We start from the raw sequence: 144,179 nt of genomic DNA on the forward strand, positions 1-144,179 counted from the left end.
GACAAGAGTCCTGAACTCAACCCCGACACCTCATGAGCGCAGCCTTTTGGACTCCACTGAAGGATTTTTGGTTCTCTACACACAAATGGCCATGTAGTGTATCCAAACAACTTTCCACGACAGAGAACAATATCATTTAGGAGGAAAACCAGCTTTATTTATAGTTGACCACCAGAACAATAACATTTTCTGGGAACAGAAACCTCAAGATTCTGCACACACAAATCTATACGTATTTATCTAACAATAAATAAAAATATGAATATCAGCACAACAAAATGAGACACCAGAGCTGAGACAGGGAATTCTATTAGAGGATCAGCGCCACAAGAAATATTCTTCAGGAAGAAAATAATTATGAATGAATTCTCTGAATTCTTTCCAAAGAAAGTTTTCAAGTGGCCCTAATCCTCTTCTGTAGAATTCGGACAGCACTGTAGAAATTGCAGATAATGTTGCACTAAAATTCAGCTCTTAACTCCAGACAACCTCAATAACCGTTCATACGATCAACATCAGACTTGGCAGGTGTGTTGCTCTGGACTCCAGGAGGTGCACTGTTAAACCTACCCCCCCCCCCACATGGATGTCACTAAGTGACTCTGCTAATGTGGTGACATCACAGAAGCTTGTGTTTTTTAATATCTTGTAAATAGTTGGTAACAATGCCTCACACCATTTTTTGAATGGGCAGAAACATGTCTGAAGGACAGAGCCATTCAAATGTGATACATCTGAGATGAGATCCTGTTCAATTGAGCTATTTTTAGCTTTAATCCCTTTTTGTGAAATAGGAAAGTAATATATGATTTGAACACTACAAGAACATAAAAATACAGTATATGAACTGGTCAGTAGACTGCTAAGTTAACCCCTAAACAAGCTACTGCCATCTATGAGGTGCATTTGAGGACCTTTTCTGCAAGAATAAAAATATAAGCATATGGGATCTGCATGTACATTCTGTTAATACATTTTTTACAACATTTCCATCAAGAGGAAATTGTGGTTGACAATGTCGTCTCAAAGTGAGACTCTCCATCTGCCCCAATAGAGGAACTTTTTTGCAAAGACGACAATTTGCCTGCCTACTGTAAGGAATTAATTTTAAATGAATATAAACTTTTAAAATCAAATTCCTATGCTGTGAATTTGAAAACGCAGTGGGATTGAAATTTCTGGTTTCTTTGTTTGTGATAAATCTTATTTTCTCAGCCTTGATAAAGCTCCTCCAGAGTCACAGAGGATATTAAACTGTTTCCACAGACTAAGCAGATCTCCTATGATTAACTTCATTCGGTACGTTTTTAGTTAAAATCTAAGTAAGCTCTTTCTGTGGTGACATTTGAATTGAGAGCAAACAGAACAGATTCTCAGAAGCAGTGTGAAGCATCATGGGACCTGTTTGACAAGCACCTCCTTCCATCGATGCTGTTTTAAAGAAGTGTGAACTGCAGCACAAGGGTGTTGTTGTATTCTCCACATAAAATCAATATGATTAACAGACAAAGCTTCATGTATGTAGGACAAACTGAGTGAGCTTCTACAAAAACTATCAGGTCTTTCTTTTCACAGCACCACACATGTTGGACAGAGCTTAAATGAGGAAACCCATATTCAAAGTCTTTGTGTGTGTGTAGTTCTTTAGGAGGTCCAGCGCCACCAGGCCACCTTCATGCGGTCCCAGACGGCACCTAAAGAGTCATAGGCGGGGCGAACATCCAGGATTGAGAACTGGTAGTTTTCTTTGTTGACTTCCCCATCATAGTAGTCGATGACATAGCGCACCTCCTTCCCACAGCGGTCAACAATCCAGTCATGGCGGTCAAAAGGCAGCTCGTAGCTGAGGGTGAGGATAGAGGTAACAGAAATTAATTAATTGATTGATTGAAATAAGATTTTAAAGATCAACAGAACAAAGAGTATCCATCCATCACTTATCCTGTTAGGGTTGCAGGGGTGTGTGGGCTGAGTCGGTGGGAGGAAATTCCTAAGAATTTGACACCAAACTCAGTTAACTCTAACTGCAAATCTGTTTCTCTTCTCTCCTGTAGCCCCTCTTAATATTCCCTTTCCCAATACAGGTTTTAATGTTAAATGACATTGGCTTGTAAACTGTAAGCTTTTTCTAATTTTTTATACAAAATAAATCAAATGAAGTACAGTCTGCCTGTAACAAAGACATGTCAGCAAACCAGCTTTAATCTACTCTGGAATGGTGGCCACTTGAAGCAGCTACATATGTGAAATGCTTCTAACAGTGACGCAGATGTGACGGAGCGATGACGCAGCCGCATTTGTTGGACATGAGACTGAGGTGAAATTAACATCTTCGTTTCATTACGCTTCTTCAGCTTAGTAGGTTTGATGTGAGGCATCAGCTGCTTCTAATATGTCTCTAACATCACACAGCTGCACGACTCAGGGTCTCCACACTGAGGGAAGTGGTGGTCTGAGGTTTTTCTCTCTCATACTCCATGCCACCAAATAAAGCAACTTAAATGTATTCTTGTGAACACAATAAATATCAAAGCAGAAAATCATGTGCTGCAAATTTGGGGCCAAAATCTAAGTTGTAAACTAAAATGAAAGCAGATAACGTGTCACTCACCCCATCCAGTGGCGGAGGCGAGCTCTGGGAGAGTACTCTTTGGCTTTCCCACCAAACCTCTTCAGGGTCGGCCCACATGGACATTCACTGGGAGAAAAGTCGAGACCAAACACAATACTATTTACTCCAATACTTTGATGAACAGGCAGATCAAATCAAGAACAGGCTGTTTACTTCTGATTTGTATGTTATTGTTTCATGACTCACATTGCATGCATGGCCTCCCATCTCAGGATCTCTTCCCAGGCCTGCTCATTGTTTCGGTTGTGGATTTTAATGATGTTGTTCATGTCAACAGGAGCGAGGTCGTCCTCACGCCAACGCCAACTGCAGCACAGAAACAGATGTAAAACAAAGTTAAGAACCCTTTAATCCTTCACCACCAACTGCTCCATCTACATCAGCATTACCTTGTAATCATTAAAGCAAAAAAGTTTTACAGTACAGCATTTTCAAACAAGCACCCTAAGCTGTTTACAGCTGATTTGTCTCCTGGATTCAGACGGATGTGTCAACTACAGTGTTCTGCTACATTGATCTTTCATTTATGCACCTGTCAGTTTATTGTGCATGTCTAAATAGCTGCTTTCAGACTGGATGATCTCCTGAAATTATCTGGAGAGGCTGTATGTGAGAATGCACAGTCTGAGTCGGGGGCTGCGAACATTCTCCTGCCAGCCTCCTGGTAAAATGTGAGAGCAGGAGATTCTCCGGAAGATTCACTGCGAGTGAGCAGGCGAGCGCGTTGATGACATTTCTAACACGCAATGTACGCAAAACTGACAACAAAAACAAAAAGAATACAGACATCTCAGGATAAAAAATAAGGAGCCATACAAGAAGAAGACATTAATGAAGATGTCTACTTGGAGAGAGCTTTTGGTGAATAGGGCTGACTCCGGTGTGGAACATGTGATCTCCTCAGCAGAATGTATTGGTTATGTTCTCACTCCTGCATGCTGCGCCAACCCCTCGCCGTATTGCTCTGCAGATTTGAGTTGTCATCAATACGTCTGACCAGAGAATCTCTTGCTGCGTTCTTCATATGTGAAAGACAACCTCCAGAGCTTGTGTCTGAAAACAGCTGATCATTTACTTTATATTTGTGATCATGCAGGTTGGAGACTATCTTGATGAAAACAAACCGATATTATTTTGTCTTTGTAACCATGAGACGGTGGTTTAAGTCTTAAGGTAAGATGTATGGCCGATGAGACACAATTTAATGTTCACATTGTTTAGACTATATCATGAAAATATTTTCTTGTGCATTGTTTCTTTTCCCTTCTGTCTGAAAAACAGCAGACTATATATGTTAACATCAGATGCTTGAAATTAAAAACCCATTCAGTAAGAACTGACCCCTTTCGCAGCATGGCATTCCAGAACATCTGTTCAGATGGGTAAACCCAGTTCTTCTCTGCACCGTGACGGGGAATGTTGGACTCCTGTCTCGAGATTGAAAGGTCAAAGGGCTGGTCCGGAGCTGGTGTTTGGTTCGGAGGAGGCATCTGTAGACAAACAGGAAGGGAAAACAAATCAGCGACACACGAATGACCACGATATTCAAGGTACAGTGTGTAGAATTTAGTGACATCTAGTGGTGAAGTTGCATGTTGCAGCTGAATACACCTCATCCTCCCCTTCCAAACATGAAAGAGAACCTGTGGTAGCCTTCAGTTGTCATAAAAACTAAAAAAGGTGTTTAGTTTGTCCAGTCTGGACTACTGTAAAAAAAAACATTGCAGCCTCCATAGAGAGGACCTGCTCCCGATGTAAATATAAAGTATTTAAATATAAAGGGTCCATTCTAGAGTTAAGAAAACAACAATTCATACAATTTAGATTTACAATCATCACACACACACACTTGTAAAAACATCAGTAAGATCATTTTATATTCAATTTCTGCCAATAGATCCCTTTCACCTAAATCTAACACACTGAACCATTAACTGCAATCCCGTCCAAATTGAAATTCAGTCACAATCCACCTGCAACTCCACATATATACAGCACAGCCATTTTCTCTGGCAGAGTTTGTCTTTGTCACAGAACTTCTGGAGGTTCTCCGGAGTTCACTGTGTGTCTGAAAGCAGCATAAGTATTGCTGACTGACTTTCAGCTTTTTGTGCCTTTTCCCCCGACAGACAGCTCTCCCCCCCCTATATTCCTACACTTAATTGGTGCAAGTACCATATTTGCTGGGTCGATGTCACTTTTCATGTCTGCTGGAGCTTTCATGGGACACTCCACAAACTCATAGGCCCGCTCCTGGTGGGCGGGACCTGCTTCTGCTTTGTGCATCGGACACTCGGGCGGAGGAGACGCTACAGAAGACACAAACACATGATTGAGGCATAATGAGAACAGTACTAACCTAACGCTTTTTTAATCATTTCTACAGTACAACGATCCAGATACAGAAAAATGCTCTGACGCAGTAGGGCTGCTCAGAGGGTGAACCACAACCTATAACAACGGTCAACACCACTCGCTCACAGGAACAGACCGTGGTCAGTGGCAGAGAAACCTCACATGTAGTAGCTTTAGTAGCTATGGGATTGTGCTATGACCCTGAGGGTTATACACCTACCTGTGACAGGTTGAGCTTGATGCATGGGGCAACCCGGAGGTGGAGACACTACAAAAGGAAGACAGAGAGAAAGATTACAGTATGTTTACAAAATATAATCATTATTAAATTGTTTTATACCAGTGCAGTCAGTGGCCGTTCTAAATATGCTTGTTTTCTTGGCCTGTGGTATTAATCTGGAGCTACTTCAGAATGATGACTGGTCATTAGTGTGTCTTTATAAAACAGTTCCACAATATACTGTCTCTTTGTTATTGTTTGAGTGCTGGACCTTGTGTGCAGGGCTTTTTATAAACAGTCTATAGTGCAAAGTGAAGTTTATTTATATACATGTTTTGATGATTTGCTTAACTACTTTACATATATTGCATGTTGACTATTTCAGAGCTCTGTTTAGCAAGCCACACAATCTTCAGACCAAAGTTCTTCAACTTTTCAAAATAAAAGCTCTGTGATTCAGCACGATATAAAGCATTGCTGCAACAAAAAGAATGTTGTGCCTTTAATTTGAAGACAACTATTTACCCAACTTTTTATAATATTGACTAATCACGTGTCCATATTTCGTCAAACTCGCACTGCACTTACTTGGGCAATTTACAATAGACATGCAAAGTGTGAGGATGATAAGATAACACAATATATGCGTTCCACAGACAGGCAGAAAGACATTCGTGAAATTAGTAATGTTCTACCTGTGACAGGCGGAGCTTCTTTGTGCATGGGGCAGGCTTGCGGGGGGGCAGCCATCATAGCCTCTGCCCTCACTGTGGGAGCAGCAGGTGTAGACATGGAGGCTCCCATCCTGCTCTGTCTGATGTGGAAACAACACAAAAGACATCAGTCAGAACAGTAAACAGCAGTAAACAGGTGTCTTGAAGTCAGATGCACTGGTGTGGCGAACTAGTTTGAAGACGGGTGCTACAGAAGACACTGAACCTCTACAGTTTTCAGTTGCATGGTATAAACTGATCTTTCCTCTTCAGTCCTGTAGCCTGGGTGTTAAGTCAGACACAGTTTAGGGAAATGAAATGGAGTGATAGGATTTAGTGATGAATTTGCATGTTGCAGGCAGCTGAGTACCCCTCACTTCACAATCCTCTCCCAAACATTAGAGAACCCGTGGTAGCCTTCGGTTGTCATAAAAACTGAAAAGGTGTTAAGTTAGTCCAGTTTTTACTACTGTAAAAAAACATGGTGGCCTCTGTAGAGAGGATCCCAACTATTTAAATATGAATGGTCTATTCTAGGGGTAAAGAAAACAGACATTCGAACCACTTAGATAATCACACACTACTGAAAACATCCCTAGGATTATTTTATATTCAATATCTGCCAATAGATCCCTTTCACCTAAATCGTACACACTGAACCTTTAAAAAATGACCACTCAGTTGTAAGCGTGTACTTATATTTAGAAGCGACGAATCTGTCACAAACGACTAAGGACTCAGTCCAGATCAGCAAAATGAATGAAATAGCAGGAGGGCAGCTAACAGCGTTTGACTGAAGGTGTGAGGAGTCAGTGGAGGTCTCCAGTGAGCTCCTGTGACCAACACGAGCACACTCAGGTGGAGCTGCAGACAGGGAGAGGCTGACATTGAACTTCCTGTCTGAAGTTATCCTTGAACAACCTCACGGCTAACGTTAGCATCACAGCCTTCAGAGCCACTGCACCTGCACGACTTACACAACCTGTCTCCAGACCTTTAGAGCACAGCACACTAAACCGGAGGAGTGTGTGTGCGTGTGTGTTCAAACGGAATGTATTTTAAATAAACGGTGCCGAACCTGGCTTAGCACCAACTGCTCCCAGTACACGTTAGCCACGCTAGCTAGCGGCTATGCTAACGTTAGCTGATATGATGACTGCCTTCTTTGCTCTTTATTCTAAAGCTATTTTTAAACAGAGCACAGTAATGACACACGCAGGGATCCACGCGTGTCTCATTCAGTGAGCCACAGAGATAAACACCAGACAGGAGAGAAGCGGCTGACCTGTTTGCGAAGTGAGCCCAGGAGGTTCCTCTCTCAGGATACCGCACCAATGTCAACGTGCAGGACAACTACCGTTACCCAGAAGGAGTTGCACAACTGTGCGCTTACATGTGCCCTACGTACAGTAACACGTCATCACGTAGACACGAGAGAAACGTACACATTTTGTAACGTGCACTCGTGTGTAATGATGTAACACCAGTGGCCGAGTTTAAGTGGTAATGTCTGTACTGGTTTGTATAGAAACAAAATATAAGCGACACATTTCATTTATATTTAATTTCATATAACCAATAAATCAAAAATAGATTGTACCAATGGTTTGATTGAAACACAATAACCAGTCATCATTATCAACACATGAACCCTAAAACCTCAGTTATATTTACCAATTAACTTGTTGTGTTGAATTGACATTTTTTTTATAAAGTATATGAAGAAAATAACTAAGTACATCCTATAGTACAAGTATATGGCCACTGGATGGCGCTAATGCCCAGCCTTTTTGTAAAAAGATGTTGTCATTAGTAATGGTTCATTTTAGAAACTGGGTCTTAATTGTAAATGCAGATTTGAATTAGATTATTCTTTCTAATGTTTCTCATGGTCTGCCTCCAATATATTTCATTTGGATTATCCAAGACCAATTTCTGAAATATAGAAATATGGAAAAGACAGTAGAGCCTCTCAGAAATTCATCCATTAATGAATTTCTGTCTGTCTGTCTGTCTGTATTTAGATTTTCTCGACAACTGCTTATCTGACCGACTTCAAACTTTTAGGTGCATCGAGGATGTAAAGAAGTCCAGTGTTGACAGTGACGTTTTTTGGGGATGAGCACAATTCAGTAGGTTGTATAATGCTATGTTGTGTTTTTGTACTTATGAGTGTTGACAAACGATTTCATATTGCGACATTTCTTAGATGTGTAAGGGAAATGTAACATTTGGATCATGCACAATGTAATCATGTTAATTTCCCCTTTGATTGATCATGATTGAATCTTATACAATGTAACCTTGAACATGCTGTATCCTGTGCAACTGAATGAATCTTGGCCTGATGTCATCAGAAGATCCTGACCTTTGGCTTAGAAACCCTAACCCTCAACCAGAGGGGGAGGAAGGAGCCAAAGGTATAAAGAGAAAGAACAGCTTCCCATCGGGGGTGCATATTACAAACCAACCTTTGTCTTGTGCACCATGCTCTGAGCAGTAAAGTGTGACAATACTGTAGGAGATTTGTGTCTCGTTCCTCGTTGTCAGAGTGGGATTGCAGAATTGCAACGACGGATGCCAAGTGATACTAATTTGGGTTTGGCTCAATTAGTTGTTTGTATGTGTAATTAACGTGAGACCATGCAGTGCCCAGAATGAGAAATGAGAAAACACAAAACTCTAATCCCACAAGTCTCCAAGTATAATGGTAGAAAGGGATCATGTTAGTGTAAACAATGTACTGATTGCATAAAGTTGAAGGGTTTTATTTGTCATGATAAATGGATCTCTACTACAGTATTGTGAAATTTGAACGCTGCTTCCTTCGAGCAGGCAACAGTTGAGGATGTGACAGTACCTAATACTTTTAGCTGAACATCATGGTCACAGGCCAAATCCCTGTAACCATCCGGATTGCAATAAATGAAACGCATGTGAAACCTAACACCGGTCTCACTGATTAAAACCTGGCTGGTCACACAGGTTCATGCACGTTACACATATTGAGGCAGAAGAGTTTCCTAATTCATTCCAGAACTCCAGCACATATGCAACCCAGTAATGAGATTTTTATCTAATGTTGCCACTTTGCCTTAGAGACCTGTCGAAGATCCAAAGAAAATTCCCGTGTGTGCATGTGTTCTGGGTTTGTAAAGGTTGAGGTATCGCTCATTATATGTATTTGTGAATGTGTATTCACATGGTTCCTTGCATGACTGTGATTTCCCCACAGCTGATACATATTACTGCGATACTATCATGGTTAAAGTTTTATAATTACTCTCAACCGCTCCCCACACACAGTGTTCACTCAGACATACAACCACCATCTGCTTATGTGTTGCTACATTTGCTTTCATTCTGAATATTTTGAGGCATGCTCGAAGGCATATAAGCACATTTTATACACATGGAAACCAAATGGACCAATATGCAGATGTAACAGGAGGGATGAAGTACAAGTTGAGGCCACATTTACTAACAACTATATCTTTGAAAATAATAGGGTTTCAAAGAGCAGAGGTGTGAACTCAAATAACATGACTTGGACATACGTCATAAACTAGTGACTTAAGATTAAACTTCAAATTGGACTTGATTCACTGATCTTGACTTGGGCCTTGTCTCACTTGTTGGTCTTGACTCGGGACTTGACATGAGGGTTTGACTTGGGACTTGATTTGGTCTTGACTTGGGCCTTGTCTCACTTGTTGGTCTTGACTCGGGACTCGGCTTGGTCTTGACATGGGCCTTGTCTCACTTGTTGGTCTTGACTTGGGACTTGACATGATGGTCTTGACTTGGGCCTTGTCTCACATGTTGGTCTTGACTCGGGACTTGACATGAGGGTCTTGACTTGGGACTTGACTTTTTGGTCTTGACTTGGGCCTTGTCTCACTTGTTGGTCTTGACTCGGGACTTGACATGATGGTCTTGACTTGGGCCTTGTCTCACGTGTTGGTCTTGACTCTGGACTTGACTTGTTGGTCTTAACTTGGGCCTTGTCTCACTTGTTGGTCTTGACTTGGGCCTTGTCTCACTTGTTGGTCTTAACTTGGGCCTTGACATGAGGGTCTTGACTTGGGCCTTGTCTCACTTGTTGGTCTTGACTCTGGACTTGACATGAGGGTTGACTGGCCTGTCTACGGTTGGTCTTGACTCTGGACTTGACTTGTTGGTCTTACTTGGGCCTTGTCTCACTTGTTGGTCTTTACTTGGGCCTTGTCTCACTTGTTGGTCTTGACTCAGGCCTTCACATGTTGGTCTTGACTTGGAACATGACCAGGGACTAAACTCACTTGTTGGTCCTCACTAGTCACCTGACTTGTTGGTCTTGATGTTTTGACTCGGGATATGATTCTGGGGCATCATATCCACGACCTGAAACCTACAGTTCATGTTTATTGGAAATCAACTACTTAGTCCCACTTCTCTTAGACAACAATGTGGGCGACAGTGTTTTGGGGTTCAGATTGTCCTCTAATAGTGTGTCGTCCTCACTCACATGTTTCCTGCAACCAAGTCGACTGATGTCAGTCAGTGACAGAAAATACATTTGGACCCATTTGGATTCAAACTACTGTAGGTTGCGTAATGCTCAGGTGTATTTGGGAGATGTCACAGTGTTTGAATCCAGCATGTAAACACAGTGGGATTTAGTTGACGGTTAACAGGCCTCCTTTGGTCTGCATCACAGACTTTGTTTCTTCATGGCTTTGTACTCCTGATTAATTCCAGTGCGTTCACAGCTGGGACCGAATTGATGATGAATGTGTTTTCTTTCCAGCTCGCTGTTTTTGAGATGTTTCCTTCACTCAGTTTGTCTTTGTAACTGTTTGTGTTTCCCCTCTCTCTGGCTTTGATCAGACAACATGAGAGCACAGGCACGTCTGCTTTGCCTGGAGAAACTCAACTGGAGGATGTTGTTCCTCTGACTGGCCCTTTCAGAGCCCTTCAGTACGAGAAACATATTGGATATGTTCATTTTTACAGCATATGAATTTCAGCGACCCCAAATCAACAATATTTGCACAAGACTGGACACTGGAATGGAAAGTTTTGTATCTCAAGCTAAATTAAAGGCATTTATCGTTTGAACTTTTAAGTTAGACTACACCTGCCCTAAATGAGATACACTTTACATTGTGGCTTTTTGCCTAAAGACAATGGCGCCATTAGTGTTACTTTTCTGATTAATAGCTACAATCCAAACTAAATGGTGTTCTTATTACCATGTAAAATCCTTACAATTCCCAAATCTTGTGTTCAGCTGTGGGCTATAACAGTTTTGATTTTATTCCAACTGCTCACTTTGGGTTTTCAATAGACTGCGGCAACGCAGATAAAATAAAACACACTGCCTGCAGCGGCTATAGAGAGCTTGGTTGTGGTTATGAGAGTCAATAGCAATGAGAGCAATGCTGATGATTTGTTACACAGAATGTAAGCTATGAACTGTGCAGTTCCCTTTCCCAATTTGAAACAATCAAAGGCTTATTTTCAAATTTCTGTTTCAAATATCAATTTTTTTCTCTCCTACGGTTTTTCAATTGTACTCATTAAACTTTAACCAGGATAAGAAAATCTAGTGCAAATCTTCACAAAATAGTCTATTAAATACGCTCACAGTGATAAACTTATACAATAAGTGTATATGGATGTTTTGGCACAGTGGTTTTACCTTTAACTGCACGTAAGCTAACCTATATCTGTATAATTAACAACTTATTGGAGCTGCTAATGACATTTTCTCAACGTAAATTAATGTTCTTATTTTCTAAGAACTAATTATGTTATGTTACTGTTTTTGCATGGCAGCACATGAAATTTCTCTCATATGCTTTTGCAGTGTCCCACATCAAGCTTGATTAGTAAAGCCAAAGAGGAGCTTTTCTTTGAGATATATTCCACCCAAAGGAAAAAGTATACGCTATCTGTTGAATGTCCACATGTCCACTGGATCCATTATATATTCTTGCTAAACATTAGACCTATTTCTTTCGGCTGTCACATATGTTATTTTCTTTTTTGCATTTTCCAGTGAGCATGTGTGGAATGTGTCCACGTTCACATATCCCTGAGTATGTATAGATACCACGTGTGCATCTGCTGTCCACATGTTAGCCGGCTGCGGTCGATATCTACATCCATCCTGGAGTCAGAGCACAGCTTTACACCTGCCACTTACTTTAGCCTCAGAGGAGATGCTGTTTCACCGTGGACAGCTTGTCAGGATGAGTGACAGATAATGAGAGGGGAGGAGGACGAGGAGAACAACTTCCGCCGCTAGGGAAAAGATGCAGATTGTGACCGTGGGGTTGAAGGGGTCGACAGGCTGTCACTATAACAGAATCTGGACTCACAGGTGTAAGAGACACTCACGGGATGTTTTTTCACATAATGCAGCAAACTTAGTCCAGGTTGATTAACATAAGCATGCTGCATGTTACTTCCTCTGTATCATGATACTGGAACTGATGCTCTAATGTAATACAGTTCCAGTATTACATTAGAGTATCAGTACCAGTGTGCATTATGCAAAGTTGACTTCTGCATTGTTTTTTGGTTTTCCTGTAATTGTTATTTGCACACTGAATTTAACACCTATTTATGTTATTAGTGGCCTTTATTCACTTTTTGGGACTTGTATTGTTATCCATAAAACATGTGTATTCGGTGTTTATCACCTAGGTCTACCTGTGGACAAAATATGAAGCTATACATAACAATAAAAAAAAATGTTGGCATTGTTAATGACTGTTGATTGCTAAATTGAAACAATAGGATATAGGCTATGGTCATACACTAAGATGAATAAATACTACTTAAATACAACATGTAAAAACAAATGATCAAATATAAAACATCCCATATAACATGGATACTATAGGGATCAGTTTTTAAACCATCTCTAATCCTTTCTTCCCCTTTTTGTTTCTTGATGATTCCAATGAAATTTTGTTGCATACAGATTTGCATATGCTACTCTTTTAGGAGTGGCGAGTTGCAATAGTTTTAATGGAGTGTACACATTATCAAGACATTAAGTTTAAAAGGAAGATAATCTCTTGTTTGGTCCCTCCTCTTCCATCTGGATTTTCTCAAATCACTTTGAGCCCATGGCGCCTCACATCCATGTCCAGGCCAAAAATCTGTTTTATCTTTGATCCAGCCTTAAATTTGGTAAACATATTAACAGCTCAAAAATATAGCTAAACCCTTACCTTGCCAGACTGTTCTCTCCGGCTTTGGACTGTCCTTGATCAAGTCTTGTTTATTTATTGATTAATTAATTCATAGCCTGTTTGTTTCAAGCCTGTTTAGCCTATGCCTACGGGTTTGCTTTGTGAACTCATCTTAAGCTTATTAAGTGGCTTTTCTTTATATCCTCTTATTCTATTGTTATTTAATTGTACTACACTTCAGTCAACTCTGGTTGTTTTTAAATAAGCTTTATAAATAAACTTGATTTGTTATTTTGGGGTATCTGCAAACCATACTATAATCTGGATTTTCAAAGGTAATTTCAGTGAGATACATTTGAATGATAGAAAAACAGCCACTCGCACACAAACAGAGAAAAACAGCAACAACAATCACAATAATCACACAAATCTCCATTGTCTCCAGTCCAAACATTTTTAGATATTGAAGTCTCAGTGTCCTCTGCCTTTTGTTCTGTTTTTATGATGCACAGTTCTAAAAGCAGTGATGCCAAGGTTAGTCTTCACTTGTGGGATATCAAATGGTAAATGGTTTTGTATTTATATAGCTCTTTTCTAGTCTTGATGGCCACTCAAAGCTCTTTACAGCACAGTTTTACATTCACCCATTCACACACACATTCATACAGTGCATCTATTAGCAGCACTTTGTTGTTCTATGAGGGGCAATTCGGGGTTCAGCATCTTGCCCAAGGACACTTCGGCATGCAGATGGGGAAGACTGGGGATCAAACTGTCAACCTTCAGGTTGGAGGACGACCGCTCTACCCCTCAGCCACAGCCGCCCACATCAAGAGTTAACTAGTTCTGGGATTTGTCTAAATTTGAAAAGAAATGTAAAATTCCACTTTAGTGGTAGATAGGCTACGTGTGCTCTTGTAGGCAGGAGCTACTTTTTCAAATTGCTCACAGTGGAGATTATATAAGCATTGAGTAAAATAGTTTTTTGGTGAGTGAGCAGTGTGAAGGATTTTTTCACAGTCAAGCACAAAAATGATGGCCACAATGGCTTTCCTGTCTTCAAGAGAAAAATCCAGTGCAGTATAATCTAATATATGAAAGATTATTCTAATAAGTTTAAAAGTCAGATTTCTATCTCAGTTAATTCAATATGTTTTTGTAGAAGAAACAGCTTTGATATTACTGCCATTATTTTTATAGATGCCAGACAAACATATTATTGGTTCATTTTGTCTCTCCAGCATTCAGCACCAGAGATGTCTGAAAAACAACAAAGGCAAACAGTTATATACACATGGGTTGAGATGCAGAAGATTGCACACAAGATTGTATCGCCTGCATAAAAAAAGTAAGTAATGATATTGTTGATTGTAAATAACGGCCCAAGCACAGAATATTGTGGTAAGGAGATAAATATGAAACCATCTGTACAGATCACACTATGCACTGATCAACAACACCAAGACAGGGTCATTCGTGTTTGTATTGAAGTAGCTTTTATTTCTATACATTTTTTTGAGTTTCTAATTCACTTTGTAATGTTTTAGGAATCTTGTGAGTTTACTTTGCCGGTTTTTATAAATGTATTGTTATATGTTATCCAAAGATTCAATTGTACAATTTCAATGGTAACAAATCTTTGTTACCTCGATCACACATCTGTTGAATTCAGTTTTTGTGCTACCATTTGTGAAAAGGGTGCTTTCTCCCCCTTTTCCACTCGGCCCTGTCTCCCTATATTAAAACATTTGGTCATTTGATTATTATTAGAATTTTGATGATCAATTAGATTCTGTAGATAATCTGGTTTAGAGTTGTGTGTTGTATTATTTCACAGCAGGTATGTGTTGACCGTTTATTCTGTGATGTCTGTGATGTTGCTCTGTTTGATGTTTTTCCAGATATGTGCATGGGGTCAGATCAGCTTGTGGTGAGGCTGCCGAGTTTTCTACTTTGTACTCTTTTTTTCTTTCTCTAGTATGATTTAGCCTTTTTAGCATTTCCCAGGGATATTTATATGCCAGATAGCATCCTCCAACCCTTTCTGGGGGTTACGGCGCTGCAACATTGTTTTATTTTATATATATTGCACGGAAAATTTTAAATTTTGCAGATTTAGTAAATGTGCGGTCCTCTGATGTGACTGATTATACATTCACCTGAAAGTCAGCACTTCTTTTCAGTGAATAAATAAACAATATATTCCAGTAGAAAATGATATTGATACTGCATCTCCTCAGACAGACTCTGCATACCTCCCTCTCATCTCCGTGCACTGCTTACAAACAACAGAAGAATGCAAAGTGACAAAAGCAATTCGTCTAAATCAAGTCTTTGAGTTCTTTCTGGGTTAAAGCGACTCTGGAAACAGCTCCATACCGCAGACTGAATACTGCTTCTAAATGGGATTTTTTTTGTGTGGTTAAATCCTCCCCATTTTAGCTTGAAATTACAGTTTATTGCCGACGGTGGAGGGGAACTCTGAGGACCTGGGTTTGGCTGAGAAAGAATCAGAGCAACTGTCGTGCTTGGTTACGTGTGTAGTATGACAATATGGGCACAGCTGTTCACCGTAATTATTGTTGCTTTTAGGGAAAACAAAAGTAAAGCGAAGATGCCCACAAACCACCAGTAGAAGAAGGTCAATGTTAGGATGTCAAACTTAGAGCTTCATTATTTTTTATATAAACAAGGGGTTACTGTCTGTAATGTACAAAGTGTCACTTGTAGTAACACATCAGTGCCTCGTTCTTTTAGCTCATACTTTTGGTTTTACATCATCGCAACTCTCCTGTTTATTTAGTCTCACCCTTCTCAGCCGCCTGGTTACCAGCAGCAGACAGCTGTTATATTTAACTTCAGAAGCTCCAGATATATTTCTCTGAAACCAAAACAAAGGATGGTGAATATTGGACATGACTTTGCCTTTCAGACATGCACATGCACAGCAGGAGATTCTCCACTCAGACACGTTCACGACAACACAGAAATCTATGGTGTGTTCAGGTGAGGGGGGGGGGGTGCAGCGGGCAGAAGTAGGATGTAACGTATAAATTCCACTGCAGAGTTTACAGCACATCAACACCGGCATCGGCCTTGGTCACCAAAAGCTCTCCTCATCAATGTCTTCTATGGCACAACTTTTTAATCTGGAGATATTTGTATTGTTTGGGGGGGGGGTTTCAATTTGGCATCTGTCGCATGTTTGGTGTGGAGTACCATACAACTCAATCAATCCAGATGATGTGATGGGCTCTCATCTCACTGCCGTTCACATTGCACCAGACGAGATTTGTATGGTGTTGAGTCTCTCCACTGTACTGTACATGACCCTATTTTAAGACAGTCAAACTGAGTGGGGGTGCACAATTACAATAAATGGCATAAATAGTTTTGGCACCAAAGTGCTGGTACATATTAGAAGGGGCAAGAAGTCCCAATGTAAAAAAAAACAAACCCTACACTGTTAGTGGTTTGCAAGCTTACAAGCGAAGGACCGAACAGAGTTTTGTTAGCGGTGATAAAGCAGTGCAAAGAATCGAGACCATGAACACATACACCGCGTGACATCAGTGAGCATATATTTGAGCCGCTCAAAGTTTTGCACCTCAGCTATTAACCTGTAAATCAAGATTAGCACCTATGTTCTTACACTGAGCCAAGGTGCAGAACAAGACGTGCTGTATAGGTTTATGCTTGTAAGTAAAAAATGTTAGAATTACCTGGAAAACTAATGTAAGAAGGATGTGGCTGCTGCCACGCCCCCATAGCACAGACTGAACAGCCTCATTTCAGGTGCAACAGATAAATACAAAGACATCGTGGGTGGCTATGTGTCGTCCACTAAAGAGAAGGTTGGATCCCAGTCGCCCCCATTCTCCTCGGACAAGACACTGAATGGCCCTGAGAGCTGTGCCGACAGTGTGTGAGTGATGTGTGTTAGAGAAGGTGCTGCACATAGAGGCTCTGAATGAATGTGTGTGAATGGGGGAATGGCAAAACTGTATTGTAAAGCTCTGCGTGGTCATCAGGACTAAAAAAGCACTATATAAGTACAGACCATTTACATCTATGCTTTAAGTTACAATGTTTTCCACCAGCTGTATCCACCCTATTTATACAGTAAGGGGTTAAATATAGCCCCACAGAAACGGGACAGAACTGGTAATTGTGGCCTTCAAAGTGTCTTTTTATAGATGTTTTTCAAACAGGGCAAAGAGTCTGTGGCACGATGTATTATTTGCTACAGTGGATAGATGCAGCAGACAGGCTGCTGACATCATTTGTTATGATGATGCTGAAACAGTTTTCTAGGGTTAGGCATAGTTCAGCAGCCTTGTATAATAATGAATAAAATGGATAAAACCCATCTACATTTTTAGCTGACATCATATATCATATTATTTATCAGTGTGTATATATATGTTGGTGTCATCAGTGGAAAATAATATCAACAATTTCCAATCGTCACGCAAAACCAAAATAAATTAGATCAAAATGAATAAATCTGCCTTAATGGCCTCCCACACACAGACCATATACACAGTCATGCCACAATACAATACCACAAGTGAAAGGCATATTCTATTTTGACATATTTTTAGATTTGTTCTGTTTTCTGTCTCAGTGGTCAGATGATATTAAGCCCAGAGGGAAGAGTGGACCTGGCACTCTGGCTTCCTCTACGAGCAAAATGCTTCAGTGCAGCAGGAACAGACTCTCCACAGTTGAATACACAGCAAATGAAATTGTAATTCCTTCAGAGGAAAATATATTTTATATTTTGCTTCATTCCATTAGTTGGCGTGAGAAAAACAAAGAGCTAAATAGAAAGTGGTGGTGCAAAACAAAGGTGTTTTAGACGGAGCAGCTACCTCCCCACTCCCCAGTCTGTATACTGTAGCTGTCCAGTATGATGGATGGCCATCATTCACACCACATGCACAGATTTATTTTTGAAGCCTGATGGATTTACAGCAAATGTCAAATGTAAAAATATTATTCACTATATTTGTATAAACTTAAACACGCAAAGGCACAAAAAAGGACTGATGCACATAATAGGAAAAAGGATTAGGAGAGGGCAGAGGCAACACATGTGAGACTGTAGCTGTGGCTCAGGATTTAAAAGCGGGTTGTCCACCAGTCAGAGGGTCAGTAGTTCAATCCCCAGCTCCTCCAGTCTACATTTCGAAGTGTTCTTGGTAAAAATATTGAACCCCAAATTGATGTTGGATTGAGAAAGTGCTGCACGTAGATGCACTGTATGAATGTGTGCGTGAATGGTACAGTAAAGAGTTTTTTGAGTGGTCATCAAGCCTAACAGTGCTATATTAAATACAGACTATTCATCTCATTTAGCTGTGTGGGAAATTATTTCAAAAGGAAAACTTAAACCCAGTGTTACATTTCAGGCCATCGTTTTTCTCTCAGATACACCGTGAAGGGCCAAGATGCTCGGTGAATAACTTTATCAAAAAAAAAAGAATTCTTAGAACTTTGTAACAGTAGTAACTTTTTGTAGAAGCACAAATATAGCACCTGGAGAGCCAGTTACATGTGCCCACTTTTTTTAGTAATGGCTTTAAAGACTTAAGACAAGAACAGAAAGCAGAAGAAGACAGAAAAAAACAAATTGTCCGCCTCAGATTGAGGATTGAGCTTTCTGATCTGGTTTCTTGAATATTTTTGACGAGCCTGATGTTTGTATTTATTTGTTTATTTTTGGCCCTTTGCTCCGTGTGCTCCTTTAGTACATTTTTTTATTGACGTGTCTGTTTGGCAATCTTCCTCTTACACCTGACAGCCCCACCAGCTTTGCTATGAGCCTCAGGAAAGGAAAACTGACTTGGTCCAGGTTTGGTCGCACTGTAACGGAAGATTGGGCAGAATCCTGTTCAGAAAACACATCCTTGTTATGGGGGAACATTCCAGCCGCCATGAGTCCTGCTTGAAAGTTCTTTTAGGTTGCAAACAATGTCCCCTGGAGGAAACATGTGCTTACGCGTGACGATTTCTACGTTTTTGAAGAAAGTTGCAAAATGTTCTTTATTGAAGCTTGTTGAATGAGAATAAGGCTTGTGGCCTCTGGCTTCCTGGTGGAAAGGGAAGGGTGCCTCTTCAAAAACACTGTAAACCAGTTACAGCTGGCCTACTGATGCTCTGCTGGACTCATGCATCTTGATGTGCTGTGCCACAGCAAGCTGAAAGGCTAGCTGTCTGACCTCCCTGGGTGTAGCCAAAATAAATGTCGACTGACTTTGACAGATACTCAACAAGCTCCCTTTGCAAATCCGGGGAAATATTTTTCTGTACCGCTACACATAGCTGCGTCTTGCCTTCAGTCTCATCCTGGCTGATCTTTTGGCAGATTCTGGTATATTGATGTTCTTCGCGCAAAAACAAATAACAACTAGTGCTTAACTCCTATGGCTTGCATTGTCGTTGGAGAGCAGGGCCAATTTTTTGGGCAGTGGTTTTTTAGCTGAAGAACTTTTTTATTTCAGACCAGCAGGGGATCTCCGAAAAATTGGGTCTGGACTTTCTCCAGATGTTGCCTTTCACACATAAACAAGGCAGCGTTAGATACTCTGTTTGGACGCATTCACAACAACAACCTCTCCCCCAGATCGTTCAGGTGAGGGGTAGTGTAGCAGGCAGAGGCAGGATGTAACATTCTGTGGCTTCCCCTTTTCATGCGGAGGAATTTGTTTTGTTTTTGTTTATATCATTTTTTGCGTCTGTTGCTTGTTCGATGTGTCACCTAGTCACTGTGGATCCTGCGCTGGATTCACACATGAGCTCCTCCGGAGTTTCTGCGGACTTTATCCTAGGGTGCCACCTGGAGAAAGGACGCCGGAGGCTCTCTCTCAGACTTTTGCGTTCACACATATATGTACCTCCTCAAGAGAAACTCCAGAGGTTTAAATACCAGACTTCCGCTTCCCCACTCCGCCAGATCGTTAGCCTCTGCAACATAGATCAACTCGGCCACCCTGACTTCTCCTGTGCTTCCTTATCTGTTATTTGGACTCGTCTGTACTCTCTAGATTTTGGACTTTGGACAAACCGCTGCTTCCCTGGACCTGTGGATTCCTCCCTCTGAGCCCCTACTCCCACCTGCCTAAACGTCCAGCCCAGCTCCCCTCTTCTATTAAATTCTTATTCACATTAAATAACCTTCAATCTCTACTCTGCTTTTGTGTCTGAATTTGGGTTTAGTTAAATGTATGCTTCTACGATGCCTTATTTTTGAATTGTGTTACAATTGAGAATTATGCAGTTTCCTTGCTTGAGAAAAAAAACTAACTTGGAACAGCCTCTGATCCCAGCAGCTGTCTCAGTATAAATGAGGGCGTATATATGTGTATATACATATGTGCTGCCCACATTGCTGTTTTGGAAGGTTGCATGGATGTTTAAAGGGCATTTATTAAACATGCATACCACGCACACACATTAGCAGATGTGAGCCTCAGAACATTCAATCCTTCTACACGATGTTCAGGATGTGAGGAGGTTTCTTGAAGCTATTAGCTAAGACACAATGGAGATTACTGCCCCTATGTGTAACCGAAAACACATTCAAAGATCCCTAAACTGAAGCTAAAGTGAATAAAATATCAAAAATCAGTCCCTTAGAAGCAGATCGACTGTATCTCAGTCTAAAAATGTGAGACTGACATCAAGTTGAAAGGCTGTGATTCAACGTCTCTTCTCATGTTTCACCTTTGACAACAGCTCAAGAGTGAGATCACAATGAACTGAGCCACACTAGAATACATTTATACACCAATGCACCAAGGTCAGACATGAAAGCACTGGCGATCAGAACAAATTTGACTTTGATTTTTATTAAATTATATAAAAATGTATTTTATTAAATCACTCACTTGTCAAAAACCCTGTTAATGCCTGGTATTAACATCCGTCCTGAGTTATCCAATCACAAGGGGATAGCATTAAGTTTGTCTGGTCACACATGGGATTAAAATGCGTCCTGAATGTTTCTCCTGTAACCACTTGTGGACGGATATCAGGTCAACACTCTACATGCAAAAAAACACGACTTTCAATTGTCTTTCCAAAGACTGAAGGCTGATTTCACCCACTTTAACTTTACAGATGTGTCTGAGAGAGAGATAGAGAGAGAGAGACAAAAGAGAGCAAGTTGAGTCCGGAGGAGCAAAATGAATGATTGCAGAATTCTGCTGTGAAGAAAGATTTTGCCAATGTTAGATCAGTATCAATCATGTGGTGAGCAGTGTTGATATTGTAGCAGTGGCCACACAGAACACAATTAACGCATGAACACTGAGAAGCATAAATATAAATTTTCATACGTGGCCCAGGACACATTTGTGTTCACACAGCAAAGAAAGTGTGACCCCAGACCACCTCCGAATGTGGAACAAGTGATAGGATCTCAAGACATATTCAGGACGCATTCGGGTGATCACTTGTAATCAGATCAGTCAGGAATGATGTTTATACCAGGTCTGAACTGGATCAAAATGAACAACAAACAGGCAAAAGAGCTGACTGATTAAATAACATCACCCAATTTTCAACTCAATTGTCTCTTTATAGTAAACGTGGCACCCTGAATTAACTGATTTATAATATAATGTGTTTTAGTTTTAGTTAGATTATTATACGGTTAAAATTCATGTTTTTGTTTTTCTCTTGGACTAGCTAAAGTTCAACTGACAAGGCACTGAAAGAGAGCGGTGAACTTTGTGTGTCTGTTCTCAGTTGATAGTGGTGGGAATTTCTACGTGTGGTGTTTGAGCTCGGGCTGGTTAAAATGGTTTGGAAACCGGTATTTGTCAATTTGTTCGTCATTGAAAATGACCACTGACCAAGATATTACTACCAGTGTGAATCCCTTGTTTACGAATACATTCAGATAAAGGTGTGAGCTCACCTCCGATGATGTCACAGCAGGTGTTAAGGTGATGGAAAACACCTGCTGTGACATCATTGTTCAGCATGTGGCCACATGCTGGGTCTCCGTCCTGTAGCGAGCAGCTCAGCAGCAGAATTTTACCCTTTGGGATTCAGTTAAACTCCTGATTGGGACCTGAGGGACTTAATATATAAAAGATAAAAGGCTACCTGCAGTGTGTTAGAAACCTTTTACTGGCATGAGCTGTAAATTGTTTGTGGTCAACTTTTTCCTTTGCATAATATCACTATACATTTAGATGCTTTCCAGATTCACTAGATGCTAACTCAGAGAAAACTCCAACTGTGCTAAATTCCTGTGCAGGGAGGGGAAGGAAATCCCAAACAGCTCATCGTGCATCTTGAGGTTCTCTTATAATTCCAGATAGCAATAAATACCTCGGACAAACTGCAGGAATGGAGACCAGCTGTAATGGATCCGGGTAGGATTAGTCTATAGGGTTGATAAAAGCTTTTCTGGGTTTGCGTGGTCTGTTAAGAGATTGCGACAGTGGTTTCTTGATAATATTTAGCTCTTGTTGACTTTCTTGGCCACGGTCAATGCTGTTAAGATGAGATGGGATGTTTGGAGATGCTGTGGGTTGGTAAGGGAGGAGAGATCATCTAAAAGAGAGATAGAAGTGGGGGGGGGGATGCCGAGGCCGAGGATGTGGGAACACGCCCAGCTGGTGTGTAAAACCAGAAGACACGGGAGTGCTTGTCTTCGGCAGTAGAGCAATGTGCGCAGGTGTTGCTGTCCAGTTGAATTTTTGAGTTGTATGACGTTCTGAATATTGTAAGTGATGGAAATCAGTTTCCTTTTTTATGGTTTCTTTCACCTTTATATACTGGTGGTGACAGTGGGCTATTTCATCCGTTTTTTTTTTAAAAAGATGGTCAGGTTATAATAGAGCTGCCACTGCTGGGGTTTTTGGGGAATAGTTTCCATTACATCATCCACTGATTATTTAACTGCATTAATTCATTTTGAAATGGCAACGTCAATTAGGAAAATGAATAAAACTATGTCATACGAATATGTTTTAGTTTAAAAAACAATCTGACATGATTAACATGTTCCGTCCATACATACCTGAAAAGGCAAATCACATGACCTTTCACCTACTGGGCATGCTCGTGCTGGTATAAACAGGAAGGAGATTGTCTAATGTTGGTTGCTTGGATGCAGAAAACACGATGACAAAAGAAACAATAACAGCTGGAGAAAAGTAAGAGCCGGGATTTATTTTCTTGGACAAACGACGAGGTGGAACGGTTACTGCATTCGCTAGAAATTTAGTTGTAACTGATAAGAACCAACCAGGAATGACTCAGTGTTTGCCTGTTAAGACTAAAAAGCAGCATTTTCCAGGTCCTCCGTTTTAGAGGCTCAAAAATTCCAGAGTGGTGTGGACACCAGGCCTAAACGTAGCAGAAGTGAGATGCTAAATTAAATGTCTATTAGTGTGGCTATAACCCTAAAACTAAGCTGGCCAATCCAATGGTCAAACCTAATCTCTCAGTCATGAGCCATTTGACTGACCAATGGTTTATCTTGAACACTCAGTCAGTCAGCGACAGTTGCATTTAGAGGGTCGGCCCCACCACTGGATGCGGTTCAGCCAGAAAACAGGCCCTGATTCATACCAAGACCGAGAGGAAGTCGAAGCATGTGTGAGCAGACCTCAACTCAATCTGGTATCACATTAAGTGAGACTCAATCACAGAGTTCTGGCTCATTTATTGGCATCCTGTGACCACAAAGTACAGAGGCCATGTTACAGCCCTGTAGGCAGGCTTTACCTATGTTTGTGTGTGCATGACTTTTTCACTCCGTGATGTTTTTGAGCACTTTTGGCTCACATATGGCCTCCAGGTGCACTTCACCCAGATCCCCCCTCAAACACATGCTTAATGTAGCCACACACACATTTCCCTGAGATTACTATAAAGAGCTTGATGTAAAAATAAACTCCCTTTAGCTTTGTTCTTGCTAACCACTGATTTATAAGATTTATTAATTGACCAAATGATTATGTGGGACAGTCACATTATGGGACTTTCATTTGCCCCAGCTCCTGCAAACGAGTTGGAGACATCAACAGAGTAATAATGGGATTGAATTGGATTTTCATTTGTTTTGTTGTTTAGGAGTGCATTTGCTCCGAGGTGGCCAATATAATCAATTCGTGCATATTTTAAACCATCAGTAATTTATCATTGCTCATATTTGTGAAAAAAATTGTCATGGTGAATGTGTCAGACCCAATGATACAAAGTATATATTATTTGTAAAAGCGAAGAAGCAACTAACTATATTAGACTGAAAATTCAAGATAGAGATGTACCTGTCTAAGAATGTTGTTAATTGGATACGATTTAGCTTTTCAATGGGAATATTTGATAGTTTGATTCATTTTTTCATATAAACTAGCAATATTATCTAGCAATACTTTAATGAACATCTAGATCTACTTACCAAGCACATAAGTCGCCTCACTGACTCACCCCTCACTGACTCACCCCTCACTGACTCACCCCTCACTGACTCACCCCTCACTGACTCACACCTCACTGACTTCAGGAGGTTGACCTTGTCACGTCCGGAGCCGAGATTTAAACCACTAGTTACTCACTAAATACCAGCCATAGCTATGACCTGAGTAAATACAGCCACAGCTATGGTTGTAGTGTTGTAAATACTGTCAAATATTGTTGAGTACAGTTATGAGAGTGAGTGCAGGAGTAAGCTGTCGACAATAATTGTAAATGGCAAATGTGTTCTGTGGATTTTAGAAGGTCAGAGCAAGTTTGTAACCCACGGTTTTGACTCTATAATACACAGTTCATATTATGTAGGTCTACAGGGGTTTATACTTCTAGGCACTGTTCCAGTGTAGAAAGAAAGTTTGAACTTCTTCTGATATAGAGCCATAGCAGTGGGGTGCATAATTGAAAATTATAGACTGAAGTAACATTTTATGAAAATCTGTTGATGCTATTGTGCGGAATTTGATGACTAAAATTACACTTTGATTACCTGCTTTATTAGTTGCTTCCTCTGTCATTGTTAATAATTAATTTGAAAAAATGTGGTAAGTGGGGGTTTGAACATTTTTGGCTTCTCAAGGTTGGGCATGCTAGAAAAGGTTTACAGCAGATAACTGAGCCTTAAAGGGAAAGGGATTTAGACTAAAAACATGAGGTAAATGTCACCGTTTCGAGTTGAATTTACACCACAGGAGCAGTATGGAGACATTTTATGTTTGTTTTTTTTACGTTTGAAGAATCGGTCTCCCAGTTACTTCAATTGTATTGATTTTGGCTGCTTTAAACAACTGAGTTTGACACATTACGTTGTAAACATGAAATAATTGAATATATATGAAAGAAATGGCCTTTTCGTCTCCCCCTTCTCTCTTTCTATTTTCCATCTTGTCTTTTCAATCTGTTCCTCACTTAAACATGGCCTATATGTCATCATTCAGAATTCAGGGGTTACTCTGCATGTGTGGTTAAGTTGGCCACCTCCAAAACGTTAATGTGATCATATGTTTATAATATTATTGTGTCACTGGCCCGAGTGGCTGACCAACCAGCGGGCAGAGGTGATGATTCCCTGTTGGTCTGTTTGCGAGCCCCTCACTTAAAGTTACATCATTAATTGTTGATATAAAACTATTAATTGAACAACTTTAATTTTCAGTAAATTAATGCTTTAATTTACATCCAACTCCATGGAGTCAACCATTATGGAAAATAATGCTCTTACTCAAGGATTTCCTCATGTATAGAAATACAGCACATGTGGTGCTCTCAGCCGTCAGTCCTGACTCGAGTGGGCCACAGGTGGCTCATGTTATTTTCCTTCATTACCTGCTGTGGCAGTGTGAGTCATGACCTCAGCCATGTCAAACCCAGTGCCTGGAAACCAAGCAAACAGCTCTATATAAAGGTGGACTTACTGAGTAACAATAGCAAAGCATATGTTCCTGTTCTCCATCCATCATGGCTGACACCAAAACACTGACATGGCCTGCTCCTTTCTCTATTTCTGCCCTTTTCGCATGCACACACACGCTTCAGTGCAATGCACCTTAAAAAGTGTGTGTGTGTGTGTGTGTGTGGTGCCACTTCAGCCATGAGCTTGAACATATAGCGTACATGAGCAGTGAACTTGACGATGTCGTTTGCTTTGGGAAATGTCGACTTTCCATTCACATCTCTGTTTGTGTTTATACTTATATCTTTGTGAGGACCATTTTGAGCATAGACCTTACAAAGTGAGGACATTTTGGCCACTCCTCACTTTTTGAAAGGGCTGTTTGAGGGTTAAAAATTGCTTGCTAAGACTTGGATTAGGTTGAGGTAAGAGCTCAGTGCTCACAATGAGTGCTACGAGGGGCATGGGCACACAGTATTTTTCTATGTTTTAGTTTTTCTATGTTTCTGAGTAGTTACCCTACTCCATGCACTTTGTTTATTCTGGCCAGTAGGTGTCACTGTTCATTCTTTTGTACATGTTTATTTCATGGTTATTGGAAACATATTTTTATAAATATATATATAATGTTTTCTTGTCAATTTTAATTGCTCCTGGTTTTGGTTAGCAATGTACTATGAGCTAAGTATAGACTATAATGTCTGATTAATGTATTTGTATGTGTTGTAATTAGGGTTGCAAAGGGGCGGAACATTTTCGGAAAATCTCCGGAAACTTTCCGGAAACTTTCCATGGGAAGTTAAGCTCGGGAATTTTGGAAATTTTGACACTTTTTTTGCAAATGTTAGCTTATAACAGGTAACTTAAATGTAGTTGAAAACAAGACTAGGCAAGCCTAGCTCAGCTGGAACCTGGATGCAGCTAGTTGGGAACATTGTCTGCCAGAAACCTAAACCTATGACTTTCTGGTTTTTTTTTAACGTCTTTGTCATTACCTAGCATATTGATTACTACTATAAAAGTAATTACCTGCAAATTAAAGGCTGAGCAATAAAAACCTCATTCAAAACTCTATTTTAAAGATGTATGGAATGCAGCACACGCTGTGTTTCTTTGAAAAGGATGTAGCTAGCTATTGTAAACCAAATTGACAGAATTAATGGATTGTTTTATTTTTCTCTCAACCCGACATGATCAAATGCGTCAAATGAAAGTCCGAAGTCCTCTTGTCCGAGAAAGCATGCAGTATCCATTATTGATTGACAACGCAAACAGGTGACTGTATTTATAGTCCACAGGAACAAAATTGTCTTGCTGGCAAGTGGCTAACGTTAGCAATTCTAGATCTTGCAGCATGATCTTGGTTAAAACAACCAAGATCATGGTTGATCATGGTCGTTTATGTGTAAAACTACTTCCCCTTTGCACTTTACATCCATTTCCTCTAAAGTCAAAATATATTCAGAAACCACCAATACTCATCTCCAACATACTGTCACATAGAGGAAACTGCTGAGGTCAGATTTTCATATTTAAGTCCATCGTTCCTGCAGGTTTTGATAAGTTTTCACTGACAGGGTTCTATCCTGAGATCCACATAGAGACTGTAGAGTCCTACTCACAAATGGATTAAGTCAAAAATGTAATTTTAAAAATAGAAATGTTTGCATGCATGTCTGCTTATGACAAAACAAAATGTTTATATTTATGTCTGTATATGACAAGGTAAATACAGTTAGTATAAATTACCCCAAAGTTTCCAGTTTATTCCCATTAATTCCCGTATATTCCCGTTAATTCCCATGGAAAGTTTCCAACTTTGAATATTCCCGGAATTTTGCAACCCTAGTTAGTAGTACAGTTAGCACCAGAGCTGAGAGGGTTGGAGCAGTGATCAGAGACCAGTCGTGCTGTTCTGCACAGTTTCCTCTCTATAGGCTTAAAACATACAAATTTATAAATTAGTTGATAGTCAATGTTTAAATGAGCATGTTGAGTCAAAAACTAGATGAACCTTGTCCTACTAATACATGATATGCTTATTTTCAAACAGTGACTGGGCCCTGTCTACATAACAGGCCCACATTGGCTTTATACTGAACATGGGTTTAATTCAGACAGAAGGACACCCACACACATGCACGCACACACACACGCACACACACTGTAACTGCAAAGCTGTGTAATAACTGAAATTAAACATCTGGTTAGTGCAGACGGTGGCAGACCTAATGGAAAACAACAACACAGAATTCATCATGGTGTATTACTACATCTGCCATGACAATGGAGCTTTATGCTGAAGCTGGGAGCCTGTTGGCCAGTCAGTGACGGATGGAGCCTCTGGCCTCAGGCTTTGTACTGTCGGTCTGACAGAAAACAAGAGACTCTCTCTTCCACGCACTCTTCTTTTTCCTCCAGACTCCTGTTCAGTCAGCTGCTGCTGTGGGCAGATGTACGCTCGTTATTATTATTACCGCTTCTGCTGGTTTTCAAATTGGTGAGAAATACAAAATAGTGAAAGATAAATTCTGTGCCTCACTTTAATACAATGCTTTAAACAAAATACTAGACACTACTGCAAAGGAACTGATTTTAAAACTTCCCCAGTTCTGATTAAGTGGTGATACCGAAACCTAAAAAGCTGTATGAACATGTGTGTGTGTGTGATGGGTGAATGTGACTAGTGCTTTGAGTGGTAGATAAGTCTGAAAAACTCCAATTACATATTCACAATTTTATTTTAAAGTATGAAATAAGGAATGTGTATGTGACATGCATTCTTGCATTGCAAACCTTACTGACCACACACAAACATTGACAACTGACAGCAAGAATGATACATTATCCAGAGAGAGACAGCAGCAAGCCATGACGCTACATGACTGATGTTCATGTTGTGACTTTCGTTCCACTGCCTGTGTATGCATGTCACTGTCATGTGATGATGTCACTCGAGCCTTTTTCAGACATGACCTGTGGATAAAATTGGGAGAATTGGCTAGTTTACCCAGAATTTGTATTAACTTTACTCTGGAGGTCACGTGGTTTTGTTGACAACACCGGTGTCAACTCTTATCTCCACAAACTCTCTTGACATGTTCGGCTGTGTTTCTTAAGTGTGTGTTAGCGCTTTCTCACCGGGAGATATTTTGTCTTTTTCAGTTTTGGTCTGTCGTTCGTTAGAAGCGTCATCAACCTGAAAACTGGTTTGTCACATCGAATTCTCCTGGATTTCTATGGAATTAAAACTAGAAGGCCAGGCAGATAAAGTCTGCAGAGACTGCGGAGCGTCTAACCCACATTCACCTCCTTCGGAGAAAATACGGAGAAACTGCAGAGTTCAGGGCACGTCTGAAAGCAGCTTCTGAGAGCTGGACTGAGTGCGACTCTAATCAGGATGCAGGACCAAAGCAGGAGGTGGAAACAAAACAAGGCCACACCTCCAGTACCCATTTATAGATAAATACCACTTACACTGAAGAACCATAATAATAACAATTATAAAGAATAGATTACTATTACAGTGTGTCAGGTGATGATTTCCCTTGGCTCTTCTACTCTGGATCTGCATAGAGCGACATGGAACACCAATACCACATCTTTCCACCAAGTTTTGGGGTAATCTGTCCTGAAATGTTTGCGTAATCTTGCTTACCAAAAGACAAACAAACTGACAAGCAAACAAACTACAAGGGCGCCCATAGAGCGTTTATCTCGCCATGTCAAAGCAGTGTTTCTCATTATTATTTGTCTTGCCACGGTTTCATAATCAACCCAAAACATTTTTTTCACTTCTCTTAATTACATAAGATCACTAACTTGGTGTTTTGCTCTGTTTCTGCATTGTATAACTTTGTTTTGCAGCATGCTCAAGCTATAGTCCATAATGTTTGTCCATTCAAACCTCGTAGTTTCAGCTGCAGTTGTGTGCGTACCTGCAAGTGGCATGCAAGGCAGCTCTCTCTCTCTCGCAAGAACTCCCCTTTTCTCTTTAGTCTGTGAACCCATCATTCATATGACGAGCTATCAGGGACACTTACGGGGGGAGTTGTAATATCACGAGAATAAAGTTGTCAATTTACGAGGATAAAGTCTTAATTTTTGGTGGCATGGGGAATATCAGAAGATCAGCCTGTAGATTGTGTTAAAATAAGTAATATGGGGCATGTTGTTGAGTTATATTTTTAGTAAATGGGGGCAGCTGTCACCCAGTCTTTCCCATCTGTCCTTGGGCAAGATACTGAACCCCAAATTACTCCTTCTCATATAAATGCTGCATATAGAAGCACTGTATGAATGTGTGTGTGAATGGGCGAATGGCAATACAACTATAAGGTAAAGCTCTTTATAAATACAGACCCTTTACCATTTAAAGGTCTGACAAATACCAACATACTGGCACATCAGCATCACATTGTCATAAGTATATGGGATATTTTTAAAGATAGTGCCAAGCAATTCTATTCTGAAGAAAGAAGCACATGGACCTGGATGAGATTGTCTCTTTTGTGGAGGAGGAAATGTTTGGTAGTGTTCGACTGTATAATGTTGGTTGGGGTTTCATCGTTTCACAATGAGACTGGTTCAAGGTTTTGGATCCACAGCTTGTGGAACTCTAGCGAGCATGGGTTCTCCTAGCTACCTAGTTCCTTTAAATATTTGTTTTCTTTATTCTCGTAAAATTACGACTTTATTCTTGTAATATTTGGATTTCATTCTTGTAATATTAGGACTTTATTCTCAAAATCTCAACATTGTACTAATAGAATTTTCACTTTCTCTGCAGATAAAGTGATGATCCTGGATTCTGGATCCTGTCTGGATTATTTGGATCTGCAGCAAAGTTTTACCACATCCTTCCACCAAGTTTTGTCGTAATCTGTCCAGTAGTGTAATCGTGCTAACTAACAGACTAATAATTCATTATATACATTTAAAAGCTATTAACTTCCCTGTGGAAGTTTCTTGTAAACAAGCAAAAGTCTTCCTCGATCAGTTGTCTGGAATCCTGAGGTCTAACAAACAGGTTGATGAAGCGGATTCAACTTTTGATTAAATATAAAATAACAAATACAGCTATTTTAAATGCATCATTATTGATTAACATTACCATTATATGTAATGAGGTAATGATATGCTGTAGTACACAGCGAGCATTTGTCATGTTTTTTACATCAAAGGACTGTCTATCCCAGACGACCTCAGTACATCAGTATGAATACACGATTCATTCTCCTCTTCTCTGCTGCCAGTTGGCCCTCTCTCCAGGGACCCTCACTATTCATGCCAATCGACAGTATGATGTAGCCACATGGGGCCAAAGTGCTGACTCCAGCCCCTGACATCCTCCCTCACGCTCAACCTTTGACCCATTACAAAAGAGGGTGTCTCCCAGAACAGAGATTTCCCTGCTGTTTGACAGCTGTATGGCACAAAAAGCCGCCTGGCCCTGTTGACACGGGCATTAAGAGGCACAATGAGGAGACAGACTGGGAGGCCACCCCCCCTGGAAAAGAACACTTCCTGCCACTTGATGGATGTATAGAAAAATTGCTATCTGTCTTACCTGAATGGTCTTCTTATCATGCTGGAACGTTCAGCTTTGACTATACGAGTACAGTTAGAGTTAGACAGATGGAAGGCTCCTAATGATCTGTTTCATCTCCCCTTTCCATATGGTAAATTATACATAATGGAATATAGTACAATTATGACTGCTTCTTTGATTGGCTTAGGAGCCACTTTGAGCTACAGAATTATTCCATGTGATTAGTGAGTCCTCTTCAAACCAGTTCTACAACACGCTGTTATTTATTGTTTGTTATTGTGTGCTGGACGTTGTGTGAAGAGCCTTTTATAAACAGTCTATGGTGCAAAATGAAGTTAGAAAACTTTGTGCTCATCCAACCTGGTTTATCCACAACTAAGATTTCATTGTTATTTTATATTATATTTTACATTATTTATTATTATTCAAATACTATTTATAATATTACTGAATCATTTATCTACTTATTCCACAAACAACTGTCTGTCTGTACGCATATCTTGTGAACTGTATAACTTATTGGCTTCACACTTGGCATGACTATTGTACAAGAAAGTGCAGTGCCGATTTTGGCGCAGCACAATAAAAAATTCTGACAATAAGGCTGTATATATTTTATTGTACCCACTGTACATATATGCTGTATATACAGTATTGTACAGGACAATGCTGAATACAGTTACTACCAGTCAATACACCTTTTTCACGACAGCCATTTTGACATGAAACAGTAGGTAAACACAGGTGTTTTGCTGTCTATGGATACACTGTAATGTTTTTTTCTACAGTAATTAAATTGCAGTAATATACTGGAATGTGAAATATGCCAAATAGCCGACAACTGGCTGCCAGAAAGTTACTGTGCAATTCACAGTAACACTCGTGCACACAAATTGAATCTGTGATGAGGAGGTCCTACATTTGTTTTGTAAAAGAAACATTAGGTCGTAAACAGCACTTTAGCTTTCGTACAGCAAATTGTATCTTAAGTTTCACTTTAGAATCCTCACATGTTGATACTTAAATTCACCCAACCATCTATCGTTATTCTTCAGAACCACTGTACATGGACATACTTGCATGCAAGTGCATTATATCATAAAACATTAGAGATCTAATGTGAAAATGTTTGTTATGTTACACTGTATGTTTATATTTGTTTAGATGGGGCATGTTTTTGGTCTAGGGTGTCAGAGACATACAGTAGATATGCAGGGAAGGTTGATATAGCAACACACTATCTATACAGGCACCATTAACAGTGACCACTTGATGTGTTTCAAGCTGCACAGTGTTCACATAATGTTTCATGGTTGCAGTATTGACAGGATCTCTCTGTGTGGTAATTGCCATTAGCTTCCGCAGCTAAACGCACAGCAGAGTAATAACTCCACTGATGAACAAGAGCAACATGACCAAAGAGGAGAATCATTCACAGATTTAATGCATGCTCGTGTTTTCTTGGTTTTCTTCAGACAACAGTTTCCAGACATGCAGGCTATATAAGTGAGAAATCTTAGAATTTCCTATAGATGTTCTTCTAGTGCATACTGGGAAAGATTCTACAGTGACTGTTAAGTGGATGAATGATTAGTTAAATGTAGGGTGTCTTGTCCTGCAAAAGTTAGCAAGAGCAAGCTACACTTTGGGAAAATTCAGGTTAGGGTTTCATCCGATACATCCCACCCCCTAGGATCAGCCCTCTTGTCAAAGCCAAAATACATGAACGTGCACTGCCTGAAAACTGCTAGAAGACGACTTTTGACTAATGTTTCTACTCCAGTGATATATGGGTCAATGACGTATAAGGATTTTCAACAGGCCAATTTTAAAATACAAAAAAAAAGAATATCTATTATAATTATTCAAACATTAGGAATGTTGTGTACACATAAAATCATATACAAATTTCAAATTATTTGATTTTAGTGTTTTTTCATCTAGATGAATTAGCCGTGTCAAAAAATGTCATGTGGTGCGACCTTAATTTATCTTAAAATTAATTAATTTCCTTAATATGCTTACATTTTTTTTTACAATTTCTCAATAATATAAAGTCATTGGTAACAAAGTAGTTGCATTTCTTTAGAGTTTTTGTAAATAATGATCTCATATTTTTGTTCTATAATGTCACCGTCCCCTTATTAAATGTAGTTAACAGACTTATTTTCCGGTAAAGTGCATAAAGTTGAGAAAAATGTTTCAAAAATACCATTCATTTAAGCATACTGTATCAGTGATTAATATTTCAGCCACAGAAATTTTATATTTTACTTTAAATTTAATACAGGTCTTGGTATTATTGGTCGCACCACATGATGAGTGGTCGCTCCAAATGATATGAAAACCTCCTATCGTTTATCCAAATGTGGCAACTACATACCAGCTGTGAAAAAGGTTATTTTTTTTCCAAATTTGAGAGAGAGTTACAAACCTGTTGCTGCTTCCATGGGTCCTTGGCTAAATGGTTTATGATGCAACTTCCTGTCTTTGAATGGATTTCAACATCAAAGTCCCAAATTGGTCCTTTCTTGATGGTCGCACCACATGATATTTCATAAAATGGACATCATCGGACAAAGTTTGTTTGTATACTATGATGGAAATATAAATGCTAATGCTTTGCAATTTTGTACAGGATTACAAAAGACTTTGGAAATCATGCCAAATATGGCAGAAAATAAATTTGAATAGATTTTGAGTAATTTCAAAGAAGTTTTCACAACAGCAGTCATGGCCGGACGGTCGCACCACATGATATTTGGACACTTTAAAAAACAGAAACATTTAAATAACTAATGGTTTTTGGAAATTTAAAGTGTGTACATATACGGGACAGGTACTACATATATATGGTATTTCTTTATGTATTTAAACCTTTTTTTAACAGAAGAAAATGCAGTCGGACAGAAAATATAGGCGTCACGTCAATGACCCATATGTCTCTCAGGCTGAAGACTCGGGCCATGTGCAGCGAGAGCGCGGGCAGGTTAGGTTAGGTTACTGACAGACAGGTACACCAGCAAATCGAATTGATTGGTCGTGTTTATTACAGTCCTGAATGGGACACAGACACTGGCTTCTTGCAAGGTAATGCAATATGCAGTGTGAGGTAAAACTGAAGTATTGCATGTTAATGCAAAACTTATTGTGAGGGAATGCTCACCGCGACTGAGTGGGGCTGGTGGGAACTGCGGAGATAGTCCAGACCCAACCCTAACCCTGGGCTGGCCAGAAGAAACTCCACAGAAAGTCCGGAGGCTCTCACTCTGGCATTTGCGTTCTCACATGCAGTCCCCTCCGGAGAATGTCGGGAGTTCAGTGGCTGTCTGAAAGTAGCTCACGATTCAGATGAAATGAGTTGTGATTATTGTTAATATGAATACAGTTTACAGTAAACTGTCCTATATTAAAAGCATCCAACCGCATTTGTGAATGTTTTTGGTCTACCCGTCATATATTCATCGCTTAATCATATTTGTGAATATAATCATTAGAATGTACAAGACCCCTGAATGTATACATGGTCGTCGAGGTCAACCCCCACTATTACTTTCTATTGCATGAGCTAGCTGTTGATCTGCAGGAAAATATTGTGCATTGAATTTAAAGTTTAGAGTTTGGTGTTTCTGATACTTTTACAAGTTGCTTTTTTGTCCCATGTAACGGGGCCAGTACTGCATTCTGCGCATGTGCAGTGAGGTTCCACCACACTCCAAACCTCCACACCTCCAAACCGAGAGAGAGAGAGGGAGAGAGAGAGAGAGAGAGAGAGAGAGAGGTACCAGGATCCATGGAGCATGTCACAGCGCTGGTGTTTTCCATGTCTTCTTCTTGTCCACGATGCACTTTAGGATTTCAATAAGATGCGTGTGTGTTTCCAGATAGTAACTTTCCTCTGCGCCTTCAACTTCCAGCCGCTCAGAGCTCAGGGTGAGTGTATGGATTCATCTTCCTCTCACACACTCACACACACACGCACGCAGACACACACAGCTGTAAGTCATATGTCCACGGAGCTGTCTGTGTCTTCTTAACTGAGATAATAATGATACCGATAATAAGACAGTGTATTCGCATGGAGGCAGCCGGGGGTAAGTCCGTCGCTGCAGGACGAACTTGTTGATCCGGTGACAGCTCGCGTCCTGCTGGGCCGATAGACTTCACTCTGATGGGTCGGGGAATGCCGCGCCAAACTCCGTTCACAAATCCTAACAATGCGACGCTCATTTGCTTATTGCTGAACTCGGACACATCGGAGACGTTGTATTAAGACGTCCTCTGAATCCTAGAAGTCTTCTGGTAAATTCGGGAACATAAGTGACCCACCAGTTTGCGCTGTTTTCAATGAAACCTGCCCGGTATAACTTGTTCCCGGCGCTAGCTGCCGCCCACCGCGGAGTGTGTAGGTGCGACACGACTGTGAGAATAACGGGGAAAACAGCTGTAAAAGTTTGACCTCGGTGTATCAACTTCTTATCATTGACACTCACACGGCGGCTTTCAGTCATGGCGTGCTGCTGGGTAACTTCGCCGAGAAGCAAAGTGGCGACATTGAGGAGTTAATCCGTTGTCGGGATGAACGTTAGCATGACGCTCGGTATTATGGGGGTTAGCATCCCGTTCATCTCTCGGATGAACCCTTTAAGTTTTAAGGACAAAGCGACAACTCCGGCGTAGTCAACACAGACGTCCCTCTTCGCACGTATGTGTCTGCTGCTTGCCTGTAACCGTTTTGAAACTACATTTAGTTTCTTCCCTGTCCAAACAAAAATGTGCGGAATAACCGGGAATAGGAAGGGAAGGCTTCCCCCTCTTCTCCGGATCTGAGGAGAGTAATATGGACCGTTATGTGCAATTTAGCTCTTTTAATCCTCCTCGGCTGACAGCAAATGCGCACCGCTTTTATTTGTAATTTTTAGCTATTCTTCAATTCGGCGTCCACCCCAAACCCTTATAAATCGTAGTCACCACTTATAAGTGTTTCATTTTTGAAAGTGTTATTCCCTCATCTTTCTATTTCCAGGTTACAGCTTTACAGCCTGTGTGTACTGGCAACTGTGACCTGCAGTTGTTTTTAATTGAACCCAGGTATAAAGATGTGGATCGCGTGTAAAGCCATGCCTGCAGTTTATGATCAAGTCGTTTTTGATTAGCCTTGTCTGCTCAGAAGGAAAGGAAAACCAAGTAATGAAGCTGCCTGCTGCTTTGAATGGAGTCTGGGGGCCAAAAGAAAGCACAGCATGGAGGCAAAAAGTGTGGGACTGATGAGCGTATTAGCTTTTCAGGGTGCTAATGAATGCGGAGGGACTTGTGAGGGCAGTTAGACAAACACAGAGGTGTGTGTTGGTGCTGTAGAGCAGCTGTCCTTGAATTTGCTTTCACTTGTTAATTGGCTGAGTCAACATGGAGCTGCCACTTTGTACTATGTTGCTACATTTTTGAACCATTTGGCACAGCGTCGCCTCGGCCAACCTTCTGCTGTTATCGCAATTCCTTTGGCCTGTGTATCGTAGCTTCCCCCAGTGACTGTTTTATCTGAGGGGGCTCCATGGGCAGGGTTATAAATTGGTCTAACGTGCTTGTGGGTAGGTCTTTGATGTTGAGTCCACATGGGTGCAGGATGTGGATTTTCTCTGGCTAAATATCACTTTGTGCAGTTTTTTTTCCTGGCACATCTGCCCGGAACATGAAAGAAACATAGGGTCTTAGATCCTCATTTGGGGAGCACATTGTCTCCCGAAGTCTTGTGTCCGTTATAAAGGTCTCGGAAAACCCTAAAAAGGGTTATCAGTGTGATAAATAGCACCATGTGGTGAAGTGATCAGCCGGCTTTGCCCCTAAGAAGATATGTTGTCTTCTTCTTCCTCCCTCAACTAAATCTGTGTAGAAATTCCTTACATTTTTGTCCTCTATCAAGTTTTGCGAAACTTCTCGCCTTCATTTCTTTCATGTTGCGATTTGGTTCTGGAGCTAGCCGTGAGAGAATGCATCTGGAACCAATTTGAGTGCTCAAAGCAGAAGGGGAAGGGAAGGGGAAGGAGGGAAGTGAACGGCAGCCCTTTTCTTTCCATGTCCACTGTGAGCAGGCATGGGCTGGAGTCCCACAAACGTAATTATAGTTCTGTGAACACAAGATTAAAGTGCAGCATAGAGTTGAATTTCTTGGCCATTCCCTTGGTATGGTGATTGTTGAATTGACCATGGATGATAATGTTTTTCCAACCAGTTACCCATTGCTAGTGTTTTCTCAAGGCTAAATATAAAGAAAGAGAAATACACCCATGGAATTATAAAAGGAATCCCCCCTTTGGTTGTCATTTTCCTATATCAGGACGATTCTAAAAATTCGACCTAAAATTATGATGTTATAGCTTGTTTAAAAAATGTTAAGCAGTAGTTAACTTTCTATTCTGAAAAGGAGCCTTACATTGTTTCAAAACACTTTTGCTTTGACTAAAACCACTGCCTTGGCTGTGTTCCCTGCAGACGCTGAGTTCAAACACTCTGCTATCAAAGGCAGCATCAACAGTCTTGTCATAGTTGAGGTTCACTTGATAGTAAACAGGAAGGCTCTTAAAGTGCACGTTGTTCTGTAGATGCTCTGTATGGGCTACGTCATATCCAGGTGGGGTTATCATTAAGCACCAGCTGCTACAGTTAATAGTGATACTTTACAATGTACTGCATGCACCTGCTGTTAGTCCCTCGACTCTCGTGACAACACGGATTCCATAAAAGTCAAGTTAGCTGGTGTTTATTCATGTTGGTGGTTGGAGGTGTCTAATCCTTCCACACAACACTCCTGTTAGTGACCACACTAACTGAGTTATAGCTCCTGTGTAATGAAAGTGAATTTAGAAAAGCATGCATCCCAGAGGAAATGCACGTAACTAAGCTGAAATGGATTTTCCTAAATTAAATGAAATATTGAAAACAGGCAAACTATTGAGCTTGTAACAAATACAAAACACATTGCTGTATGTTGGTGGCGATATAAAGAAAATCCTGCATCACGGTAATACCATCAGTGGTGGATAATTTATACCACCGCTGATACATTTATATTATTGGTCAAAAGTTTTAGTTAATTTAATTAATCTAATTTGTATTACAATTTAAGCAATCCATGCCCTGAATAACTATGTAAATGATTGCTTCAGGACATGAAAATAAAACTTTGTGAGAAGGGAGAAAAGATCTGAGAAGAGAGCAGGCGTCCAACCCTTCACTCTGCGATTAATTACCTAATAGAAGGTTTTTTAGTTCTACACACAATGAAACTGATTATCACACTGAAGCCTTTAAAATCTATTTAAAAATCACAACAAGATACGTTTTTAAAGTATAAAGACTACTAAAAATGATAAAAACTATTCTACACTATCAAAACTATAGAAAACAGACTTAAAGATGATGAGATGCTTCGATGTACATTTGGTTGGTGCAAGGAAACCTACTGATAAGAGTCTTCAGTCAACACGCTATGGTCAGTCTGCATTAAATAGTAACTACATTGTCAGAGCTCAGTCATTTTTAAGACATTGAATTTCCACATAACCACCATCTGCCATCACTGACCTCATGTATGCAACACAACAGCCGTGGTACTATGACATGAAGGCTGACTGTCCCAAAATCTAGAACGTTGGAGCATTCTGCAAAGACAGCATCTTCCTGATTTGAGTACCTCAGCCAGTCTTTGCTTCCTTACCAGGAACTGCTGAAAAATGTTTTATTGCCTGAGAAAAGGCATGCAGGACAAACCTTGAACAGGATTAGGATCTTGGGCTTCTCTGTGTCAAAATCACTTGGCGCCATGACTGCCTACGACAACCATAGACTCTATATAAAGGTGGACAACGTGAGATCTCCCCAAAAGTGAAGTCAAGCAATCTTGATTGCCCCCTGTTGGCTGGCTGATGTATAGATCATAAACCCCACCTACTATAAAAATTTGAGTAAAATTTCATAATTGACAACTGAGACTGATGTGCAATTTGTGGAACACATGTATGGGCTGGACCTCAACACCTCAGCTCCACGATATAGCAGCAGTCATATCTGGGATAGTTTGGCCTAATTTGTGTAATTGAAATGGATATTCATCGTCCTTTATTCACAATCTATACCAATGACCCGATATGAGCTTAAGAGAAGGTTATGCTAGAGCTAGCATGGGACTCCGCTTCTTCAACCCCTTCCTCCCCATCCGCTCATTGTGTGCACGGTCTCAGCTAATATATATATATATATATATATATATATTATACACTAAAATATCCCACACAAGACAGAACAAAATGTTAAAAGGTCAAGGGGTGAATAGTCTCTTACTTGTTGGCCTTGTAACTTCATTGTATTAAAAATAAATAAAGAGCTATTGCGGAATAATTACATTAACAACTAATTTCCTTATGGCTATGCATACATACCATATATGCTGTATTTATCACAGGATGTTTTTTCTACTATTAAAAACTCTTGACATAAAAGTTTTTCCCATACGCTGTTGAAATTTAATGAAGCTGTAATTGTTTACAATAAGACTTGAAAAACAAACTTTCCATTAAATTTTATTGGACTACAGCTGGATTTTAGTGGGCTTTATTGAACTGTGACCGAGAGAAGGCAGATCCAGACAGAACCACAGAGAATGTAGTCTGTCTGACGGTTGTTTGGTTGGAGACATGGAAATTGAAGATAGCAAGAAATCAAAAAAATATGCACTTTTCTAATATTTTCATTGTATCTAAAACACAAATCTGGGAGACATCTGTGTTTTTGTTGACATAAATTATGAAGTCGTAACAGTTGGGAGGAGGTGTTGTATGTTCTAGTTATTGCGGTGTGTATGTGATCTGTGGTCAGAGAGGAAACCTCTGTATTAGAACCAGATCGCAGCGAGTGGCTACAATCAGTCTGATAAACTGGCAAAGTGACACATTAGTGTGAGGCTGGTGCACACGTTGTTCCAGCAGAACAAACAGGACTTCCTAAAGTACTGCTGAGTGTCTGTCCCACACTGTTCTACTTAGTGCAGCATACTGGAGTGGATGCCTCATTGTTCATGTCACTTTGGCCCCTCTCTTCCTCTTTCATTACTTTACTCCAACCTCGTACCACACAACCTCTCTCTGTCGCAGCCTTTTAAACCTTTGTTTATCCTGTTACAGTCTGTGCTCTTTTACACGGATGCCCTGCTTCACATTAATGCTGTTAAAGTCACTTCACAGAGAGCATTAAGCAGTTGGGTTCTTGATTGGGTGGGGGGAGTGAGACATGGGAGAAAGGACAGTTAAGATGCATTTTCTCCAAAGGAACTTTCCCCAGGAACTAATTTCCGCTGCAAGGACCAAGGTCTAAATTAGGTTCTACCCCCCCCAAAAAGTTCCTGCTTAGGGGTAATATTTTCCAAAAGTAGTGTGACCTTTGGGATTGGCCTTGCAGCACTAAAGACAAATGGATGGTCGAGTATTCCAGCATTTCTTTCAAGTGGTCAATCTCCATAGTAGCTTGTTTACTTTTGGTTCTGTTCCACAGCAACCTCTCATTCAGCTGTTCTTTCATTGGTCTCTTCTGAAAGGATGAATGGTCCTGTTTACTTTTTTGCAGTAAGTAATTTATACATTTCCAGCAGTAATCAAAATATTCCATTTACCCTGCAAACATTTGAGTTTAGGGAAACTAGTTTAATTCAAAAAACAAGCCTGCCAAAGACATAAATATTAAATAAGCAAAAACTATTTCAATATTTTTCTACCTCGGAGACACATCCAAATGTAATTTAGATTTTGAATTAGGTTTTCTAATTTCTGGTTTTACCTCAGCTCTCTGAAGTTAATTTTTCAAAGTTGACCTTCATATAGCAAACAAACTGATGGGAATGAATTGGTCTTAGTAGCCTGGAGAATCAATTTTCATTTCAATCCCTCCAGGCTTTTACTCCAATGAAGGGTGTGCCAATTATTTCATGTCTGAAGTGCAATATGAAACATAATTTGTATTTAGGCTAACTTGTATGGATAAAACCTGTTTATAGAACCTTTTGCCAAAAGGCTGCAGTTGAAAATTAGCTGGGTGGTAAACAGTGGCACATTTACAGGAATGTTGATGAATGTGTGCTGCTTTGTGGGTATAGAACAGAAACGCCAGGCAGAATTATGAAATGAAGGTATAACTTCCCAACAACTATGCTCTGCAGTTTGTCTGCGATGTTACTACGTCTCCAGACTCCAAAACAACAGCCTCTGTACAGCTGCAGGTCTTTCTTAAAACATATCTGATTATTAACTGAGTTATTATCTTCATTTGATCTGACTTGGCTAAAAGTTCTTTAATGGATGTGCTTTTGCTGGCTCCAGTCTCCGTCCATCTGTCTGCCTGTCTTTATTGACAACATCTGAACTTATACTTGGGTGAGGTACTGAGGAACCAGGGTTTGAATGATTGGTTCTTGAAAATGATTCAAACACATCTGGGCAATTTACGCCAGAAAATGAAAATGTTTTCATGTATAATTCAAATATGCTTTTTTATCAGCCCTCATTTGTAAATGAAATGTGTGAACTAGACATCAGTTGTATCCAGTAGGTGAATGTAGCACAAACAATAAAACGGGTTATCTATTAGTATATCCCTTCTCTCTGCCTCCTTCCTTCCCCATCTCTTTCTCTGTTCTATGACCCTTTGCCTCACCCTGTATGGCCACATGTATCCCATTATGTAATTTACCATCACACACACACACACACACACACACACAGCAATACCGTACATCAGGTCTACGTCCTCCTTTGATTCTGCTAATTGAATATGAAATTAGGGAGGCAGGACATGCTCGACAGTGTGTGTGTGTGTGTGTGTGTGTGTGTGTGTGTGTGTGTGTGTGTGTGTGTGTTGTGTGTGTGTGTGTGTGTGTGTGTGTGTGTGTGTGTGTGTGTGTGTGTGTGTGTGTGTGTTTTCTCTGTCATGTCTACAAATTTACACCACAGAATGGCACGCTGGGTACAGGTTGCCCAATAGCCTGGTATTAAAAATAGCTAGTAGAGGCTCTTGGGTCAACATTGCGAGTGATGCATAATTTGCGACTAAAGATGCGTGTGAAAGCATAACAGAATTCAGCCCAAGTAGCCTGTTTTTCTATCAACAAAACCGTTGATAACACAACTGATTGCAGTGAAAAACACTGAACCAAAGTTGTCCATTTAAAAAAGAATCCTCTGTCTCACGTGTCAGCGGACTAGTCCTGCTGTGGACCACAAGCTGAGCTCAAAGCCGCACAAGTTGCTAATGAAGGCTGCATCCTGCTGCATAAACCAGTAAACAATTAACATGTGTGAATATGGAATACTAATTGGTGATTGAATTTGAATTTGGAAAAATGCTCATGCAGGTTCACTGATAAACATTGAGCTGCAGCTTCTCTTTCTTTTCAGAGTGTTGTTGTCGGTTGTTAAAGTAATAACGGTACGTCATAGTAACTTGATGGCAGGCCTAAATTAAACTTGGCTCCCGTCGGTTGATGTTCTCTCTGCATGGCACTCTACTGTCACGACTTGTCAAAGATAGTTTGGGAAGGAAGAACCTTCACTCGTTCAGACCACAGTAAAATCACAAATTAACTCAGCTCCAACAAATCGTCTTCTTTCTAGTGGACCGTGTCGTGTCACTGTCAGAAGTGGCATCTCTGAGCTGAACTTTGATTCATAACATACAAATAATTTCAATTTACTGACTTCATGTATTTGAACCTTGACCTTCAGTACAAAGAGGAGGTGGGTGAGATTAAGTCAGATAGGCAGGCGAGTAGTTCTTTATCCCACTAAACACACATGAACAGAGATGCTTTTTGAACCAGCTTTCAGTTAAGGAAACTTAGTTGAAGCAGAAAAACGTTTTATTGTCTCATACGTCACTAAATGTTAGTAGTGTACTGTGACACTAAATGTTACCAAATGTTCCCTGACTTAATTCTGAACTTGTAGGATAGGGATCACTGTCAAATCTGACGAAAACGATGTAAAGCCTCAATGTGAAAAGCCTCAGAGCCACATTTGGCTTTGAGCATTTGGACGATTATGGGTTACAAAAGTCTTTTATTTTTTCACATGATCAATAAAAATGCAAAGCAAACCCTACATTTTGAATCTTCCCCATTGTTCTCCACCAAACATGCTTGGCAGAGACTTTAATGCTCAGCTCTGTATAGCAAATCTCAATTAATCCATGCACAGGAAGTGACCTCTGACCTCCATCCATTAACCCAACCCCCCCAGAGAGTCTGCAGCAGCTCTGAGGAATGCAGGAAGGAGAGTGGTACAATACGAGAGGCCTCCATGCTCCGACACACACTATCACACTGACATCTTACAATAATGTTCTCTTTCTTTCATCTGCATGACGGAGTGTAAATCATTACATTTAAACTGGCTCATTTACCATCACCTATGTTTGGCTTATTCAGTCTCATTACTCTTTCATGTCAAACAAAATCTGTCATACGAAAAGCTTCTTAAATGTACGTTTGTGTGAAATATTTCACATCACAAAATCGTACATGTCAAATTCCGCTGCATTTTGCCACTTCATTACTTAAACAAATAAATGGGATTTATTTGATCCAGAACACAGCACTGGGACAGTGAATCTTAAGATTCTTATTCATTCAAGAAGAGTCTGTCTTAATGCAATACTCCCAGGGAGAAGAGACGGGGCCATGTGGGCATTGTTTTAGAAAATCATCATTCCTTTTAAATTCAAGCTTATTTTTTGTTGTGCCCTGTTAGATATAGCAACATCACTCCTTTCTACTTGAGTTTAGTATTAACGGACTGCTAATGCTTACAGAAAGATTCCCACAGGTGGACTAAAATCATCATATAGATCATTTGTTCCTGTGTAACAGTTACAGATGATACCTGCATTTTTGCACTTTGATTTAATCAAAAAATATCTTAAAACCATACATATATAAAAGAGATGTATTTCTATTTTAATCAATCCAGCTCCCTACACAGGCCCTGTAATAGCTTGTGTTATATGGGCATGATTACAGTGATCTGAACACTATAACCCACACTGTACTGTGCCTGAACACATCCTGTGTAGACACAGATGGAGGTGTGAATATACTCCTGCCCTGCTTATTTGCTGTAGACGTAGTATGAGGTGACTTTGCCTTAACAAAAATTTTAAGTAGAAACGCTGCTATCGGTCCACTTCTTTTGAGTCTCTGCAAGCTGTTGTGAGTCCTGTTAACCAATAGCTGCCATTGAAGAAAGGAAAACAATGAAAGAACCACATCTGACAGAATGAAACACTGCACCATGCTCTGGAAAATGGCCGGGAGTGGTGTCAAATATATGCAGTTTGTAGTAAATGGGCAAAACCACAGTGGTGCTTTTAGATGAGTTGACTGCTCAGATTTATAAGCTTTGCTGCAGTTAGGGGAGAATAAAACCAGATATTGAATCTGAATATTCAGAATTGTGTAAAGCTGTGTTATTAATACATAAACTGTCAGTGTATGTCAGTGTGGCAGAGGATGATGATTTGACACATTTTATTGTGGTTGGGGTATCCTGCCAAGCTGCTGAATGAGAAATATTTCTTCTTCTATTTAATATGGAGCAATAGATATCCTGCTGTCTTCCTGAACATTCAGTCCTGTAAATGAACAACTTTGACTGGCTGATCAACTGGAACAGAAAACAGCTTTCACCTTTCAAAGGTTTTATTTACTGTTTCTGTTTCTGAAACCTGCATGCATCCTGAAAGAGAGTGCCGAGTCCCACTACTATGTCCATGCATAACACACAGGAAACTAGCTGGCAGGAAACCCAGAGTAATGTTACATTTACATAGAAGGGGGTGCACTGAAATTCCTCCTCTTATCGTCCCAGCAGCTGGCTCCCAGTCACAAGCGTGGCTGCTATTTCCAGATTGTTTCTCATAGCTGGAATAGTGCTTTTTATCCTGGCCATTTGAAGTAGGGTGGCCGTCGGCTCTGATGCATGGCACTCCACCGCAGTGGAGGTAAAGCAAAGCTAGGGAAATTAGCTTTCTATAATAGCCTGCATGCTGTGATAAGTTGGACTGGTCACAGTACAAACAGAATACCAAGCGCTTTACAAGCCGAATTATAGTTATAATCTACTATATAGTCAATTCTATGTTTCTTTTCCATTTTGCTCTTGTCTTAGTCTGTTTGTTCTTTCATGCTGTGCCCCGTTATGGTTTGATTCCTGACCAGTTTGTTCTGGTTCAGACTGCAACCTACTTTTCTCTTGAGGTCTATCGTCTTTGACTGCCAGGCTTTTTTAGTTTCCTCCACACCCTTGCTAACAGATGTGGGGGTTTGCAGTGACCATTTCTATGAGGTGTGATTTTTTTTGTCCTTTACTTTGAAATATTTTCTCGTTTTTTTTTGTTCACAAAGGTTCTGCAGCCCCAAAAAACCCAAGATTTCCCTTAAGGTTTTTCCGAAGTGTGTTTGTCTTTAAATGGGTTTTCAGTGTGTACAGGGTAAATTTAGCTTTTGCTAACCGATGACCTAACCTGCCCAGTAAAGTCAAGAGGGAGTGAAGTTAAAGAATGCTTTCTGTGGCCTCTAACTTTCTTTGTGATTGTTCCTGTTGATTGTGTAAAGAGTGAAATACAATCTGTCGACATTACCTGGATTCTTATCGATTTTTTAAATTAGGTTGCAGTTATGAGAGAAAACTGGTGCAGTGCCTGTTCTACCTTTAGAATGGGTTTAATTTAATTAGCCTGCGGTAATGCTGCAAAAGTGACCTGCAGTAATTGAGCCGCGGAAAATAAAAACCGTCTGTTGGACTCAACCCTTAAAACCCTGAAGCCACATCAGCTGCACAAAGAGCTGTTCACCTGTTTATTCAGAGCTCAGTGAAGATCAACTTAGTACATTGAACCCTGAACTGGATAATTGGTTGCAACGCTTGTCCTGAACGCGCTGTTGTCGTGGTCGGCAAATTCCCTTACACTGAGGACTACACTGCGCTGGTCACCTGTTAATTCAAAGTTAATTGATATCAAACGAGATGAGCACAGAGAACAGAAGGACACTGAGTGGAGGTTTATTGGGCTGGAAAAATTGTTGGCAAGTAAAGAAGACAACTTTCTGTCTATGTGGCAGCGAAGTTAACTTACTCTGTGATCACTTGTTTTCACATGTTTCGATGTGTTCATGTTGACTCTTTCAGACAGAGTTGCAACCATAAAATCGATTTGGTCAGCTGGGCTCTCTGTTTCGCTTCTTGCCAGATGTGGGCTGTGATGCAGTTTTGTTGTTGGCCAAATGAAAAGAGGACCAAGAAGAAGAGATTTAAATGTTTTTATGGTGTTCAGATGTTTTACTGAGGACAATAGTCTCTACACAAACGGCCTGAAAATACCGTGAACGCACGATGTTTTGACACGAATACAGTGTTTTAATGATGTGTGGGTTTTTTTCCGGGTATGCTGGCTTCCTCCCACAGTCTAATGACATGCAGCTCGGGGCTAGGTTAATTGGAGATTTTACATTGCATGAAGGTGTGAATGTGAGCATGGATGGTGGTTTGTGACATGGACTGAACTCCAGACAATCTCCTGAAATTAGCCGTAAGGGCCTGTATGCCAGAATGCTAATGTCCAAGTCTGTTGCTGCGAACATTCTCAGGAGTTTTTCTTGCCAGCCCCCTTGTAAAGACTCATGAGAATGTCCTAAACTGACAAAGATGTCAACTTGGGAAGAAAACGAGATTTGAGAGGTTTTGGTGATGCGGGCCGACATCTGTGTTTATGTGCTGTAAACAAAAACACACGATCACCGCAGCAGAATTCATACATTATGCCACCCTTCACCTGAGCACTCCAGAGATTTTCCTGTTTTAGTGAATGTGTCTGAACGGATAATCTCCCGCAGTGTTGTTCATATGTGAAAGACAAACTCCAGAGAAAGTCCGGACCTCATTGTGTAGACATTTTCCGGAGTTCCTGTCTGAAGGGGCATAAGTCCCCCTGTGACTGGCAACTTCTAGCATAGATAATGAATTGATGGAGACACAAAGAGCAATATTATCACTCATTTGATGTTGTGTCCGACTCAAACACCACTAACCTTTTTTAACACCCAGAAGCAAGAATCATGTCAAACAGTGAAGAGAGAATCGATGGATGTTCCCCAAAAGTACAGTCGAGTGATCAAAACAAACCCCAGACTGTGGTTCACCATATCTTGCACCTCCACTGCGAGTCCATGTTAACCAGTGAGCCATGAACTCATCTCACACTGATGCACATAATATAGTTGTGAGATGTAAAATTGGAATCTAGAGGTTGGACAAAACTCTTCCATTTCCAGTTTCTGTGATTTTTTTTTTTCCACTCCAAAGGAACCACAGCAGTGTTTACCATCCCAGATTAGAGACGTCTCTCACTCCACACTGGAACGATGCTGCTGGCTTCAGTTTGACTAAAACACCAGCTGGCCCCTCTGACCACTTTACACCACATTTCAACCACATCACAACATTTCCACCATCCTCTCCGAGGAGAATTTGGATTTGGAGTTCAAATGCAGTTTGATTTTTATTGGCCAGTCAGAAGATGGCCTTTCATTTCCTGTTTGGGTTTTCTGTTTTGCTGTCTCTTAGCTGTTGTGTGGTTTTGATGCCTCGTTGTTTTTAGATGTTTACATTGTTAAAATGTCCTCTGACTGATGCTGGTGTCTTTTGAAGGGGAAAACTCAGTTGGACCATCAGGGGCTGGAACAACAGTGCTAATGTGATGTGCAGGAGGGATTCTGAGCACAGACAGAATAAGCAGCATGTTGGCTCTCACACTGTGAGTGACAGCCTCTTTCAGTGTTGTTTCAACCCCCCCCCCCAAATAGCTTTGTTTTTTTTCCATCACCCAACACGTGAGCCCCCCAGTTGGGCCACATGTTCCTCCTGCAGAGATCTCACACCTCATGTTGACATTCATTATCTCTGGCAGGTTTGTGTCTGTATTGTCAAAGGCAAGTAAAAAACAAATTTTCAGCTGTTGATTTATCTTTTAAAGAGATGTTTGTGTCATTCAGATATCAATCACGCCGCCGGCTACCGTCTGATGATGAATTAGCCTCAAGGGGGGATATTTTGGGGCTTCTGGTGTAGACAGCAGATATCCAGACACTGTTTTCTGTTCTCCATACACTGTTTACAGTCCCACTAGTTTATTTTATGGCAAGAGTTGAATGTTTCTCTACTCACAACAAAAAACGTAATACTTTTTGTGGGTGTTTTAGGACCAGATGACATTTTTGGCTAATCTCTATTAACAGCTATTTGCATATGAATGCATATAAATGAATAAAAAGCCATTGCCGATGTTTCAGTCAATGTGTTCCAACTCTTGCTCTCTATGTGGATGTTTTACATGTGGGCAACCAAAGCCTGCTCAAAATAGAAACAGATTCTGCCTATTCCCAAGAAGAATCTATAGAGATCATTTAGACATTGCAACAGTGATGGATGCAGCCTGTGACACATTTAACAATTTCATAATTATAATATAATTTGTCTGGGGCCTGGTATTGCCTACTTTATTCAAAGCCACATTATCTACCACCGATCTGAAATAAACAGAATCGTATTTAAAGTATTTTTGTTTTTCATTTAAACTGATTTATTGTTGGTGCAGAGATAATTAAGAGATGCATTTCCTCTGAAATGGTTTTACATTCTCTCTCTCTCTATGCACAGTTGGTTGTTTTTATTTCATAATGAGACAACCCACTCATCACACACTTGTCCAAAAATTCATAAAAGAAAAAAGGGGGGAAGAAAATATGGATTCAATAAAACAAGAAACACATGCGTAAAATGTACCACAGAGACGAAAAGAGGACACAACAAAACAGTATCACTACACAAAGCAGCACACAATGTGTTGTGCATAAAACTGACACAGAATAAAAACTTAAAATATTGTATAAATATGAATTATTATCCTTAATTAATTCTAGTTGAAAGGGTTGGCCTCAGGGGTGGATCCAGGGTCAGGAGCCAGGGGGCACTGGCCCAAGTTGAAATCTAATTGGCCCCTAAATTCCCCGGTCCTCTCAGTAATCTTTTTTTTTTATTAGTCACGTACTAACAAAACCAATAATAAGAACAATAAATATTACAATTCTTTAAGACGTTTAAAGCTTTTTATGTGCTTGAATTAGGAACAGTTTTTGAAATATAGTCAATAATGTGTGGCTTTGCTCAAAGCTATAGAGCTGAGGAATGACTTAAATGTGCACAGATGTTGGACATATAATTGACCCCTCTGTTTCTAATGTGGCCCCTTTCTGGCCCCTGATTTAGAAAAAGGCCGATCATATGACTTTTACCCAAGAGCGCTATGTAACATTTTCATCACAACCAAGATCTCATCTGAAAAGGGGGTTAGGTTTTCCATGGACCTGCGTTATCACTCAATCATAACACTACAACGGTCACTTTATGAGACTAAACGGGCACCTTAAGACTTGATACACAAAGATCAACTAACCTAGATCTTCAGCAAGCAAAGGAGAGCTAGTGTAGTGATAGTGTGTGAAGAAGTCAGAGATTCACACAGCACTCTGTCTAGTTTTGTCAATGTGGAAGTGACACTGATTTGAGCGTCATGTGACAAATATCCAAAGTAATGCATTCACAACTTTAAATGTGTAGCGTCAGGCCTAAAGATGTCCCAGATCTCAACTATTAGCTCTGGAAATACACATTATGTTTCTAATAGAACTGAAATAACCCAAAGTATTAAAGACACATGTTGTCATAAACCCTTTTATTCTCTAAAAGGAGTTGAACTGTACTGCTCATCATTCAGTTCACTTAATTCCAAATATACGTAGATACTAACACTGCAGTGCAATACTCTCAAGTACAGATACCTGACATCCAGGCTGTAGTATATAGTAAGAGACAGTAACGTGTAATGTGGCTGAATCAAGTGCAACAATGCAGTGGACTACTTCATGCTGGTGCCTCTGAATGTAACAGCGTAGCAGAGGAGGAGCTCTTGTTCCCGTTGTACGTACGCTGAGCCGGAATGGGGCCAGCACTCATTAGCAGCCAGCCAGGGGCCTCATACTGTACATGACTGAATGGTCTCCATCATCCCTCCCCTCACATTATTATGTCACCTGCCATTGTTTGAAAAAGCTGCTGTGTGTGTGTGTGTGTGTGTGTGTGTGTGTGTGTGTGTGTGTGTGTGTGTGTGTGTGTGAGTGAGTGAGAGAGAGAGGAGAGGGAGAGGGTGGGAGCTCCTTTGTTCTCAGTTCATTCAGGCCACATAGTACAGCTACAGACAAAATCCGTAAGATAAGGTCAAGGAAACCTGGATTTTCAGCACGATTTTGAGCTCAAGGACAAAATTGTTCAAATAGACGTGTAAGTCACGCAGTCATTGACTAGCGTTTTGGACTCCTGGAAACTGGAGACGTATAGATCTGAAGTTTGGTTTCAGCACATATATAACTTGTCTTTGGATTTCAAACGCAACTCTCAATAACCAGCAGCAGTTTTCAGTGAAAAAGCTTGGATGAAAACACAGAACGCTCCCTGCCCAGCACCAGGGCTGTCGCTTTTTGTGAACATTCAACCTTTTGTGACAGGCCTGAATTCAGAATTTACTGTTACAAGTGCAGCAGAGCATTTGAAATGATTTGCCTTGAGCTCCAAAAGAGGGCACTATAAAGGTTCACTGTCAGCTTAACCTATTTCTGCCCCGTTAACCTTGCATTGTGTTTAACAACTGCAGCAGCTCTGCTCCCAGTAGACCACACACACCAAGTCTAAATGGCACTTTAGACTCAGATTTAACCTTTTTAATTGTACAATATGCATTCCTGTCTGTGCAATTTAGTTGCTCATGCATCTGTTTCACTGTATACAGTCTTACACTATAAATTGTGTTGACACTATTTGTTATTATTTATTATATCGTATCTTATCTTATAAATGAGTTGCTTTTAATCATCAAGCAAGCAACAGAGACAGATATTTCCCCCTGAAGTTGGTGGAGTCAAAACTGAGCTGAAAGGAGAGTTAATATTCATCAGGTGAACACAAACACAACTCTGGATAAATGCTAGTGTTGCTCCATGTCTGTTCATCTGCCCCCAAGTGGCCACAATAACAATGAATTAGAGCTTTCACACTAACTTAAAAAATTACGTGTTGCCAAAATACTTTAGGCATTCTGAGACCGAGAGGAACGGAGAATCGTCCTGCAAAATAAACCCAATGACCTGTAGAGCCACAACTGTGTGGTCAGTTCAGTTTTACTCATTATTTACTTACTCATGCACATCACATACACCCAGTGAAAGCCTGCTCTTTTTCAGAGAAGCTAAGATGAGTGTAACAGACTTAGTGATGGAATCCAGACACACACACACACACTCACACTCACACAGACTGAAAGTAGTCTCACTTCCTCACACACGTGAACATACTGATAAGCGGGTGTTATGGTTTTCATCCGCCTGCTTAAGGCCTGTCAAGTGCATGGCCTTTCTTAAAAGTCTCAGAATGCCTGCCAGCAGTGGTTGTAGAGAGAGCTCCAAATATGGAGAGGGGATCCAGCAGAAATTAAGGCCCAATTGAAGACTCCTTCAGCTGGATGCATTTTGGATATTCTGTGAAATAATTATGAAGAGTAGAACTTTTACCCATCTGCGTTCTGAGACAATGCTGTTTGAATATCTAATTGTTACAAAGATCACCTCTATTGCTTTTAAATAAGAGCGACAGAGACGGGGAAACAATGGCAGAGAGATGGGAAACACAATAGATGTCCCTAGCTGAAATCAAACAGGGTAATGTGGTTTGAGGCTTATTGGGGGATCCACTTCTATGTTGAGGGTGAATTGTAGCGATTTGTCATCCGTATGTCTTGCCATCACCTGACTCCTGTGCTGTTTTGAATTAGTTTCCCTCTTTTTTTCCTCATTTAAAAAAAAAAAGTTAGATCCTTTATCCTCACTCAGCAATTTACTTTCTTTCAAAAACAGTGTTCATGTGCATTTATCCACAATCAAACCCCTGCTGTGTCTGACATCAGTCCATACAAACAATGATTCATGGAATGAAACACATCACAGCTCAACCCACTGCTGCAACCGTATTAACCACATAATCAGCTCCTCTGAATGTTTGAACGGAACTGAACACAACAACACATGGATTTGTTATTTGCCCCTCTGAGATATGTCAGTGCCAACACCGTCACTGTGTCATTGGCTGAACTTAAACAATATATAAGTGATCAGAGAGAGTTGGAGGAACTTTACCCTGCTGAGATCTCAGCGGAGTGAGTGATCTGTCAGGTTTGTCAAAACAGTTTATTCATTCAGTCACACTCTATTCCCAGCAGTCATGGTGGTGGTGCACATTTTTTGTGGCTTTGCCTTCTACAGGCCCACTGGTCAGGGAAGAAATGTCAAACATAGTGTCAACTTTAAACTGAAATCTGCACTAGATGACTTCCTGCTAGGTCTTCATACAACTTAAATTGAGTTTGCCTTATAGGACTAGTACATCTTCTCATATTTCTTAGTGAACTGTCCTTGTAGTGGCAACACATTAAGAATGGGTTTGTCCTGTAACCCCCTATTTCTATTATAAGCAGTCGGTCGTCTGTTATCGAGGTGATGATGAGAATAAGGTTAAGGCTGAGGTCAAGGATGGTTTTCGCTGTACCCACCATAGCAGTCATGCATCATGCTTCCTAAACTTCTCTCAGGAGGGAGGACTGTGAATGCTCACAAACGGAAAATAAGAAAGAACAATAAATAATATGAATATAAATAAACTTAAATACGGCTCCTACAGACACAGACGGTGGCAGAGAGAGCAAGACGTGCCCCGCTGCCAGTTCACCTGAGCAGCTGAATTTCTGTCCAGCTCAGCATCACTGTGTGAGACTGTTGTTTGTGAGTCCATGCATGAGGAGGTGGGAGCAGTTTGTTCACTGCAAACTGAGCCAAGTCACTTACTGGAAAACCCTGGAACCCTGCTGCCAGCCAACATCTCCTGTGTGTACGTGTGTGTGTGTTACTCCTGCTCACACAAGAGGATATTATTTACCTAAGTGATAAAAAAGGGGGCCTGTATCTTTGCCACATCACCAAGCTTCATCCCACAACATTCAGGGTTTGGAGGAGGATGATCTCAGATTCTGGTCAAAACCAGATTTTTGGGCTAAGTGAAGACTAAGCAAATTTCTTATTCATCAATATTCATACCGAGGAAATATATTAGGTTTAAGACCCCTGGGAAATCCACAGTGCTGTGATAGTTAACTATTTTTTTGTGTCAATGAACTTCTAACCGCACATCAATTGTATGTTCATTTTAAACAGCAGTTTTTAATTTGTCAGTATGTTTAATGGAAGCTGCTAACATCATCTGGATACTGTCTATTGAGTGGTTAGGGCAAACCAAAATAAAATAGCGACAGAAATCTGCTAACATGGAACTTAATGTGGGCTGAATTAGTCAAATTAAACAAAATGATAATGTGATTAATATAAAAACTAAGTTCCGTTCTATTTATATATTAACATGTATTAATATCTAAAATGACACTCCTGTAAAAATGCTAAAATGGTTAACTGATTTTTATACATTTTCTAATGTTTGAATGTTAGCAAGCACCAGAGTTTCCACCTGGAGCTACTCACAAAACGTCAGTATTCAGTGGGCAGGAAATTGACATTTCATGTTCATTTTACTGAAGTGAGCTCCACGAATGTATTGTACCATCCTCAAGGTCAACTTCAAATCTTTGTCTTCACAAATGATGATGATGCTAAATAATGTGTATTTGTCTGCAGATCCTGCCTGTTGCCATCATGCAGCTGAGTTCTCGTCTTGCAAAGAAGCTTGTGACCAGGTAGGAACAGACAGCACCCGCACGCACACACACACACACACACACACACACACACACACGCACACACACACACACACACACACACACACACACACACAAGCCCACTCCTCAGTCCACTATAGTCGGCTCATGAATAGAGTTTTTTGAAGAAGAGTGGTGCAAAGTTTTTTGTGTCTTGGTTCTTTGAAGTGCAGACAAGTTCTTCCTCACCCTGTTTCAATTGGGAGCAGGTGATGTCGCTCTCTCTCTCCCTCTCTCTCCAATCATGTCCTTTAGAGACAAAGACGTGAAAGATGCTTTTCTCTGGAAGCAGCAAACAGGCAGAGTTCAAACCTCATTCCTGCTTTTGAAGTGCGGGGGGGAGTGAGGGGTGAGGAGTGTCATTGGATAGAACTTATTGTACTCTTATTGGTTGACATCATCATTTTGCCAGCCAAAGAAAGACAGACCAGGGACAGAAAAGGGACATGAAATGACGGAAGAAGATGAATATAAAGTAGAGGAGAAATAGGGCGGACATCTCAAAAGAAAGAAAGTGCTGAGGGAAAAAAAGAGAGAGGAAAATGGGCTTTTAGAAGTGTGATGGCCTCAAAACACCCTTCAGAGGTTGTGGTTGAGGTCCTGAGTGTGTGGGTGGGTGATTAGGGGGTGGGTGTCAGGCACAAGTTGTAATCACCAGCCCAATTTGAGCTCTAATTTGTACCTGGTTACACCCAGAAAATGAGTGGTTCCTTTAAAAGCCCCAGTTGTAATCAGCTCAGAGAATACTGATTAAATTAATGAATCCCAGTAAACCTTTTTTTCATACTGCTGCTCTGGTACATCTTATATAACGTTAAATAAAGTTAATGTTTTTTTTCAAATCTAAGCATGTGAAGGATTGGTATTATTTACAATTTTTTTTGCCCAATTTGGGTCATTACAGGGCATAAAAATGTTAGCTGAATATCAATGAACCTTAATATCTGTTATGTTTTTATGCATTCCTTCACCATTTAATGTATTGAACTTGTACGATCTATTATACTACAACCACATTCCAAATGACTTCAAAAGTGGATTATGTTCCAGTGATATTTCATTTCTAAATTTCTGCAGTAAATTTTTAGAGCATAATGAGATTACTGATAAGAAAGATGATCAAAACTTTAAAAAAATGAGCTACAAGTTGTAAAAGTGAACTTAAATTTGTTTGGAATATGACGCTCTATTAGACAACATTTTCTAAAAGGTTCTTTGCAGCCAACAAAGGTCTGTGGGATTTCATTTCAAGTAAACACCACATGTTAATTCTACTAACTGACGAAACCTTCAAACAAAGACAAGAAATCGGTGCAATAAGCTGCTAGTGACGCCTGTTGGAACGAGAAGTTGCTGACTCTCCGGTCTTGGCGGTAAATGATTGGAAGCCCTTGCTGCACTGAAGCGGTTTTCTTCTGCATGCAGTGTTTGATGAGCCCACCGCTGTAGAAAGAGCCCGTCAGTCTGCCAGCCAGCACTTATTCACCTTTCATACAGACAAACAGAGAGTCTTACAAATGGCCCACAGGGCTCATTGGTTTTCAGAGTTGTTGCGTCGGGAGATTCCTTTGATTATCTGCCAGCAAACCATTGCTGCTTTTATTGGTGTTTTTCTGTCAGTTCAGGGGGTGTGTAGGGGCATATGGAAAAGAACCGGTCAAGTTCTTGTCAATCTGCACTGCATTCCATTGATTTAATTTGCTCCAGCAAAGAACTGTCCAAGAACACTTGATTAAATCCACATCATGAGCACCTGCTGCCTGGCCAAAAGGGAATTAACGTCCTCCAAATGGACAGTGGAGCACGAACCGAACCTCTTAGTGAAAGTGAAAGATGAACCTAGTGAAAGATGTACAAAGATTAACTTCTCCATGTACAACAAATAGCATATTAGGTTCAAAAATGTGAAATAGAAACACATTTTTACCAGTGTTGTATGTAATATAAAAGCAGTATAAGAGTTAGTTGATGAGGCAAAATGTTCCCTTTATAAACACATCCAACTGACCCAGAGCGGCACTATCATTCATTTGTTTCTCTGAGGAGGTGCATGTGTGAACGCAAATGTCCGAGTGAGACGCTCCACAGTTTCTACGGACTTTATAATGCCTGACTGCCTAGTATAAAGTATATAGAAACCCAGGAGAAGTCGATGTGTGAACACAGCAGGGAATCCCCCACTGGATTCACAGCGAGCCATCGGGGGGGGTCGATGCTTCTAACACGCGACAGATGCAAAAAAAAAAAGCAGTGACACACACATAGGAGACACGGACAAATGTCAAGAGAGTTTTTAGTGATAAGAGCTGATGACGGTGATTGGGTGCTGTAAACGATCAGGTATCCTCAGTGCTGCAAGCCTCTCCCCTAAGGTTCCTGTACCACCTCCTGAGCAGGGACTTTTTATGGGGCAAAAGTATTGCCTTGAAACTTTAAGTTCCTGGTCCCTGTAGTGGAAATGCAAAGGTTCTTAGCTCCTGGGGAAAGTTCCTGCGGTGGAAACACAACTTTAGTTCCCTGAAGAAAATTCGAAGGACCAAAAGTTCCAGGTACATTCCAGGTCAAAACGTGGCTCATGTTTGTTGTTTGGCGTAAGATTGTAATTCTTTTATAGTCTCTATGGTGATGGCAGATCATCAAAGCATCTTTGGAATTTGTTGTACGGTTTTGAGCCCCTGTTTACGTCTGAGAGTTGTGTAAGAAAAGTGAAGATCCACTAAAACAAGTAGTCCTCCCATCAGTCTGAGTGAGAGAAGCTGTGAATCTCACTTGTTTGGATTTTCATAACATCAGATTTCAGCCTGAGAATGTTGGCAGTGGCTGCACTCTCCCAGGCTCTCGTCCTGTCTGTCTCTCTGTGTGTGTGTGTGTGTGTGTGTGTGTGTGTGTGTGTGTGTGTGTGTGTGTGTGTGTGTGTGTGTGTGTGTGTGTGTGTGTGTGTGTGTGTGTGTGTGTGTGGTGGCACAACACAGACTTGTGGATGTGTGTCTAAGTGAGTGTATCTTGTGTAAGTGTCGGATCTTACTACATTATCCAACCCGTTCCCATGGCCTGAACACCTCTGTGCTGGGAAATAAAACAATATGAGGCTAAAAGTGCAACAGTCACATTTTTACTGTTTTCGTTGGTCAAAGTGAACATGATATACCGTATCTGCCGATTCTGATCAGACTCAATAAAAGAGGGAGCGGCCCCTGGTGCTGGGTGTGTTTTTCGCACAGTAAATTCCAATGTCAAAGGGATGTCGGCAAGAAAAACTGGTTTGCTGAATAACTGAATAATTTCACCCACTCAGACGTGTGAATCAGCTGCTGCAGAATACTGTTACAAAGGATTCCTGCACTTACCTGATTCCTCCAAAAAATCCACCTAAAACTGAATTGTGTGAAAAATGAGCTCCTGCCTTTGTAATTAATAGATGGAAATACAACAGTCTCCTGCTTTCATCATCCCTGTGCACACATAGAGTATGTGGATTTAAAGTGTTCTATATTTATTCTGTTTCTGTCCTGCAGCTCGCCACGATAAAGAGTGAGTCTCGTCTGAAGCACCTCCTCCAAAGGTTACCCAGTTACTGTCCAGAGTCTATGGTGAGTCTTCTGTCTGTGCACTGCAGATATTTTTATACACATATTGAGCAGGTGTGGGTGTATCCATCATATGCAGCGAGGTGAAACATCCTGACCTGGAACTCACAGTTGTGTGGTATTGCATCATATCAAGGTCCCAATGGATGAATCTTAGCTGTTCTTTTGTTTATTGTCAAGGAAGTTACAGTTTCTCTCTCAGGCTGCTTTATCGCTGGTTTTCATTAAACCGTTGAATGTCAGTAAAATTTGAATATTATACTGTGGGACAAAAACAAGCGATATAGACTTAATTTTGAACTCTGTCAAATTGTGTTCCTGTTTTATCAATATTATTGACAGAAAGAGCAACTGACATAAAACACCAGTTCATAAGAAAAATAGTATTTGTGTAGCAGAGTTAATTCCTCCACCAAGACTGATTCTCACTATGTCAAAGCAGTTTAGCATTACTTATGGACTGTAGTGGCACACCATTTTCTAATTTATCCTGCCACTGTCTCATATTGAACCAAGAACAAATTGTACACTTCTTTTATTAACATAAGAGATATCTAAATTGGTGTTTATGTTGCTGCATTGTACAGCTGTATGCAGTGCTATTTACAGCACAATTTAGTTTTTAAATGTAATCCTTATTTAATCAGTCACATTGAGATCAAGAACTCTTTTCCAAGAGAGGCCTGAGAACAAGAGACATTCACAATCAGCGACAAACAATCAAACACGAGCAACAACAAAACAACACAAAAGAAATGAATTAGTAATTAATAAATGAATACATTTGCTTTATTGCGGACTCGCACTAACGTCTATAGAGTCAGAACCCATAATTTCATCTGCAAGTGGCATGCATGCAGTTCTCTCATGTAAACTCCTCGGTCACGTGAACATGCACCCCTGCTACCGCCATCGGTTCAATTAATTCTGTGAGAAATGCTGCAAAGAAAGTGAAATATTTAAATTTTTTGCGTAATCTTGCTAGTAAACTAATTTAAACACTAATTTAAACATAACCTCCTTAACAGAGGTAAGGGAAATATACTTTATATGCATCCTGCAACTGCAGCCTCAGAGATTATTAGTAAAGAAAAAAAACTAAATTACAGAAAGTAAAATGTTTACATGGTTGGTTTCATGGTTTCGTCAGCACACTTAAAATCACATGTGGACCGTTCATGTTGATAAAAGTGATCACTGAACATCTTCAGCAAACAATCTGATGATGAAATGCAGTTTACTGGAAAACAACCAGTGCTTTTGGACAAATATCGCCTCCTTTCTTCAAGTAAGAAGAGCTTCATGTCAGGATTTTTTAAATTGTTAAATCTTTTCACTTTTCTCAACATTTTAATTGATTGTGTAGATCTTGATTTAAAAAATCTGGCATGTTTATGGAACTGCTGTGATTTGGTGCAGATCCAAACCTATTGGCTGAACGAAAATGTTTGATCCCCTTCTGGATGTTGTGGATCTTGCTGAAACCCTTTGAATGAGTCACGACAGTGTGTTTATTTATGGTTTTAATTGTTATGCAATCTTGATTGAACTGAGAGCACATGTAAAGTTCTGACGTCTTGTTGTGATGCCTGTGATTAACTCTTGGTCAACGTTAAGACAAATTTAGTTTCATCTCTCTCGGATTTATACAGGAAGTGGGTTGGTGGTTATGGTTAGCAGAATACAGCAGCACCTGGTTAAACCACACACTCACACACACACACACACACACACACACACACACACACACACACACACACACACGTGCGCACAGGCACAATCCTCCTTCCTCCCACCATAGCTAATTACAAAGCAGAGAGGCTAGCTCAGTGCGTGTCTCATCTCTCTCCAACAGTCTATTAGAACCACACCAGTAATTAGACTTAAGTGTTTTCTATCATTGAAACATGTGTCCTGTTCTTATTTAGCTAAACTGAATTCAAAAGCACTGAGAGCACATACACATACATGTAGTCACATTGGCCTGTTTTTAATTGTTGTTTGGGAATCTCTCCTTTCATTCACCCGTGGACTTGTTAAGGGCCAATTTCGAAGCTGTGTGTTGAAACTAGTATGTCTCACGAAAAGATTAACTTGTCATTCTAGAGGATGATTGTACTCGGATGTTTTTCTTATTACATTTCTTGATTCACACATGTAGGTTTTTGGAAGAATACTGGGAGGAACCGGAACATACACACAGAGGAAGCAGAGAGTAGAGTTCAAAAAGGCAAAGTCACAAAATTCCAATAGTATAAGCCGACGATTCATAAACCGGGGAATAGCCCAGCGTCAAAAACCAAGGGAGAAAACACGAGGCCATAGAGATCGATGAATACACAAGGGAACAGACAATGGCAGGAGTGTTGGAAGTTATCATTAAAACACTGGTGTTTGGGCTTTATGCTTTTTTTACTTAAACCAATTGAGCATCCTCCGAGGAAGATCATGAGGCGAGGTTAAACGCTTAAGTTTGGGTTAGTGTTTGTCTGTTACAGAAGAAAAAAGAAAAGTATATAGTGAGATTTGTATGAGCCGTGTGCACAAAGGCCCTGGCTCCCTGGACAGACATGGTTTTCTGCTTTGGCTTGTTTAAAGTGCAGCATTTTTCTTCCTGGCGTGTTTTTGCGTTTTTGGTCCCTGCTTCATCACAAATCATGTCTACGCTTCATGTACAGCCACTGTTACTTCTCAGTCTGGCCTATAAACGATGCTGACGCCTGCTGACGGGAACCTTTGTTCCCCAGCCAAGAAACACGGGGGGAGTGGTAACAGTGACGTATTAGGTTTAAACAAATGACTGTCCTTTAGAAGCATAACAGCACGGAGAGCTATGTACATTTCTCCTTCCGCCATGATGTTTTCTGTCCTTCTGCGTTTTGCCGTCCCATCAGTATATCTCTGTCCATTATACAGAGGAGACGGACAAACGTGTTGGTGACGATAAATATAATTAATGTTTGTCTGGCATTCAGACATTAAAACTTTCTGGTAAGCATGATTATCATTTTTATCCACTTTTTTCAGTGACAGATTATAGCAACTGTAAATATTACTTTACACAGTAATAAAAGTAATAATACTATTGTACTTTTCCCCTCACAGCTAATCTTCACTGGGCCTCTTCCTGCCAGCACTCACCGTTAAAACGAGATAACGACCTTATGAGGCATTTTCTAGGCACAAGCGCTGAACAACTATTAAGAACAATTTAATCAACACGAGCAAATTCAAAAAGAGATGAAAACAGACTAAATTTCATTGGCATCTTTAAATATTCATGTGATGAGTGAAAAATGTGAAAACTGAGGTATTTTAACAAAGACTACACATCCAAAACATGGCTGTGACCTGTGGGTGTTTCCACATCAAAATGCCTCTTTTAATACACTCATCATCAATTCATTTGGATTTGGATTCAAATTGGGACTTGATCCTAGAGACTTGAGATTTGGGACTTGCACCACAGTAACATTGTCCGGTATCTGGATTATGTCAAATAGTAGATGGAAAAGCAAAGTTACCCTCCTCCTCTTGTGCAATGTAACTGTGCAGCACTGCTCAGAGTAACTTTTTGTACAGTAATATGAAATGGATAAACATTTTTAAAAGATTTAAGTTGGGATGTATTGTATGACATTAACCCTTTCCTCTCCTTTGCCTTTTAGAATGAACTGTGGATGTGCATCAACTCTACTCTTCCAGGTAAAAAAACCCCAAAACATTACAACCATAAATGTCTGAATCTTCCACATGTCATTTAAGACCCCCTTCTACATCTTTACATTCAGTGTATCAAATGTGTTACGTGTAATGTGTAAACTCACAGATAAATCAGCTCAGACACAACGCAGTTCCCCTCCAGATCTTTAAAAAATGTCATCCTTTTGAAAATCCTTTTGGTTTAAGTGGCTGCAACTTTACTATTTCGATTCAGCTGATGGAAAGTGCTGTTTCAGCTAAACCCACTGTCCACTAACTGCTAGGCATCAAACAGCAGACAGACACTGTCAGAGACTGGCTGTGAAGCACAGTGAAGCATGTAGCAGCAAAAGAGCCACATGCAATGTTTCCCTCAGGCGATGGAGGTGTGGGGGGGACTGAGTCCTCAACTAAACAGAATGTACATACAGTTACTCAAAAAGGAAACACCTTTAATCTAGTAATGACATGACACATGCCATTCAGCTTGAGCTGTCTCTACTGTGTGTATCTGGTTGCATGACAAGAAATGGTACAAGTGAAGCTGTTCAGTCTGTGAGGAAAGCCGACCCAGCATCGCAGAGTGGAAAGCAGCCAGTGGCTTCAAAGTTGTAAACCCTGCCGCCTGTGCTGCAGTGGAAGAAATTGACCTGTCGGAAGCCTAAATGCCTCCATACGGGGAGGTTTTGTTGCTGTTTCCTTTTTGTACCCACTAAATACTCATGTCCAGACAGCCTCAGGACTCAGGGGAAGATTGAAGCCGTTAAGGAAAACACCTCCCTCAGATTCTCAGGCTGCAGTGAGATATCATCGATTCTCTGATGTTCACTGCATTCCAGCACCTTTTAGGGATTTACTCTGATTGTGAAACCACTTCTTACCAAACGCACCAGCTTCAATTAATGAGTCCGTCATTTCACTGAATGCCTTTCAACTACTTTTACAAAATACAGTGCACCCTGTTGGAACTCTAAATATACTGGGGGTGTAAAGGTACAAAACCTACTGTCTGGTATGTACAGTTAAGTTTTAGGGTCTATATGTAATTAGTGTAACAGGGAATACAAAGGTATAGAAGTTAACTTCATTCGGTGATAAGGGTAGAAGTTAAAGTCCTGAGTACTTGGTACTCATGGGTCGGACCACACCGATCTTTGAAATCATATTGAACTTAACTACACACCCTGGAAGTTTCCTGACTGCATAATGCGTGGTTGTGATGCTATCACAGTGACCATATTTGTCCACAGGCTGTCTCTGGCAGTCTTGTAGCAGTTCCCTGTACTGTGGGTGTCTCCAGGACACACACACACACACACACACACACACACACACACACACACCTCTCACCATATGGGCCAAACTGCTGTGGCTGGTAATTAAAAATGTCCATTAAGACGAGTTTGTCAATTTCTAATTAAAATACGTGTCTGTCGTCCGTCCATCTGGATGGAGAGGGAGAGTGCCAGGGCAGCAGATGATCTGTGGCCAACTGCCGCTGCTGCTCCTTCTCACAGGACTGTTTCAATGGACTGACTTCACTCATGTAAAGGATCATTGTAGTGGAGCTCAAACACTGTAACAGATGCCTTTGTTTAATGTTTTTTTAAATGTTATAGCTTGATGCAATCCTGGATTCTTTTAGGCTGATACGAGACCAGTATCGGCATATCAAATTTGGGTAGGATCTGATTGTGTGGAGTCTAGTTAGAGTACTGAAAATGTTCATGCTGATTGATTGAAATTCACCATCCTGTCATGACCCCTTTTGGTGAAAACTCAAAATATTCACAATGAAGGTCTTCAGGCTTTTCTGACCAAATTCGAAGTGGATATGTTCAACCCGCTTTGGGGAGGATGTCAAAGTGTAAAAGCAGTAATATCCTATCACCACTTGGTGGCACTGTGACCGTGAATCAATATTGTCATAAAGATGTATTAAGGCGAAGACTCCCATCCGCCATGTGACGTTTGTTACACATTTGAACATGTACGGCCCAGTTATACAGACCCGCTTCCAGTTCAACAAAAACTAAAAACGTTTGCCATTTAACATCATTATTGTCTTAAGATCAGACTGACAAGATTTGAAGAATAATCCAGAGACTATTTTGTCAAAGTACAAGGTATATGGAAATTGCAAAATATGCCCAGAATGGTGGAAATCCTGTTGGGTTCAGGGTATGAATCCAAGAGACTCCAACAGACTCCAATAGATGTGTCTCCTGAATTTCATACATTTAGGGCAAAGTTAAAGCAAGGGGGGTAATGGCTCAATAAATAAGAGTGTGTAATATAAATATCTATCTAAAATAAATTCTTATCACATATGGCTGAGTCTTTGGTGTTTGATTTGTATCCAGGAGTATCCAGGAAATCAGATGGCTGGGTGGGGCTGGGCTGCTGTGAGCTGGCTATCTCAGCTGAGTGTCGCAGGGAATGCAGACAGGTGAGAAAGTCCAAATAGAATATGTCCAGATTTCTTTGTGAGAATGACTGTCCCATCAGTTTTATTGATTCATGCTCAGGTCTGGTCCATCTATGCTGTGTTTTCTACTTTGTTTTCATACAAGAGTTTAACCTGCTTTGATTTTCTTTTCTTTTTCCTTATAGGCAACATCTAAAAATGACATAACAAAAGTTTGCAAAAAAGTCACAGAGGTAAGTCATACAGTAAAACCAGTTCAGTATATGCAGGTTAACCTAAAAGATTTTTAATATTCTTACCTAACCAATTCAAGTAAAGAAGCGATAAAAACACCATTCCTAATACCTGTATTTTCACAGCACTAGTGGCACTTCCAGTACCACTATTACTACTACTACTACTACTACTGCTACTAGTACTACTACTACTAGTACCACTACTGTATACTCAACAGGACTCTACAGTTTGAAGCGGTGCATCTTTCGATCCTGCAATAATAACAATCATAACCATAAACAAATGAATGGATTCAGTCAACAGAAACGGTAGAGAGCTTTACTTTGAAACGGTTCCAGGAATATTTATGTTTGTGACATAGTCGAAATAGACGAGACCCCGACTCTGTAGAAGAGCAACTAGGCTCACATTCAGGAGATGTGCCTAATTCTTCGGTCGATCTGCTCATCACTCTCTGCAGCCTTTGATATAGTCTCCTTAAGCCTTCAAAATTGCTAGGAAACAGAGAGATGGTGTTTGTACCTTTTTTTGGTTTTTAAAGAAGTTAGTTGAATAGCAGAGGCCAGTTTAACCTCAGTTTTTCTCTTCTTGTTCTAGAATTCCCTCTACAGCTGCATCACCAAAAATGAAAGTAAGTGGTTACTCATATACACAAGCTGAAGAGAGAAGAAGCAAACAGGTTCACAGACCTCATCTCTCCCTCCAGCCAACAAATAAATAAACCTCTGCGGCGCATCACCATGTTTTTACACCAGTAGATGGGCTTGTTTGTATTCTTTGTCTGCTCCTTTCTCTCTGTCTCATTCCTGCACTGTCACACACATTGCAAATACACAACATGCACAGATGCACACACACACATAGCAGAGCCATGTCATTTCTCTGGCAGAATGCATCAGCCAGAATAATACATTGTAATGAGTGTTTATCTGCTCGAGGGTCTGAGCACTGAATTCAACATACAGTCATTGGTAAAGAAAATGAAAATAATGCAGTGTGTGTACGTGTGCTTCCCCTTCAGTGGGCTCTACATGCTGCAGCTATGCAGGGCGTCACACCACCTGTAGGGAGTACTGCCAAGCCATCTTCAGGACCGACTCAACACCCACTGTGTCTCAGATCAATGCTGTCAAAGAGTATTGTCAGAGTCACAGCCCTCAGCTGCTCAGCTGTGTCAGCAACTTCACCAAGTCCTACCCCATACGCAGCCCCATAGACAGTAAGTGTATCTGCTCACTACACTGGATATTCTTTTCTACAGCAGTATTAGAATCAACTCTCAACTCTCAACAGCAGATGCATTTTATATGTCGGCAGTAGCTGGTGGGAACTCTCCTAAAGGTGTACTCCACCGAAAATCATAGACACCCCCTGTGGAGATGAAAGCGGTGCTGTGAAAAGTCTGTATCCTGCCCCCTCACAGAAAAGTTACAAGACCCAGAGTCACAGGGACATGTTGGCTTTGATATTCACAGACACCTCTGAAACCAGTTCTGCAGCATAAACCACATCTTTCCTACCCAAGTTCTTCTCCACAAGATATTCAAAAACACTTTTGTTTGTGCAGCCAATTCCTAATGGACTTGAGGCTGTGTCAGCCTGTAGTAAAACAATAGTCAGGTGCCCATGAACATCAAAACAGTTTATGTTTGCTGTTTACCATTCTTCCTGCTCATACTCAACATTAAAACATCCCCTGCCATCATGCTTCCAATGAAGGTAATTGGGAACAAAAAAGACAAAAGGCACTAAAACACTTGAACTTTGGAAGGTATCTTGGTTTAACTGGCCTCTGATTAACTTCAGATAAACTTGATTCTTTGTAGTGTTTCACAAAATCAGGATGTCAGGAATATAAATCCCAGTTCATGTGATATTATCAAAAGCCCTTAAACAGTGGAGTGATCTATTAATGCTCAATATTTCTTTCTTTTTGATATTATGTTCTCTCAATCCATCCCTAATTTTATCCATCTTTCATGCTTCACTTAACTTGGATAAGACAGTAGGACCTCAGCTTTTAGCATGAAGATGCTACTTCAGAAACCATCAAATCAAAATAATTGTTATTTATAGGAAAAAAACGTTAATTTCTAATAAAAATGGCCAAACAAGTTAAAATAGTTTCCCTACCTCAGCAAAGGTAAGGCTGAGCCTGCATCCTTAAAGGCAAAGTGTGGAAAGAAGTATAGACACACTTGACAGATTGTTACATTGAGTAGCTACTGTATATTCCACCATGTTATAGTACATTTTCCAGCAGTCCATCCATCCTTCATATCCAGGTCTGTACTGCTGTGACCGGGCAGAGGCTACCCACTGCCAGGTCGCCTGCCGGAAAATCCTTCGCACAATGAGCACAGAGCATGAGATCATGGAGGGTTTGATCGAGCAGTGTGGCTCCCAGCCCCTCCCTCAGGAACCCATGTGGCAATGCTTTCTGGGCAGCGCTAACCCTCCTCCCCCACCTGAAGAAGAGACCCCCCATCCTGCCAAAATGGACTGTGCCAAACTGCACTGCTGCTCCAAGGCCAACACCTCACTCTGCAGGTACTGCTAAGCACAACGTCCAGTAGATATATGCCATATATTCTAAGACAGGGTGAAATTAGTTTGTTTTTCTGATTGTTTTTCTCTGCTCTGCTCTGACAGGGACATGTGTCAGGAGATCAGCACTAACTGGGGCAGCCAAACGTGGCAGGACTTCGACCAGCTCTGTGAATACAACCCAGTGGAGACAGAGCTCGTCAACTGCCTGGCCGATGTCCGAGAACCCTGCCAACTGGGCTGCAAGGACCTCGCCTACTGCACCAACTTCAACAACAGGTCAGACTACTGCCATTCACCACGGTTAAACCAGAGACCATAAGTAAAGATGGACGACTGGACTGCCCCCCAAATGTGAAGCCAAAATGTCTTGATTGCCACCTGGTGGCTGCCCCCAGTAAGAGTAATAAATCCTGCCTCCTTCACAAATCCCATTTTAGGTAGTTGTTATAACACACGTCTACTAATTTTTTTGTTAAGTTTGGTTTTAATTTGTTTTTGAAACTGAATTATACGTCATAACAGACAGTTGAGAGTACTATTTCAATCACAGGTGTTAGTGGCATCTCTCGACTGCTGCTCTATCTCCCGGGTCCCTACGATGCAGATTCTGGCCTCGACATTTGCAAGCACTTATATGCAGGATATTTTCATTTAATTTCTTGATAGTGGAAGGAAGTGGAGATGCATCTGATTTCATTGTCCATATGGCCAGACGTCTTTCGTTTGTTATATATTAAAGCTGCATTTGAATTCAGTAAATGAAGAGCAGATTAACTCTATGTTTCAGTGCCGTCACTTTGTTCCAGCAGGGAGTAACAGTTGTATTGTATTATGTGTTTTTGTCAGTAAAAATAACTCAGCATTTGTAACTCAACTGTCTCTGCTTTTATCCATGACTTTCCAAATGACAAGTGAGCTACTTTACTTTCCTGAATTTCAAATTACACTTCAGCTGAGCTCTACTCTTTAGATGACAGTTCAACAATTTCAACTGGCATTTCAGCTTCTCTGCTCACATTCTGACTAACACCAACTGTGCCGCTTCACTTTACAGTTCAACTGGCATTTCAACTTCCAAATATCACTCATTTGCTTCTTTCACAGAATAACTGACATTCATTTACATGTAAAACTTCAGTATTAACCAACCTTTCAACTGCAGCTCTTACATGGTTATGGAATTCAGACTTGATACTGAAATTTCAAATGCTCTCAGCTCAACACACAATATTTACCATGCACAAAATACATATCTGTTTTCAGTTTTTCTTTAGTTTTTATATTTGTAATATTTTAACCATACTTGTGAACATCTGTGCAAATGCAACAGGACAAGGAGAAACAAAGAAACACTGCAAAAACAAAAGACAGATTTATATTGCACCCAGAGTGACTGTGGAGTTATCAGGACCACAGCATGTTTTACACTGTCTACAGATGGGGCCAAAGGCCAAATGGAACGGCTTCAAAGGCTTCGCCAGGAAGTCACAGTAATACACACACATCAAAACAAACTCAAATACACTTCACACATACACACAGCAGCCTGCTGATTACCTGGTGAGCGAGGCAACTGCAAATGCTCACAGAGTGTTCTAATGGTGGGATCTGAGGTGGATTTTTTCAGGAAAGGTTCAACGAGAGAAGACATTTTTAAGACAATATCCAGGCATAAAGAGAACACTTGAATGAGGTTTACACTTAAATATAAACAAATCAACTGCAAAGGTATTTGGACCGACAAACCCACTGTGTAAAAAGTACTGATATTTGTCTGTCATGGAGAGAAATACATGATGTAGACAATATCTCACCATACTGCACATGCAATGATAATGCTCTTTAAATATTTCAATGCTTTGTTCAAAGTGAATTTGAAGCTTTTTACATTTGTGTTGTTTTTCACAAAGAAGAGCATACGACAAATTGTGGTTTTGGATCATGATGGCATGGATCCCATGCTGTGGCATTGTGGGACTTGAGGTTCAGGCAAACAAACTGTGTCAAAGTTTCTCCGAGTTTCCTTTGATGGGCTCCAGAAGATCCTTGTATGGCTTCCTCCTCCCCTGAGGGGTTCAAACGCTCAATGTGTAGCCTTGAGCAGCATGGAATACAAACACTGGCCAGGAGGTGGTTTTTCAGGGTGAAGTGCATGTGGCTAAGACATGTTTGTGTATGTGTGTCTGTCTATTTCTGTGCGGGTGTAAGACAAAGAAAAGCTCTTGAACCTTAATATTCGACACAGATCTATCATGCCAGTCCTGATTAAGAGCTTTGTCTCCAAAATGGTTTGGTTGACACAAACCAACAAGTAACTCACTCACGTTCTCATTAATTAGATGTTTCATTTGTTTTTTTATTGAATTCACATTGAGCCCATCTGTCCCCAATGGGGATAATGAAACTTTGCAATGTTCTTTGACAGAGCATTGAAGGTATAGTCTCTCTACATCTCTGTGGCTGTAGCTGTGTCCCAATGGGCTGCCTCTATGAAAGGAGCTCATAAAGTGAAGAAAGCCTTCTATCATAGCCTCTTCCAGTCAGAATCTCACAGTGTCCTCACAACGGTAAAGAGTAGACTATATTCCTCTTTCCTGGTTTATCTTCCTTGAATGCAATTATCCATTACTCAACACAGGACATATCCTTAGGGAGCTAATCTGAATAAGAAGAATCAGCTGATAGCCCCCATTTAGTTGTTGTTTGAGAGGAAAACCACCATTTACCAATTTGGGGTTGAATAAAGTTAAGGATCCAGGGTCTGTCTGTCTGTCTGTCTCTCTCACACGCATACACACACACACACAGACAAACAAACACACACAGAGAGAGAGTTGCAAGAAGATAAACAAAGCAGCCACTCATAAGGAGCAAATGGAATGATGGAACCACACCCAGAACTTCTGCCTGGAACCTTCTCCCTGTAAACCACCAATTAGCTGACTCACTTGAGACCAAACCCACTAATCAGACATGAAACACACTTCCTGGTGTAGTGGAAGAGGAAAACAACCCTCACATTATCCAGAGGGACTTGAGCTCCCTCTGCATGGCTACAAGGCTACAGCTGTCAGCATGCTTTGTTCTGACCAAAGCCAGTTGCAAGTGTTGAGATATTAAGCTCATGGGTTTTGTTCCTCAGCGCACACCTCTCTATAATCCCTATCTTGTTTTGTAAAATTGTGCCGAAGAGTTTTTTTTAACTTTTAAAGTGCAAACAAATGTTAATTTCACCTCAAGTTCTTGTAAACATAACTCTGTGTGTCTCTGTCCGCAGGCCCACGGAGCTGTTCCGCAGCTGTAACGTCCAGTCAGACCAGGGCGCCATGAACGACATCAAGCTGTGGTCCAATGGAACGATCAAGATGCCGTTCATGAACATCCCCGTGCTGGACATCAGGAAGTGTCTCCCGGACATGTGGAAGGCCGTAGCCTGTTCCCTGCAGATCAAACCCTGCCACAGCAAGTTCAGAGGGAGTGTCATATGCAAGTAGGTCTACTACCATTCAACATGCATTCTACACTCTACTTAAATGGATGTAGACAGTAAAAGGGCTGTATTTATATGGAGCCTTTCTAGTCTCATCAACCACTCAACATGCTTTACACTGCAAGCCACATTCACCCATTCAAACACACATTCATACAGCACCACTGTCCTTTTATTTTTTGTATCACACATTCACACTCTGCACAACCGTCAGTGGCAAGTTTGGGTTCAGTGTCTTGCCCAAGGACACTGATCGGGGCTCTAACCAGTTACCAGCTGGTTAATCAGCCAGCCGCTCATTATTGTTCATATAACAAAAACTCTCAAGTGGCCATGGCCTTCATTTACCTAAGTGTCAGAGAGAACTAGACCTATGGCTTGTATTAGGAACAGTCTTTTATTTCTATGTCAAAACAAGAGCCTCTTACTGGCAGCAGCAACAATAATAATAATAATAAATTCTAAGTAATTATTGCAATAGTGAATAGGGCTGCTCACATTATGAAATGTGAGCAGCCCTATTCAGTGCAGTGGCTCTGGTGATATAACTCCTATTACTTGTCCTCTTTGTCTCAACTGTGCTTTATTTTTGTCTTTAATTTCTCATGTTTACTTAGTTACAGGTTCAATACAGCCTTTGCTCTGTCATTATTTTCTTCATCACATCACTGCACAGTATAAAGTCATGTAAACAACAGATGAGAGCATGAATTTATCTGTCTTTCATTTACCCTACTTTCAGGACCTGCTCTGTCGTGCCTGGAGTGTGTGCATACGTGTGTGTGGGTGTGAGTTCGCTTCAGCCCTTAGGCTACGGCGTATATATGTCTTGTTCAGTCATTTGTCAGACGTAGCCTTCCTCTCAGGTTTTAATCATCCACTTGTCTTGAATGACATTACACCATCACACATCCAGCCACGGGGCGCGTGTGTTGGGAGAGCCTCTTTCTTTTGCACCCAGTCTACCTTACAAACCCTAACTTATCATAAAAGGACACGTTATGTTAATCAGTGTTATACTGTACATTCAGGTTCACTCTGTTCTTATGTTCTGCTAACGTTGCTCTGTCCTCAGGTCAGACTGTGTGGACATCCTGACCCAGTGTGGGGACAGGAAACGTTTCCATGAAGGACAAACACCAGAGAGGATCTGTGAACTGCTGTCACCCATTGATGACCCTGAACGCTGCATCCCGCTCCACAGATACCTCAGTGAGTCACCACAGTGCAGGACATGTTTTTCAGACCTGAAATGTCTGTGAGTCTCACAGTGTAAAGCAGCAGTATTTCTTTCCCTGCAGAAGGACTCAGTTATAGATGGAAATACCATGCAAGGGTGTTACTAGGAAAGAACTAGGCATTAAAACATTTCTATTAGCGCTTCTTTATCCATACTGCTCTTAGTCCTTGGCTCATGCTCATTCAGCCTGATCTGTAAGTAAATTGATATGCGGCCACTAGAGGGCAGTGGAACACAGAAGCTGAGAAGCTGACAGACACAACACTTCATCTTAAAAAGACAAATTGTTGAATGTTGAATTTACAAAAAAATAACAATTTGTACATTCAACAGACACATGATAAAACATTATCATATCCTTTTAATTGTGACTCTGGCCACCTGACAAGGATCGGTTCACCGCTTTTGATTGACACATCATGTGATGGTTCATATAAAAAGCTTATCGTGAAATATCTGAACATCTAAAGGATTGCATTTACAATTTGATTCTGACATTCACGGTCTCCTCAGTTTGAATTGTGACACCTGCAAAACAATAATAATAAATTCCATCTGCCTCAACATCAGCACACAACCAAAAGGAGAACATTCTGATTTAAGCAGTATGTTCACAATCTTAATTCAGCATGTTAGCATGCTGACATTCAGAAATAAACACATAAGTTAGCTCAAAGCACCACTGTAACCACACAGGGCTGCCAGTACAGCTATAGTCTATATCCTCTATACAACTCTCAGTGTTGGAGATGTCAAGTTATTTCAAGGAAACAATCTAAACGGTCAAATACAGTCTCAAGTCACTGGTGTTTACATCAAAGTTGAGTAGCAAATAGTTTTGTATTTGGTAGGTCAATTGTCAAGTCATCAGACTCATGACTCAACTCTGATGTGAGTCCACACCTCTGCTAAAGAGCTCAGGGGCCAATTAGTTAGTTTTATCTTGTTATATTGAATAACAATAGAAACTGTTGCATTCTACATTACATTACGTTTCTGCTAATTGGGCTGTTAATTTCAATTCAATAGAATGTATTTGTAGAGTCTACAATTACCCTTATATCTAATTCACATTCATTGTTATGAGGCGCTCAAGGCACTTTGCATATTAAGGTTGATTAATAAAAAACAAAAAAAATTCAAAGACAGAAGATACTGTCCAATCGTGTTTAATCCCATTTTCCCTTTCCGAACCCCTACCAACCCAAACACTTTCTCCAGCCCCCAGTTCCCTTGGCAACAGCATTGTTGAGGAGGTTGTCCATCCATGCAACCCCAACCCCTGCCCCAGCAACCACTTGTGCCAGGTCAACAGGAAGGGTTGCCTTGATGAACTCAACTGTCAGCCATACCTCTGTGTACCAGGTAGGACCAACCATTGCTACAGATCAGCAACTTAACTGCGTTAAAACTGTGGCATTGAAGTAATTTTGTGTGTGTGTGTGTGTGTGTGTGTGTGTGTGTGTGTCCTCAGGCTGTAAACTGGGTGAAGCCTCTGAGTTTCTTGTGCAGCTGGATTCTCGTATCCAGGTGCCGACTCGCGCTGGTCCTGCTGGGTGCTACGAAGTGTGCAGCTGCGGTCCCAGTGGGCGTCTGGAGAACTGTGTGGAGACGCCCTGTGTGGACATCAACAAGCCCTGCATCGTAGGAGGACAGAGGAAGAGTAAGACTTCCTTCATGTCCCTCTTTGTCCTAAATGATTCCACAGATTCTCTAGAAGTCAAGAGTCTTTAAAAAGTTTCAGTTTGAAATGTGTATTAATACTGTGGTGAGATACAAAAGTTCCAATTTTAAGAACTTCTCTTATGAACTTTTATGAACTAAATCATTGAGATAGTTTCGATGAAGGAAAGGCCACTGTTGGTGAACTGACATCCCTCAAGGACTCTTATTTTATTATAAGAGTCATGAAATAATTTGATATAAGTCATTAGACTCATCACTTCCTGTTGAGAGGGGAATGAAATTTGGACAAGTATAATTAATCTTCGGCATCGTAATTCGAGCAGTGGGGCACTCTTCTCATCACGGCAGGTAGTTTCAGAAGAGGACAGGAGATTGAAGTGGATGGTTAATTGTACAAGAAGTGTAACTTTGATACCAGAGACCCTGTCATGTCAGCCATCTGTGCTGGGTGGCCTGGCCGTCAGCTGGGAGGTGTGGGGACCTCCCAGTTTCTGGACAGCTTTTAGAATGTGCCTTATTTTCTTTGTGTCCCACCCTGTGTGCTCTCTGCTGGTGCTTTCCAAACTAAAACATTATTTAATTCATACACTTTATCAACTATTTTTCCTTTCAAATGGCTTTTGTTTGCACAAATGACCCACACATTCTGTAGGTTTATGATTTTACCTCCACTTTTTTAGGTTCATGCAGCTCTATACCAAGCTTGAGCATCAGCTGCTGTTGCTAGGGCAACAAAGGAGCCAATCAGAGGCATCAATTGGAGCTTGTGGAAAATTCACACTTTGATGTTTGCAGCTGGAAACAAAGGATGAATGCTAAATTCAACCAAAATTCAAGTATCGAAAACTGAATTCCTTTAGCTGCTATATTGCACATCACAGAATTTTAAATCAATACTATGAAACTTTTACTGAGAAACTCTTCCCTCTGCAGCCAAATGTTTTGATGAATCCTGTTGGGCTCAGTGTCAAAGCGATAACGTGGTTTCCATTTTGAGAAAAAACTAAACCGATCAATCTTTTGACTAGAGCACTGACTGTGCAGTCCCACCAATCTAACCAAAACACAGAAGAATGGTGGATATTACCCATGACCCCCTGCTTCCTGAACCAGAAAAGGTGTTGCTGTAACAATTATGTAAAACTCTGTTTGGATTTTTTCATATTTAAAGCGTTTCCTGGCTGAAAGTCAAAAATCAATGCTGTTTTTTCATCACTTCTACATCTTTTGAACTGATTGTTCAGCGTTCTTGAACTTGAGATTGTACCCACTCACCAAAGTTACACAATGCAAGAGGGTGAGGAGTGGAAATGAAAGCTGCACAATTCTCCCTACTCCAAGTCAGTGTACCAGCGAGCAAATTTTAAAGCTGCTTTTTAAGGTAAAATAATTACAAGTGTTGCTTCAAACTCAGTGATTCGATGATTCCATAATGGTGCAATCCGGTATAATAAATCACCACTGCAAAACTAGTTGCCATTCATACAAATGTATTGATGGATGGCTGTTGCAACCCAAACCAGGTTTCTTTAATCTGCTTAATTATAGCTCACATCTTTGGTTCAGTTCGCCCAATACTGTATTTGGTTGTTAATATGTCTAAATGTCATGGCTTGTGTTAAATGTTACTTTCTGAACCACGCAGCTAAGCAATCTACCCATCCACAGTGCCAGACATAGCATAGCATTAAAAACAAATACGGAATTTAAACTCTATATCGTAGTCTGCAGGTATCTGTAATCTAGTCTCAATCTGAGACCTGGCTAGCCTCAAAGAAACAGTATTGTCAGAAGCCAGGAGTCTTATCAGTCTCCTCTTCCAAACTAATGACATGAGACACCACAGAAATTCATTTACAGATGATTCTGGTGGAGATGAAGGAGTTGTGGTTCTTTCCAAATGAGGCACTGAAGATCAAAATGCCCTCTAAGGTGGTGACTGAGGTGGAATGGTATTATCTGTGCCACAGACCGTGTCAGTGACGTCTGTCAGCTGCACCTGGATCAGAGGAGAGATCTCTCTAAGGATTTCACAGACTTTAAATCTATGCAGTCCCATTTTTGTGAAACAGAAAAATAACTTCTTAGAGGCAGCTGCACAGATGAGACCACTGATCACTTAGCGTTCATATATTACCCAATTCAACTCGATCCATGTGTGTACATTTAATTTAATTATTTAAGAGTTGGTTTGCATAACTTTTCAGGATTATACTCCATATTATTATAATTTTAGTTGGAAGTTGAAAAGGTAGAGAGCCTCATTTGAGCAGATTGCACATGTTTATCACACTTAAGCTCTCCTGTAAAACGTGTTTGAGGCAGAATGAAGCAGGTTTACAGACTGTTGAGTAAAATCCTCCCCCCTGTTAGAAACAGTAGGGATTAGAACAACATATCGACAAACTTTGGTCACAGAAAAACCTTTAACATATTATGATGGGGAGGATCAACTGTTCAGTCACATATTTTCGATAAAAAACAACCCTGAAATGTATTGTGGACAGTCATGAAACATTTGTTGAAATTGATCAAATTATAAATGTTTTGGATAAACCCCAGGTGTATCATCTTGTTTTCAAGGGGCTCCCATGCCCTTACAAATGGGAAACAGAACAGCACAAGGATAGAAACAGAACCCAACATGCAGTTACAGAACATACAACAAAGAAGAGAACAAAGTAAGGAGAGGAAGAACAGTTGCAAACTAAAACTAGACACAATCAAAATCTATGAATAAATAAAGATTAAAGGAAGGGAAAGAAATCATGTAGATCCTGGAACAGTGACATTACTGAAAATATGAGCAATTTGTTGTATGATAACAAAGATGATATTTTGAATAAGCTAAATGATGACAGAGAACAGAACAAATTCCAATTAATTATCTGGAATACAATGTATCCATTTGTTGTCCAGTTATTGATCAAGCTTGCTAGCATACTTCACTGTCAGACACCAAGGACAAAACTTGGTAAACTAAAACCTGGAAGATGTATTTTAAGGGGTTATTATGGTATTCACACAGCATAGTTATCCAGATAACTTTTTTGCGGGGAGCGCAGAGCTCATACAGCATTCATGTTATATGGAATGGGTGTTATAGATTGGAAAGATTCTTATTCATTATCCGACAACAGTTTTTTTTTTTTTACAGAGTTGTTCCTGTGCGGGTTTAAATATGCATCGACAAAACACGAGTCATCCATATTTATGTGGCTATTTGGCTCTTCTGTATTGTTCAGATTCCAGTCAGAGCTTTTAGAAAAATGTGACTTTCCTTCTCATAATTGCGTTGACGCCAAGGCTTTTTTCACAGACCAATTAACATCATAAATAAGTGACAACAGAAGGTGCAAGGACTCAAAATGCTGCAGAAGGAGTTCAACAGCAATCTGTATCAGAGGCATTCCTGTGTGAAAAGATATCTCTTTGTGTATATATAACATTTTTGCTTTCACAGGGTAAAGGAACAGACAGTTCTTGCTGCTCTCTGTGTGTGAGCTTGTTCCAACTCGATTATTAGTGATTTCTGCCACCGTTTTCATTATCACAGCAAAATGATAAGGATGGTCCTTCTAAAGGTGGAATATGTTTAATTGTGTTTATTGCTTATAGATTATTTACATGATATAACATTTTCCAGCAATATTCAAAGGTAGATACATTTTAAGTTCAATTCGGTCACCTGTCAAAGGTGCATATCCAGATGATAAAAACCTTGTGAGAGAAGCTGACTATGATAGTGACGACGATGTCAACTCCTCTGATCCCATGCCACTATATCGTTTGTTATTGTTTGAATTGTGCTGGCTCATTGTGGGAACTGTTGTGTTTCCCCATAATTTTTATGGTGTCAACCTTTATATGTAGATAATTCATGTTATGATTTGACGCTATACAAATAAATTTTAATTGAAATTTTATTGAAATTGAGAGACCCCTACTGGCAGAAAATTACATGGTCCAAGTGAGAGCCTCCGGATTATCTGCGGACCTTTCTCTGCCGGGCCCCCCAGTGTAAAGTCAGCATGAAAGTCAGGAGAATCCAATGCGAGAACACAGCAGGACTTCTCCCCCTGGATTCACCGCGAGAGAGTGGGGGGGTTGATGATGCTTCTAACACACGACAGACGCAAAAATGAAAAGAAAACAAATATCTCCCGATGAAAAAGCGGTGCCACACACAAAGAGAAGACACAATGACGAAGATGTCTGGAGAGTTTGTGGCGATAAGAGCAGATGCCGGTGTCCTAGTGTCGTAAAGAAAATCCTGTGATCTCTGCAGCGGAGTTAATACGTTACTCACTTCCTCTGTCTAATACACCAGGCTGCACCAACTCTTGCCTGAATAATGCGGAGGATTGGTTGCTGTTGTGAACACGTCTGTGCAGAGAAGCTCCTGCTGCGTTGTGCATGCGTGAAAGGCAAAGCTCTGGATTTTATGTGGAATGGAGGAGCAGGTGAAACCATCAACCCTCAGTTGAGGGAATTATCTGCTCGACCTCCTGAGCCACAGGCAAGGCAAATAGAAATAAGGATAAACCATAAAATCCATATGATAAAATAAATAGGACTAGGCATTTCCAAGAGCATTCACAAAAAGAAAAAAAAGAAAGAGATTTAAAAGAAGCTTGAGTCTAAGTTCAGTAGAGTTCCATAATGTTGGGGCTTTAATAGCATATAGAAAATCCCACCCTTAGTCACAAACTGTGACCTGAGATTAACCAGCAGGGTACAATTTGAGAGGTATTTAAAAGTAAGACATTTCTTAAATCGATAAGAAATCTAAGAAAAAGCCAGTGTAGGGAGGCAAATGCACAAGTGTCGTGGTCCGGCCTCTTTGCAGAGCAGCATGCAGCGTTTTCCTTCAGCTGGAGAAGCCCTGGCTGACAGCTATTAAAATAATCAACGGGAGAATAGATAGAAGCATGTGCAGCTTTTTGTAAAGCAGCAGTTGATGAATGGTCACGTCTCAGATCCAAATGGATGGTGCTGTGCATGCACACTGACCCACCTCTCCGCATGGTTCATTTTTCTGTTATAACCACTGTGTGTCATTTTAAAGGCCTTTAAATGGGGATGTTTAAAATGGTTAGTGGAGAGGTCTAGTGCAGCCTGTATGTAGCTTTAAAGGGAAAAACGCCAGGGCAGAATTCAACCCTTAGTTCAACCCTGAGTTGAGGGAAACAGTTTTCTTTTTTAATTTGAATCAGTTCTCTTCTCACTTACTTAAGTTTGATGTGCTTCACCAGCTGAATTGTATAATGTCCATGAATAAGAAAACAAGTTTGAGCACTCCTTTATTGATAATTATTCCTAAAGAACATTCCAAGTGTGAAGTGCAGACAGCATGAGAGAACACAGCCCTTATTCACATTCCATGAGCCGAATGCATTTATTAGTTTCTCTCTTCAATGGCAGCAGGATGTTTATACTAAAACAGAATGTCAGGTTTCATTTGAGGCAAGCAAACTCAAACTGTACACTGTGGAGCGAAGTAAATGAGAAATAGTTTTTTTTAAAAAGTTAACTTTATCTGCTTGTATATGAGCAATGTCTGGAGCGTGGCTATTTCTCTGGCTGCATGTATCCCCGAGGCCTATCACGAGTTTTAAGATCTGTAAAGATAAGATATATGAATTTTTAATGAATTGAAGAACAGCCAGCAGGATATTAATGGTAGTGATAAATCACTGCTTTCCTGTAGGAATGTGTAGATTAATGATTCTTGACACCAATAACAAGCAATAAGTCAAAAACACACCATCACTCAGTATGAGATGAATCACTCCTCTCTACTCTGTCAAAGTCCATCACTCGTCTGCAGCTGCTCACCATGAATGATGCTGCTCTTTTTCTTTTGTCACATCTTGATATTTTATGAATGTAAATCATGGCGTCTTGTTGTCCTGTTTGTGTCACCACCAGGCCATGGGACATCTTTCAGGATTGACTGTCACACTTGTTCCTGCTTTGCTGGAAACACCATCTGCTCCAGCAGGGAATGTCTCCGCCTCGGCAACTCAGACGAGGACCGACGACACTTTACTGGTTCGTCCGTGTAATGGTTTAAATATATGTTGTGGTCACTTCAGTTCATTATTCCACCAGTTGAAGGATCTAGAAAATGGAAAGTTCCTTAATATAATCATTGTCTCTGTTGCGCACAGTTACCATGGTTACAGGTGTCTTTTGTGAGGTTAGTGGGAAAGGCAACAGTTTTCTTGTTCATGCACACAGTAGTAAATCGCGGGCTGTGATTCGTCCGCTGTGCCCCAGGAGTCATCCACTCACCAGAAGGTCGTCATTCGGTCAGTTCCTCCAGTCTGTGTTCCTGTGCCAACAGTGTATGAATGTAGGGTGAAAAGGCATTGGAAGACTGGAAAAGCGGCATAGAAATAAAGTATATTTACAATTTTTAAATCCAGTGAACATTTCCAAACTCAGTTCAAACAGAACTGCTCTCTCTCCCTGCTCACCGCGCAGTACTGCACTTTCAGCTGCTGTTCTCTACCTGCTCTCTTCATTGCTGAGCAGCGTCTCATTCAGAAGCTGGATTCACTGACATGCTGTTTTCTGTTTGCGTTTAGCTTGAGTGAAAAACCTTTCATGTCAGATAGCATAGCAAACAACCATCCAGAGGAAGATTTAGAACATCTGCCAACATTCATCCTGGAATTTAGTAAATCTTTCCAAATTTATGACACAAAAGATGCTGATTGACAGTAAGGGTTAGGGTTAGGGTTTGCCTGAAAGTAACATTCTATCCACAGAACGTTTTAATGTTATGTTGGCATATATTGTCATAAATGTCAGCCTGCTTGTTAATTCAAATTTTCAGTGGATCATCAATATATTTTGTCCATTAATGTGTCTCTTCTAAGAAGGGTTATCATCAAATGATAATACTGATAAAAACAGAAATGTACTGAATGCAGAGGCTACGTAATGACAAACTACTCACTCAACTTCTGAACTAACACTTTACTTTATTCATCTGTACATGAATTGTCTTTCAACAGCTTAGTGCAGATCAATGAACAAGGCTTTGAATTAAACATTAATTACATGTATGATCTTTATTTGAAGTCAATCTCTCTTTTACACTATTGTTAAGCTTTTATTCATTGATTGATTGGTTTTGTCGTAGTTGTTTTTAAAATGGTTACGTTTTTTTGTCTTATTTCCGTCATTTACAGAAAAACCTATACAGGTTCCTCTGTGGAAACTATGGGCTCACATGATTACAATGTGTCCCAGTCATCCTATCATTTCATCATAGGTGAAGGAATTAATTGTTTCCTCCTTCATAATAATTGTTATCTCCCCCTCTCTCCCCCAGGTCTCCCCTGTAGTTGTCCGGACCGCTTCATCCCAGTGTGTGCCTCTAACGGGCGGACCTACCCCTCTGCCTGTGTGGCTCGCTGTATGGGATTCAAGGACCATCAGTTTGTCTTTGGCCAGTGCCACCTGAGCAACCCCTGTGCCGACAAACCATGCCAGAGAAATCAGAGGTGGGTTCGGCTGCTCATTTCCCCCTCCTTTTCTTTTCTCTCTTTCCCCCTCCGTCTCTTTTTCTGCAACTTTTTCTGGACAGTATGTTACTGTTTCCAGTGGCTGTGGCTACAAAACCATTATCATTGTTTTTTAACCATTTCATTCCTAAATCATCCTCACCCCTGGACTCCACCCATTAGTGCTGACCCCTCACCAGTGATCTTAGTATTGTTTTGTAGGTATTCCACCTTGACAGGAAACATCAATGACTTCTGTATTTTTGATTTACAAAGTGCATTGTTAGTGGTATTCACAAACCAATGGCATTTTAATGTTTCTTTTAATTCTCTGTTTAGCTCAACTTCAAAAAAAACTTTAGGAACCCAGGCCCTTTAGATATACAAATCTAAAATAAAGACAAGACCCTCTTAAATGTACATCTTATCATTTCAGATATCTCCTTGTATTTGATATCCTCCTGTTGTTATCTCGGTAAATTCAATACAATGCACAGACATGTCATAATCTCAACTCTACTTCTCCCACTTTCTCTTCTCTAACAGAAACACTGTTTTCAATCACTAATTTAAAGTGAACTCCTTGAAACTGAAAAGTCTTTCAACAGCTCAAAGAGCATAATCCATTAGCTACTGGAGAGAGAGTTTGGTGTCGTTTCGTGGATAAGTGGAATATTGGGCAATGTTTTGCAGGCATTTGTAACATGTATGTTTGCATGTGCGTCCTGTGCATGGGCACAAGATTAAACACACACAAACAATAAAACATTGTTCTAAAGCAGTGGTGTCCAACTCAATCACAGTGAGGGCCAAGATTAAAAACTGGGACTACGTCGAGGGCCAAACAGGGTCAACATTTATTAAACAGGATAGACAGGATATTGGATATAGTGCAAAAAGAAAACATATTTAGGTAGGCTACATTCTTCTTTGCCAAACATCTGGCTCTGGCACATGTACATAAAAATGCTGCTCACACAGGTATGCAGTGTTGTGCCAGTTCACACTAAAAATGAAGTAGTTCACGTTGATTTGTTCAGTTTTTTATTGGGATGATTTAGGTGACAAACGTACGGTCATGTGTGTAGTTATGAATCGATGGTGTCGGCTCATGTCTGCGTGTCGCTCTGCTCATTTTAACACTGAGTCCTGACTGTGAGCGTCAAATCTCGTGTTGTACTGAGCACAAAATGTTGACGAGTCATTTTTCATGATGTTTGAATGCAGCCTCATAAACTCTGGAGCGAATCAAACAAACACTAAGTTACTTCATGTACCGAGGGGGTGGAGCCCCGGGGAGAAACATCTTCTCTCGCTCCTGGTATTTCACATAATGGCCTGATACGATGATGATTTAAAAAATGAACGTCACTCACGTTCACGTTCATCATGTGAAAACTGATTCGTTCAGTTCTTCGTTCACGATGCAGCCAGTTAAGATAGACATAGGATATTTTATCGCGGGCCGGATATAATTGGACCACGGGCCAGAAGTGGCCTGCGGGCCTTGAGTTTGACATGTCTGCTCTATAGCACTATTAGTGTCAAAAACAGTACAGGACACCTTTAATGTAGAAAATCTGCACAACGTGTTGCACATTTTTGACAGCAGTGTAACACCAATCAGAAATGTTGCCAATTGTCAAAAGTGATTAGTATTGGAATCAGTCAGTAAAGTATTACATGCTCCTGTTGTTCTGATGCCGGTACGTGAAGGTAATTCCTGCCCTTTATTAATGACCTTCCTGTCTGTGTTCATGTCAGCTGCATTCTGCTTTTGCACATAAAAATTACACTGGATACAGGCTAGTGCCAGGTTCACAAGTATAGGGTAATTCCCCACATGCTGAACGCACCATAATGTTATTAATTATGCAGTTTTGCTACAGTACAGATGTGTTTTTCTCAGCTCTCTTTGCCTTTTCTATCCTTGTTGCTGTCATCTTACATTTTCTCATTTCACCAGTTACATTTGCACTTATGAAAACATCTACAGTGGAACTGCAGAACCGAATGAAAGCTCACATTCGGGACAGAACCCTTGCATAAACATAGTTGCTTTCCTTGCTTAGCATTCAAAGCTTTTCTGAATTGCAAAAGAAAATGACATTAAAATGCCAATGTGTTTGTCCAAACGATGAGCTGCTGGTGAGAAGATAACGCAGGTTGAGAGGAGGATTGTGGCACTTAATTAAATATTTGAGTGAGCAATTTATTCACTCTGTTGTAGCTAATGTATCAGATGCAGAGTCATCAAAAGCTAACGGCCATAAATATATATAAATGTATATGTATATATAAGTGTGTGTGTGTGTGTGTATATACACTACCGTTCAAAAGTTTGGGGTCACCCAGACAATTTCGTGTTTCCCATGAAAACTCACACTTTTATTTATCAAATGAGTTGCAAAATGAATAGAAAATATAGTCAAGACATTGACAAGGTTAGAAATAATGATTTTTATTTGAAATATGAATTTTGTTCTTCAAACTTTGCTTTCATCAAAGAATGCTCCATTTGCAGCAATTACAGCATTGCAGACCTTTGGCATTCTAGCTGTTCATTTGTTGAGGTAATCTGTAGAAATTTCACCCCACGCTTCCTGAATGATAGCCTTCCTTATTTAAAATCCCTTTTACCTTGTACAAATCTCCCACTTTACCAGCACCAAAGCAGCCCCAGACCATCACATTACCTCCACCATGCTTGACAGATGGCGTCAGGCACTCTTCCAGCATCTTTTCACCTGTTCTGCGTCTCACAAATGTTCTTCTGTGTGATCCAAACACCTCAAACTTTGATTCGTCTGTCCATAACACTTTTTTCCAATCTTCCTCTGTCCAATGTCTGTGTTCTTTTGCCCATATCAATCTTTTCTTTTTATTGGCCAGTCTCAGATATGGCTTTTTCTTTGCCACTCTGCCTAGAAGGCCAGCATCCCGGAGTCGCCTCTTCACTGTAGACGTTGACACTGGCGTTTCAGGGTACCATTTAAAAAGCTGCCAGTTGAGGACCTGTGAGGCGTCTATTTCTCAAACTAGAGACTCTAATATACTTGTCTTCTTGCTGAGTTGTGCACCGTGGCCTCCCACTTCTCTTTCTACTCTGGTTAGAGCCCGTTTGTGCTGTTCTCTGAAGGGAGTAGTACACACCGTTGTAGGAAATTTTCAGTTTCTTCGCAATTTCTCACATGGAATAGCCTTCATTTCTAAGAACAAGAATAGACTGGCGAGTTTCACATGAAAGTTCTCTTTTTCTGGCCATTTTGAGAATATAATCGAACCCACAAATGTGATGCTCCAGATACTCAACTAGCTCAAAGGAAGGCCAGTTTTATAGCTTCTCTCACCAGCAAAACAGTTTTCAGCTGTGCTAACATAATTACACAAAGGTTTTCAAGGGTTTTCTAATCATCCATTAGTCTTCTAAGGCGATTAGCAAACACAATGTACCATTAGAACACTGGACTGATAGTTGCTGGAAATGGGCCTCTATACACCTATGCAGATATTTCATTAAAAACCTAAAATCTAGACGTTTCCACCTAGAATAGTCATTTACCACATTAACAATGTATAGAGTGTATTTCTGATTAATTTCATGTTATCTTCATTGAAAAAAACAGTGCTTTATAAGGAAAATAAGGACATTTCTAAGTGACCCCAAACTTTTGAACGGTAGTGTATGTATATATATATACAGAATTACATTAAATGTAGACTATCCCATCACGGACTTTGCTGACATGCTTCCCAGGATGTATCCTAATGCCACAAACCCAGAGATGCTAATCACACCACTAGAATTAAGGCTGACCAAAACCCACGATAGCCCAACAATCACTGCTAGACTGAGGGCCAGAAGAAATATTGCTAGCTGCACATCTTATAAACCAGAGGCTATTCTGACTGGAGAATGTATAATACGATTCAACACATAATAAAGGGCATGCCTTAGACCTAGATATTTTCTACGCTTTAGACATTTCCGAGATTCGGGAGAGTGATTGTGGTCTTTTCTGCTCATTACTATGTTTTCCTCTAAATTATCGTCTCTGACACCAGCAGAATTCAAACAGAGGTAATCAGAAAGGGCTTTTTCAACCAGAACACCTGTGCAGTATTCATTCGTAACACCCACACCGGCTCTGCCTTCAGCTTTTTGTCAAGGATCTTGTAGAAAGTTTCAGTTTTAAAGTTGTGAATGTTGTTGGTGCCATTTCCCCAAAAAAAGCACCATGGATGAATTCCACATTGCTGAGAAAAGAGAGTGCAGGCAGTGCACAACTAAACTCCAGGTTCATTATAATAACTGTGAAGAGAAACTTTGCATCTCTAACTTGGAACTGAAAAGGTCAAGGCACTCTTCCATACTCTTCACATACTTCCATTTGTCATTGACATACAAATTATAGAATTTGCACTACTTGTAAATAGGATTTTTTTTGCGGGGAATATTTGTAAATAGGGTTATTCTATATGTAGTTATTTGCTGATGCTGACACTATCTTTTTTATACTATATTTATATATATTGTTATTTACATTCATATACATATAGATATCTTGGACAGAGAAGCATCTTTTAATTTCATATTACCTCAGTATGATGATGATGATATAGATCCTTGAATCTTGAATCTTTGATTTTAAATGTTGAAATCTCTCAGAGTCGGGCTCAGTGGAGATAATCCCATGGCATATTCCCTCCTCTACTGTTAACCAAGTCATTCTAAGGAAAAGATTTACAGTCTGCTCCTCCATCTCAGACAAAATGGCTGTCGCATGTGCCTTCACACAAGTCAACTACTTTTAGTTTTTAAGCTCCACACCTCCTCCTGGAATAGCTGTGGTCTGACAGCTCATATAAGGAAAGGCCCAGCTAGCCACTTCAGGCAATGATGCAACACTTCTTGCCTTCTTCTTACGGCCTGACCCAATGGATTTGAACCTAAAGCAGCCCATGGAGTAAATTGTGAATATGGCCCAAGTAGCACAAAACACGTTTTTGTTAATAATGTATTTTCTTATGTGCTTGCTTTTACCTTTTGTTTCCATTTTTATTGTCTTTTAAATGCAATTTTAGTCGTTTATCTCAATGTCTTATTGTTAATTAATAGTTTTCTCCTAATGGCACTATATGGATAGGATATGATGCCATATGTAATCAAATTAAAAATATCGGTCATTAGTGTACTCATTTAACTACATTTTATCTAGCTTTCCTATGTTTAACATCATAAAATTTCGTTCCTGAGCCCCAGAGCTGCTTTACAAGGAAACATCTGGTTACACAGGAGGGGGTCAACTCGGGCAGCAGAGATTTCCCTGATTCATGTCGGTCTTCAGAACAGACAACATTCATGTGTTCCTCTTTATGATCTCATTAAAACGATGTGTCCAGTGGAGATAACGTTACATACATGTTGTTCCTCTCCCCCTCCCTCAGACACAGAGACATGTAGCACCGTCACTGTCTCACCGTCACTCCCTCACTCTTGCCCCTCACTACTCCATCTCTTTATTTTCTGTGTTGATTTGGTCATATTCTATTTCCTGTCAGGTCTTTTCTCGCTACTACTAGTTTATCTGTGGTCCTAACACAGCTCACCTGAGCTTCACCTGATGCTCCGCTGTTATTGTCTTTGCTACAGTTTAGGGGGTGTGCATTCATTTAGAACAGCAAAAAACAACAACACTCATTTTATTTCTGTCCACTTAGTGGATTATATATCTATATATATATATATATATATATGTGTGTATACGTATATGGATATACTAAACGTAAATCCACACAGTGCAACCAATCAGAATCCAGAATTTTCAATTAGCATAGTATATTGTTAAAAACCAAAAGACTATATCTCTGTTTAAGTCTTCTTATTCTCAATGTTTACACACACAAACACTCCCGCAAAACACACACACACACACACACACACACACACACACACACACACACACACACACACACACACACACACACACACACACACATTCTCACACTGGCAGATTTAGTTCCTTCACTTGCGTCCCATGATGACGTCTTTTATCCTTCAGCACAAACTTCCATAAACTCTCTTTGTTCAGAGCCTGAACACGCACTGATTGGAGGTATCTCCAGACACACACACACACACACTCACACTCACATATATTCACAAACACACACACACACCTTTGTTGAAAGGGTAAACTGCAGTAAAATTCAGCAAGCCAATTCCCATTTGCTGAACACCTGATTGGTGCCCAGCCTTGGAGACTTGTTGCTATGGTGATATAGCAGATTCGTGATGTTTTTTCTCCTGTTACTTTGCTCTTTTATTTCTGCTTTTCTTAACCAAAATATACTGCTGAATATGTAATGTTTTCCTCCTTCACAGTGTTTGTGTAATGACCAATCAATATATAAAGTTGTATTTGTGTAGCCCATATTTACAAATCACAATTTGCCTCAAAGGGCTTTAACATGTTGCAACATCCTCTGCCCTTAACCCTCAAGAGTGAGGTAGACTACCAAAAAAGACCCTCTTAGCAGGGAAAAAAAACACAGGTGTGTGTTAACATGTGTGTGTAGTGTTTGTAGTCTGAAGTTCTCAGCTGGTCTCCTCACATGCGGAAAGATGAATGAATAAATGTAAATTCTGTCTGTATTTCCAGGTGCATCCCAAAGTTCCGTGTGTGTCTGAGTGATTCATCAAACTGCCCACAGTTCGAGTGCATTGGCCGGCCGGCGGCATGCGATAAGAACAGCGTGGAACCCGCCTGTGATACTGACGGCCTGGTCCACCCCAGTCTGTGCCACCTGCAGCAGGCTGGGAAAGCTCTGGCTTACATGGGTCACTGCCAGGTAGGTTACACTGGAGAGCAGGAGACAGTGAGGCTCAGGGATTGTTGTGAAGTGAAAATTGCTCAACAAAGTGTTTACCTGCTCTTGCTGTTTCTAAAATGCATCTCTCTGACTGGGAGCTAAACCATGTGCAGCCCTCACTGTTGTTAAAGCTAATTTGCACTCGACAGAGTGCAGTCCTCCATCAAAAGGTAATAATCCTCTCAGTTTGCTGTCACCTTCAGAGTCAACACAATATGGGGTAGAAGCCAGAGCGGTCACAGGGAGACAGAAAAGTATTAGCCTGCTGGTGCCACTAAAAGGAAAGTTCTAAATCAAATCTGTGGAATTTTTTGCAGTGTTTAGTGCCGATTTGCAGAGGTGGTGGTTATTTTTTATTTTGTCTTTGGCGCTTTTGGTCTGGTTGGTGCACGGCATACAGTATAGGTAGCATAGACGCACTGGATTTTAGCCACTAAACATTTTATTTAAATGAAAGAGCCAACGTGTCAACCCTACAATCTTATTTCTTGATAAAGTTGTGTTAGAAACATTTTATACTTTTATACAGAGTTGGCAAAAGATCTCACATTCTTTACTGAAGTAGAAGTACTGATTCAACTCCTTTACTCAAGTAAAAGCTCCAAAGCTCTGAAATGTACTTAAGTACAACAGTAAAGAGTAAAATTTAATTTTTTACTTCAATGATACATGATGCCCCTTATGATAACTCAGCAAAATGAAAAAAGTTCTAAGCACAAAATATAGGATAGTTGTCCTCTTTTGTCAACAACCTGAACAGTGCTGGTACAGAGAAAAGAAAATCACTGGACACAGTCTAGTTTTGTTGTAAGACAAATTTCAGACAATAACATAACTAAATACCAGAAGACAGAAAACAAAATATGAAAATGTGGCCTTAAAGAGGACTAAAAGACACGTAATGTGAAGAAAATATAAAGTATGATATATAATTCACAGTGTGTGTGCATGTGTTTTTGTGTGCGTATTTGTGCGTTTGCAGGATGCCTGCAGGAAGCGACAGGAAGTTTGCGGCCATAACGGTGAGACCTACAACACAGTGTGCGATGCCTTCTCTGACCGTGTGGCTGTGGACTACGAGGGCTCCTGCCACGCTGTGGGGGCCGTGTCGGACGTGGCCCCCGAGTCCGCCTGCAGTTTGATTCCCTGTCCACCTCTGTCGACTCCAGGCTGCCAGCCTATCACACCACCTGGTGAGTGGAGCAAAACCTCAGATAGAAAGGTTGCAGGTTTAGTGGATGAACCGTCCTCAGACAGGTTAAAGCTGTAGCATGAATATGAAACACAGCATGACTTATTCTTAAGAATGTACTATGAAAACACCTGACCTCTGACCTCTGACCTTTTCAGGAGCATGTTGTCCAATCTGTGCCAGTATGCTGCAGATCCTGTGGAACAAAGAACAGATGAACACTTTCTCTAAGGTAAAGGATTTATCTGACTGTCTAGTTGTAACTTTTTCATGAATCCTCCATGACACTAAGTACATTTGCTCAGTTTAAACTCTTGCTCCACTAAATGTATCTTGTGAGTTAGTAGTTCATTTCAGATGCAGAAAACATGATGTGTTTATGAATCTGAGTTCCCCTGTGTTTTTGTCTGATCTCCTTATAAAACAACACTCTGTGGTCATAGTTTGAGACCCATGTTCTTAAGATATCCCCCAAAAGAGCAAAGCTAAGTAAAAAGTCCAAAAGATAAGAAAATGCAAAGTTACAATTTGGAATTGGCCACCTAAAGAAAACAAACTAGGTCAGCACAAAAGGTCACTATGACATTTATTCCACATGATATCCAAATGTGGCAACTACATACCAGCTGTGAAAAAGGTTATTTTTTTCCAAATTTGAGAGAGAGTTACAAACCTGTTGCTGCTTCCATGGGTCCTTGGCTAAATGGTTTATGATGCAACTTCCTGTCTTTGAATGGATTTCAATATCAAAGTCCCAAATTGGTCCTTTCTTGATGGTCGCACCACATGATATTTCATAAAATGGACATCATCGGACAAAGTTTGTTTGTATACTATGATGGAAATATAAATGCTAATGCTTTGCAATTTTGTACAGGATTACAAAAGACTTTGGAAATCATGCCAAATATGGCAGAAAATAAATTTGAATAGATTTTGAGTAATTTCAAAGAAGTTTTCACAACAGCAGTCATGACCGGACGGTCGCACCACATGATATTTTGACACTAAAAACAGAAACATTTAAATAACTAATGTTTTTTGGAAATTTAAAGTGTGTACATATACGGGACAGGTACTACATATATATGGTATTTATTTATGTATTTAAACCTTTTTTTAACAGAAGAAAATGCAGTCGGACAGAAAATATAGGCGTCACGTCAATGACCCATATATGTGCATTTTACTACGAAACCAATATTATCACATTTGTAAATTTTACTGATAATACACTCTTTAGATCAAATTTACTTAAGTAGGATTTTGAATATTTGTACTTGTTCCGTCAAAAACTAAAATCTGCTTTCTGTAATTTTCACATTTCAATTCAAAGTATTTTCGCTGGATGTGAATGTTTTCAACTGAAGGATTTTACATCTTTCTTACATAATCATTTCTTCACCAAAAAAAAGTCAATATTAACAAAGTATAAACACAGTTCTCTGGCACTCAGGCTCAAATATTCTGACTTACTTTGTTAAATTATTAAACAAAAAACAGTCCAAGTTATAGTCAAAAGAACAGAGAAGGCCATACCAGTGAAATTCTGCAAAGTGCACAGTAAATTAAAATCCCATTTCACTTGTATGCCAACACACTAATTGCTATAATTAGCCACGTCATAGCAGTGGAGCTCCCTAGGTTTTATCTTGAGACAAACATTATTGACTTAACATCCTCCATGTGCCAATCAGAAGTGATTACTTTGTTCCATCTTTAACTGCAGTGTCATCCCCTGAGCCTCCCTGAACGTGTGCCCAGCCTGCTAAAGGCCGTCAGTGTCTAAACACCGACCGTTTGTAGCTAATAAGTCCCACTGGCATCTCCCTCTGATCAGCTTAATTATACAACAAAGCTTTGGCTGTAAGTCAACTTGGCCGTAATCCTCAGCACAAGAGCATCATAGTGAGAGTCAGCATTAAGCCGTTTAATACCAAACACAAGCAGAGCTGATTTAATCTGCAGCTGCTAAGAGACTAAAGCTGAGCCTGCTGAGAGCACCTCTACACTGTGTGCTCAGCAACAGGCTGCTGCTACAGTCATTCACATATTTGTACATGGAGGGTTAGGGCCATTGGCTCATAAAGGGGACCTCTTCACTCCTCCGCATCAAAAGCCACATTTCCACAGCAGGAATGTTCCCCTACGAAGTCGGAACCTTTGCAGGAATTTCCACAGACCAGGATCTAAATTAAGATCTGGGGAAATCTTTTTGTCCCCGGAAACGTCCCTGCTCGGGGGGGGCATACTTTACTTTCGCACAGGAACCTATAGTGTGGGGCTTGCAGTACTAAAGATGCCTGATTGGTATTGTACTCCTGTGTTTTTATTTCAGCTGATCAGTCTCCACAATAGTTCATTAAATCAGTCTATCATCTTAGGTGTTTTGAATACACCTGTTACTAGTCCTTGTCTCTTTTTATGATCAGCAGCAGCATGATTTGAGTGTCTCCCATGTTTACTGTTGCAGTGTTGCTTTATTTATATATAGTGTTTCCCATTAATTACCTCAACTTGTCTTAAAAATAAATGATCTGTGTTTTGTTTCAGGAACAGTTGTCTAAACATCATATTTAAGCTCTGTCAGACTGGTTGTTATAATGAAACTTATAATCTTAAATTGTATCTAAGTTCACAATAAAGGTATAAAGCCGAACCTGAGGGTACGCTGAGGCTAAAGGTAAATCTGACTGGCTACTGGCTTGAATGGCAGTGCTATGAAAGCTCAGTAGATCCGACACCGTTACCTCTATGCCTTTTTAAACTAAACCCCTACTGTCACAGGCAACAACAGTCAAAAGCTGTCCCGTTTAAGAAACGATATAAAATATAGTTGCAATGAAAGGGATAAAAGGAATTCAAACAACACAGTAGCACCAGAGTTACCAATCAGACTTTAAAAATGCTTTCCTATAAAAATGACTGGTAGCTCGGTCACCCTGAGTAGCCAGCCTTGACCTAGGGACATCTAACAAGGACAGACTGGCCGATCTCAGGTTGAGACTGGGATTGTAGGGAGTCAAGAGCTCTGAAACGTAATTAGGGGCCAGCTCGCATTGAGCGTTGAAAGTTAGTAAAGAATCTTAAAATCAATCCTGAATTTAACGGTCAACCAGTGAAGGGATGCAAGGATTGGTGTAATGTGAGACTTAAGGTTTGTTTTAGTTAAAATACGAGCAGTAGCATTATAAACAAGCTGCAAACGAGCTACTGAGGTTTGACACAGGCATGTATAAAGTGCATTGCAATAGTCCCAACGGGAAAAGACATAGGCATCGACGAGCTTTTCTAGGTTAGGGAGACATAAAACTATATTTTAGTAAGTGGAAGTAGGAGGATTTAACAATATCGTTGATATAATATAATAAATTGTGCTGCGTCCCTCTCAGTTTATAAAGACAATAACATTAACTCAAGCGAAATCACTGTATCAGTACAAGCTGGCAAAACTTCCAAAAATGACAGTTTTAGAGGTAATAGAAAAGATATATCTATAAAAATAAGAAAAAAGATGGTACTACCCTAAATGTTACTTATTAATATAGTCAAATATTCATGAAAAAAATATTTTTGATTTGACATATTGCACTTTGTAAATTTAAGTTTAAAATCCTATTAAAAACATATAATTTTCATAAATAACAGCATAGCTTGCTGTCAGACACCTGGACTCCACTGTAAATGGGTCAGGCCTTAGTTTTGTCAGTTAGTTCCGTTCGCAACACAACAGATACACACTTACTGGCTAAAAATATCTGGTGACAACTAATCTCTAACCAAGAACTAGATTTGATTTAGTCAGGTGTTAATCACTTGATGTACAATTTGCATTAGAAAGTTTGGAGTCGTGTACATCTGATGTAACCACTCCCAGGCTTTGAAGAAAGAAGCATCCCCGATTATTGCATTTGTTTGCCACAGGATGGATTTGCTCTTTTCTAGCCTGATGCTGTAAATACTACATTGACCCAGTAATAGATCTATATTATACAGCATTGTGTTGCAGCTGAAATAGTTGCTTGACACAGTTTATGATTATTATGTTTTTATTTATTTTTAATCACTTCAGTGAGTGCACATTTGTAAGACAAAACATACACAGAATCTCCCAAGGCCGTAGCCAGGATGTTGAAGGAGTCTCAGAGCCCCCTCACTCAAGGAAATATGAGCAAAGGAGCAAAAACTGTCTTTTAATCTTTATTTTATTGTTATTTGGATTCTTTTTACTATTTTAATCCCTGCACACTGCCAGGAATTAAATTCGTATTAGGAAACAATGAATTCCTTACTTATTTGTTTATAGAATAATATAATATACAAAGTCAACAAAATAGGAATCTGCCTGTACAATCAATGTACAGTATATATCAATAATATATTTACTGAAGTACAATGTAAAGTTCTTGCAGGTTCATTAAACCCCCAAATATCTAGATGAAACACTGAGGACACGAACTCAGTGTTGCTTGGGGAAGAAAAATGGCAAAGAAGAATTGATTGAGTTTGTTTGAAGAAGAGCGGGGAGTGTTTTTTTAAGTAGCAACAGACGCTGTGGCTTTATTCATGTTCTCGAATCATAACGTTCACTTAAGACACAGTCTTAACTGCTGCATATTCAAATGAAAGCAGAGACAGAAAATCATTTAAGAGCAAAGTAATACAGCACCACAGTAATGAGCATATGATCTGTACTGCTGTCATATGCATATTAGTATACTGCATTGCATCTGTACTTTATTAGGTATTTGACTCCCTCCTTGTCTCTAGATTTACTTACATATCTTTTTTCGTTTGCATTCCACACCATTTAGTCTTATTATCATTCCGACGTGTGGAGGCAGGATCCGTACGTCTGATCTGATCCCCTCGGAGATGTTTGTCATGTTTGCTGCTCCCTGAAATTGCAGCCTCTAAATATCAAAGGAGTCATCAAAACCCCGGGGAGTCTGAGGAGATAAATGCCTCAGTTAATTGCTCAAGCTACATTCACTTTCTTATACTTGCTTTAGTTTTCTTCTCTGACATTCTGCAGCTCTTTACTGCTGTTAATTATCTCATTATTCTCATGCATGATTAATGAGAAGATGAAAAGCACAAAGCTGTTTACATTGAAATTTGAAATATATTCAGTATATAAACATCTGTGCTTGCAGTAAATTATCTTGCTGTCCATTATGTCCCCGCTAAAGTTTGGACACTAATTGAATTGGTATTTCAAACAGTGACAAACACATTTCTGAGACAAATAATAATCAGCCAAAGGAATGAATGGAATAATTTAGAGCCACTGTAGACATTTTTAAGCGGAAAATTGTTTTTTCAATAAAAAGTAGAAATGTCACAGTATTACTTTATAATGAATTCTGACTGATGAACAGTCAAATTCTTTCTCTCATATGGTATTTGGAAAATATTACTTGGTGACATGATATTATGGCATTTTTCCTCACAAAGTTACAACTATATTTTAATATTAAAATTTAAATAAAGTCTCAAATTTACCTCAACAATAGCTCACACTTTACAATGTATCTGACCGGCAGTACTTCTTTTAAAACTGAAAAACAGCTCCAATCCTTTGGACATTGTCTGATGTTTGACCTTTCACCCCTGTGTCCAGCTGAACAAGAACCAGCCATTGACGGTCCATGATGTCCTGCGGCTCCTGAGGCTTCATGTCTCTGTGCCACAGTGTGACGTCTTCGGCTACCTGAGCATCGACCATGAGCTGGTGGTCCTCATCGCCCCGGTGGACGAGCAGCCAACCCCACTGCAGGTAACACACACCCACACACATTAGTTTAATTAGATAAATCCTATATACACCTTTCTTCTGCCTGAAAAGTTCCAAAAGTTTATAAATCCGCTGCTGAAGATAATCCACAACAAGTGCGTTATTTCCTCTGGTTTGAATAATGCACTTCTGTCCATTTATAGAAAATGTCTCATCCTTTAAGGTTGTAGATGAAGCAAAGTCGAAACTAAACAACCATTATAAACACAACAACTGTGAGAGATTCCCAAACATAGCTTAGATTTAGCTTTGCTAATTACCTGCTTTGCTGCTTCTGGACATGAATATTCATGCTCACAGGGATTTAAGTGGTGAACTGAGAGGGAGGATGCATCTGTCTACTTCCGCGTCTCACTTCACCCTCTTCCACTTCATTTGCATTACTTTCTTGTCATGTTTGTTTATTACATTGGTAACTGTATTTTAGCTTGTTCAAAATGGGCCTGTCAGTGTGTTACAAGAAAATAGCCTGATGGGAGTAACTGTCTCTGCATGTCATCACCTCATCATCATCGTTTATCGTGTTTAACCTTGTGCTGCAGCCTGAATGGTAACACGGCAGATGGCATTCGCTTCAGACTTGTGCTGTGTTACTGAGATAATAGGGGTTCAACTTAGTAAAACTGCCATATAAGAGTCTGACACGCTTATCAAGCAATCAAGTTTTATTAGTTTATTAGTCACGTTTTGTAGAGCCCATGTTGTTAAATCACAATTTGTCTCATACGGCCTAACAATCTGTATAAGGGGCGACATCCTCTTCCCCTAACACTCCACAGAACTAAGGAAAAACTACAAAAACAAAACCTTTTAACATGGAAAAGAAAAGGTAGAAACCTCAGAGAGACTCCCTCAACAAAATAACAATTAATGTCAAACATAAATGGCGATTTTTGGAGAAATTGAATATTTATACAAAAGAAAATGTCTGACAGAGATAAAGGGAGCAGGACAATTATTTTTTTTCTTTTCTTTATTAAACAAGGATAATGCACAAAAACAATAATCTCAAAATGAGAAGCGATGATTTATCCCAGACGTAGCTATCAGCTCATTTCCAGTCCTTGGGCAGGTACACTGTTATCTAAAATGATAGAGGTAGTGCCAACAATGACAGTATATGTGAGGTTTATTGTACATCTAACTTTTGATGAAGAGGGAAAAGAGGAAAGAGAATCTCCATGTGTCTTATGTCCCCCGACAATCTAAACCCAAAGCAGCATAACTAAGAGCAGGTCAAAGACAGACCTTAACCAACTATAACCCTACACAAGAAGGTTTGAAGATGACTCTTAGATGTAGGGATGGTGTCTCTGGGAGAGGAGCTTGATAGCAAAGGGCTCTGGCTGGCCGAGCAAGCCTGAATCATGGGAGCACGGTGCTCTAGTGGGGTAATAAGGTACTATGAGCTCTTTAAGGGCCATATTTTTAAGGGCTTATGTCATTGTCATCACTATCATGGCACGTGCTGTATCCGTGTATGACTGATGCAGCCCTTTCCAACAGCTCTAAATTTAATTTGACCAATAAAGATTTGTTAAAGTCACCAGACCAACCAGTACACTGCTGATACCTCTACTGACAAGAACCTAGTTTTAAATAAGGCTCTTTGTACTACACTAAATATATAGCTTAGTGAAGCAATCTCATAACTGTGACTGATAGGAGAGCACTTTCTGAATCGTTCACCCCGTCGTAGCCTCAGATCATGAAAGGGGGTCATGTTAGGTCAATGTAACAGGAAGAGGTTTATGTGTGTCACCCAGTAAGTGGGTTAAAAACACGTCCAGCTGCCGCGCTCTCACTGGAGCTGGGATGTCTTCAGGCTGGTGTTTAACTGCGGCTGCCGCTGCTGCTGGTGGTGATCTAATCTTAGACCAGAATCAGTTCATGCCCAAAAGCGCTGAACGTGCTTCCTACAAAAGCTGCTGATGGACTGATGGTGTGTAATGAAAGATAGAACGAAAGTGTGGAAATGAGGAGAGCGTCGAAAAATGAAGACATCAAGAGAAAAAGGCCAAATTCATCAATATTCCATCATCAAAACAATGTTTCACTTGAAGAAGCTTTAATCTAGAATAGTCACAGTTTATCTATATACACGTTCTGGTCACCACCTGCACCAATCATTCAAGTTTTTATAAGACCATTTACAATATAGCATACAGTCAAAATGTCTCAAATGAATAAACAGCAGAAACAACAGCAGAGAATATTGTTCTCACAGCGATATTGCCGAGCGAATGTATCAAAAATACAGGTTGCATCTGTTTAGTCTTTTCAGGAGAAATCAGCGCAGTGCAGCAGCAGCAGCAGAAACCCTCCAGGAAACTGCAGGGCCTAGAAAGTACAGTTGTGACGGCACAGATATTTCTTGGGCTCAAGGTCTTACTGTCTTCATGAAAAGAGTTATAAATATACTGTATAGAGCATCTGAAAGTCTCAGTCTCACTGAAATGCAAATGAGTTTCCTGACAGTTCTATAGTTGTATCTTTTTAAGAGGTGAGACGACACATCCTGGCTACAGCACCTTGACCTATTCTTCTGCCTGTGTGACGTGTTTGGTGTGTAGAGTGTGTGTGAATCGACAGTTCACAGTGTGTCTCTGTGCCTCTGCTGACTCACATTCACACCAGCGTCAGTACTGTCAGTAAAAGCATTTTCGTAATCCAGTGGTAATCTAAAAAACAATTAGAACCACTCTAAACTTTTTCAGTTATGCAGGGGCAGAGCCGGGGGGGCACTGACTTTTTTGACTAAACAAGTCGTTACCGACAATAACTTTTTAAAATGTCTTAGCTTTTTGAAGAACTCATTTTCAAAACGTATTGGATGATTTGTGGCTATGCTCAGAGCTGTGTGTGTGTGTGTGTGTGTGTGTGTGTGTGTGTGTGTGTGTGTGTGTGTGTGTGTGTGTGTGTGTGTGTGTGTGTGTGTGTGTGTGTGTGTGCGTGTGTGCGTGTGCGTGTGCGTGTGCGTGTGTGTGTGTGTGTGTGTGTGTGTGTGTCTACTATACTGGCAAAAATGAGTTGGACCTCCAGGTAGAATATCCAGGTACAAATCACATGCTAATACCAGGGAGGGTGACACAGAAAAAACCCAGCATGCATCATTTTATTTTTAGAAATGACAGTTGACAGAAAAAGAAAGGTAGATGGATGTGGTTCATGTTTCACATAATTCCCTCCATATGGCCGATTTATTCCCACAGATGTCTTCAGCAATATTACCTTCATTAAAACAGTATAGCTGAAAACATTTTGGGCGATTAACAGCATAGCAGAGGAGCAGATGTACAACTCTCATTTCATGAATGTTGTATCTGCTTGTCTGCGAATCTGTCTGTCTTTTGCAGCAGATTTAATCCAGTTCGGTTAAAACTCTAATAGTCTGGGGATAAAGGAGACCGGATACAGCACCTGCACTATTCAAGGTGACAGCATGGGATAAAACAGTTTTACTCTAAAGCAAATGCATGGGAAATACATTACAAGGGCATATATATACATGTACATTTAAAATTGTCATTAATTCAGTTACAGACTGTATTCATATTAAAAACACATATATAAATGTTAAATTGTTGTAGCATATTAAGAAACAGTCAAAACATAAAACTACAACATTAATATCAATAGCGGCACCTCACGGGTCAGATTGCTTGTGCAACCCCAGGTTTGCCGGGAAATATATTCAAATAGTCTAATACTGAATTTTCTTCGGTTACACTTAAGTTCGGAAGAAAGCTTCTCTACATTGCCCACCAGCAATCATGTCATCAGGGCTTATTGGCCTTCACTTTTACCCAGCCCTTCTCTCGCTTCTCACATTCATCGGACCAAAACCTGCAGGACTGACAATTCAGTCCAATAATTCATCATTTATACTTTGATACTTAAAAGTTTATGGAGCCGAGTCAGTTAGGCTTTTTTTACAAAGTTGTATCTGAAGCTGAGAGAAAATAAATGTCAGAGTGTAAGTTAGCGGAGACGACCCTGTAGAAGTCTGAAGAGTCTTTGGAAAATAGATCTCCGGAGAGAGAACGGACGAAGCAAAACATACGGCACAATAAACTCTGCAATTCTGAACTGTTGAATTTGAATGATGAGAAGCAGAGGATAAAAGTATGTCGGGGATGAATGAATCTCAAAGAAATGGTAAAGTGGCATTAGATTTAGACAGGAGACCAAATGTACTAAAAAGACAAGGATAAACTAGAAGAGAAAACACAAAGCAAACATCGGTTTCTCTTTTAGTTTTAGCTGTTACTAAGCAACAGCTTCTCCCACATGTTGTGATGAAATAGTTTTCCCCAGGTTGACTAAGGCACGACCAACACAAAGTGTCTTACATGGCTCAACACATCTGTGCTCCTTACTGTGCGCTTGTTTTGTCCTTAAATAAAAGATTTTGAACAAATCAGGAAGCACGGAGCGAGATTTCCCCCGATTTATTCATCTCTGTTTGAATATAAAGTCTTCACATTCAACACATTCCAACCCTCCAGCTTCGTAGCAGTGTGAGGTGATTTGATGAAAATCCAGTTCTTAACAGAAATATATTAAAGTCTAATTGCTAATGAAAATGAAAAGCATCAGAGGAGGCGAGTGGGGCTGGTTGCAACACTTTTTGCATTTATCTCAGTTACTCTTAGACCATTGGCAACCAGATTTATACGTATTCAACTTACATCTGTCTGCTGACTATCCACATCATTGCTGCCGCCATGACCTCTATGAAACAGTTAGTCAGAGAAGCGCAATGACTCATGGGATAGGTTGGACCGGGAAGGATACACCTGGTGGAGCCTCTGTTGCTTGGGGTTGGAAGGACGCATTTGTCGGGGCCTTCGAATTGGGACAGTCTTGTCGCGCCCCTGCGAAGCAATCAGTCTTCAGATGCAGCCTCCATGCCAGGGACAGGCGGTTGTTGGAGGCATCGTGCTTTGTGTTCATTGGTCCGTCCCATCTCGAGGACACCTTGAGGGAATTTCTTCTTAGGTGGTACAAACGTTCACTTTGACTCAAGGATGAACTGATTCGATTTGGGTGGTACTGCTCCTTACAAAAATCATGTTTGTGTTGTGAATGCGATATCTCAGGAGCACCTGCAGGAAATCCTTTCACATTTAGGACAAATCAATCAATCAAATTCAATCAAATTTTATTTGTATAGCCCATATTCACAAATCACAATTTGTCTCATAGGGCTTTAACAAGGTGTGACATCCTCTGCCCTTAACTCTCAACAAGAGCAAGGACAAACTACTAAAAAACCCTTTTAACAGGGTAAAAAGAACGTATCAAGATCGGATGCCACTATAGTCCAAAGTCATTGTCCACTGCCGCCATCAGGATCCACCATCAGCTGACACCTCGGTCGTGGTTATTATCACGATCTCTGATATGCGATCCACCATCATAATCCACGATGTGGCCGCAGCCGGGCCCTGGATCTGCGGACGATAAGGCAAAGGGACTCCGGACAAATGATCACTTGGACTGATTCGATTTTGGTGGTTGAATATAAAAGTCACAGTGACCTCATATCCTAGTATGAAAACATTTTATGTAGAATGTAACGGCCCTGGAGGCAAACAACCGCAGTGCAGTAATTCCAATATATATTGTAATAATGGCTTTTCATAAAGATATCTTCATGAAGGGCATTTATACCATAGACTGTTTGATCTAATTAAAGTGAATACTTTATCTCTGATCTTATTGGTTGCATGAGTCATATGACTCCTATTTAAGCTTTAGGTCGTGTCTATATTCTAATAGGATGCAGAGATACCTCAAAAAGATATCCTCCCAAATAATATTCCGACAAAGTTTTGTTGAAAATCTATCCGTTCGCTGTCGACTTATTTTGTCCACACACACACACACACACACACACACACACACACACACACACACACACACACAAACAAACAAACAAACAAACAAACAAACAAACAAACAAACAAACAAACAAACAAACACCCTGCTTCTAGCTGAGCCGATGTGCAGGATATAAAATAAAAGGTTCAATAATAAAAACCAGAGAGAGGCCGACAGAGCTCCTTTGAGAGAAGTTTGAAAATGAGTTGTTCTTGTTCTTGTGTTTTCCAGATTGAAGCCTGCAGCAAAGAGGCCGAGAAGATCGATTCCCTCATCAACTATGGCAGCCCCACACTGGTCTCCCACGTTCCCCTCTCTGCCTTCCTCGCCTCCGAGATCAAGACCTCCTCCATCCATTCCTCCGCTGGTGCTCCGACTTCACCTCTGGCCCCCGGCATCTGCCTTCTCCTTGGCCTTCTCATCGCTGCAGCACCTGGCCTCCATCAGCTCTAAGTCCTTAGTACCCCCAGCCCCAGCCCCATCACCTATAGCTGCATGTCCCAAAGTACCCAACCTACCAACCCCCACCCCACCCTACCTTACCCCCCACCCCTCTCATAGGATGATAGGGGTGTCATGAGGTGAGTGTGTTTTGGCAGCGGCCGAGCAGGAAGAGGCTGCGGCGGCGTCTTTCGACAATCATTCCAATTTAGTCACCTGCGCGTCAAGCAATCAAGGTGGTGGAAAAGCTATTATTATGAAAAGCTTTTGTATGAACAGTATTATATTCAGTGGATGAGTTACTCGCTGGGTTTCCCTCCAGTGAAGTGTGCTTTAGCGTGTGTGTGTGTGTGTGTGTGTGTGTGTGTGTGTGTGTGTGTGTGTGTGTGTGTGTGTGTGTGTGTGTGTGTGTGTGTGTGTGTGTGTGTGTGTGTGTGTGTGTGTGTGTGTGTGTGTGTGTGTGTGTGTGTGTGTGTGTGTGTCTGACCTTTAAGAAGCATTTGACTTTATACCAGCAGTGTTTATCCATTAATCCCAGCAGCAAGCTCTCCTCGGGAAACTGTTAATGTCGGGATGTAAATATCATGACTCGCTCTGTCTTGTTCTGAGTGTGTGTGTGTGTGTGTCCAGTTGGATTTCAGAGACAGACAAGGACAAAACATCCCTGTCTGGCAGCACATCTGTCTGACAAATTACCCCAAATTCCCTTGGCCACACTTTCACACGCACTCAAACAAACTGATCTGTGTTACATCCAGACTTCTCTGTTACAGTGACACTTTCAAAGCCTCTGATGAATGGGAATGCACAGTCTGTACCCCACAGTGCATCGTGTATATACATGTGAGGTGTATGTGGACCTAGTGTTTGAACCTCTAACCTCAGCAGTGTTAGTGCCATGCTCATGGACTGAGCCAGCTCAGATGAAGCTAATCCAGCCTCCAAAGTCAGTTTACTGAACTGCTTGTCCCTAAACATGACCAGTTCAAATGCCAGTCAAAAAGTTTGGAAAGTAAGGGAGCCCAGTTTCTGCTCTGTTTCACACAGCAGTGTAGTGAAGCGGATCAGAGCTGAACTGATGATCCACGATTCAAAATCCATTTTACTTGATAACATGAAGCTTTTCTCCCCCAAAAAACCTGATAAGACTTTGTCCTGATGTGGTGCTCATAAAATATCTATAATAAATGCTACACACAACTTTCACACCTTGATGAATAAAGAGTATGAGTAAAAAAAGCAGTTTATAGTACATACAGATGTTATTCTGCATGGTAGCTGAAAATGTTCCGAGAATGTGTTCTCCATGCGTCACAAAATCCAATCCAGAAGTCTAATTTAGTGTTATATTGGTTTTTCTCCATATATAAAAAGATTTTTTGATCAATAGGTAATGTCCTTAAAACACAGGGGAAGCCTCCTTCCATTGAGAGTAATGTACACAACCAGCTACAGCATTATTTTCTCGATGAAAACCATTGGTCTCTATGTACAAGCTGCAGTGAGACAAGTGGGCGGGACCGTCAACAAAGTGCAGCTCACCAAAATCAATACTCACATAAATGGTCTCTTCCTGGTCAGGCTACAACCCTCAATTTGGAAAAAAAATATTCTTTCACATATTTTAGATTTTTTCATTTTTTATTATTAATAATCATTAATAATTCCACCCCTTTGGCGTGTAGGGTCACCAAAATCACAGCCGCCTGGAAACAGTTTGAAATCTGACTGTGTGCTTTGGAGTATGATTCTCCACCAACCCACTGTGGCACAAGTGAAGACAAGAGACACTGACATACCCTGACTTTCAGTCTAGTTGGTATTTGATCCTAATTCCCATCATGCCCCTTGACCGATCACAAAGACTTTTGATCAAAAAGTTATTATTGTCTGAACCTGACTTGTCTAACTAATCTTGATTGCATCACATATGAGGTCATTAGTTATTTCCTCAGACTAAACAAAGCTCTGGAGACACAGAGGACATTGAACAACTCTTTTCACAGTCAGACTGCTTCTACCTCCGAAGAGTCCGGATGGTGAATAGTCTCTTTTAATTGGCAGGGACATTCCAAATTAATGGTTTTGTCCTATGAAATGCGTGTAATTAATTCATATTAGAATATGAAATATTGTGCAGCAGAGAGCTCACAGGTGTATCAGGGAAACCGTGTTAGAGAGAATCTTATGAGCACCACTTCTGAAGGGTTCTGAGGACGAACGGCAGGTGAAGGCTCAGTTGTCGTGTTGGAGAATGGTCTGGATCATCGCTCCCTCTGTGTGAGGCCAGTAGCTCTGAACAGTATTAAAAGGGATGTTTTCTCTCTTTACATATGAACCAGAAGCCATTTAATAACAAAAGGACAATCAGCTAGTCACTACCCACAATCCACTTTGGGTAGAGAAGTTATTCCACAGTATGCCTTGCATATAGTGTCTTATATGAAGTAATAGTAAAAAAAAAGAAAATGCAATAACTTTATATTTGTTAAGAAATGTCTCTATATTTGATATGTTTTTGATATGGATTGAGATAATAATAATCTATGTGCCATGTTTTTTAAACAAATAGTTGCTATTCTTTATTGCATGATGACAATTATGAAGTGTTTTACTCCAGAATGTATTACAGTGTGTGTTGTCCCGTGTCTGTCTGTGTGTGTGTGTGTCTCTGCCTGTAAAGCACAATGTGTCCCATTGTCGAACAGTATTACTGTGCTGGGCAGCTCTGTAGCAGGGAACCCTTTCCACGGCTCCTCTATCTAGTATTATTATAATTATTATCATTATTAAAATAGATTGTTGTATTATTGTTGATGTACTCTGGAGCCAACAAGGATTTGCTCGCTTATTTCTGTGTTCACTTTGATTTCATGTCCTTTTGTGGGAAAAGCTTAAGATGTAAGAGTTCACACAGTCAAACTTTAAGACTTTGTTACAGAGTTTTTCTGCTCCTGATGAAACTGACAGAATCGTCAACATGTTGGGAAGTCGACTTCTTTACTCTCTTTCTTTGAGTGAGATGAAAAGATTGACATCACGAAACAGCTGCATCCTTCAAATTTCAATCCAAGGTTCAAATACACAATATATCTTGTTACAATAGTTTGAGGGTTTAGAGGCAGTTAGCTGTCGGAGCTCTAGCTTCACAATTATATTCATCCTCATGTGCATTAGCTCCATTAGTTGACTGGGTCACGTGTAAATCAGAAATCAAGGTTTCAAATATGCATTTAATGGCTAAACACAAAGTCATGATGAAACTAATTACATTTTTCTTTAAAGGCTGCAGCGACATGTTGCAGGCAAAGAAGCCAATGAAATATTTTATGAAGGAGCAGCATTGTTGTTTTACTCTTGTGAGTTGAGCGAGAAATCTACAGTATTACAGAGAAAGATTTTTAGGAATGTGAGACTATTTTTCATTTCTTACATTGCACAACAAATCTAACTTAAATAACAATAGTTAAAAAAAAATACTTTATTGTATGATCCAGCAATTAGCTACTATACCACTGCTGTATCCAGCACAGTAGAAGTGTCCATATTGAACCTAACCCCACACGTCGAGCATGTGACATACTAAGGGATCCCTCATGCTGAGTTTCAGCAACCTACCAAAAAGTCAGAGGTAGATTTAGATACATATTGACACCATTTGTAATTCAAGCAGTAAGCTCGTTGTGTTATGTTGTCAATAATGTGCAAATTGGCTTTGACATTATCAAGCTAGTTAACATTGAAAATGACTTGATTGCCGTTGTGTTTTGCGACGGAGAGAAGTGATTGGTTCTGGAGTCTTACAGGCCGATGAGCCAATCCCCAATAAAGAGCTGCAGACAAGCGGCGCACTGGTCCGGGGAGCGCACGCTTTCATGTAACCATCTATATATCTCACTACCAGAAAGAAAGAAAGTTCGATTTCCCAACATGTTAAACTCTTTCCAACTATATGATCACTTGTTATAAAGCTATCTCTGGAAGCCAAGCGAAGACTATTTTTTAGCATTAAGCCAATTTCTCCTGTCTTCCCATGTGATGTAAATGTAGTGTAATGGAGAGGAATTGAAGCGGTGGACTGTCCTGAGCATGTGAACCTGGAGGCCGGCTGGAGGCGTCGGCCCAGTCACTTCAGATGGTTTGTGTCATGACAACACTCAGGATTGTCGTCCCTCATATTGTGTTTGATTTCTCTTTTGTCTGTTCTCCCCTTTCATCACTTTGTTTGACTCTGTAAAAGTGCCATGAATTAAAAACTGAAAATTTGATTAAAAAAAAAGTCAGTGTGATGCTTATTTCCTGAAATATAAAAAAAAGGCAGTACCGCAACCAACAATGTGTTTTTGCAGTGTCTTTCATCAAAGCCTGTTGTGAGATTAAATCCTCGGCCTCATCACTGAAAAGCTTAAAGCTTTAACAATATTCAACAATTGAATCAGTTACACTTCAAAATGTTTACCCTAATCAATGCTGCTAAAACCTTTATCTTGATGTTCTCCTTTACACTTGACATCTATTGCACTTCTGTCCGTCCTGGGAGAGGGATCCCTCACATGTGGCTCTCTCTGAGGTTTCTACGTTCTTTTTACCCTGTTAAAGGGTTTTTAAGTAGTTTTCCCTTACTCTTGTTGAGGGTTAAGGGCAGAGGATGTCACACCTTGTTAAAGCCCTATGAGACAAATTGTGATTTGTGAATATGGGCTATACAAATAAAATTTGATTGATTGATTGATTGACTAATAGAATTGCATATTTGCCTGAAAGCTGAAAGAAACCAGGACATGTTTTTGTTTACTTGTAACAGACGCTCCCGCGGCCTCTCCCCAACTCAGAACTTTTCAGAATAGAAGGTGTGTGAAGTGTGACATTAATCTTTAATCCACCGAGATACAAACACAACCTGAGCGTACACAACAGTATGCAATACAATATACAATATATATTTATAACGTGCAGAGGACACTAATGTGCAAAATTACAGTTTAGTTAAAAAGAATGCAGTCATGATAGGTAGCACACAAGGATAACACAAGGGTTGCTAACCCAAACGTGGAATAATTACATCATTGCTCAAGTAGCCAGTCCTACAGAAGCATGTTTTATTACTATGCTGAGTTTTACATCAATCTTGCATCAGCTGAACTCTTGTGGTACTTCTGTAGATGTGTCTGGAGCTTGAAGGCCGGATCAGAGAACGCTGGCAGAGACGCTGAAAGTTAGTCAGAGCTGAAGGAGCTGAAAGAAAGTGTGATGTCAGTTGAGGATGAAAAGAACTCATTCATCAGGTTACTAAACAACAAGAGGTGGGAGTTCTTCTGTCTCCCACGGTTCTTCTTGAGTTTACGATGTGTTTGGGATGCATTTATTCTACAGTCTTGCAACATTGTGCTGTGTGGTATGTGATGCAGTATCTTGGAGACACTTTCCCTTCGGGACAATAAAGTCCGGTGTACCTGAGCTTATTTTTTAATGCAGAGCAGCAGCACGACATTCATGATTGTAGTTTTCATTTGAGTGGTGAAGAACATTTTACACGAGTAAATATAACATTACAAAACAACAGAGTAGAACTAGTTCCAACATGGAATGTAGGTTTTATAGATGTCAATCAATCAATCAAATGTGTATATGAAATGTACATTAATGAGACATTAATGTGATGAACACAGAGGAGATAGAGGAGGAAAGAGAGTTTCTGTGTGTCATGTGTCCCCTGAAGACAGCAGCAGGTCGGAACCAGCTCTGTCCTAAAGTCAAGGTTTTAGGCCGACTCCTCCACGTAGAGACGTTGTCTGTCCCCTGAACTGAGAGATGATTAAACAGCTGAAGGTTCTGGCTCCTACTCTACTAATGGAGACTTTGGTTCTATGAGCTGTTGAAGATATGATGGAGTCCTAACATTTAGGGCTTTGCAGCTGAGAAGGAGAATTTAAATTAAATATACTTAAATCTAAATGTGGCACACCTAAGATTCAGTCTGTTTATTTTCAATTTCTAACTAAATCTAGTCAATAGGACATTTCCTATAGTTTAGCATGGATATCATGTGACTGAAATCACATGACTTCATGGGGTTGATGTCACAGAAAGAACCCCCCCACACTTTATGAAATCTGATTGATAATGTGGGACATCATGCTTTGGTCATTTCATTTCTCTAAATGGGGGAAATATGCATTTAGGGACTTCCTGAAATGAAAATATAAACTAAAGAAATGTAGCACATGATCAGACAGGAGTTAATGGTAAATACAGTCTGTCCCTGTCTGATTTAAACTGACTGTCAGTTTGCTCTCTAGAACAGAGATGACCCCAGAACACAGAAGAGAGTCTGTAGGTCTGCAGCCATTTCAGCCAACATGTGGAGAAGACAATGGGCTGATCGATGATGAAGATGGTCTCTAACCTGCCAGGGCTGTTTGTTCCCTGAGTCGCCACCAATATAAACGGTCAATTATTCTTATTTTTGCTTGCTGTTGATTGATTTTTAGTATATTTTAAAAAAGAAAAGTGATACACCTTTAAAGGAAAGTTTGAAATGAATATTTCTTCATGTAGGCTCGGGTTCTTTATAAAAATATGACTTTTATATGTCACTGTGAATTCAAAACATTTCTATGGACAAAAAACATTTTCAGCTTACAAAGTGACCTGTGCTTGATGATCAAGCACAAAGAACACTAAACGCTGTGCCATGATTCCTCTGAGTATGATATTTCCTTCCTCTCTTCTGGTGTGGTTACTGAACATTTCAAAGATCACAGAAAGGTATAATATGTTGATCCAATATGTAAAACAGATATTGGAATAAGTCACAGAAATCAAAATTGCAAAAAATTTCCCAAAGTACCAGAATTAACCAAATAAAATTTATAATAATAGACATAATGCCTAACGCTAACTACATCACATTCCACCTGTGTGCATCAGATGCTCAGCAGCAAGTACACTGAATGTTCTGCAATGAAATCAAATTTTATAAAAATGCTACGACTGTCAAAACCTTACTATAGAAGTCAAATAATACTTTTCATCGTAAACTTTGCCGCTGCTCTTTCACAATAACTTGAAATAAAATGTTGTCTCACAGGCTAACGCCAGCAGAGCCCATCAGCAACATGGTCAGACAGTTATATAAACGATGAAAGATTGTGGTTTTAATTATTTACACTTGTTGAGTTTTCCATGGTTCTTTTAAGAAGCAGTGAGCTGCAGCCATCCAAACACAACAGTGTTGGTTACTGAGGCACAGTCACACAGCCCTTTCATCTATGTCACTCTCAGAATCCATTTAAAAGCTACAACAGAAGGCAACGATTTCAGTTGTCCTTACATTTGGTGCAAATATTCACTTGGACTTAAGGATGAACTGATCAGATTTTGGTGGCCAAAGGTCAAAGGTCACGGGGACATTTTTCCACCTTGTGAGGGTGATATCTCTGGAACGCCATCAAGAAGTCATTTCACTTTTTGCACAAACATTCAATTTGAGTCATGGATTAACTCACTTAATTTTAGAAGCCAAATGTCAAAGGTCACAGGGACCTAACAAAGTATATTTTTATGTTTTTCTTGGACGTGAGATTTTAAGATGAGCTTGAGGGATTGTCTTCAAATTTGGTACAAACATTCATTTGGACCCCAAGATGAACTGATTACATTTTGGTGGTCAAAGGTGAAAAGGCCAAGGTCACATGACCATGTGTTGTTTTGTACTCAATATATCAGAAATGCCCCAAGGGAACTTCATTACTCCTGGCACAGCATTCACTTAGACTCAAGGATGACCTGAATACAACACCTTGGGGGAGTTCTTTCACATTTGGCACAAACATTCACTTGATCTTGGATTTGATCTTGGTAGCACAAAGGTCAAGCTCGCGTGGCCTTTAAAAGTAACTTTGGGTTTTTCTTGAACATGATATCTTAAGATCAGCTTGAATGTCTCAAAATTTGGTAGAAACTTTAACTGAGACTCAAATATGAACCGATTTTGGTGCCTGGAGGTCAAAGGCCAAGGTCACAGTGACCTTACATTCCTCTGAATGTGACATATGACTGGGAATTTCACTACATCAGGCATAATTCTCTTGGATTCACTGATAATTGATTAGATTTCAGCAGTCAAAGGTCACGGGGGCCTCTTGAATATATCTCTGTGGGAGGGAATTTCTTCAACTTTGATCAGTCGTCTCTTGGACTCAAAGATAAAGTGATTATGTTTCAGTTGTCAAAGGTAAGAGTGACCTTAAATATGAATCTTGAAAAAAGTATGTCGAAATAAGTACACAGAAACTGCACTGGTTGGCAGAGGCATACAATAGCAGTGCTGTAATTTTTCGTCTTTTCGTTTTTTCATTTTTGCATCTGTCGCATGTTAGAAACATCATCAACACACCCACTCACTCGCGGTGAATCCTGTGGAGGATCTCCTGCTGTGTTCTCACATCGGCTCCACCGGACGTTCTGCAGACCTTTCAGGGGATGGCAGAGAAAGTCCAAAGAAGTTCTCACTCAGACATTTCTGCTCACACATACACCCTCTGGATGATCTCTGGAGTTCAGTGTATGTCTGGAAGCAGCTTTTCTAACGATGTGTTGCAGTTGTCTCATAACAGTAAGAGGCAACCACTGAAATTGATTGTCTTTAAAGCAGAGACATTTTTGACATTCAATGCGATAAAGACAAACTAGACGGCTGTGTTTGGAAGGCTGCAGAGTCCGAAAAGACCCATTCAAGTGTAAATAATTAAAACCCACAATCTTTCATCTTTTTTTTCAAAGCAAAGAAGTTTATATAACTGTCTGACCATGTTGCTGGCTTTAGCCTGCAAGAAAGTTTGATTCAATAAATGAAATACAAAGTATAAGCTATTGTTAAGTGACTTTTTCCCAGAACCTCTAGTCTTGATGCTGCGCTACGACAAACTGCTCGCAGACACTGTGTCTTTAGGAAAGAAAAAGAAATGTGTGTGAGTTGTTTAGAGAAATCAGTGAATCTTCTTGAGGTTTCCAAAGCTGGAAGCAACTTTGCTAACGCTGTGTTACAGTTGTCTCAAGAGGCCACCACTGGAATTGATTGTCTTTAAAGCAGAGATATTTTTGACATATAATGTGATAAAGATAAACTCGACTTCCATTAAATCATCTAATCTTCACTGTTTGTCATTGACTATTGACGATAATCAATTAAGCCTAAATAATACTATACAACAGCCGTCTACAAAGATAGATATGGTACTTATTACCATACTTATAGATGTGTGAAATTATTATTATTATTTACAGTGTAGTTGCCTTTAGATCATTTATGTTAAAATGAGTGTATGTGAACTGCAGATCGTTTTCTTGGTCTGAATCATGACAGAAAATCTAACAAGAACTCAAAAGAAGCTTGTTTATTGGACAGCATTTAAATACAGTGAATTTGAACCAGGTTTAACCATGTCCCAAGCGAAACGGTGAATTGTTTACCAGTAGAGCACAGTCCATGTTTGCAGAGATGATCCACACACTTACAGTCTGAAGCGAGGATGAAGTCCAGCAGACCTGCACCGACTGTGTCTCTAAAAATATCTGTTCAAAGTACAAAGTCAAATCATGTGGACATTACTACAATCTAGGGTTCGGGTTGTAATGGAAAATTCCACTGATCAATGTCTTACTGCTGTTTGGACTGTTTTCTGTGCACTTAGCAGATGCAACCTCAAGGTTCATGCCCTTACTTGGTAATTTCACCTCCTGTTGATCTTTATCTGTGCACCTGTGTGCTGGGTATGATTCCTCTTTCTGTAGCAGTGATGCCAGACAGCAGATGTTTCCTGTCTGCTTTCCGTTTTGTTTCCTGTTTATCACTTTGTATAAAAACCTTCCTTTCTAACTTCTCGTTGTTGCACTCTGAGCCATGTTGCTGACTGTGTAACCCTCTGCAGAGCTAATAATTAAACCTCTAAGACAACTCCGGTCTGAGAAACTCATTATTTCAAATCTCATGATAAATTTCCACGACAGTCCTCTTTTGTCTTTTGGAAAATCTGACGTTTCAGAGTAAAATCCAGTTTTGAACTGAAATTGTTACTTTGGTTGAGTCACTTTTCACTTCTAAAAAGATGTATTGTTGCCTTTCAGCTGCAGTATTGTCATTTACCCTCCTCTAAAACTTTGTGTCTGAGTTCTCTGACTTTATTGTAAAGTATGATCAAGTGATTATAGTTGATTATGTAGATGTTGCAACCTATTCCCCAGCAAGTGCTTTTGTTCGAGCTTTGAAGCTTTTTAGCCAATTTTTACTCGGTTATGACACTTAGCTCCACAAAATTGGATGATTATATCTCTGATCACTAATACATTATGATTAATACAACTTAACCTCTAACCATTTTAACCCAGAGGCGACCTTTAAAATGTCGACTCATTAACATCTCAGTACTGACGTGTCATATGTGCATCTGCTCTATTCTTACTTAGAGCTGCCTACTCCAATAATTCCATTCCCAAAAACACAATCCTGTTGGTCATCTCCTAAATAATTCAGTCTCCTTTAGTTGAGGATTGTTCAAAGTTATCCTTGAATATAATTCTCCTTTAATACATAATATCAACATAATTGGAACAGGTTGCAAAAAGAAATTCAATACAAATCCAGCTGAAGGTGAAAGCCTAGCGAATGACATGATCACGAAGTCATTCAAATTCATTTTATTTGTATAACGCCAACTCACAACAAACATCATCTCAAGGTACTTTACATAGTTAGGTCGAGACTTTGGTTGTGTGTTTTAATCATTGCGGTGATAATGGTGCTACACAAGCGGTGACATCTCAAAAATTGAAAAGCTCTCCAGCTGAGATTGTCTGCAATTAAATCAGAGCAAAGCTGAAGTTCAGGTTTTTTTCGCCCTTGATCAGGTTTTTACCATCGTCCTTCGACACCTTGGCTCATTAGCAATTGGTTTTTCACAAAAATCCATTTGGACTATGAGCTCAAAGTTGATAAAAGTCGAGACAGTTTTTCAGTCAGGCTTCTTTCACCTGAGCAAAATCCCAAAAATATCCCAGGCCCAGAGCACATCAGTAAACCATTATTGCCTTGTCGTGTGTTGTGATGTCATGTTAGGTCATCAACCTTCTCAGACCTTTACAGAAAATCGATATGAAGCGCCAGAGGGAAGAAAAACAGAAAAAGCATCATATGTCTCTTTTAACTCTGAACTGCTAGATGTTGGAATGTAACGATGCAGAACTCTCAAAGTGGAATCTCTGCCCGATAAAAGGAGATTATTGATGTCTCAGCTTCTGACAGAGCATCCAGCAACAAGCGTTTTTTTAACAGCCACTAATGCAGAAGCATCATTGATGTAAGATTACCTTGAATTCCACCAAAACAACAGGTAACGGGGCCGTTTGAATAAACATAAGCATTAGTCGGATAATACAGAGAGGGAGATGCTAATGCGGGGGTTACAGAGCAGCCCCACCCTGTCTGGATTTGCGAAGCAGCTTCTCTGAGAGTTAAACTGCACTTAATAGCTGGACCTTGAAGCAGGGTTAGATCATCTTCTCCTGTCTGGTTTACAAGCTTCACGGCTGTAAATCAAACACAGTGTCAACGAGATGATCAGGACAAACGCAGAATAATAATGAACTGAAGTAGCACATGCATTTACATATGACACTGAAAATGCTACATGCTGGCTGAATACGATTAAAGTCTATGACAAGCTGTGCCACAGACCCGTGTAATCCAAATTATTTTAAGATGATGACTCAATATATCTTAAGTGCCCCTCCCTTCCCGACATCATCGGTCTCATTACTCATATGTCATCTTTGCCTCGTCACTGTTTTCTGCCGCCGCGGATCTACTTCCCTGTGGGGTCACGACAGCCTCACCCTGCTTTCTTGCGCCATCTGTGATTCTTGTCTTTCCTCTCTCCTCTACCCACCTGTGTGCCCACCATCTATGCAGGGGAGTGGGCAAGGTAGCTTTCTGCCCTTCCATGAGTGTTAATGGGACCAGCGCCCCCCCATCTGTCCCACCATGAAGCCACTTGTGCCTTGACACCATCTGCTGCCAATACATTCTTCACCCTGACAGGTGGGATGGAGAGGAAGGTGGAGAGATGAGAGAGAGAAGGTGATGTGGGACGGGAAATCATGGGGGAGGGTGACAGATGGCACAAAGAATGAGTGGAAATTAGAATAGAACTCCTGAGAAATACAGACATTAGCTGCTCCCAGACAGGCACTGAACTCCTGAAGTGATCCAGTGAGAACGCAAATGCCCAAGTTAGTTGCTGGGGAGATTATCCGGAGGTCCTCCAGCCAGCTCCCGAGTAAACACTCTGGATAATGTGGGATCAAGCCAATGTGAGGATACAGCAGGAGATTATCCAGCAGATTCACCGCAAGCGAGTGGGCACGCAACACACAAACAACTGAAAAAAAAAACCCAGAAAGAACACAAATATCTCAGGAAGAAAAAGAGGAGCCATACGTATTGAATACACAGATGAAGATGAGATTTGAGAGCTTTTCGGGATGTGGTCCATCACTGTGTGTTGTAGTGAACGCGTCTGTGGGCTGCACCGGGGTGGGAGAGTCTAGTTGGCAGATCACTCTCGATGAGATCAATTCAGCAGTCCTTGAGCTGGTGTATACAAATGTAAAGAACCCCCTTTCAGTCAAAACTGTATCGACACATTTCTGTCTGTTGATCTGGACCGTGACACCTTTCACCAAACAAGGCAGCTGTGAAAGACATCTTCTCCTTTTCTGTCGGGGGAAAAATTCGGAATCTTTGAATATTCTAATATTCATTCATTTCAAACGTTTAGCTGCTCATCACATCAGCTGTTCAAGTAGCTCACTTCGAGAGGCTGTTGACTCGTGATGATGCCACAAAACCCTGCTGGTATGTCCATTTGTTGAATTGCGATGTTAAAGGTGAGCATAGAGACTCATCTCTTCAGTAAATGAATGGGAAAACAAGTCCAGCCACCGCAGTGAAGTAGATAGAAGAAAAACACAGTTTTGAGTGCAGGGGGTTCTTTACATTTGTATACACCAGCTCAAGGACTGCTGGATTTATCTCTATATAACAAATTAATCCATTTCACAGGGGATCCAGACACTTTCTACAATAATGTTCAGAACAATAATCAGTACAGGCTTGCTCTCGTCCGTCACAGTGACTAAGCCGATCAATGAATTCATCAGTAATGAATTGAATTAATTTAAGGAGTAATTGGATTAGTAACGGGTTCTTCCAAACACTTCAGACGCAGAAGTTAAGTTCCACAGCTGAGCAGCAGACTAAGAGAGAAAGAAAAGATGGAACTAGCTTTTCAGCTCCAGGGTCCTTTATCACACAGAGGTCATTTTCATTACTAGGCTGTGAGCGAACTCATGAGTTTAGAGTAATTGACTTATACAGTGCATTAACTGACTTTGTTGCCTTAATATTATATCCTTATCATACGTTTCAGTATATGGAACCAAACTTTATCTGGATGACGACATCTGATCCACAGACATTTGCATTTACACTTGGTGAAGTTCTTTTTATCTGGTCTACCTGTCACCCGCCTGATCATCGTTTGTCCTCACGATCTGCTCTTCAGCGAACCTGCTCAGCTCAATAACCAGGTTCTCGTTCTTAGCCAGTTGCCAGCCGAGCCGGGGGCACACCAAGACCACACCGTGCCAGCCAACCCCCGCAGCACGCTTTGCCTAGAGTCCTAGAATAGAAGAATCCTGCCCTGAACCAACACTTGTTATATTTTTGAACTCTTCATTTAATCCTTTTTATTGTACGTTCCTCTGTTGTCTGGCTCATGCATTAGCAGGAACAGAGTGGTGAGGGAACCCTTCATAAAAGATGCATTGAGCAGGGCAACCTCTGTAGGCCCAAATGTGTCTGGGTCCTTCTACTCATCCACCAGCCACCCAGGGGACTGGGTGAGGGAGGGAATTGCTCTTCCATGAGTGGAGCACAAGCACTATTTGCCTCAATATGCTGTCCTACACACACTGGAAGGGGTTGACCAATCACAACAATGTGGGCAAGCTGGCCAATCAGAGCAGACAGGCCTTTATCAGGAGGCCTTTAGACAGGCGCTGAAACCAAGTGCTTCAGACAGTGGCTGAAAAGAGGAGTAGGAGGAACATGATGTATTTTCTGTATATTAGAGCAGGTAAATCTATTCAAGTAATAACCAAAGTGAAAGTATGGAACTTAATACAAGCACAATATGTCTGCTTTAAGTCTTCAGATTATAACTCACTTTTCGGTGAACTGCCTGAGTATCTGCAGTAAATAAGTACTTGCTGATAATGTAATGCTTGCGATCAACAGTCTTGTCAACAAGCAAGAGTCAACAAGTTTGGTTGATCCTGCATTGTTTTCCTCAGTGAACAGTCAGTGGGTTTTGAAGTGCCTTACCTGTGTTTGCTCGCCTTGCCTTGCTGCTCGCCTTTGTGTCTTCAGTGCAGAGTTTCTTCTTTGAGCTCAGCCCTTGTGCTGGGATTCTATCAGCCTGCCTGCTCTCTGCCTCCACTGCCTGCTTCTTTTTGCTTTTTGTTTAGCAATAAATTCTTTATTTTTCTACCTACCTCTGTCAGTCTCCGCTTTGGGGTCCAAACAAAACCAAAACCTAACACAGAGTCATTTACAAATATTTACTTCAAAGATTGTTTTACAGAAAATAACATAAAACTATTAAATCTTGTTGGAAACAATTAAATTAAAATGAATGGACATGAATAAGTAAAAACAAAGTAAAAGCCTCACAGATTCAAAAAAATCTGTTTCAACAAGGAAATCAAAAGTCCAGGAACGTCCTGAAGGTCAAATAAAATGTCTCCTCTGGCCATTTATGGGAAAAAGACAAAGTCATGAGCCTGGACAGCCTGCAGTTGTTCATCATCACTGCAGTACATTACACTGTGGTGATTTCACCACGTAGAGAAGAGAGAAAGGCTGACTTCCTATGTCAGTGTCATGAACCCTCACAGACTCTGTGGACACCAAGGTCTGTCATGGTTCACAGACTCCTCACTGTGAAATCAGCAAAGTTTCTCTTTCCACCCTCTGTTAGTCTGCAACTCCGCAGACTTTGTTCAAGCAAACACCCACAATGCATTGTGATGTTACATTAAGTCTGGGCTAGTTATTGGTACTGAATGTTGAGAGAGGGAAACTATAAAATAAATTTGATAAAAAATCCTTTATTAGTCCCACAACGGGGAAATTTGCAATGTTACAACAGCACGGGGGCAGTCAATTGACATAATACTTAATAATACTTATAAATGCAAGGAAATATATAAAATATATAAAATATACAAACAATATGGATGTAAAAAATGAACAAAAACACAAATTGTGAGGGAGCGCTGCTGCAACAGGCTGCCATTACTGAGGCACCATCTTGTTTTCACTTAGTCTAAACTATCATCACCACACTTTAAATGTCTCTGTGCAGGGAACACGATTGTAGTTTTGAGCTTTCTAAGCCTCCTGCATTCACACACATGCAGTGATGTTGATGAAAGTGTTTGAGCGTTCGCTGCTGCAGGTTTAGGAGACACGTTGGAACTGAGTCATACACAGTCAGCTCTCAAGGTCAGTCCTTACCTGACCTGCAGCCCAGACAAGATATTTTAGTCTGTGAGGATGACCACTGCGTCACAGAGGATTTTAGAGTCATAACTTCTTCTTGTCTCGTGGCCAAGAGACGTGACACACAAAAAAGGAAGGAAAGGAAATGCTTGTGACTGACTTGTGGGGACAAGTGAACCAGCACGGCATCTGAAGTGTTGCGTAAGACACTGGTTGCTCAGAAAAACACCTAAAAACCTTTCCTCCGTTTCAAAGCTTCACTTTGAGACACCAACGGTATCATTCCTCCTTTGCTTTTCCATGTTTACATTTATGTGCAGCAAAGCACTCTCAGCTGTCCTCCTACTGGTGATGAAACCCATCATGGACGGTTAAAATGACATCAAACATGCTACTCTTTCTTGTAAGATGTCATTTGGTGTCCCAGCTTCAGCTTTGGCATTCCACACACACACACACACACACACACACACACACACACACACTTTCATACAGTCCATCTATATGCAGCACTTTCTCTATAGTACATCACTCACACACTGTCACTCACACACACAGCCGTCAGGGGGTTCAGTATCTTGCACAAGGACACTGCAGCACGTGGAATGGGAGAGACGGCCCGCTCTACCACAGCCACCATACTACTATGACACTCCACATCGACTGTCATGCCTAATGCCCATTGAATGACGGCCATGCACTTGGACCTTAACCCCTCAGGCAATCACTGTCTGACCTTGGATAGCATTGGCTTGGTCCCTAGCTCTACTGTGGGGAACATTGAGTTATGTTGTTTGACCAGCGCATGTCATTTAACTCACACATATAAGCCTCTATCCATGCTTTTCTTACCTCTAGACTGGATTATTGTAATTGTTAATTATCAGGATGTCCCAGTCAATCTGTGAAAACCCTTCAGTTGATCCAAAATGCTGCAGCACGAGTGCTGACACGAACTAGAAAGAGATTCTTCCCCAGAATCTGTCAAGTGGTTAAACCTCCATTGAGAAACAAGTGACCTCCAGTAGAGATTTGCACATTGGGCATAACTACAAACTGGCACCTGGTGCACCTCCGTCTGGGTTTTTATTCACAGTTCTACACTAGTTATTAAATGCAGTCAGGGTTTGGGGGCTTGGAGAACATTTTTCACTTTTGGTCTTTTTATCTTTGGTCCATACAAGTAAATAATCACTACACATAAAACATATTTGATGTTGTGGGTGTAAGGTTTGAGCTGGTCAAATAATAATTTGTAAAACAATGAAAAGTATGTGAGGGATCAGAAGATGAGGCTCTGATGGTGAATAACAATTCTTATGACTTAATCTCTGCTGAAGTATGTTTGTTTTCGTATATTTTATCTCCATATAAGACAGGGTTCACTTAGCAAAAAGGATAACAGGGTGATCCTTGGCAGACAGTTAGGGTTTCAAGAGAAGCAAAAACTGAAAAAAACGTTTACAAAAGGTTCAGACCAGAGTTGGCCAAACTGTTCCTACCACAGGGGTAAACCTAGATCTGGCAGAGTAGTGGTGCTCAAGCTGCTCCTTGTATACTGCAGCCAGAGACAGGTGATTATTGTGCATTAAAAGCAGGCAGTTGAATGAGGTGGCAGAAGATGCAGGCCAGTGGAAGCCATGCCCAGCCAGCTGCACACACACACACACACACACACACACACACACACACACACACACACACACACACACACACACACACACACACAATCAAAAAGCAATCCAATAACCGATATCCGATAATTTATGATCCTAATGAAACAGTTACAATTATTGTATGTGCAATTTGTTTGAATCATCAAATTAGTTTGTGAGTTTGGGCTTATGATTTAAAAATAACGTGACAACATCAACAACAGGGTGGGTGTGTGGGTGACCTTTAAAAATGATAAAATGTCCCTGGTGTATGATATGTGGGATCATAATGGTCCAAAATCACAACTTTTGATAAAGTATTACATCCATTGATTCCAGAGGGTCTACAGAGCAGCTGCAGGGTTTTGGCAGGAAACCCATGCTGACTCATGGATCAGTGTGGAACATAGCTACTATCTGCATTATTTTGCATCCAACGTCTTACAAAGAACTGCCAACAAAAGCTTAAATGAGAGCAAATGGAAATTAAATAAGGGTCATATGAGTAAAACATAATCTAGCTGCAGGGACATGGGTGGAAGACCTTCCTCTTATCAGCCTCCACCAAGGCTCGTCTCCTTGGGAAGAGAAACGAAACCTTGCTGGTGGATAATTCCATTAACAGTGGTGATCCTTCCAACTTTTGTTTAGCTTTTCTTGGAGTCACAAGGGACAGACTGTACCTGCATTAAGTGGACCAAGTAGTGGAAGATTTTTCCTTCTTTAGATAACGGAGCAGACTTACATACATAATTATTTCACCAGGTCATTTTTAATAAATAGCTTTTTTGTTTAAAAACTTGTAGAAAAACTACTTTAAACTGGCAGACATTCTTAGTGCTTATGATGAGCATCCTCAATATGGCACAGACTAAGGCCCAATCCCATTTCACCCCTTCTCCCTACACCTTGTTTTGAAACGGATTTTAGTCAGAAGGGCTAAGGGATAGGCCCAATCCCATTTCACCCCTTGGCCCTACCCCTTAGCCCTTCCCCTTTGTTTTGCACTTTCACGTGTAGGGGTAGGCTGTCCCAATACCTGTTGGGATGGAGGGGTAGGGCCAAGGGGTAGGGCTTTATAGCCCTCGAAACTGAGATTTTTCAGACCCTCACTTCAAACCTAGGGCTGCCTAGAATGCCTTGCGAATCTGTGGGGGAGAGAGACCCACAAATGTAGTATTTTCTCCATTAATAATGATTAAAGAATTATGATAATGATTGTAATATCTTAGTTTAATATTGTTTCAATGCAAAAGGAACAAGAGACGCAAGAGAATCACTTGCAGCATGAATCAATCTTAACAAAACTGAGTCCTTTAAATAACAAATTTTCACACTCTCAGCTACAATGGTCAATACCTTGTTGTTGTTGCTGTTTTGGAGCTGAAAGAAACTAAAGGATGTTGGTCAAGGCCACAAATACTGTCAGGGGTAAAATGGACAAAGTAACACAACAACCAAAAGCCTTGAAGAAGTCAGAGTAATAGTAAAATAAAATGTATTTTGAATTTCTTTCTTATCTGAGGTGAGCCAAATGATAAATGGTTTCGAAAACATGCCAACCTTGCTCAACACTACCTAGCTAGCTAAGGCTAGAAAGCTATAGTCTGTGCAGTAGTGATCATGGAGTGGAGCCATTGTGGCGTGGTCCCACTGATAGACGAGCATGACCAATCGTCAGTCATTCTCAAACTGTCAAACATGACGTTTCATCATCAAATAACTAATTAAAATCAAACTGGCTGAATAAAAATAACACTTTATCGTACACAAGGGTGATAAGAAATATCTCAAATAACAAAAATCTATTTTTGAAAAAGGTTAATTTAATGTGAACTTTGACTTTTCAGTTTGGTCCATTTCCCATCTACTAACATGGAGGAGGCAGGATGATCTATACTCTTGCCAGCTTCAGGTGGTGATCAAGACACTTTGAATACAGTTGTGAGGAGAAGTAATTTTTCTGTTGTCAAGATGATATTAAACAACCTTTAAAACTTATTGTTGCATATAATTGTGGTCGTTGACAACACTCGTTGTTCACACATAATTTTAGTTACAAGTCATTTGTTTAGTTTTCACCTCATTGTAAGTTTAATAAGTCAATGTTAACAAGTAGGGATGCACCGATATGGAAATTCTTGGCCGATACCGATATTTAAAACAACAATCTAGCCGATAGCCGATACCGATACCGATATTTGTTTATTACTTGAATAATATGAAAAACAGAAAAAGTGACAAGTGTAACTTTAGATGCCATGTTGAAATCCTTGGTGGTATTACCCCCTCTTGAAATGTCGGCTGAACATGTCTTTCTCTGAGACAGTGAAGAAATCCCACACAGCCGACGCTGCCGACATTGTCTCTGCTGTTTGTATGTAGTACCTGTTGCGCATGTGCATACCGGACCCACATTTATCTGCGCCGGTCAGCCCGCGATTCTCCGCTTGTTGTTGTATGTAACCCGTTCAATGTCGGGTGTCGGGGGTAAATGACGTATTCTCCAAGCAAGCCTTTAGCGCCCCAGCGACCCGGCGTCAGTGTACCATAATCTGGATGCCAGATTGGCAGGCTGCAGAAAACATACCAATGAACATCGGCCAATGTTATCGGTGAAAGTCAAGTTTATTACCGATACGCCGATGGCAGTAAACGAGGCGAATATCGGCCGCTACCGATATACGGCCGATACATCGGTGCACCACTATTAACAAGCTATGTTGCATGTCATAAATCTTTGATACTGGCTCATAAAAGCATCATTATTCTTGCTGCACAAGAAACTGGAAAATCAGCAGTTCAGTTCTCGCTGCAGATGCGTGAGTACATAACAGCTGACAGCTATTATTTTATATTTATATTTTTTACACTCAAAATGAACAAACTTTTCCCGCTATTAAACAAATTTAAATAAAAATTCTAGGACCGCCTTCTTTCACCTGCGTAACATCTCAAAAATCAGACATGTCCTTTCTCAAAAAGATGCAGAAAAACTAGTCCACGCATTTGTTACATCCAGACTTGATTATTGTAATTCCTTGTCATCAGGCTCCAGCAGTAAGTCGTTAAAGACTCTGCAGCTTGTCCAAAATGCTGCAGCACGTGTCCTGACAAGAACCAACAAAAGAGACCACATTTCTCGCTACACTGGCTTCCGGTTAAATCTAGAATAGAATTTAAAATTCTCCTCCTCACCTTCAAGGCCCTTTAATAATATGGCACCATTATACCTCAAAGAGCTGTTAGTACCTTATCAACCCACTAGAGCACTGCGCTCCCAGAATTCAGGCTTACTTGTTGTTCCTAAAGTCTCTAAAAGTAGAGTAGGAGCCAGAGCTTTCAGCTATCAAGCTCCTCTCCTGCAGACACCATCTGTACGTTTAAGAGTAGGGTTAAAACCTTCCTTTACGATAAAGCTTATAGTTAGAGCCGGTCCAGGCTTGTCTTAGACCTGCTCTTAGTTATGCTGCTATAGGTCTAGAATGTCGGGGGACACATGACACACAGAGCTTCTCTTCCCAGCTTCTCCTTCCTCTTCTCACTCCTTATCACATCAAAGAAATGAATATCTCATCAATACATGTTACTGACTTGACTTCTTCCCCGGAGTCCCTTTGCCTTATCGTCCGCAGATCCAGGGCTGCGGCTGCAGCCACATCGTGGATTATGATGGTGGATCGCGAATCAGAGATCGTGATCGTAATGGTGGATCCTGTATCGTGCTGGCTGATTGTGATAATAATGGCTGATCCTGTAACGTGTTGGCATCTTGTAGTGATGGTGGACCACGATTGAGGTGGCAGCTGATGGTGGATCCTGATGGCGGCAGTGGACAATGACTGTGGACTATGATTACAACAAGACTGCTTGATATACAATATTTCTCCTCAGATACTCGAACATTAACTGACAATAATTCATCAATTCATTGACCTTCAGTTATGCTACAAAGTGTTTATTCTAGTCAATGCGGCAACTACCTTTATCTTTCTGATGTTCTCCATTACACGTGGCATCTATTGCACTTCTGTCTGTCCTGGGAGAGGGATCCCTCACATGTGGCTCTCTCTGAGGTTTCTACGTTCTTTTTACCCTATTGTTGTGCAATAATGCATTAAACGTGATATCATAAAATAGTGTGCCTTTTGGCATTCAATAAATTCGGTTATCAAAATAAAATATTGAATATTAATATTACAAATATTAATATTAAATAATAACTTTAATTGATTAAAGTTACCTCGGGGCACCACCCTTCAAAGGAAGGGAAAAGATAGCCAATTTATTGATTAAGTCTCATAAAAGTACTAACTACAAATTTGGAACTCTGATCAACAATTAAATTAATAACTATAACCAAAATTACCATATAGATTGTTAGCTAAGTTGAAGGATATAGAGTTCTTGACAGTGTAGAGGTTGGCAAAATTCACTTATGCAACATTAATGAAAAAACCTTTGTGAAAGAAAAACATTTATTATGAATATAATAAAGTATAAAAACACAAATTACTAACGGTGTCCTCACTAAATAAAGATATGTATGTGAGTATACGTGTGTGTGTCTGTGTGAGTGAGTGTGCTTCCTAAATGGCGGCTTGCCACTCTAAAGATAACGGACTCCCCCCTTTGGAATGTTTACGACATGTGGCGGGGGTCAGAGAGATGGTTGCTGAGATAAGTGTGTGTCTGTGTTGGTGCCAAGTTAGAGAAAGTTACTAGATGCATGCAAGGAAAGACCAGCATAACTAACATTAACTTTCAAATAGCTTGTAACCAAAATATCACAGCAACACAAATCAAACTTATAAACATCACAAGGAATCGAATAAACAGTCTTTGCTTAGCCTAGTATGATTATTAAGCCCAGTTGTGTTACCCGTCCATGGAAAGGGAAAAAAGGTTGCTGTGCTGTTCGAAGTTCTGTGAAGTCGTCTTGCTGGCTTTGTGGCTCCTGCCTTTGTGGTTCTGTTGTGCGGTGCAGCTCAGTTGCTGTTTGAAGTTCTCCGGCAGGACATCGTGTCGCTGCTTGAAGGTTGGTAGAGCTTGGATTGGAGAAGGTTTCCTTGTTGAGGTGAGTGGAAGCTGCACCTCTCCTCCATTTGAAGTTGAGCAGAAAGAGAGGTGACCTCCTTTCTGAGAGTTGAGTTGAGTTGAAAGAGTGAGCTGGACAGCCATCCTTCTTCTCTCGAGGGTGGCGTAGAAAGAGAAAGATGTGAGCTGGAGAAGCCAGACTTCTCCCCTCGGAGGGATTGCATGGAAAGAGATAGAAGAGGGGGAGAACAGGGCTTATATTGGCCCGGTGACCTCATAGGTCATGGGGCCCAGAGTGACCAATAGTTGTTGAAACTTGTGTCCCAGGGCAACGTCACCTCTGTGTGACGTTGCCGCACCCTGGGAGACGGAGTTCTGGAGGCTCTGGTTTTCTCCAGAACAAAGGACATGCGGCCTTAGGCTTTTGACTACACATGTAGGCCGAACTGTAGTTCACAAATACCAGGTCCCAACACTGTTAAAAGGTTGTTTTTTTTTGTAGTTTTTCCTTACTCTTGTTGAGGGTTAAGGGCAGAGGATGTCACACCTTGTTAAAGCCCTATGAGACAAATTGTGATTTGTGAATGTGGGCTATACAAATACAATTTGATTGATTGATTGATTGATTAACAGTGCTTTGCAAGATTATCACCTTCAAGATTACAGTTAAAAAAAGGAGGGTTTTATATTCGTTATAAGATATTGATTTCTTTCAGTACATTGGTCCTTGTTGAGCTCAAGGCCCCATGTGATGCTTCCACATAAAGCAACAACTGTAAGTTCTAATCTTGGCTGCTTGATTTTACACAGCTGATACAACATTGTTACAACAAGTATATAATTATTTATTTTCTGAGGTGTTGCTCCTTTGTTCAATTTGAACCAATAGGTGTGGTCTTATGATTGCTGTCAACATAAAAAGGAGCAGTGGCAGTAGTGACATGGTGGAGGTCAGCAGGTTGAGGCTGGACAACAAGAGGACAACCAGCTTCACCTCCTCCACACTTTGTGTTTTCTTTTGTCACACTGCTTACAGTTGGCAGAGTCCATGTTTTTGGCCTTTAGGCCCCATTTTCTTTATGGTTGAATAAAAATCTGTAGCCACAGCACTGTTATCACAGTGCTGTTCCTCATCCTTACAATCTCATTATATACACCCAACACATTGACTCTGCAGCTCTGAGCCTTATGGGCTTTGCTGTTACCACTTGCACAGGCCAAGTCTTTAAGTTGTAGTCAAATAAATTAGTTCACTTTAATGTTTTATAACTATAATATTGTCCACCTTTTTCTGTTTTATGTCTCTTCATTTAAAACAATATATTTTGAGAATTAATCTATAATAACCTATTGTTCACATTTAAAAAAATGCTCAAATTTTATATTTAATATATTAAAGTGTCAATGGGTGCCTCCCGATACCTGTATGATACCTGCACATGTGCCATATATATTCTTAGAGGTTACAGCATCGCACATAAATGATGTCTCCTAGAGGGGCTTCAAAACTATTGAGTGTGCAGGTCTAGTTTCTCAATCAATGTTGTGCAATTGTCCTAAAGAAATGTCCAAACCTTTCATCTTTTACTTTCTGCGGATCTCTATCAAAGTTTGGTACATTTAAGAATTTGATACAATCAGAATGTGGTATTACTGAACACTGTATTAAGTCTGTTCCATTAAACCACTACACAAGCAACAGTTTAACAAATTTAATTTATATTTATGAAAACATAAATTTTAAAGGTTAAAGGTACAAGCGGTTTTGTTTGACTTAAATACACTGGTGTAACCGTAATTATAATTCGAAAAAATATTATTACAACCCAGTGTTTAATTTTTCTTCGTTGAATGGAGGCAGAACACTGTTGCAATGTCCTTCAGGCTTGTCCTTCCCTAATGAAATTACAAGAAACACAATAATAGGGCATTGTTGAAGAGTCCCTGCTGTTATTCAAATAAAGTTTGTGTGTTTACATTCTGTAGAAATTTGACTCTGAATTCGAATGTGGTTTTAGATTTAACAGTGTACTACTAAGATAATGAATGCACATTATGCAGTCCAGAATGCCAGACACAGTCGGAGTTCTTTTCTACAGTGAAATGTTTAGAGCTCTCCTGCAGCAGCAGAGGCCAGTCTGAGGCCCAACACAGTCTTACCTTGGCGGAAGTGCTCAAATAAACCACGGGCAGTTGAAGCTGTCAGGCCCAGCAAACCCCACCTTGAGATGTGCTTCTTACAATCTCCTCAAGGCTGTCGAGTTCCAGCTCACACTGTCCTAACACAGCTATTATAGCAGAGATCCACACAGTCCACACATAGTGGTTTCAGGGTATGCAGAGATGTATTTCTGAACATAACAATGGTTTCGAACATGCTCCTGAACTTTCCTGACTGGCCAAAGAGGATGCCAAGCTGGTGGACCCAAAAAAGGCAGTCCTAGATCAACAGAGTGGCTGAGCAGCCAGGCCCTGTGATCAGATTGAGGCTGTGTGCACCACAATGCACATAGAAGGCTAATGGCTGCTGCCTCCTCAGTATTACCTCTGCACCTCCCTGCCATGTTTAAGGCATCGTCATAAGTAGCAGTTTGAGTCTCAACAACACATCAGCTGCGGTGCCCCAACAAACTCTTGTGGGAAATGGTCCACATAGCGCAGACAGACTCGTATTCAGTACCAGGAACATTGTAAGTACCAACAATGACTTTCTTCTTTGCAGTTCTATAAGAAAAAGTAATTACTCTTCGACATCAGCTCCAACACGATCCGCTTAGTAACACTTGCCATTGTTCTGAGGTAAACAGAGACACCAGAGGACACCAGCACAGAAACTCTACCGTCAGTAGCGTTTCGGCGGTGTAATTGCAGTGCGACTCACACACAATATGCACAACTATGAATGCTCGGCCCCGTGCGTAGGCTACATGCGTACCTATGGCCTATCTTTGATCCAGATGCATGAATCAGCCTTTAGTTTCAAGAGCTGATATAGATCATTTTAATTTGTATGGTTCTCTTCAGGCTTGTCCCTGTTGTGCCACATGATTCAGATAATTAACAATTGTGCTTAAGCAATGCCTCACCACCTCCTGCTGCTGCCCTGGATAACTGTGCACTGATTGGATCGGTTGATGTGCATTCATAATTACACAGTGGCAATTGGTTTAGGAGTTCTGGTGCGCTGTGAATTTCTCTTGCAATTTCTGAACCTGCACTAATGAAAGCAGCAGCAGCAGCTCTTTGTCCGATAGAGGATTGGTTTGAAAATCCTTTGGGGCTCTGGCTCAGGAGAAAATCGAGTCGTCCACCAGACAGGGGTGCGGCGGTTCGATCCCCATCGCCCCCTACAGACACTGAACCCCAAATTGCCCCTGATGGCTCTGCAGTGGGATTGATGTATAATAGAGAAAGTTCCGCACAAATGTGTGTGTGAATTGGTGAGTGGTAAAACTGTACTGTGAAGCACTTTGAGTGGTCATAAAGACTAGAAAAGTGCTTTATGAATACAAACCATTCACCATTTAAAAACACAAAACTCCTTTTACTGATGGACTGGAATGTAGCCAGGGAAAATCACTCAACTTTTTCTCTTGAATGTGGTTGCTTTAGCTTTGTGCAGTCACTGAGGTCTAAACTCAAACAATTCTGTGGCCGTGTCCTCTGAGCTGGTGCTGACCCTATGGTCTTCATGATCTGCTGTGGCCTGTCCCATGGCTCTTTCTCTGACTCTGATCCTTCCACCACACCCACTGATCCGTCTCCTCGACAGAAGAAATACTCATCACTACCGAATCGGGGCTCGTGATGGTGGATCATGATTACAACTAGATTGCCTAGATCTAAAATATGCCTACTCATATACTGCCATTAATGACAATACCTCTATCATTACAATTGTCATTACTGCTCCCTTCATCTCTGCCAGACTTTTTATTTTGTATAAATACTTAAAACATTGTTACACCGCTACATTTATGTTACATTCTGTTTATTTTTTTTTCATGAATGTCATAAATAATGTTATTTTGTTGAGGTGCTCCACACGTGGCATTTATTGCTCCTCTGTCTGTCCTGGGAGAAGGATCCCTCACATGTGACTCTCCAAGGTTTCTACGTTTTTTACCCCATTGAATTTGGTGGGATTTCCATACTCTTACTGAGGGTTAGGGGAAAGGATGCCGCCCCTTCTTATGCCCTATGAGGCAAATTGTGATTTGTGAATATGAGCTGATCAAATACAATTTGAATTCTTGATTGATTAATTCAAGAAGCACATCTCAAATATTTTGCCATCAATGTGTGAAAGTCTGGAATTCTATGAATCCTGCCAGAAGCTTATATATATCAATACATTGTTTGTTGTTAGGGTATTTTTAATATATTTTTTAATGAATTTATTAGTTCTAAAATTAAATCTAAATTACACCAAGGCCGCCATTTTATATAAACTAAGAATGTACTTACAGCCGAATATGAACCTAATCGAGTCTTTCAAACTTAACTTTTGACTTAAATGGCACTTACTTATAGCACTTTGTAGTTTGGCTTTCTTGAAGAAATTGTACTTTCTTGATTCTTGTTGTTCTGGGTTTGTACCCTCATGGTTGAATGCACTTATTGTAAGTCGCTTTGGATAAAAGCGTCCGCTAAATGAAATGTAATGTAATGTAATGTAACTTTGCATCTTTAATCAGCACTAGCACCGTAAATGCATATTATAGTATTTAAAAATGTATGGTTATGTTGGGGATGTTGGAAACAGAAAGTCTTCACTACTTTGAATGTGCAAGGGATAAACCCAATAGTAACAAATCATTGAGGGCTACGCCTATACTCATGACAGGGTTACAGTAAATAAACCAATTTTATTTCAGGTGTCATCTTATTCCCTAAAGTTGGAACTTCAGACACATGATAACATTTGCTGAAATATGATCCAAAGCTAAAGTGAGTGGATCTTGTGAGATTATCATCTCCAAGTTTTTGGGGGGGTTTTCTTTATTTTGTTTCACTTTAAACTTCATGCTGTGTAATTTGAATCCCACTCATTCATACATTTAGTTACATGTTAAAACCACATAATTGTATGCAATTACAAATCCCAGCACATTTTAAACAAATTCAAGTGTCTGGTAAAAGCACAAAGTTCTCAACACTACACAACGAATTGGGCGACAACATTGGCTTTATTGTTTTTCTTTTTTTTTAAACATAAGCCATTTTCAGACATGACCTCCATCTGGAGAATTGGGTCCGGACTTTCTACGGAGTTCGACTTTCACACATGACCATCACAGCAGGAGATTCTGCACTCTGTGGCTCAACTGTCTATTCATGTGCTGGGATTTTTGTTGTTGTTTTTTTTTTTCATTTTTGGGTCTGTTGCGTGTTGATTAAACCCTTTAACGACACACCCACTCGCTCACAGTGAATCTCTTGCTGTATTCTCACATCGGCTCCTCCGGACTCTCTGCAGACTTTATACCAGGGGACTGGCCGGAGAACGTCTGCAGAACGTCTGGAGGCTCTTACTCGTACATTTGCATTCACTCATACAGCCCCTGCAGGGAATGTGCATGTCTGAAAGCAGCTATACTGTCACACTGCCATCATTCACTTCCTTTGCAACTCAAACACATTCAGACACAGAGTGACAGCAAAGAAGTGTTTTGATGAAACCACAGAACAGTATGGGGTGAAAATATTCAAAGTAACTGAAACATCTTAAATTGTCTTTGATGAGGACTGTGTCTGTGAACACTGCAGGACATGGAGATATATCTTAGCCCTCATCTTTGAAAAGTGCAACACAAATATGGTTGACTTGTTTACTTGGGTAATAGTGCTCTTGATGCTCGAGGCAAGAAAAACAAACAGATGGTAAATAATTTAGTTTCATGTCAATATAGTTTCTCTACCGTGTACATAAGCAGCCAGGAATTTAGAACAGGCTTTAATTTGGTGCAAAATGAATCATCGCTCGAAAATTGCAAACGTTATACAATAACGGATGCAGTGATTTATTTCGATATCATTTCCTTCATTTGTCAGTATGAACATTCGTTTGCAGCCTGGTGTCCTTGTGAGTCTTGTTCAAGTTTTAATATTTGACATATAACGTGAAAAATAAGGAACATAAATATTCATAGTCCTCAGGGATCATGATCGTATGTCTGGTTCTTTGTACGGCAGTGTCTCTGAGTGTCAGAGTTTTACCAGATGAAAAACTGAGTTGTGAGTAGAGTAAAAGACAAGGTCTCCGTTTTAATTATAACTTCCAAACTATACTCAGCAAGAAAATAAAAGAAAACTGCAGTGCACATCGGGGCTATGGACTGAATTCCTGACAAAAAAGTTCACAATACAAACAAACAAACAAACCATGGATGTACTACTGAATCAAATGAAAACCATTATTAGTTTGTAATTGGTAGCTGTAGAAATAGTTTGTACATTCTGCAGAAAGGTTTTGTAGCTGTAGAAATGTTTTGTGCTGGAACATTTTCAATGAAGTCTGAGAGACACTCTCAAATTTCCAATCTCTGCACTGTGACCCTTTCTTGACTCTTGACTCTTGGTCTGACCAGCCAATCAGCATGTTGCCCATTGAAATCAGACCAAGTCAAACTGTCCAATGAACCGAACTCGAGTTTTTAAAGTTTATCGTTATTTCAAGTAGTTTAATTCAGACACATTGGAGGGGTTTTTTCCGAGTGCCACAGCATCTCAACCTGATTCAAGTCAGGACTCCAAAACCTTAATTTGACTTATTTTGAGCCGATGTGGACTTGCTTGTGTGCTTCGGATCATTGCCCTGCTGCCTAACCCAACTGCTCTTCAGCTTTGGGTCACAAACTAATTGGAGGACATTCTCCTGGAGGATTTTCTGGTTCCATCAAAGATGGAGAGTCGTTCAGGTCCTGCTGCTTCAGGACCTGAACGAATCCTGGAGGAGACGAGGAGACAACACAGTGAGAACAGTGTATAGCAACACGAGAAGGTATTTTGATTAATCTAAGCAGAGGGCGAATAAGGACGAATAACTACCACAGTAGTGACGAGGGCGAACTGGCGGTGACTGGGAACCCGACCAGGGTAGATATCCTGTTGCTGATCAGCGGATGAGCTGTCCCTGGCCGTGCCTTCGCCGGGTCATCACGGGACAATGGCACACACCTGCGGGGGGAGAGAGACAAGGGAAGGGGGAGAGAAACCGAGGGGCACAGAGGAGCTATGACAAATAACTATGGCTGTGATTAAGATTAAGATTCATTTGTTGTCCCGCAATCATGCACACACAAGCACTACATGCAATGGGGAAATTGACACTCTGCTTTTAACCCATCCGTGTGAACACAGCACACGTAACACAACGCACACAGTGAACACACGGAGCAGTGGGTAGCTATGGAAAGAGCAGATGGTCGGGGAGTAAGGTGCCTTGCTCAGGGGCACTTAGACAGTGGGATAGGGAGAGTCCATCTGTCCTCTTGGACTTGTACAGATCCAGGTCTGGTCCATCCTCCGGACCAGGTATGTTTGCCAGTCCGTGGCCTCGAACCAACAACCTTCCAGTCTGATGTCCCTCTTTTCTAACCCCTAGTCCACCGCCGCTCCAGTGTAACCCTCTCCACACTGATAGATTTGAATGATTTTGTTATACCTGTGTTCTTGCATTTCTTTCGCGGCATCATGTTTTGCCCATTGAGACCTTTTAGCTGAGTTCACATTGCTTGAATAATTATTTTCTAGTGACATTTAGATTGGACAGGTCCGGCAGGAATCATGTCTGGTTGTGGCTAGTGACATTTATCCCAATTAAATTTGGTTGGTTGGTGGATTAGGAAAGCGCGGGGGACCGGTCTTCACTGGGTCAGGCAGGTTAGGATAGATTTTTTCCTTAAATAAATAAAACATCATATCACTTTTGTGCGATTAATTCACCTTAAAACAATAAATAATTTTAAACCTGAATCCAGTCAGTGACAGAATTTCACTGAGTGATACTGAAGTCATCATTTTTTCTGACCTTTTTTTCCTAAGGTTTCGCTTCCGACATGTGCACATCTAACTAATCTGAATGTGTGTTGTTGACAGCTACACATTTTGAAGTAGTAGAAGTAGAAGAAGACCAGCTTCCTCCTCTACTCAATCTGATATGAAGTTTATTTGCTAGTTTGTTAAATATATTCGTCTTTAGCTATGCTCTCAGTTATTTTTGTCTTTAGAAGGCTATGAAATGTATTGAACCAAATATGCACAGCTGGGACAACAGCAACACATGGGACCTTCCTCAAATTAAATACTCACGAAAAACACAATTATCTTGGTGTCAACTGTTGGAGCAGTTCTTCAAACTGTCTGACAGACGTCCTGATACATCCTCACACAGCTGTGGCACAGTTTAAGCTTGTTAACCAAGTAATGAAATTGGATATTGGATGTACCCATGTATTTAGTTTTATTCTTTTCATCAAATAAAACAAGAACAAGGTCATCATCATCACTTGCATCTCTCTTTACCTGAGGTGCAATTTTTTAAATCCTTGTAATTTATTTGCTTAATGTGAGTAGTCATGCACGTTGAAACTCACCTCTCCCTTGTTTCACTTGGCACAAGTGTAAAATCTTTGGCTTTTGTGACATTTGACAGCCAGCAGAAACATCATCGACGGCTTTTATTATCGATTAAGAAATATCCCCAAGGTCAGACACCATACATGCTTTTACATCTTCATGTCTGGGCTCCTGCAACTCTGTTTTTACCTGCTTGAACTCCTCCTCAGTCTCTCAGTTGCAATTTGTCCAGAACTATTACATTCTGGAGGTCTTGTCATATCACCCCAGTTTTATCATCACTGTGCTAGCTGCCTATTAAATTTAGAATACTTAAAGTTTTATTAATGACCCACAAGGTCATCAACGGCCTGGGTCTAGAATATATTAAAATTCTTCTTATAGCCCAACAAGGTCCTTAAGAACAACTGATCAAAAACTGTGACATTGGTTTTCAGTTACAGCTCTAAATCTCTAAACACAGCCACCTACTCAGTGTGAAATCCACATAATCCACTGCAGTTTATAAATCTCTGCTGAAGACTCACCTTTCCAAGATGGCCAAATATTGTTTTAATTTTATTGTTTATTATTATTGTTGGATAATTTAAATCTATTATATTAAATCTGATTTCTTTTTTATGAATCTGATTGTTTCATTTATTATAATTTCTGTATTAATTTGACCTTTTATACAATTTTAGAAATGGAAATAGAGTACACACTCGCTTGATATGACATTATCTTCTACCTTGTTATTCTCTATGATTAAATTTCAATCAATTTATTGATGTTTGGGGGACTGCAGTTGATTCATATTCTCATGTTCCAAACTTGGAGTTCCCTATTAGAGGTGTTCCAATAATAATAATAATAATGTTAATAATAATTTGTCCATTACTGTTTTGTATAATATCCACAGAAAGTATGCGTGTAGATCTGTACTAGCAGGAAAGTCTATGTTTTCATTGTCAGCTTAAATAAAATAGTTTCCAACAGACAGAATTTAAAGGTGTCCTTCATCTGCAAGATGCTCTAAGCTCATTTCTCACTCACAGATCATTGAGTTAGACTGCAGGCTGCTGTACTTTCATTTTGTGACGCAGTCAGCGTTTTGGAGCGCAGTTTCTTTGTCAGCTTTCATTACCACTGAAAATATCCAGGCTGATAGCCAGTGTCTGTTCCTTTGGATCAGCGCAGTGCATCCTTATTTCCATTTTGATTTCAAGGTATAAATATTTCCTTAGCATTTTATCAAGCACTATATTATATCTTAGTTGTTTTGGTTTTATTTAACCTGGAAGTCTCTTGAGATACATTATCTCTTTCATTAAAATGATTTGGCAAAAATCACTGCACGAGATACTGTGGGTATCAGCATGTTCCATAAGAACACATCATCATTTGACAGTAGTTTAGTGTGATAACATGTATTATTTAAGCTTTACACCTAGGTGGTGTTTATATGCCAATACAACAAATGATTCAGGTGGATTCAAGCACTGAAATGTAAATGTATTTAAAGATTTAAGAATGATCCATGTGGTCCAGAGCTGCAACAGACCCTTCAAGTTCACTTGTCTTTGAAACCCAACTTCCCCCGCTGTCTTAAAAATGTGAGTAAACTGAATTTATGATTGGTTCAGCATAATAAGATATGAAGTTGAACCAACTGCAGCAGTGGAAGCCAGTTACCTGTACAGTACCAGTACAAAGATAGGGACACTCACAGGATACAGATTAGCATTCTTAAGGCCAAGTCTTTACTGATAATCAAGAAGGTCTAACACAGACACAGCAGACAAAAATACATAAGAGCCAACCCAAAGAGCAAATGTTGAGAGCAGTTACCACACAAGGGAGCAAAGACTGGCAAGGAGGCATGGGGAACAGGGAAGGGTCTACTATAGGGAACACCAGGTGCAGGTAGGTAATGAGGTGCAGGGGTGGAGGGAAACACGAGGGCAGGAACTGAAAAGATAAGACTGGACAGGAATCAAAATAAAACATGAAATGTAACACAAAAAGTACAGGTGGGACACACACAGAGGGGCAGATGGCAACCCCGACTTCAAGGGACAGACTCCAGACGCAGCCAAGACCCTGAAGACTGCTCTGGGTTTTTTAGGTTCCGGATCAGTCGGGACACTGGCTCAGGATCAGACAGTGGATCAGCTGGTTCAGGACAGAGCACATTTCTTGAGTTTTATTTGATGTTTTTATATCTATAAGAAGATGAATCTGCACTCAACATAACAAAAGCCATCCCAGTTTTACATCTCTTCTGATTATGTAGACCGTGAGCAGTTTTGAATGAGATCAAGTGGGACTCTATCTCAAAGTGGGACTGCATGGAATGGACATCTACCGCCAGTGTCATAATGGCAGCGTGAATGGTGAAGTTGTGGCATAAAGAAGCTTTGTCTGGGTAACTTACTGGTTTTGGAGCTCACAGTCATTATCATAGCTGGTTTTCAGTCCAAGTGTAACTCATAAAGCAACAAAATTGATAAAACGGTCAACTTAAACAGCAAGTTAAAAGGAATACAACATGTTGCGTGACATATTTTGTCATTTTTTTGCACATGCAGGTCAGTTCAGGACCATGACCAGTTCACATTGGAATCTGATGCTGGTTACATTCTGGCCACAATTACGAAGTTATGCCAATCCAAAAATACAGATCTGAGCAACAAATCCAAACTGAGCATGAAGACTTGCAGTGTGAGTGTAGCTTTAAATTAAAAAATCTAAATCTTCCCCCCGCAGTCCTTGTGCTTTATGGTTTGCAGATCCAGGATCGCTGCTGCGGCCGCACCGTGGATCATGATGGTGGATCATGATCGTTACGGTGGATCTTGGTCGCACTTTGTTAAGCCCTGTGAAAAGAATCGTGATTTGTGGATATTGGCTATACAAATAATATATGATTGATTGATTGGTTGGATTGAAAAATGTCAATCACACTTAAGCATAAAAAAAAACATAATATTTTTTGGGGGCTGTGGGTAGAGTCGGGTAAAGCAGTCGTCCTCTAAGCAGAAGGTCGGCAGTTCGATCCAAGTCTTCCCCATCTGCATGCCCGAAGTGTCCTTGAACAAGATACTGAATCCCAAATTGCCTTCATAGAGAAAAGTGCTGTACATAGATGCACTGTATGAATGTGTGTGAATGGGTGAATGGCAAAACTGTACTGTAAAGCGCTTTGAGTTGTCATCAATACTAGAAAAGACCACTTAACATAAATACAGACCATTTAGTAAGCAACGATGTAAATAGATATTTGAATGCTGCAATTTACTGAATAGGTGTAGACTGGAGTGAGAGTAGTTCTCTTTTGCATATCTATGCCTGACTAATCCCTTCATTCAGCAATATAACTAACTAATACCTTTTTATGACAATATCTGAAGGCCATCATGCATAATGTAAATGGTTATATCCTCCACTGGCAGAATGATTAGCCCCACTGTAGTATTATCTGCTAAAAGAGGTGTTAGGCATGGTATGCCACTTTTAACTTTAGGGGGAAATGACATGTGGAGAGAAATAAGGGGCTATAAGTCTTCCCCTTTCCTCTGCCCCCCCTGCTGTCCACTCAGCACAGTGATTCTTCAGCGTGTGACTTAGTGCCGAGTTTTTTCCTTAGCCTGCAGGTTTCGTCGCTTTTCAAAGATCCTAGCTCCCAGCGAGGTTACCAGTCGTAAGAAAAAGTGCGGAAGAAGAATCCATATATCAGTTACTTTGCTTAGCAACTGCAGAGGCAGAGTGGAGGGAACATGACCTGATGGGTAAGGGGCCGTGCCTGAGAATGAATGCTGTGCCATAAAAAGGTGTGCAATGCTCTGCCTGAAGGCTCCTTTGGTACCGGACCTTTTACTGCAGGAGCTACTGTATAAAATCTGAGCTGCGGTTACAGAAACAAGTCGACAAATAAATCCCTGTAAGCAGCTTATAATGGTTATTATTGTGAGGCCACCACTGAATTCTGCTTCACACTACTTTCCTGCACTCCCTATAAAGTGTTGGTTGCTTCAGGCTGGTGGTGGCAACAGAGAAAAGCTGAGGCGGTCAACACAATCAGCGGATGCCATTTCATAGGAACTGATGATGGAAACTATGTATTTTTGTAACTAGAGCGGAGCATTGAGCTGTCAATGAGGCAACCATTCTGAATGGAGAACAGTCTGTGATATCAGTGATACAAATACTGAGAAGAAACTCTGTGCTGGTCCAGAGATCCAGTGGGGGCAGAGGCAACGAAGGGCTGGGTGTGAGTGTGGAATGAGGGCGACAGCGTTCCTGGCAGGAGGTGAAGCAGGCCGGGAGGCTGGGAGCCGTTTTCAGACATGACCTCCGGAGGAACTCTGGGGAATTGGGTGGGGTTTGCCTTTTGCAGAACACAGCAGGAGATTCTCTGCTCAGTGTTCACAACAGCAACAAATCCTCAAGAGCATTCAGGTGAGGGGTGGAGCAGCAGGCGGAGGCAAGACGTAACATATTAGTCCTGTTACGGAGATCACAGGATTTTGTTGACAACACGTCAACCCCAGCGTCGGCTCTTACCATCAAAAACTCTCTTGACATCTTCCTCTGTGTCTTGTGCGTGTGTGGCTCAGTGTCCTCAAGTGGCATCAGACTGGAGAGCATCATGAGCAGCTCTGGAAACAAAGGGAGATACGACCACAGCTGGAACTCAAGAATATCTACTGTGATGGAGCCTGAATCTCCGGAGCTATTAATCTATTGGAGTGGCTTGTTCTGTTGATGGTGTAAGTTTCTCATTACTATGTCCAAACCCTGATGTATGAAATGACATACATCAGAGCAGACATTTTTCAAGAGCGACAGGAGTGAAGTTAGAAGGAAGTACACGTCAGATACTGTATTTGAACAGCAGAGGAAGTACTCAAACATTTTACTCAAGCAAAAGTACAAATAAATACATCAAAATATACTCAAGTCAAAGTAAAAGTACCACTTTTCTACTTGAGTAAGTAAAAGTAAGTACTTGCTTTTAAATATACTTGAAGTACTAAAAGCAAAAGTAGTTGCTGAGCGTATCATATTGCCTTATGGTTAACTTCATCATTTCCTATTGTGTATTCTGCTTAATACAAGAATGATACAGATTCTGAATACTGCAGGTGAAAATATTTGCAGAGTCTCTTCTGGGTGTTTCTTCATCACCAGTGATGCTGCTGCTGCAGGAGGCGGGGTCTAATTTTACCTGCCCACTCTGATTGGATCAGTACAGATATATGAAAAACATACATTAGTACAGTAACATGTACTTTGTTACATCCCACCACTGGTTGGAAATGTGACATTTGGTATCAGGTCTGCAGAATAAACAGTCTTAGTCTTTCTGGAGTCCCTCTTGACAAATTGGTGCTGTTAGGCTTTATTTCTATGGGAACTGCAGGACATGGAATGTGATATCCAAGTTACATTGAGTAGCAATGTGAGATGCACATGGTTTTAAAGGTCTGCTGGATGAACACACCTGCTCCCAACACACTCCGAGTTGTGTGGGACATTTGTTTTCTGCTCGCGTATCTGTTATGAACTTCTGTCATGCTGGATAAACAAGCCTGCAGGGATCAAACTTTCAGAAGTATACACCCATTCAATACTTGTCCTCATTGCCTCTGCCAAGGGGGTTATGTTTTCATCTGTTTGCTTGTTAGTCAGCAGGATTTCACAGAAATCTACTGGATGGGTTATTATGAAACTCAGTGAAAGAATGCAGTATTGGTCAGGGAAGAAGCCATTATATCTTGGGAATTAAAACATGGTTTCATAAGGGGAATGTTGGGCATTGGGGGGTGTGCACTCTAAGAGCCATTCTAGTTTGAAATAATATAATGAAATAGGGGACATTAGTATAAAATGAATGCAGTGTGGATGTAGCTATCAACTATTTGAGCCCCAATCTTTAATATAATATTTTGTCCTACACATTGCATTAATCTTTGTTCATGAGTGAAACTACAATGTGTACTTCTTCTTTACATACACAGTGATGATGTGGTATGTGGGCTGTATAATGTGTGATTACACAATAAGAAAAAAGGTTGGAAACGCCATTTTTGTTTTCTAGTACTGCACTCCATTGTTACCCAGTATTTACAAAAGTACAGAGAAATACATGAATCATTTATTTCTCCTCTACTCTCTCTTGTTCCCCAAAGCCTTGTTTTCTTCCAGTGTACCTACATTGCACCTACAAGTCCCAATAGTAAACCAGTGAGATTACATTGTAAATTGTGGGGTGTATTAAGTCTGACTCAGTGGAGACTGTTCAGAGAGAGTCAGAGTGAAGACAACATCTCGAAAATTGAATAATGACTCTGTTTTATTTGTTTTTTTCGACTACAAACAAAGACAGCGAACCCTCTTTTTATCAAGACCCCAGCTCCCTAACACAGTGAATGACATAAGATAAACACAAGTTTATCTTCGTACAGTTGTACAACTTCTGAAGATACCTTGACCTGGATGACTGAGCATCTTCACAGAAACATAAACACACTCATCTCCGCTGTGTGACAGGGGTCTCTAACATAAACAATGTTACAGGTGGTGATGAATAAATTAACAATGGATGCACTTTCCATGAGAGAGAGACGAAAGCCCAATTCATTCTTCTGCGTCGAAGCTACGCCGTACGAGAAGCACGTAGCCTGCGTACGACGCCGAGCATCTATAATTGTGCATGTTGTGTGTGAGTCGTGCTGCAATTACACCACCGAAACACTAGTGGCGGTAGAGTTTCCATGCTGGTGTTGAGTGTCTTCCGGCTTATTTACAAATCCTCCAATCCTCTGTTTACTTCAGAACAATGGCGAGTGTTTCTAAGCGAATCATGTTGGAGTTGGAGCTGAAAGATGTTGAAGGCGAAATTACTTTTTCTTAAAGAAGTGCCACGAAGAAAAGAAAGACGTCGTCCATGTTCATTCCTTCAACTCAATTCAAGAATGGGGGCGAGTCTGCCGGAAATGCGATGCTACCAAGCGGACCAATCACGGCTCTTGCGGTCTGCATCGCCTCGCTGTGTAGTTACATTTTTACATCACCGTCAGGGTACGGTGTAGGGCTCTGCGTAGGGTACACGTCTACCCGTAGGCTATGGCGTAGCTTCGACGCAGAATCATTAATTGGGCTTTATTATCCTAAACCTTAAAATCTACAGTGAAAGATTCGAGATTAGTTAAGTGTAACAGAAGAACTAAAGTTTAACAGAGATTTAATGAATGTAAAAATGTGCAACAGAAGAATCCAGATGTTCCAACAATTTGTAGGTGAATGGGCTGAGAGTGGACAGGCAGGTGATGAGATGGAGGGTGTGAACCTGAGACACAAGAAACAGGCAGAAGTCAGGACAGCAGGCGAGCAGGCAAGAACACCATCAAGAAGGTAGAAGGCAGTAACAGGAGTCTCAGAGTTACCACAAGGTTAAAAGGAGGATTCGATGATTACTGGGTGCAGAGCCAGGGCTTAAATATGGTGTTAGCATGATGATTTGCAGCGGGTGTGATCAGGTAAGGAGGAGGCAGGATGGAGCAGACCTGCCTGCCACACCCTGTATGCAAACTTACAGTAGCCGTTTTCAAACATGAACTCTGGTGCAAAGAATTGGGTCCAGACTTTCTCTGGAGTTTACCTTTCAAACAATGCAGCAGGAGATTCTCTGCTCAGATGTGTTCTCAACAACATAGAAATCTGTGGAGCGTTCAGGCTGTGCAGCAGGCAGAGGATGTATCGTATTAATGCCACTGAGAAAATCGTGTTTGTCTTCACACCGGCGTCGGTCCTTATCACCAAAACCTTTCTTCAGATCTCAGTCAGTGTCTTATATGGTAACACTTTTTTCATCTTGAAAAATTTGATATTTTTACTTTGCCTCCATTGCATGTTAGAAACTGAATCCTGCGGAGGATCTGCTGCTGTGCTCTCACATTCTTCTTACCAGCGGGCTTGACAGAGACAGCAAGAGAAAACAAGAAATAAGAAGAAATGGAGATCCCCCCAAGATTCAAGAGATATAATGTTTTTGCGATGCCCTTTACTTTATTATGAGTAAGGTTGAAAGAAATGTAAGACAATAAATGTTTTAGGGTAAAGGAAGCAACAACTGTCTTCAAGTAGTTGATCGCAATTGGTCTTCAAATGCAGCCTCCGAAGGATGATGATGAATTGAAACAGAGCTTTACTGCCATGATGACAAAGGGCTGGCAGGAGTGAGGTGGTGAGTGTGCTCGCAATGTGGCACGAATGAAGACTGATGAGACAAAGCGATGTTATACGCTGTAAAGACTCTTCAATACATTCAATTTAATTGGAATAAATGGGAAGGGTTTTCTGAAAACATCTATAGCGGAAGCTGAGCAATTTGGTGTGAGCCACAACAAATGAATGCATCACCTCCTCATAGGTACTGTGCAGGGATAAACCCAATTACTGTTGATAAGAAAAATGTTGGCTTTCAGCTGTTTGTGTCAGCTAGTGATTAGATTTTTATGTGCCATATCTTAGACAGTCAGGGCTTCAGTAACAACACTGTGAGAAGGAAGACACAACAAGAAAATATTCACAGAGACGGCACAGTCAAACGCATAATGTAATAAAAAATTATTGAATGTCTCAAATCCAACTGCAAATCACCTCCAGTCATGTTATATTTTACCAATTCATGCATGTATACATATATGTTGGATATGTATATATATATACATATATTGCATTCCTGCATGAACAATATTTATTTCGTGCCTTTGCTTTATTAAATCCAGTACTCGTGAAGGAACAAAGATATGAATTGACACTCTAAAAATCTCTTTATCAACAATCAGGTTTGTGAGTGAACATTTTTTACAGTCCAAACCTACAGAAAACCAGAGACATGTTAAGGAAAGGCACCATGCTCTTCTCAGGACAAAGGAAAAACAAAACCTACCCAGCAGTTATCGATAGCGAGACTGACGTTAACAAATTATAAGTCCAGCTTCTCCTCCTAACCCGTAGAGGAGGTTTCTCACTCCAGGAAAGGATTTCTGGGTCTAAGTGCCGAGTGAATGAGTGTAAGTATCATGAGTGAGTGTAGGATGGTGCAGGAGACTGACATGCCGACTGAGGCAGTGTCTGCAGGAAAGCACACGCTGTACCAGACTGGCGTAGTGAAGAGGCAGCTGATGCAGAAGGCAAAGCTCTCCCGTCGGATTCTCCCCTATACGATCCTAAGCTTTGGGTAGAGACTAAAGGAGCAAGACAATGGATACAAGACAGAGAGAGCTGAATAGGTTTCCTCTGCAGTGTGGCTAGACGCAGCCTTAGAGATAGAGCAAAGAGCTCTGATATCTGAGGGAGAGCTCAGAGTAGAGCCGCTACTCCGTCTCACCAAAAGGAGTCAATTGAGGTCGCTCGGGCATCTGACTTGCATGTGTTGCGAGTGAATTCTAATGTCTTCTCTGTGCGTCCAGCTTTTAAGAGGCCACAGGCTAGACCCAGAACACACTGGATAAATTATACATCTTGTCTTGTCTAGGACTGCCATGAGATCCTCCAGGAGGAGCTGGAAAACGTCTGGGAAGAGGGACGTCTGGGCGATACCTTGCTTGACCTACTGCCATCCCAACCCCGGTTAGGCAGCAGAAAATGGACGGATGGACGGATGGACGGATGGACGGACAGATGGATAGATGGATAGATGGATGCTGAATTTCTTAGTCAGTAAAAGAACACTGAGTTCTAGCAGGGATTAGGTCATTTGTCTGCTACAGTGTTTTGTAGGGATGGGTCTGAGTCTAAAATAAAAGCAGGGTGGATGAACTGAGTGGCAGAGCTCCATCCACAGCACCAGATATCAGGGTGGAGACCCAGAGACCCAGACAGGGCACGGCCCGTTCCCTTTAATTAAACATGACAACTACACTGTGTGTGTGCGTGTGTGTGAGTGTCTGCAGTTCCTGGAACATAATTATTCCAGGGAAAAATATTTATGAGTTTTCCCAGAATATTCTTAAATGTTTGTTACCAAGAATGATCTCTTCATCTGACTGTGTCGTCATAATTTAAATGTATTTTCATTACTATTTATCATATGCAATGGGGCTGGACCAACCTAAAGCCATTTATAAGACCACCTCCTAAGACAGATCTACATTCCGCAAAGGTGATATTTATTTCTCCCGTTCAAATTTTTCTTTTTAATTAGATAAAATAGCATTTATTAAATCCAGCTGCATGGAAGCTTTCTCCATGAGCATAAATCAGCCAACATTCAATTTATCACAGCAATATGTGGTGCACAGTTTGCTTTCCAATTCCAATTCATATAAATTATTTAGCACTTGTGTTGGAACTTTTCGATTTCACATCATTGTGCTGCAAATATGAACTGAAAAATTTAATAAAACTCATTTTCATGGTACAGTTGAAAACAAATTAACTCCTTTTTGTAAATAATATAAAAAATTATAAATGAGTACCATTTTTAAGACCTATATTGACTTTAAATTATTGAAATAAACTACACAGGTCACGTAATGGTTATTTGTTTGCCACAGCCGAAGCAGCATTGGTTTTAAGATTTGATGGACCTCATGCATTTATGAATCAAATCCTCTGCCTTCTTTTTAAAGATTTTCACCAGCTCTCTTCATCCATTACACATGCAAGTATTGTTTGTATGTATTGGTTTTTCCCTGGATGTGTCCGTGTTCCCAGCCTGAGAACATAGTGAATTCAATATTGCACTACATGTGTAACAGGAACAGTGCCAGCCGCAGGCCTTGTCGTGCACAGGGACCGATTTAAGGAGCTTAAAATACACGAGGGAAAGGAGAGGTGCTTGACTGAATGAGCAGCGACATCTCATCAAGTATAGACATCTCGAGGATTCAGACAGAGGTCAGGTGCGTTACTTTACCCTCATATCCTGTTGGGATCAAAACAGACCCATTTTTAAATTTAGATCTGTGAAAGATATCTTCATTTTTCTGATCAAAACACGGCTTTGTTGCATCCTCAATAATGGCCTACTGAATAAAAGAAAACACATCAGCGCTGCCAGGTGTTGAAATGTCTTACCAGAGGATTAAAATTATCATATTTTGGGGGAGATTGTTGTACATGAGTCATATTTAAGAAAACACTACATAAACAATAAATAAACAATACTTCTATAAAAGATATTCAGGAACAAGTATCTAACAGTGCCTACAAATAGAGAGAAACACTGTATCGCTGCCTGTGTCTCCTACATTATCTGTGCCAATTATGATTTGCTGGAAAGATGTCACATGAAAAGAGATGTGTAAAACAATAGATCCCTATTTTACTAGACCGATAATTAGAACTCCTAATACTGTCACTAGATGAGGAAAGTATGGGAATTTTGTAATTATTGATTTTACATTGTACAGAGGGCAAAATGATCATATAAATTGGGCAACACTGAAACACATTTGATAGTTTTTCTTCTTTGAATGCTTTGAATACAAAGAGTTGCATATATGAGTTATGGGTCAAATTGGATCCGGTATTAATTATGATTCCTTAATTATTATTTATGCAGAGAATTACATAGTGAATGTTGGCAAACCATTGTGAATAGAAAAAATTACAACAAAGCAATAGATAATGATCATGTACAATGTTTTAACAAAAGAAAATTCTTAAATTGGGAAAATTATGATCAAACAAATTTTTAACTTGCGTATAAAATGTTGCACACTGAGTTCCTTCAAATCAAAACTCATTGACAAAAGCTACTGCCAGGGGGGGATTGTTTAATACTAATAGTACCATTCAGCCTTTTCCTACCTGAAACATCATAACCACGGAACTATGGAACATATAATGTCCCTCCCCAGTTCTATAAAACTATGGTTAGAGGACATTCAAGTGGTTAGGCTTTGTTGTTTTCCTACAAATTATTTGTGTGTACGTGTGTCTTATTTTAGCTTGTATATGCTTTTGGTTGAGTCTTTACATGGTTTTACTCATCATCTTTAGTGCCTTCCATCTGCTATGTGCCTTTGTTCGTGTTTTCATATGTCATACAGTTATGTCATTGCTTTAGTAATTTATGCAAAGTGACTTTGTATGTACTTCTGAGTTTTTTCAAGTTAGTTTATGTTATATATTTTTTGCCATCAACTTGCAAGGGAT

The 144,179-nt window shown here is 40.4% G+C and overlaps 2 protein-coding genes across 2 annotated transcripts; one reads left to right on the forward strand and one right to left on the reverse strand.

Annotated features, from left to right (window-relative positions):
• Window positions 1-132: 132 nt before the first annotated feature.
• LOC118098746 (holocytochrome c-type synthase) lies at window positions 133-7,337 on the reverse strand. The gene is made up of 8 exons (XM_035142843.2): window positions 7,206-7,337; window positions 5,903-6,021; window positions 5,208-5,255; window positions 4,808-4,941; window positions 3,974-4,122; window positions 2,819-2,938; window positions 2,612-2,698; window positions 133-1,843 (listed from the first exon to the last, which is right to left on the reverse strand). The coding sequence occupies exons 2-8, from the start codon at window positions 6,009-6,011 to the stop codon at window positions 1,645-1,647; spliced, it is 846 nt and encodes a 281-aa protein (XP_034998734.1). The 5' UTR covers window positions 6,012-6,021; window positions 7,206-7,337; the 3' UTR covers window positions 133-1,644.
• A 27,956-nt stretch (window positions 7,338-35,293) lies between these two features.
• Window positions 35,294-105,411, forward strand: reck (reversion-inducing-cysteine-rich protein with kazal motifs). The gene is made up of 21 exons (XM_035142315.2): window positions 35,294-35,480; window positions 54,427-54,485; window positions 58,022-58,096; window positions 61,762-61,798; window positions 64,159-64,244; window positions 64,409-64,456; window positions 65,058-65,091; window positions 65,482-65,679; window positions 66,746-67,010; window positions 67,113-67,286; window positions 70,288-70,500; window positions 71,576-71,712; window positions 72,962-73,105; window positions 73,215-73,403; window positions 79,358-79,480; window positions 80,772-80,943; window positions 87,606-87,795; window positions 88,799-89,009; window positions 89,167-89,240; window positions 94,632-94,787; window positions 100,923-105,411. The coding sequence occupies exons 1-21, from the start codon at window positions 35,414-35,416 to the stop codon at window positions 101,142-101,144; spliced, it is 2,874 nt and encodes a 957-aa protein (XP_034998206.1). The 5' UTR covers window positions 35,294-35,413; the 3' UTR covers window positions 101,145-105,411.
• The last annotated feature ends 38,768 nt before the right edge of the window (window positions 105,412-144,179 follow it).

The sequence above is a fragment of the Hippoglossus stenolepis genome, chromosome 19, assembly GCF_022539355.2.
Source record: "Hippoglossus stenolepis isolate QCI-W04-F060 chromosome 19, HSTE1.2, whole genome shotgun sequence".
NCBI classification, from domain to species: Eukaryota; Metazoa; Chordata; class Actinopteri; order Pleuronectiformes; family Pleuronectidae; genus Hippoglossus; species Hippoglossus stenolepis.

What these genes read in the sequence shown, in the direction of transcription:
- LOC118098746 (XM_035142843.2), bottom strand. Translation starts at nt 6,011, where the DNA reads ATGGGAGCCTCCATGTCTACACCTGCTGCTCCCACAGTGAGGGCAGAG. An exon ending in ACATCGACCCAGCAAATATG is followed by an intron (nt 4,123 to 4,807) that starts GTACTTGCACCA and finishes GTTTGTCTACAG; the next exon opens with ATGCCTCCTCCGAACCAAAC. An exon ending in AATGCCATGCTGCGAAAGGG is followed by an intron (nt 2,939 to 3,973) that starts GTCAGTTCTTAC and finishes TCTGTGCTGCAG; the next exon opens with TTGGCGTTGGCGTGAGGACG.
- reck (XM_035142315.2), top strand. Translation starts at nt 35,414, where the DNA reads ATGCGTGTGTGTTTCCAGATAGTAACTTTCCTCTGCGCCTTCAACTTC. An exon ending in AGAGGGAGTGTCATATGCAA is followed by an intron (nt 70,501 to 71,575) that starts GTAGGTCTACTA and finishes CTCTGTCCTCAG; the next exon opens with GTCAGACTGTGTGGACATCC. An exon ending in CCATGCCAGAGAAATCAGAG is followed by an intron (nt 80,944 to 87,605) that starts GTGGGTTCGGCT and finishes CTGTATTTCCAG; the next exon opens with GTGCATCCCAAAGTTCCGTG.